The sequence below is a fragment of the Coenobita brevimanus genome, chromosome 65 (genome assembly GCF_032717465.1).
Source record: "Coenobita brevimanus isolate Jiangsu-jjx chromosome 65, ASM3271746v2, whole genome shotgun sequence".
Lineage (NCBI taxonomy): Eukaryota > Metazoa > Arthropoda > Malacostraca > Decapoda > Coenobitidae > Coenobita > Coenobita brevimanus.
The window spans coordinates 42769782-42913960 of record NC_137018.1 but is presented as its reverse complement, the minus strand read 5'-3'; the positions used below and the strand labels follow the sequence as shown (position 1 = coordinate 42913960).

At 42.0% G+C, this 144179-nt stretch overlaps 2 protein-coding genes across 4 annotated transcripts; one reads left to right on the top strand and one right to left on the bottom strand.

The window, feature by feature from the left end:
* The first annotated feature begins 23781 nt into the window (after positions 1 to 23781).
* Positions 23782 to 127650, top strand: lili (LMBR1-like protein lilipod). 3 transcript variants are annotated; one of them, XM_080276562.1, is made up of 13 exons: positions 23782 to 23990; positions 53498 to 53631; positions 77209 to 77348; positions 82347 to 82450; positions 83774 to 83903; positions 88661 to 88735; positions 105587 to 105658; positions 107852 to 108100; positions 109928 to 110115; positions 114360 to 114579; positions 120913 to 121069; positions 122439 to 122547; positions 127547 to 127650. In XM_080276562.1, the coding sequence occupies exons 1-12, from the start codon at positions 23889 to 23891 to the stop codon at positions 122542 to 122544; spliced, it is 1677 nt and encodes a 558-aa protein (XP_080132688.1). In that variant the 5' UTR covers positions 23782 to 23888; the 3' UTR covers positions 122545 to 122547; positions 127547 to 127650. The 3 variants fall into 3 exon arrangements, with proteins under 3 accessions (XP_080132688.1, XP_080132689.1, XP_080132690.1); XM_080276563.1 differs by lacking the exon at positions 127547 to 127650 and adding an exon at positions 123294 to 123392; XM_080276564.1 differs by lacking the exon at positions 88661 to 88735.
* Positions 90862 to 102508, bottom strand: LOC145404865 (uncharacterized). The gene is made up of 6 exons (XM_080276367.1): positions 102498 to 102508; positions 99535 to 100126; positions 97597 to 97810; positions 94536 to 94687; positions 94027 to 94197; positions 90862 to 91077 (listed from the first exon to the last, which is right to left on the bottom strand). The coding sequence occupies exons 1-6, from the start codon at positions 102506 to 102508 to the stop codon at positions 90862 to 90864; spliced, it is 1356 nt and encodes a 451-aa protein (XP_080132493.1).
* Positions 127651 to 144179: the final 16529 nt, after the last annotated feature.

Here is a 144179-nt window from a genome sequence, read left to right as displayed (position 1 = left end):
CATGCAGTTGGTTACTAATATCCTTTATTTGTGCAATATATATATATATATACACAGTATATAGATAGAGAGATAGATATATGATATATATATATATATATATATATATATATATACAGTATATATATGTAATATATATATATATATATATATATGTAATATATATATATATATATATATATATATATATACAGTATATATATGTAATATATATATATATATATATATATATATATATATAGATAGATAGATATATGATATATATATATATATATATATATATATGAGTATATAGATAGATAGATAGATAGATAAACAGATAAATAGATAGATAGATAGATGAAAACAGATTAGAGTAAACCAGAGTAAATGGTAATATGCAAAAGCAATAATTTAGGATGAGGTGCCAGGAAGCCTCCTACACGTACTGGTACGTGGACGAGAATACCACCCTTAGAATGCGAATGTGTGTACCACTGTGTCAAACTACAGTTGTTTACCGCGTCCCCAGAACTGGGCATGGCTGCGGCTGCTGTGGAGGGAAACATAGAAGAGCTGCAGCAGCTACTTTCGCAAGGGGCAGACGTAGATGTTCTTCTTCTCTATGGTACGTCCTTTGCACCACTTAGCTTAATAAACTAAGTAACCACGTAGTCACATCATTATCATGAGAATGATGATGATTATGATAATGATGATCATAATCATTATCAACTGCAGCAACAGCAGTAGCCTGATGTGTTCTTATTTTCATTCCTGAATAAACGAGGGTTATTAATGCAGGACTGTACTGGAGCCCTTGAGGTAGAAATTCTATTTATGCTGAGTTTCAGTCTTCCATCAGACTGCGAAACGCAACTGTCAAATTTACAGTTCGGGTCCCAATTTCTTTTCCGCTGAAGGTATTGGACATTCTTAACTTAACACAGTTCACCTGATGCATTATACTGTCTGTGTGTTGCAGGCAAGACGGCACTAATGTACGCCGCACAGAACGGGCGTGTGGAGGCGGTCAAGTTCCTTCTGGGTCACAAGGCTCTCATCCACCACAAGAGCGTCAGAGGTGCGTACAGAACAACAAGAAAGCTTTCCGTCCTATTGTTAAAACTCAGAGGGCTAAGATGTACCCAAACTCCCAATTTTAATGGTAATTTGTGTGTTACACTTGTGAATATTAGTTGTGGTTAACCCGCGTGCCACGTTTCAGGGTGCACGTGTGTGTGTGTGTGTGTGTGTGTGTGTGTGTGTGTGTGTGTGTGTGTGTGTGTGTGTGTGTGTGTGTGTGTGTGTGTGTGTGAGTGAGTGAGCGTGTGTGTGTGTGTGTGTGATCTGTGCCCAGTGACCTCATTTGCCCTCCTACACAGGCAACACAGCACTGACCCTGGCCGCTGGCAGGGGTCACGTGGAAGTGTGTAGTGTTCTGCTGGACCACGGAGCACTGCCCAACACACAGAACAACCAAGGTGAACCCGTCAGGTGCCTTCAATTTTAGTCATTCCACTTATATTTGGCTTAAAATTGTCGTCTCACTTTGTTCAGAGCAGAGTTGTAACAAAGAGATTAACAGCAGAACACGATACTATGCTCTCTCCATTTTAGCTTGACTTAAAACTGCCCTCCTTATCTCAAGTGTTGAGCTATAGCAAGAGATTAACACTAGAATATGATGCTATGTGACATTCGTATTTGCCCATCCAATTCTCCATATACAGTAGGAAGCTATTTGCCCATTCATTCATTCATTCATTATCATCTTCCTATCTACTTATGTATCAGTCTCTAGATTTGAATATTGATCTGTGTATGCTTGCTTTTTCACATATCTCTGTGTTCGTCTGTTTATCTTTCTGTTTGTATACCTATCTCTCTATCAGTCCCCTTATATATGTCCGCCTGTCTTCCTATGTGCCTCGCAGTCTACCTTTGTGTCCGTCTGTTTATCATTCTATCTGTTTGTATATCTATCTATCAGTGTCCCTATATCTGTCCGCCTGTCTTCCTCTGCGCCTATCAGTCTACCTATCTGTCTATCTACCTATTTTTTTTTTTTTTTACTTTGGGCGTAAACTTAAGAGCCCGTTCCCTTGGGACCAGCAATCCTTCTGCGTGCCATACAGCCCTCACATATCACCATTTTGGTATTAATACCCGCTGTCCACAGTGGAGGAGCTGTTTCATTCAGGACTAGTATATCGATATTAGCGGGGGTGTTTTTATAGCATGTCGACGGGTCCTGTGTAAGACCAGCAAAGTCTGTTTGATTGAATTTCAAATCAAACCGTTCCCTCCCCCAGCCTGCGATCGGCCTCGTGTCATTTCAGGCAACAGACGACCTCTCTCATCACTCGGCCATATCTAGCTATCCATCTGTCTTTTTATCTGTCTACCCATCCCTTTATCATCTACTTGTCTACGTATTTAGTCTGTGTGGTGTGCATATCCCCTCAGGGTCGTCAGCACTATCCCTGGCCGCGAAGAGAGGCCATCCAGACTTGGTTCGCCTTCTCATCTCAAAAGGGGCACAAATAGACCTGCTCACAGACAGCGGTAAGTGTGTGTGTGTGTGTGTGTGTGTGTGTGTGTGTGTGTGTGTGTGTGTGTTTTATATAGGTAGGTGAACTAATGTCTGCTGTTCTCGTGGGCTAAGGTCATGCAGTCGGATGTGGCCTACCAGGGGATGCATTTGAATGGGTGGTTGGGGGTTTATTGCTCATGCAGTGCCAGTCGGGGATGTACGGCTTGTCACAGATGCCTTGAATGTCTGGACTGCCTCACATCTCTACTCTTGTGATGGGACAATAAAGAACTGGATGAGACAGACAGGTAAACTTAGAGCCAGGTAATTAAGAGATACATAGGTAAACATAGACAGGTAATTAATAGACAGGTAAACTCAGAGACAGGCATTTAAGAGATAGATAGGTAAACTTCGGCGGGTCATTATGAGATAGATTGGTAGAGATAAGTGATTAGGTAGCTTGATGGGTGAACACGGTAACTGTTGGTTTGTGGGGAGGGAAATCAGGCAGATGTATACAAAATTATTAAAATATACAGCTACAGGACACTGTGGGTAAGCAGGTAGATGAGTTGGATGGTGATCGGGACTAAATGTGAACTGATACAAAGGACAAGCAGACGAAGGTAAAATGTAAAGTAAGCGATATATTTAGCAGGCAGTTGTAACATGAGGAGATAAGATAAGCAGAGATAAAAGATAATTGATGCATTATGAAAGAGTGGATTAGAAGGAAAGTTGACAGGAAGAAGGGTAAGCGCTTAGCAGGCATAACTGTAGACAAGGAAGTACTATAGGTGGGTTAGATGGTAACGGTGGAGGCGGACGAAAATATTTTTGTTATTAACTCCTGTATGCTAAACATATATTTTAGCCTAATGGCAATATTAACTTCATGCACTGAGTGAAGGAGCTGAAGCTCAATTGAGGGCAAAGAAAACTTGAGAAGTTTAAAGAAAATGCAGTGTGTAAATGGTCATGTCTAACTTAGATAATATCATCATGTCTCCTGAGGACGGTGCATGGAGATCACTTTTCCGAACCATCAGTTGCGGTGTCTCCATTTATATGAGGGTTTGGTAACTTGCTATAAACAAGGGAACTAAGATAACTTCCCTGTTTGGATATTAAGTATATGCAACTTTTGTAACTAAGATGGTTTTGACCGAGTAGATATTATACTTCAAAACTACGTTGAAGAGTATTCTGAAACTTACCACTTCTTATCTAGTAGCTTTAAAGTTTTATAGTAGGAGACTATATTTAAGTAAAATATGTGATTACCTCTTCAGAATTAATTTTCTCACAAAACCTGTTTTTGTAATATACTCTTTACTGAGCGTAAAATCAGCATATACAGTACTTCACCCCGTCATTGTCAGGAGGAATATGCTAACCAGAACTTTGTCGGAATGGCTGCATCCGTACATCTTAAATGGTGATGAGAAAGGCAAGCCCCCGGTTTGTGAAGGACATTTAAGGGATATTCCTTTTTTTTCCCTTTATATATATATATATATATATATATATATATATATATATATATATATATATATATATATATATATATATATATATATATATATATATATATATATATATATATATGATCGTCTGCCTCCCTCACTATGTGCATTCGGCAACAATACAAAGAGGTCATACACTTTGCGAGCGCGTGACGAGCGAGCGAGAGTTTGAACATACGCCTATTATCCTTATTTCATCTTGGTGTAAACTTTTCAACATTTCTGGTGAGGTGGCTGAACAAAAACAACAGAAAAACTGAATTAAAATAATTACATTTTCAAGTTCTCTCTCTTTCACGTTTTCTCTCTGGATGTTCATATAGTGAGGCGCCGTAGCATTTATTACTCGCGCAATGTTCAGTTCTCTGCTCTCGACTTGCCGTGTCAACGATCTGCGTCGGTAAACCCTTGGTTATTGATCGAATGATAAATCTCAGAAATGAGGCAGTTACCCTAGCTGAATTCACCCCCTAAACATAGAAAAAACGTTCATGTAAAATTATGAGCGCAATGCCGGATATTTCATTGTTAGAATTCACGCAAGAAAACATAGTTTTACAACAGGAAATCTTTTTAAATTAAATTTCATAGTGGAGCACGTCAATTGAAGTCCTCGGTACATTCTCTTGGAATGCTGGGATTCCAAGGGGTTTCTTTGGTCTCATGAGTAAATATATAGCTAAAAACAAAACTTATTGAATGTATCTACTACCTGCTGAAAGAATTTCTTCTCTATCTCACACAGAAGAAAAGTTATTAGCCTCTGACAATCATCGCGGTCGGGCCATGTCGTGTCGGGCCCGGCCGGGTCGTGTCGGACTACTCATTTCTCAGCTGAGCGTAGGGTAAAAATCGCTTCGCTACGCTTTCTCGCTTCGCTTGCTGCGCTTGCTCGCTCGTAGCAATCTCGTCACGTGCTGGGAGTCTTTCATCTCCTTCACAATTTGTGTTTTAACCTTGGCGTCCTGCAGTGAGTTAGTAGAGCTGTCCCGACCACGAGAAGGCCGATTTCATCAGTCAGTTGCTTCCCCGTGCAGGTGACACGGCGCTGACGAGGGCGGCATTTAAGGGTCACGTGGAGGTGGTGGAGGTGCTGCTTCAAGCGGGGGCGGACGTCAACCACACCAACCACAGGGGTTCGTTTCACACACACACACACACACACACACACACACTTCATTACATCATGCTGCCTGGCTTGCTCTCTCCAGTGAAATGAGCTGCACACATATTCACTCTTATCTAGGTGATTTCAGAGACTTGCAGTACTGAGTGAACGAATGCGTGACCCATTTCACTGCAAGTATTTTGTTGAGTCCACTTGCTTTTATTTTTTTCATTTTCCTATTTTTAAGGCTTTACCCACATCATTTTTTGTAGGCAATGGAGTTAGGCTTAAGATGATGTTACTGCTGTTTTGATTGTAGATGTTGATGATGATTATGATGGTGATGATGATGATGATGTTGATGCATTTACATTTGTAAATATTTGCCTCTATGAGTTGCTTCCTCCTTATTTAGTGGTATGAGAGCATTTGGAACGAACTTTTGCCCAGTGACAATAGTTTATCTTACGTGAGAAGAGTATAACTGAAAGCAATGACAGAGGAATGGAAGTGAAAAAGAAAGTACTTGAACGGTGCTTTATTATGACCTGAATTTGAAGTAAAATGTCACGTTTCATTTGACCACGTTATGGGCACTCCGTTTCTCAGTGATAGACATGATGTAGGTGACACTGAAAATATTAATGCCAAGAAAGTCATTTGGCCATTTCCTAGGGATTCCGTTTCTCAGTGCAAGGCATGTCACGACATTAATGTCCAAAACGTGGTCCAACGAAATAAGACATTGTAGGTGGGACACGAAACCCCGTAGTACATCTTCCTTAGTGATTACTGTATATTTTACATATTACTCCTTAATATTCAATTAAATCTTGTTTGTATAGTTTTAATATCGACATACTTTGCATTAATAACATACGAAAGATATTGCGAAATCTTCAAAACCATTTAGAATACGACGGTATGTCCGATTCCGACCTATAGTACGGGTGAGGGTGTTAAGTTATACAATTTTTCAGGCATGACGGCGATGTCCCTGGCCAGTGCCCACGGGTACTACAACACCACTCGCCTTCTGCTGGACGCCGGCGCTGACATCTCACACACCAACGACGACGGTCAGACACCATGGGGATTACTTTGCATTGCTCTGTCTTGCGAGGGATTACGTATTTTTCCCTTGACTTACTGAGTCGTAGAAGGAATTACATGCTTTTAGTTTTGTTTACTGTGCCTTGGTATGACTTTTGGGGACATTATAGCACAGAAGCTGACGAAAGGTAACTGAAGGTGAACTGACGTGTTCACTGATTGACGTCAAGGCTGGTGTGCCTTCCAAACCAGTCTAGTACCAGTGGAAGGGTGACTGCCCAAGGGTACAGTGCTCAAACTTACTTCCGATTGATTCTTGGATTTATTTATTTTTCAGAAAGAACTAAAAACACGGGATGATTCCACGCTCTTTTCCTTGTTTGTCCTGTAGAAACGACTATAATCTAAGATAATCAGGGGCGTATCCAGCAAAGTCATTTTTTTTTTTTTTCTGAAACATTCTGAGTCAGTCGCACACTCGTAATACTGGTCAGGGGAGGTGCAGGGAATCCGGGAGCTTCCTCTTGAAAAATGAAGCAAAGTGGTGCATTTTCGTGCTGTTTGGATTGGCAATACCTGAATTTTCGTTATTCGTCGAAAAGCCGATCTAGTAATACACTAAAAATAATAATATTATGAAGGTGGGTTTTCCGTCAGAAATAACGTGTGCGTACACTTTCCGAGTCGCATCGTCCGTTATCGTGATGCGTGTCATTCGTGTCTGAGACAGTGCAAAAAAATTTCAGAAAGTGCTTGGTCTGGGAAGGGGGATCCATGGCATCCATAAACCACCCCCCTTCCTCTTCGGATCCGTCACAGATATGTATCCTCTCGCAACTTTTTCCTTTCGCAACTAAAATTTACTTCTTTTAGGCGGCACACGAGGCGTGGGAACACTTCACTCTACTTCCCTTGTCCTTCCTTACAAAAAAAAAAGATATATACGGGAAGGAATTAATCATAGATCTGCTTATGAATCCGGCCACTCTGGTAGTAATGCCAGCTTTTAGAGGCTAGGGGATGAGGTTGGTGAGTTCGGGGTTATCAGTGTATTATTATTCACATCCTAACTAGAATATTACCTCCAAGAGATGAATACTCTAAAATATGGAAAAGCACATTTTATTGCACCAGAACTTGGCAGCTACTCTCTCCCCACGATTCACTGGTTCGTTATGCACACAGGTCTCGCTTCGCAGTGAATAGATCCTTGGGCACGTCAGTGGATCTTCACGACAATGTTCGTGGCTAGAAGTCATTACTACAGGGTGGTGCAAAAGTAGTTTGACATTCACCATTTATTCCAACACAAAAGACACATTTTTAGTTTCGTAAGTGTTCAAAGTGTCCGCCCTCACCACTGACACATTCATGGAGTTTGTCAGCCACACTTCGACACACAGTAATGCACAGGTCCAAGTTGGTGGGGACATAATAATATCAATATAATAATGTCGACCTACTTTTGCACCACCCTGTATGCAATTCATAAGTCCCCTCAGTGACCTGCAGTATTCTAGTTACACCAGCCATGACCTGGGTTCGTATCTACGAAGCAGCCTGACCAAACCAGGGGATAAATAAGTTTCTGTAACAGTTAACTGTTATCAAATATCTTTTTGTTTTCTGTATTTTTTTTTTTTACTATAAACATTCATTCTAATTTTATTTTGATGTGTTAGTACCATTATGAGTAAAGATTATATATATATATATATATATATATAGATAGATAGATAGATAGATATATATATATATATACTGTATATATATATATATATATATATATATATATATATATATATATATATAGATAGATAGATAGATAGATAGATATGCAGTTTTATCCATAAATTAAGCATAGGAAACTTTATAGATACGGCCCCTGGTAACTTCTCATGTGTGACAGTAGCGTCCCGCCTATGGTGCACAGTAGTTACTGTTCAGTATGGTGGATATTACGGTCCACCTCCGTCCTGGAATAGACGCCACTGAATGACGGGCCAAAAGAGGGAGCCTTCTTTCAGATGCAATGTTATTAGGTCACAGGTACTGTATAAGGCGTCTTGTATTATATATCTACTGAGTTTTTGTTGTTTATTAAGAAGCAAAGGTAAACTGTAGTCTAGGCATCATGAGATTTTCAGGGATGAGACTGTATAGTCTTATACCATTATCTCTTTCCTGTATTCCCTTCGTTATTACACTGGACTGCTTGTTTCTTTTTTTTCTTTTTTTTTATGTTCATTTATAGCTACCTGTTTCGAGCATGAGGGCCGTGTTCGAATCCAACAGCTTTTGATGAAAATGATGTTAAGCACAGATGTCAATTGAATTCATCACGTTCCACTGTAATTTCAACTTTTGCTTCGGTTGAAGAAATTTTCGATTTGTTAATTGCTTTCGGCAATAATCACATGGGCACACCGCGACTCGTGATCAGGGCCCAAGCTCTTAATTCTCGCGTTTTACGTATGACAGCAACGGTACTGTACCTGACATAACTACACAAATTCGGCCACACATAATCTTTCATAAAATCGCTATTTCTGAATCAAATTTAATCATTTAAGTAATATAGCCAGTGTTTTTAAGGATGCCCAATGAAATGAACTTCAGTAAGTTCAGGGCTATGATCATTTTAAGAATAATGTTTGCAGTTTTATATAATTTTGATGATTTTGAAAAAGTTTATTTCACATGGTCGTGTTAATTTTTCATGAGTTCTTCGGAAATGTAAATTCATATCCTTAAGCTCAATATTTTCACCGACTAACGCGATCAGAGGCTGTTCATTTTTACACTTCCACCCATACTGCGGCGTGGGGAGCAAACTTTATCTGTGTGTGCTTTCGCTCGCCAAACACGAAGTTAGAATATACCAAATCCCTCTTCTTGGTGTGATTAGTGAACTTGATTTGTTTCCCCTTTATCCCTCTGCATTCATTAGTAAACCAGCACCGGGCTAATGTATGGCCCGGCCTTCACAACAGGTGAAGGATATCTTGAACGAACGAAGTAAACCAGCTACTGCGGTTCGTATTCTATCGAAGATTCGGGGACTAAAGACAAATTTATTATCAGCAGGCTAATACCTTCATGTAGTTGAGAGGCATATATCTAATTCTCCTTAACCCTACTACTGCGGGTCGTATTCTGTGGAATGACTGGGACTAAGCAACAATTAATTGCCTATTTGAGGATCATCGTGCAGTCAGCAGACAAAAATTTAACTTTTCCTCTTCCTCTTACCCTCTCCTGGTGTAGGTGTCCTTGTAGGCTGTCTATTCAGCAGCGGTGCCGACAACTAAGTTATACAGAGTGTCCAGCGAGGTATGTCAGAACTTCAGGAAGTTATTCTAAGGTTAATTTTGAAGTGAATATGCTACATCAACATGGGTCCAATTCGTAACTGTAACAGAGCTACAGTTACTGTATATTGATGACCCTATAGGTTAATTATGAAAGAGACTGTTTTCTCCCACGAAGTCATCAGTCACTGTAGTTCTGTAACAGATGGAAATTGAGGCTTATGGTGGTTTTGTTCTCTCTCAGACTTAACCTTAGAATAACTTTCTGAAGTTTCTCAAAAATCTCGCGGGACCCCGTAAAATTGATAGTTGCTTGCCTATTTCTCTGGGAAGACTGAAGCATCAGAATTAAATTCATCTTAAAATGGCCTTATTTAGTCGATATGCCATAATTCTAAGGCTTCTCCTGTTTTAGGTCGTACGCCTTTGATGCTGGCTGCAGGCGCTGGTAGTGAGGAGGTGGTGCGGTTGCTGCTCGCCCACTGCCCAGACCTCTCACTCACCGACAACAACAGTGAGTCATCCGCCGAGCAATTCATAACCTTTTTTGGACCTGTGTTAAATGTAAAGTTCCTTTTTTTATCATTCTGTCTTCACTGTACAGCTGTCCTGTACACACCACACCATACCTCTCCACACCAAAATACCCCGGTTTCTCACTGTTATTACAAGCATTAAATCTATATTTTTACTGCCATTGCGTTATCAGTCTGGGCCTTATTACACTGAGGTCAGAGCAAGACACATTCTAATGCAAATTATCCGATCGTGTAGGTCAGGGATAAACTGGAATAAGAACACCCCATTTCATCAGTCCACTTTCTGTGCACTCTGGCTCTCATTGTCAGTCATGATACAAATAAGTGAAAAATATTATGGCCAGTTACGTGATAGTGAAGCCGGATGCTCATACCGTATTTCAGTTTTTACCATCTACACACGTTTGATGGCATTTTCCGTAATAGATGAACTTTACATTATTTATAAGAGTCAGTCCGACGAATGTCCAGTTAAAAGGAGGATGCCAAACCCTTGTCATATGCTTCTTCGTACATCATTCATCCAACCAACTCCATCATCTATCAGTTCTGTAGTCTCATCAGCCTCTGTACCTAACTTTCTCACTTAATCAGACACCTTCACAAGGTGCCATCGATATAACTAGACGGCTTTACTGTTCGGTTAAATAAACGTCGCTCAAATTCTCCATCCCCGAGAACAGTGGAGTGAACTTCAGGAAAAGAGTATAGTCAGCCATTGCTCAACGAGTTCACGTTCAGATTAGCGAGGGATAGCATCATTATCAACAACAGCGAAAAACGACAAACATAACAACAAAAGCAACCACCTCTCTGCTGTACAGTACGTGCTGTCTAACGTGGCGCTAAGGCTAACCACAGTTAATGATTACGAAGGCTCTACAAATGACCGTCTAGAAACTGGAAGTGTTCATACAGCCATTTGTCATGCAGTTTTGTGGTTGACTGTAATTTCTTATCATTAGATAACCTTTTTATTAACCCGTTACTGTCCACGATTTCAACGTTTGGGTTGCTGGAAAGGTGCTGTAGGACTTAGAGCACCGCTTTCCAACTACCAGTATCAAAAATGACCATCGCTGATCTCGGTAATATGACCATGAACAAAAACGGTTCATTTTTAAGGCCGGGACACCCAGTAAAGACCATGGGATCTGTGTGACATAAATCTATGGCATTTTGTGTAACGCAGCTATCGAAGTACCGTAAATAATCCTTTCAGTTTGATAACAGTTTTTCACATTCATTCCTGCCAACACCAAACAATTTCACTCTGCTTACAAAGAACCACTTGGGCTGAAGGGATTTGAACCTATTAAGATAAATAAAACAAGCCTGACGGTAACACAGGTGAAATAGAAATATTGTGATGGTAGTGAAGGGATTAATTGGTGTTATTTTAACCCTTTGATTGCTGTGGGTTCTTTGATGATGAGCAAAATCTTGTGGTGTTCGAGTGAAAATAAAAGAAAAGTAAATCTAAGCCAAATTGTTCATCGAGAGAATTTTTAATATTTCTGCTGCGGTTGGTTCCTTTCAGAGAGAGAGAGAGAGAGAGAGAGAGAGAGAGAGATCCTGACTAGCAGGTATAAAATGAAGTATCGTAGTCAGAGGGTTAATCCGTGCAGTTCCATCTGTAGCTGAATAAAACAGTCCAGAGATAGGAGTAAGAAGAGAATGAAGAGGGCGTCATCGTACTGAACAGGTACACCTCTTCAGTTCCCTTGTCTTGGTACACTGGATGATAATCAACCTTTTCACTATGATGACGTGTATTTAACTATAGACGTGTTATATCCAGACAGTTTTATTCAGCGTCAGAACGAGCTCTTCGTTCAAAGTGCTGAGATGAAGCGTTCATTAACCCATCACCAGTAGGAGTCTCTCTCACACTGAGTAAAATGGTCCGGTAGCGGCAAGAATACTATAATAACGACGCCTTCGGGTTGAATGGGGTAGGGTTGGGGGTGGTGTAATCAAAAGCACTCTGGGTGCAACCGAAGAGTCTCGGGTTCGATTCTCGGGCCGACCACAAGACATTTGACCAGGGTCGCTTTACGGAAGTCTTTCGCTCATCTAGAACTGGAACAGGAGTTTGGGTTTGTGTGGAATTATTTATTGAGTGTTTGCCTCATCAGATAAGCTGGAATCTGTTAACACTTCATTTTCCGGTCTGCAGATCAGACAGCGTACGACCTGGCCGTACAGGTGGAGGAACACGAGTGTGCCAGGATCATAAAGCGTGAGTAGGCTATATACCCTGCCTCACCAACACTTATATTACGAGTCCTGTCTCCAGCTCCTTCCCTTCCCCCCCCATCTCTTTCTGTGTGTGTGTGTGTGTGTGTGTGTGTGTGTGTGTGTGTGTGTGTGTTTGTCTGTGTGTCTGTCTAGGTGTGTGCACGTGTCAGTGGGTTAACGTGACAAGAGTATTATATGTACTGTATTTATAGTATCCCTCTTGACGTGTTAACTGTGTACTGGCGCTGGAAAATTCGCAGAGCTAGTACTGATTGTACAGTACATTAGTTCTGGAAAATTTACAGTGATGGTCTTGCTTCTTTGAAGTGTCGAGTTGCTGTTTTTCGCGTCAGCATTTGGCAACGTACGAATGGGCTACTTTATTACATATCATTAGTTATTAGAGCTTAGGCAGGATGGCCCGTAAATAGCGCTACACTAGAAACTCATGTGGGTTCTGTGTAGCGGGGACGGCTCAGTCGGCTGATGTAGGCGTGGCTGTGGCAGTGGGATTAGGAAATGAAGGAATGATGCAGGGCAGCAACTGATAACGCTGACTGAGCTGTCCCAGCAACGCACAAGAAACTGCTCGGTGGAGAGTAAGTGGAGTGTTACATGTGGACCACCCTGATGCAGACAACCCTTTTAGTGATATCACTAGCCGCTGTTTTATTTCACTGTTATACATTACAGGACTAACAGAATCAGTTCTCCGGCATTTCCAGACTAAACATAGCATTTTTCATCTGAAACAACTCGTTATCAAATGACTAGAAATGTCGAATGCCACGAATGATATGGAGTTGGTACTTTAGCGGAATTAAATGTAAACTCTAACGAGGTATAGTGAGTGTTAAAAAATACAGTATAAATCTTTGAAACTATCGGTGCAATGCTTTCCTGTATTTTTGAGCTATTCCATTGTATCTGATTTGCTCATACTGACTATTGCCCTACTCGTAGATGTGTAGTGTACAGAATATGTGAGGGTGTTACAGGTTGTGGTGGCACGTGGGGGCGCTCACCATCCACTCACTCGATGTAGTGTTGCTCTCGGGTGTCTGCTCTTTCCTCTCCTCCATCCTTCCTTCCATCCATCCTCTTCTGTCTTTCTTTCCTTCATTCTTTACTCGTCCTACTGCCAACGGGTGACTTTTCGCTCGCTCTTCTGTCTTTCTTTCCTTCATTCTTTCTTCTTCATTCTGCATTTGGGTGACTCTACACTGAGTGACAAGCCAAATGGTTTCCTGTACACCAGGAAACCATTTATTACGCTGGGTGGTAACCATATAGCCAAATTCTGGCGCCTGGTGGTTTAGTGGGTAATTACAGCGCTTCAATCGGATTGAACCGTTGAAGGTTTATATCCAAGGGTGGTTGGGGTTTATTGCTTACGTAATGCCACTCAGGGATGAGTGAGGCTGGTCACTCATCTTAAATGTCAGGACCAACCTGCCTAGCCCCGGGCTCCTACTCTCCTCATGGGGCAGCGTAGGATTGGTTGATGATGATGATGATGATGATGATGTTACAGGTTGTCTAAGTGTAGGCTACTCCGTTGGTGGGTGTACACAGCAGATGAGGGCGTTACTGACTGTCTGTGGACATTTTATTATGGTGTGTACAGAACAGATGATGGTGCGGTGCTACAAGGAAGGTGTACCTTACATACCACGGACGGTGCTTGTTCACCGGTGCCTCAACATAACCTGCCACTGCTCCGGCAACTGGACCACCCCGCCTCCGCCACACCACCACACCTGTGACACCACACAACCTCCGCCTGGTAGGTCACTCGGTTTAGAATTCAAAATGCACATTAGATCATCATCACCATCTGTAGTATCATCAACATCATTAAAACGCCATGTGGCGAGGTTCACTAGAAACACAAGATAAGTTTCCAGTCTTTACTAGAGAAGTGGAATATACAGCATTGCATCAGTAACTGTAACAAGGGGTCTTCTCGAGGTGGAGTCTCCAAACCAAGTCTTTCAGACTAATACGCAGTACTTTGTAGAACTGTAATGCATCCTTTCTTTGTTTTGTAACCAGCAGATAACATCGGGTTGCGAGTCGTTGAACATTCGTGTCAGATTCTGGGGTTGGACGTGAACCTGCTCCTTGTTGTCATCACCACCGTCCTCCTACTGTAGCTCCTGCGGCACCGTCCGTACCTTCACTCACGCACAGGGACAGAGAATGGTTTCTTTCTCCATTACACTTCTCTCTCTCTCTTTCTTATCTTCCCACCCTGCCACCGTATTTCTGAAATTCATTTATTTTAACATCTCATGGCGATTGTAAGGTTTAATGACCCTAATAATAAAGGTTAAATGAGTACTTTTCATATATTCCCTGCATGTCGTGCAAAACGACTAAAATGCGTGGGAACCTACTCATTTTAGTTCTGCTACATGTCGTTATCCTATTTTTCATTACCTGTTGCAAGCAGCCTTGTAGCCTGTGGCTGGGACTACCTTTTTCCCCGATTCAGTGTGTACATCACAAGGAAATCAGGGTCGGGTTACAAAATTTGATGACGAGTCAATTTCGGCCCTTATTCCTGAACTCGACTACCTTCGTCATCATGTCTCCTAACCTTTCCTCCCATCCACTGTACAACTTTATGCGGAGCCACTGTGCGAAATCCCTCCACCCTCCCACATAAGGAACATTCTTGACTCTGTCGGTGGAGAAGAGAGAGAAACCTTGTATAGTTGCATTAAACTGAACCGAATATTGGAATCTTCCTAGCGCCAGGTATCAAAGACTATATGGCACTAATTCAGAGCAAAGGTATATGACTAGCAATGGAACAGAATCAGGGAAGATGTAGAAGTGGTTTTGGTGTAGAAGTGATCTTGGCATTGAAATGGTATTGGCGCAGAAGTGGTCTTAGCGTGGTATTGCTATTAGTGTAGAAGTGGTCTTGGTGCTGGATTGGTATTAGCGCAGAAGTGGTCTTGGTGTAGAAGTGGTCTTGGTGTTGGATTGGTATTAACGCAGAAGTGGTCTTGGCGTAGAAGTGGTCTTGGTGTAGAAGTGGTCTTGACATTGAAGTTGTTTCTTGACACTGAAGTGGTCTTGGAGTTAAGTAATTTTGGCGCTGAAGTGACTTGGTGATGAAGTGGCTTGACCATGAAGTGGCTTGGCAATGAAGTTGTTGGCCATGAAGCGGCTTGGCAATGAAGTGACTTGATTGGTTAGCTGGTTGAAAGGCTTGACCAGGAATGGAGGAAGGGTCGACGTCAATGGGAAATTCTTAAATTATTCATGCCTAAAAACCAAATGTCTAACCTAATAGGATTAGAGAGAAAATAAAGGCCGGAAGAAACACGGAAATGTCAAGAAGAGAGATAGGACAGGAGAGAGGAAGGGGAGAGCAAGGAGAGAAAGACTGGAGACAAAAAAGCTCTTTTAAGTCGCCCTTTACGACAAACAAAGATACTGGAGAAGTATTCTTTCCCTTCGGCTCCCCGGGGAGGGGGGGGATTGCATTACGTTAGGTGACGTCTTACTATAATCAGTATTCTTATTCACTTATGCTTTCATTGATCACTTTGATGTCTGAATTGTTCTTGGAACGTGAGGGTCATTGATGAAATAATGTTCTGTTGATAGTACACAACTTTTCCATGCAAATCATGCAGCATAGGAACCGAGATTTTAGTCTGAATCGCAGGTAGATAGTTCTTGCAACTAAATGATTTAAAGGTATTGTTGTTGGTTCACTGAAAGCGGTGATGAGAAATAGGGAGGTGAGTATGGAAGTTAAGAAATCACTGCAAGATAGTATTGTGATCCCTACCCTGACGTATGGAAGCGAGGCATGGACCTTGCTAGAGTGGAGCAAGTCGAGTTACTTGAGAGGAGCATGTGGAGTGACATGGAGGGACAGGTTGACGAATGAAGAAGTGAAGGAACGTTGTGGGGTGGATGTGGATGTGGTTGAGAAAGTTAGGAGAAATACACTGAGGTGGTTGGACTTGTGGAGAGAATGGAGAATGAAAGACTGACTAAGAGAGTGTATGTAGGCGAAGTGGAGGGAGGGAGAGGGAGGAGAAGACCGAGGATGAGGTGGAGGGATGGAGTTGAGAGGTATATGAGGGAGGGGTGAGTAAGATGGGGGGAGGGAAGTCAAATGGTGGGTGACAGAGCAACTTGGAGGCGTTTTGTCTGCGGCCACCCTTGCGGGCTATAGATAGATAGTGTTACACAGACACACGGATCACAGACTTTACGGTTCTGTTTGGTCAGCCTTACCTTAACTACCCTGTTCTCCAGATTCTCCGGCAGTTAAGCCGTACAGGAAAAAGAGAAGCAACCCCTTGCGTGACTCATATGCATAAGGGGAACTTCATAGCAATGGTCGAAAGTCATATAAAACGAAGTTGCATGTCGTAACCTAGTGGTTCAATGATACTCACACCGCATAGAGATGCAGCTGAGGGTTGGCCATGTGCCCGACGGGGCGGCTGTCGTGGCCATCAGACACACGGGCACCCCAAAATATAACCTGAAATATACTGCAAATTTGCTGTACAGTACTTCCATCTCTCTCTCTCTCTCTCTCTCTCTCTCTCAAACTTTCTATTAGTTCTAACCTTCAGTTATACTCCTTCCTTCTCCAAAGGCTCTGTCATTTCACTCCCTCACATTTTCGCTCTTCCTCAAACCCTTTCTCACTTCCCTCCCTCATTTCTACCATCGGCTTTGTTCATCACCAGTTTCTTACTACACCATCTTCCTCCTTGTCATTGAGCTTCATCGCTTCTCTCAGTCTTCCATTTTCGTAAGGTCCTTCGCCAGTTCTCTCACTTTCACTTATATACCTAAAATTTTTCTACTACGTCTTACCCTGCTGCTGCACTCTCCCCTAAGCCCTCCATCAATTCTCTCCCTCACTCCTCCTCTCTCCCTCAAACCCTCTAACACTTTCCTTGAGCATGTAAAACATGGACGTTTATTGATTGATTTACTCATTCAGTATTTATTCATTTACTTATTAAGAACGAACACTTAGAGCACGCAACACCCGCCCCACCAACAGGTCTAGGGACCAAATATTGGACTTACCCTGTGACCTTGACCCTGGACAAATTACTCTTAAAATAGAATTATTCTTGCCTAACCCTTAATCCTGCCACCAATATTTTTTCAGATCATATTGAAATCGTATGAGTTTACTTTGCCTTGTGACCTTGACCTTTGACCTTTCCGTCACCTTGACCTTTGACCTTTCCCTGTCACCTTGACCTTTGACCTTTCCTTGTGACCCTGACCTTTCTCTGACGTCTCAAAATTGAATAACTTTATCCTTGTTTTAATTTGAACCTTTCCACAAAGTTTCATCTGCATTGGACAGAACCTGTTTACGTTCATCTTACCATATTACCTTGACGTTTTACTTATTGTTCTTGAGAGAGAGAGAGAGAGAGAGAGAGAGAGAGAGAGAGAGAGAGAGAGATCAGCCTCTAGGGCGATCTTCAACTCATCTACCAAGTTTGATCGAAATCAGATCAAAGCTGTTTGTAGTAATTATTTTGTTCACAGAGATACACGGGTCGAACTTTGACCTTGACCTGTGACCTTAACCTTCGACTAATTGTTCTTAAAATTGAGTCCCTTCGTTCTTGCCTGACCCTTAACCATCCCACTAAGTTTGGTTTGAATCACATCAGAACTGTTTTAGTTGACCTTGCCTTGTGACCTTGGTATTTGACTTTTCCCTGCGCCCTTGACTTTTGCCAGAGTATTCCCAAAATAAATCCTTTTAGTCTTTCCATATCCCCTTCCAAAAATTTGGTTAAAACCAGATAAAACATAGTAAGGTGGCTGTTATGCTGGATGTTTTAAGGTCAGCTTCCTGTCCTAGAAACACCTGGCGAGTAGTTGCGTCCATTTCTAGACCGGGGCTAGAACACAAACATAAGAGGAAGAGGGCATAAAAACTTCGGGCAACAACCTACACGTGTATTCACCAATTCTAAATTACAGGAATGGCAGACAATATCACAATATTTATGTTACATCAGTCCTTGGACTGCTGATCAGTTTGAGCATATTGCGCAGGATACAAGAGACACAATTGGTATTATTATATCAGGGTGAGTGCATGTGGGGATAGTTCACTGTCTCTAACTCAGTGCCGTATGCTGGGGGGGGTTTAGATCAAGATATTTCCCTGCACACAGTCTCTCGCTTTGGTGGCTCCCGGTTCTGTGGGAGTTCTTTGATTCACTGTTGAACACTCGTTCTAAGAGTCTTACCGAGTGTGAGTGTGGTCACTGGGGAGGGTGAGGGTGGGAGAGCTAAGTTGCACGATAGGTTGGCGCAATCACAACTGGGGGGAAAGAGAGAGATCACAGATGGCTTGTCACTATTGCACTGAATGGGAGTTCTCATGTCTTTCCACTTGGCACTGTACGGCACTATAAGTCACTTATTCACATACACACACCTGAGTCACTTAGTTCTGGGCAAGGGTGACGGTCGTCTTCTTCGGGCTGGGCGTGGTGAGGGGCTCCTTGTGTTGAGGATGGTGGACAGAGGTCTGGCCTACAGGCCAAACAGCCTCTTCAGGTGTTCCTGTATACGCCTGGTGGGAGGGCGACATCGTTTGGGGCAGGAACTGGGGAGGCCTCGTCCCAGGGTGCTGAGGGTGCCATCAGGATCCCGGAGACTGCAATCCCCTTCCTGGTGTCCCACCTCAGGGCAGGGCTGCGGCACTGTCCTGGGGAGGGGTCCGTCAGGGGCAGGTCGTCTTCAGGCACCGGTTGCAGGGAGAATGGCCCTGGGGATAATACAGGGCCTTGCCACCAGTCCACGATTGGGTCATTCTCTGTCTGGGGGTTGCCATGCTCAACTCTGCTACAACTGTAGGGGGAGAGACGTACGTTGTGAAGTCACAGGGGGCGAGGGGCTTTGGTAGCTGCCCTCCCTGTCACGGCAGGAGGCCATTGCCAAGGTCCCTTGGGCAACAGGAGGAGGGTGGCTGGAGGCCATCCCAACCCTGTCAGTGTGGCAGGAGGCCATCACTGGGGCCTGACTTCCTGACAGGACCGAAGATGGGGCACGGCTGGAGGCTGTCACCTGAGTCCTGCATGAAGGGCAATGTGTGGGTGTGGAGCGGCTGGAGGCTGTCTCCTGTCTGCAGGCGTGGCAGGAGGCCGTCGCTGGTGTCATGCCCTCCGTGCCTCCTGCAGGTGGAAAGGGGACATACCCTTCTTCCCCCGTGTGCGGCTGGAGCTCATCACAGGCCCTGCAGGTGGAGTGTGTGGTCCAGGTGGAGCTGCTGGAGGCTGTCTCTAGGGCAGAGCGGCTGGAGGCCATCTCTAAGGGGAAGTGGCTGGAGGCCGTCTCTGGGGGCACTGTATGGAGCATAAGGTTCAGCTCCACCCTGATCCTGATGCAGGCCGGGCTGGTGAGAGGGTAATGTGCCTGGGCTGGGGTGTTTGGGTCGGGCAGGTTCCAGGGAGTAGGGGAGCGTGGCTACTAGGGCCTTGCACCCATATAGCATGGATGTCCTGTTTGCTCCAACTATCCCTCCATTGTCGCCTCCTGGGGGTGTCGTGTTGCTGCTGGATGTTGTCATTTCAGTGGCATTGCACTGTGACCTTCACCTTTGACCTAGTGTTCTCTTGGTCAATATTTACTTACTCCTTGAATGACCCTCAGCAATTCCACCAAGTTTGCGGAACTGTTTTGTTCACACACACACACACACACACACACACACACACACACACACACACACACACCACTCAAAAGATAAATAAAATGCCGGCGGTGATAACACAAGCCACCACCACACCCCAGGAAGAGGACACAGAGGGCTGGACGGTGCGCGGATTGTGCCTGGGCAACAGGGCCATAAGATCAACTGGGCCGTGCACCCCTATTCCCTGGAACTCACCCGCCGCCACCACCTTAGTCAAAGTGCACTACCTTCCGGGCGAGCTGACCACTGACAGGATCAGGGTGGAACTGGCCTAACAGTTCCGAGCATCACCCCAGCTTCGGCCTATAGCCGGGCATCTGAGATGGCCGATAGCCACTCAGTTAATAAAGAGACAGCCAATAGCCACTAACAAAAAGAAAGGGCCACGGCCTATAGCCGGGCACCCGAGACAGCCTATAGCTGCTCACAAAAAGAAAGGGCCACGGCCTGTAGCCGGGCACCAGAGATGGCCTATAGCCGCTCACAAAAAGGTCACAGCCTATAGCAGGACCACTAATTAGGAGATAGCCTATAAACGCTCCACCTAGTGCTGCTCACACCCCCTACAGAAACTAGCGATGGCCTATAGCCACATTGGGGAGAGACAGGTACATCCCCTCTCCTTCTGTAGTTGCCTCAGAGGGCACGCCACTGGTGACGGCCTGTAGCCGTGCCCGTAGGGAGGAGACGGCCTGTAGCTGCTCCTCTCCTGCACGGCGCCCTCCTTGCAGGACCTTGGTGATGATAGCAGCACCGGCAGGCAGGTGAAGGCCTATAGCCACACCTCGCCTGAGTGCCCGTTAGGGAGTCAGGCCCCGGAGATGGCCTGTAGCCACGCCGACAGCAAAGGGACGACCTGTAGCCGCCCTCCATCTGTTGCCCAAGGGAACCTGGTGACGGCCTGTAGCCGCGCCGGGGAGAGTCACCAAAGTCTCTCACCCCCTGTGACTCCACAACGAAATGGTGAGCTGTGCTCAGTCCTGCCCTCCATCAGGAGCACAGGTTACCTGCCTGTCCACCCAGACTGAGGCAACCTCCAGGAGGAAGACCACTGCTCGGAGGATTGGTGAAATGACCCTGTACTGCCCCCGGGGTTGTTCTCCCTCTGTCAGGAGGAGGAGGAAGCCCACCTGACGGACTTTGGCCGTGAGCAACGCTGCAGCCCAGCCCTGATGGCAGCACCCCCAGCAGCAGCCAGTGCCCCTCTGAGGACGTCCCCTGGACCCCCAAGCGGGCCCACTCCCCACCCCGACGAAGGCAACGCCCATCCTCCACCAGGCGTTTGAGCGAGCGCCTCCAACACTGCTTCATTGTTGGTGAGGCAGCGGCGTGGTTAGTGGGGCAACGGGAGGACTCACGCCCGACTCCTGATGGGGGCTGAGTCCCGCCTGTGGCCTCTGTATTCAGTGGCCATGGAATCACTCATAGGGGCGTCCACTCTTGTCCGGGGCTAGGGGCGGTGAAGGGCCCTGCACTGTCAGGGCTGGGGGTTGGAATGCGGCCCTCAGGGCTGGGGTCGAACAGCTCCCTGAAACATGCACTCAGGCGCCTGATGGAGGACGAGGGTCGTTGGCGTCGGGGTGGGGAGAGGCCTCGCCCGGGGGTCCTGGGGTCAGCTGTGGGGGCCCGGTGACTGTGGCCACCTGCCCTCGGGGATGCCATCAGGAGTGAGCTGCAGCATCTGTCGTCATTGGAGTCCGTCAGGTAGGGTCCCTCTGGAGCTGGCTGGGCGGAGTATGTCCCTGGGGATAGCACAGGGCCTCTCCACAGGTCCTTGGGACTGGGACCCTCCTCCTGGAGGATATAACGTCGTGGGGGTGTGGCAGCACCTGACAGACGAGCGGCTGCTGGGCGCCTCCTGCTGTTGGGCCTGGCTATTGACCATGGCCTCTGTGAGGGAGTGGCTACTGGCCATCTCAAGGGCACCTTCAGAGTGGCTACCGGCCTTCTCCTGAAGAAGGGGTGAGTGGCTACTGGCCGTCTCAAGGGCACCTTCGGAGCAGCTACCGGCCATCTCATTACGAAGGTGGGAGCGGCTACTGGCCATCTCCTGAAGGAGGGATGAGCGGCTACTGGCCGTCTCAAGGGCACCTTCGGAGCGGAAACCGGTCATCTCAGTATGAAGGCTGGAGCGGCTACCGGCCGTCTCCTGCGTCTCCTGAAGAAAGGGTGAACGGCTGCAGGCCGTCTCAAGAAGGGTGCGGCTACCAGCCATTGCTGAGGTGCTGCCTGGAGCTAGAGTAATAGCTTCGCCCCAATCCTGTCGAGGGTCAGCTCGCCCGCAGGGTAGCCTCCTTTTCCTCCTATGGCGGCAGCGGGCGAGTTCCGGGTCATAGGGGCGCGCTGCCCGGGCGGACTTGCGTCTCTGTCATCCGGGATCGGGTCGCGCTCTGTCTGCCTCTCCGTAGGCTCCTCCTTGGGGTGTTGTGTTGCCCTCAGTCGCTATTCCCGACATTTTAACAGTGATGACTTTCTAAGATTATTTTTTAAAATCCCAAAGAAGATATGGTTATATATGCTCAAAAATGTTTATTAAGTGCTAAATTATAAGGCCTAAATACCAGAATTAAATACCAAAGTGGGTTAATCATTTAAAGATCTCAATACCAACACATTACACTGTGCTAGACTCAACCATCACAGATGAGCACTGTACTAGCATGATTTTTTTTTTTTTTTTTTTAATGTATTAGGACGTTTGCTTGTTATTTTGAATGTGGCCTAACACCCTGAGTCTTTTGTCATGAGGAAGGCAATAGTCTTTGTTGTCATGTAGCCTGCATACCAAAAAAAAACTAATATTATAATAGACTTGTCTGTACAATATTTTCCCTGGCATTTAAATTTTCCTGGAGAGTCAACGTTGTTTATGCCATTGAGGTTTTGAGACTTATAAATTATGAAAGCTTAGATACTGTGTACAAACACACAGTACGACACATACTAATATTTAAATGGTATACAAAAGACAATGCGATGCTCATTTGTTTTAGTGTTGTGTGCGTCTCACTTTCACAATAAACACTCGAACATTATAGCCAACTGGCAGACAAACCTTTACGATTAGTGTTTTAGGACAGCCCATTTGTCTTGCCATAATATAATGTTGTGCATGCGCTGAGTCCTCTTATATATATACCATAATACTACAAATTTAGACCTGGATAATGTATAAACTTGTACAATAAAACTTGCAAGATCGCCAGATTTCCAAATAATTCTGGTTAGACACCCGTAAAGGGTATTCGAAGATGAATCTTGCTCCTTCCTTGAGTCACGTCAGAATCACACCCGCTCTCCGTCCATATCCGTGGGTCGTTGTGTTGCAGACCTTTGCCACTTCAAGCTTTACAGGTTGTCCATGTCGCATCCATGGTCGCAATGGTCGCAACCTACCCGGCAGTTGCGTTTCCAAACAGTCGAATCTAATAAATAACAGCCGTGCAAAGGAGCTTCAACATATATGACTGTCAGGCTTGGAATATAATTTACACAATATGCAGAACTGAAATATTCTTATAGACAGTAAAAAATTCGGAAGTCAAGTAGGAAATTGTCTGCAAAACGTTGATTAGATGTCTGAGATATTACTGATGGAACTTCAAAAATATTATAACATGAACAAAAGGAAAAATCTAAAAATATAATAAAAAGACTGTGAACTGTTAGTGATTACACTTAATGGTGTGGCTGTAGTGGCTAGCACGTGATCTGGCACCATTGTCAGTCAGATGCACGGAGGGTCAAGATGGAAGGATGTGTGCAGTGTCCTCCTGAAAATGTGTCAGTGAGTAACGCGCGCCCACTTGGCATGGGCGGAAAATGATGTGTGATAGTGACTGTGAGTTTAAGATGGTGTCGACTGCAAGATGGGCCACATAAAGAACATCAGTGAGCTGCTCCCGGACGAACCCATAAAGGACCCGTTCGAGGATGAGATTCACTTCAACAACACAGTTAGGGAATATGTTGTGAGTACCCTTATTTCTTCCATTTTGTATGGATGATTAATTTTTGATGATGCTTTTCACTCAGTCTGCACTTGTGTGCACATATATATATATATATATATATATATATATATATATATATATATATCTCTATCTCTATATATATATATATATATATCTATATCTATCTATCTATATATCTATATATATATATATATATATATATATATATATATATATATCTATTAAAACTTTACCACGTGGGCGCACGTCTCCCAGATATCCTATTCAAATGGGTCTTAAACAGGTTGATTAGGCTTGGTTAAATTAGAAGTTTTGGTCTTGTAAGAGTTGGGGGCTTCCAGCGTTAGGTTTAGTGTCAAGTCTGGGTAGTTAAAGTCATGTGAGGTCTGAGGGGCAAAGCCCTCCAGTTAGGTTAGGTTGCTGTGATTGTCAGTAAACTAGCTGCCACATGCATCCAGGCAGCTTCCTTTTTAAGGGTACCTTAAAGTAGGTAAAGCTTGTTTGTTTTATATATTTTTTGTAGTTTAAAATGAACAAGCAGTTATATGTGTTGCATATTGTGCTAAAATAAATGTGAGAATGTAAGAAGACATGGAATTGCAGCATCTATTTGGTAAAGTTTTATAGTACTTATTTTTTTCTGTATAGAACTTGTTCATAGATTTCAATAGTTTACAAAATAGCATTTAACTGAGGGAGTTCTCAGAGTACAGAACTGTCATGGACTAGCTTAATTCCATCGTATGGTAAATATTGATATTGGTGAAACTGAAAAAGAGCTCTCATGCATAAATTTACTTTTTGTTTTCTTCAGTAAACTATAATTATTAACATACTGTAGTATTATTAAGGAGTTGTGGAAATGCTTAATTTTGTAGATATCAGCTATATGGTATCCCCCAATTTTTACCATAAAACCATGGCAGACAAACATCTATCGTGTCGGACTTTCAGTTTGATGTGACTCTAAAATCAGTCCGTCATTTATAATTCATTCTACTAACTTTACCTAACATGACTAACCCTAACTAACCGTAAAGTCTTGAGGATGCAGAAGTTTTGGGGTTGAATCGACTCATTGCTTGGTAGGACCCCACTGCCAATGTCAACAAACTTTGGTGTCGAAATTCGGTGTCATAAATGAATTATGTAATCTTTCGTAATGTTCACGTTACTTTTGCAGAGTCTGGATGTCGTAAATGAGTTATACATACAGTTATGAAAGGTAATCCATCATAAAAATATTTTCTTCATATATTAATGGGAGCTCACTTCTGCGGAGTCTGGATGTCGTGAATGAATTATATATACAATTACCGGTATGAAAGGTAATCCATCATAAAAATTTTCTTCATTTATTAATGGGAGCTCACCTGCAGTTTACCATTAGTATAGTACCAGTAAAGGTAAAAAAGTAGAATCCAAAATCATGTATACACTCAGCCGCCTGCTATCGTGCCTGAGTGGTTACAGCAAACGCATGTGATAGCTGAATTCATGATAGCTGAACTGAAGAATCAGTGGGAAAATTTCTATATAATTGTTTTTTCAGTTGCCCAGTTCTCTAACTTTTAACCACTTTATGCCTATGATTTCCAGCCAGTCTCTCTGCCAACATGAAATAAAGCATTATTATGTTAATAATAACATTATAATCAATAAATAAACAACATAAAAGGCCATCAAACTTACTTTAATGAGGATTAAGGAAGGCTTGGGTGGTTTGAAGGGTTCTGAGGCTTGGGAGTGGCCTAGTTGCCGCCAGAGCCCTCACAGACTTGACTCTCACTCCTCAAAATATTTTTTCTCCTCTGGTCTAGGTTATCCATGAAAACATCATAGTCAAAGCCCTTGTAGTCTGTTTCTTGGTTGGAAGGGCATGGCTGTGATTTGTGGCCAAACGTGGGCCTCCATGTTGCCCCGTCCCCTGCCATTTCACTGCCCTCCCCCCAGCTTACACCCCCTTCTCTCATATACAGTACTGGTATCGCCCCACTCCATCCCTCTATCGCATCCTCGGCCTCCCCTTCCCTCTCCCCCCCTCACATACACTTTCCTCGTTAGTCTCACGCTCCCCATCCTCTCCACATTTATATTTTACTGGTTGTTAATTTTTGTTCACTGAGCAAACAAAATTACAGCTCAGTCTAATATGGCATGATTTGTGGTAGAATGGGTTGTGTGTTATGATAGAATATTGCTGGTCATTTTGTAAACTATAAATGCTGTTTTTACAAATGCTATACCGGTACCTGTCCAAGTACTACAGTTAGAATTAGGGTGTTTCTTTAGTTTATCACAAAACAGCCCCACAATGTTTTTGGTCATTTCTGTGACTTTCTGCTTCAAAATATGTACAGTATGGTCCAGGTACTGGATATATGTATGTGTGTATATATATATATATATATACAGTATATATATATATATATATATATATATATATATATACACACACACACATATATATATATATATATATATATATATATATAGAAAGCAGTGATAAGAAACAGGGAAGTGAGCATGGAAGTGAAAAAGTTACTACATGACAGTATTGTGATACCAACTCTAACGTACGAAAGTGAAGCTTGGACGTTGTTGGAAGGACACAAGTCAAGAGTGAGAGCCGTGGAAATGAGTTATTTAAGAGGAGCCTGTGGAGTCACATGAAGAGACAGGCTGACGAATGAGGATATAAAGGAGCGTTGTGGTGTTGATGTGGATGTGATAGGAAGCGTTATGAGGAACACACTGAGGTGGTTTGGCCATGTGGAGAGGATGGAGGGTCAAAGACTGACGAAGAGAGTGTATGTGAGTGAGGTGGAGGGGGAAAGAGGGAGGGGGAGGCCGAGGATGAGGTGGAGAGGTATATGAGAGAGGGGGGTGTGAGTTGGGAGCAGGGGAGTGAAATGGCGGGGGACAGGGCGACTTGGAAGCGATTTGTTTGTGGCCACCCCAAACGGGATTGAGGCGTCTGGCAATAGATAGATAGATAGATATATATATACACACACATATATATATATATATATATATATATATATATATATATATATATATGTGTGTGTGTGTGTGTGTGTGTGTGTGTGTGTATATTTATATATATACGGTATATATAACAACCCAAAATTGGTCAAAGATTCAGCAGATATCAACAAATCCGTAGCAATCACTGGTATAGATGAGGAAGAAATAAAAAATAAAATTTCGAGAGACAAAAAGGAGATGCCAGATATAGTGAGCATATTGAAGGAAGTTTCAGAGGAAATCTGTAATAAAGACATAGAGGAACACAAAAGGCAAGGGAAATATGAGAGAAACAAGTCAAGCCCACTGAAAGTAACCTTCCAGTGTGTGAACACTGTGGAGGAAATACTAAAAAATGCAAACAACCTCATGGAAAAAGAGGAATTTAAAAAGGTATGGATAAAAAGATGCCTAACTCAAGAGGAATTGGAAATACTAAAAGAGAAGAGGGAGGAAGCAAAAACAAAGAACGAGGAAAGATCAGAGGAAGAGAAAAGTTTTATACAAAGTAATTTTATTGCAGGTGCGAAAGTGGCACATAACCAACAGGGAATAGAAAGAAGGAAGGTAGTGGACTTAATCTATGGCAAGTACCTGTATGTATATAAGATGATTAAGTTGATGTACTCAAATGTAGATGGAATTGTGTCTGAATTATTAGAGATGAAAGACTATACCAAAGAAAAGGAGCCACATATTATTTACATAACTGAAACAGAATTAACCCCAAAGATATCAAACAATGCCCTAAACTTAGAGGAATACAATACGTAGGGATGAGACAGAAATTTAAGAAAAGGAGGGGGAATGATAATACAGTAAACCTTCGATATAACGAACTAATTGGGGGGAGGGGCGGGTCGCTATATTCAAAAGTTCGCTATATATGATGGGTCGGTATTTCCGAGGGATTACCCAACTCATTTCGCTATATGAGGGGAGTCATTCAGTCCTTCGTGCTCAAACATAACCTAAACTAACTCTGTGAAGTTTTACATGGAGAATTAAATTGTTAATGAAGTCTATCTATCTATTGCCAGATGTCTCAATCCCATTTGGGGTGGCCACAAACAAATCGCCTCCACGTTGTCCTGTCCCCCGCCATTTCACTGCCCTGCTCCCAACTCACACCCCCCTCTCTCATATACCTCTCCACCCCATCCCTCCATCTCATCCTCGGCCTCCCCCTCCCTCTTCCTCCCTCCACCTCGCTCACATACACTCTCTTCGTCAATCTTTCACCCTCCATCCACTCCACATGACCAAACCACCTCAGTGTGTTCCTCATAACACTTCCTATCACATCCACATCCACACCACAACGCTCCTTTATATCCTCATTCGTTAGCCTGTCTCTCCATGTGACTCCACAGGCTCCTCTTAAATAACTCATTTCCACTGCTCTCACTCTTGACTTGTGTCCTTCCAACAACGTCCAAGCTTCACTTCCATACGTTAGAGTTGGTATCACAATACTGTCATGTAGTAACTTTTTTACTTCCATGCTCACTTCCCTGTTTCTTAACACTGCGTTCAAAGAACCAGCAACCTTTCTTCCCTGCTGTACCCCTTCAAGCACTTCACCCTCCAAACCTCCATCTTTACTCATCACACTACCCAAGTACTTAAATGTACTCATATTTTCCAATTCTTCTCCATCCAACCTCGCTGTACATTCACTGACTTCACCTCTCTCAAAGACCACAATCCTTGTCTATCCACCCTGTAATGAAGTTGTACTTGTAATTACAGTACTGTATGAAGTTGTACTGTACATAAAAATGCAATACCTGTAATAAGAATACAGTATAATGTAGTAGTTACAGTACACTTACTGTGCCAGGAAGGGATGTAGTTGAAGTACGCTTACTGTGCCAGGAAGGGATGCTTTTGTCACTGTGGGCTGATTCGTGAACTTCCCCCTCATTTAGCGACCTTTGTTCGCAAAATCCGGAGGAAGTTCGGTCACAATTTGGCCGTTCATTATATTCAAAATTTGCATTACTGGTGTTCTTTATATTGAGGGTTTACCGTATTAACACACAAAAAATTACAAGTCAAAGAAATAGAACTAGATATACCGTACCCTCACTAGTAGAATGATTGCATTAGAGATTAACACATATGAAGGTTGTTGAACGAGGAGTTTGACTGGGACAGGGAAGGTTTGGAGCCAGCAGATCCAGTGTTTGGCCCTATGCCTTCGATTGACGCTGCTACTGTGAGTGAGGCAGTAGGCGGGATGCAGGTGGGGAAGGCAGCAGGTGTGTCTGGGTTCCCTGCTGAAATGTTGTAGGCCTCTGGAGATGTAGGGAGTGTGGTTAGTCTCTGACCTGATAAATATGATTTATATGAGTGTGTTGTCCCAGATGATTGCTGATGAGTGTAATTGTAAATGTGTACAAGGGGAAGAGTGATGCCCTGGAAAGAGGAAATTATAGAGGTATAAAGCTTTTAGATCAGATGATGAAGGTAATGGAGAGAGTTCTAGAAGGTACGATTAGAGAAAGAGTGAATATTCATGAGATGCAGTTTGTGTTTATGCCCTGCAGGGGGACCACTGATACCAAATTCATTGTTTGACAGCTTCAGGAAAAATAAATAGGAAAAAAAAAGAGGAAACTATTTTTTTTTTTTTTTCTGTTGATTTGGAGAAGGCCTTTGACAGAGTCCCAAAGAGGTGGTGAAGTGGACAGTGAGAAAGCTTGGGATGGAGGAGTGGCCGGTTAGGGTGGTTATGGCCACGTATGTGGGTGCTCGCACCCTGGTAAGAGTGAATGGAGATTTGAGTGATGAGATTTCTGTGAATGTTGGTGTTCTTCATGGGTCAGTTTTGAGTCCATTCTTGTTTATCATGGTGCTTGAAGCCTTCTCACGTGACTTCAGCAATGGACTCCCGTGGGAGATGTTGTTTGCTGATGTTGATTGCTGAGAATGAAAGGGAGGCAGAAGAAAGATTTAGGAAGTGGATAAATGGTATGGGGCACAAGGGCGTAAGAGTAAATGCAGATAAAAGGAAAGTGATGATATCTGGGGTTGGTGGCGGTACTGTCAAAGAAGAGGGAGAGTGGCCACGATCAGTTTGCCACAAGGGCATGGGAAGTAATTCCATCTTGTGCAGTGTTTGTAATAAGTTGATGCTTAAGAGATGTAGTGGTATTAGAGGTAGACTGCGAGATAATGCAGATTATATGTGTGCAGTGTGTCAGGGAGTGCAGGTGGAGATTGTCAGGCATGAAAGGATTGAACTTGCTGGTGATTGTGTGGAAGAGTTTTGTTATTTGGGAGACATGTTATGTGCTGGAGGTGAGGCTAGAGCTAGCTTTGTGGCTAGTGTGAAAAGTGGTTGGAAGAAGTTCAGGAAACTGTTGCCTCTTCTGACATTGAGAGGGCTCTCGCTTCGTGCTAAGGGATCTTTGTATGCAGCATGTGTTAGGAGGTCAATACTGTATGGTATTGAGACCTGGGCAGTAAAGGAAGAGGATGTTCACAGACTCAAACATAGAGAAGTGACAATGATTAGGTGGATGAGCAGTGTGTCTCTGCGTGCAAGGCCTGGGGGGGCTGGGTTTACGATGGAAGAGTTGAATGGTATGATGGTGAGTATTGGTGTTGTGATGAGGACAGGTAGATTGAGGTAGTTTAGGCATGTGGAGAGGATAGGGGATGATAATTAGGTGCAGAAAATGAAAAGCATTAATATTGGGGGTAGGTTTGCAAGGGGTAGACCGAAAAAGACGTGGGATGAGGTCATTAAGTTTGACCTCAGGGTTAAAGGACTGAACAGGGAGGCTGCCATAGATCGAGCAGCATGGAGAGCCACCATTAGGTGACCAAGGCCAACGCATGCACGCATGTTGGAGCCTTCAAAAAAGAAATGAAACGAAAGGAAGGTAATTGTGGCAAATTTATACATGCCACCCAAAACAAACACTTGGGAAAGAGGCGAATATGAAGAGCTGGCAGAAAGTACAATTCAGAGTTTAAGAGCATAACTACGTAGAATGGAAGAGAAATCTGAAAGAATCATTAATTGGAGATTTCAGTACAAATATAAATTGGAATACTCTAGATCAGTGGTTCTTAACTTTACTTGAGTCAAGGACCCCTTCGAGAATCTGATGAAAGCTATGAACCCCTTCCCTACACAAATGCACATAAGCACATAAACACAGCATTTTACAGGCAATGAATATACTTTATTTTATTGCAAACTACCTCATGCAGTGTATGATATACACAAAGTATAAAACAGTCTTTACAAAGGATTAAGTTTCTCACTCATTTCATGCAAAAACTAATGGCCACTCGATGAAAAAATGAAATACATCCAACTTGTGCAAATTAAACAAAACAAAAATGTTAATTCTACTCAAAAGTTCATTTTATTGAAAGGGTTGTTGTTGTTTGACTTGAGTAAGAAGATGAAATTGTGGAGTGGTCTTTGACAAGGCAACACAACATGCATGTCATCGTTAACATCCAGCTGATTTCGATTTTTCGTTTTGATAGAAACAAGCTCTGAAAACCCTGACTCACAAAGGTAAGTAGTAGCAAACGGAATCAGAGCACCCATTGCTTGCTTTGCCAGATGAGGGTAGGCTTATGTCAACGAACACCAGAATCCTTCACAACTCTGATTTTTTTTTTTTTTTTTTTGGGGGGGGGGAGCTAATGATGTTAAATGGCATCACGCAGTATCGCTACATTGTTCTCAATTATTCTGACCTTCACAGCACCCCTGAAACCCATCCATGGATCCCTGAGGGGTCCATGGACCTCAGGTTAAGAACCCCTGATCTAGATGTAAGAAGCCATGAAAGCTGCTGTGATCAGAAGCTGCTGGATCTTGTGCAGGAGTATTTCCTAACACAGCATGTAAACGAAAACACCAGAAAAAGAGAACTTGGTGATCCATCAGTACTAGATCTTGTATTTACCAGGCAAGAAAATGATATTGACAGTACAGTATAATGTATCACCCTCCATTTGGCAAAAGTGACCGCGCAGTATTAAATTGCAACTTCAAGATTGCTTATGACATAGTTAACAGTAATGAGTTACAAAACGAGCCAAAACTACTAAAAGGGCAACCACCATGACTTAAAGAAGTACTTCTTAGAAATAGATCAGGAAAAGGAGCTTAGAGGACAAGATTTAAATGTTTTCATTCATTCATTCATTGCCAGACGCCATGTATCCCACACGGGGTGGCCAAGGGCTTAGAGTTAATTGTTTTACAGGGAGGGGCACTAATCCTCCACCAACCCCACTTGACACGTAGAGATGCCAACAACATCTGGGTGTTCCCAGGCGGTCACCCATCCAAGTACTAACCAGACCCAACGTTGTTATATATAGAAAATTCTGTTAATTTCATGAAATCAGAGTCCAAAATTACATCCCTCAGCACAAAGAAAAAGAAATGAAAATAAAGAAATGGTTTAATACAGAATGTAAAAAAGAAAAGAGAGATTTTCTGTTTAAAAGATACAGAAGACACAGTAGTGAGAGGGCATATAACCACTATAAACACACAAGAAACGATGATACAGTAAGACCTCACTATAACGTGCTAATTGGGGCTTAAACCATTCTGAAAAATGCGAAATTCCGATAAAAGCAACATCCGGACTTCCCCCTGCTAATCCAGACTTTTTCTGAAATATCAGACATTAGTATGGATCGCATAAACTGTTTTCAAACAGTTTTGACTACGATTGTGGTACTGTGCTGTGTTATAACTTCACTACATTAATCAAGTGGTATAATATATATAATAATACTGTACTGTACACTGATAAACATGTCATTTTTTTACCTTATTGTGGTGAACATAGCTGAAGTGGTCAGGCAGTCCAGACTGCTTCTGGCTTTATCGGACCTTTTCCGATATATAGGAATTTAGTCCAGTAGCTCCTCAAGTCCGAGAAAAGTGAATTCTGGTCTATTGAAGTCCGTTATATCGAGGTTTTACTGTACAAGGATAATTTGGGAAGCTGGAAGACAGTTTGAGGAAGACACAATAAATGAAAGTAGTGATCAACCTAAGCTGTTTTACAGCTACATCCAAAGCAAAACCAAAGTTGAAAATAAAATACTGTACAGTCCATTACAGATGAGGGGGCTCATCCATACACAAGAGAAAGTCATTTGTGAAGCATTAAATACAAATTTCCAATCGATTCATAGAGAAGAAAATAGTTTTGAGAGAGATGATATGGAACATGCATTCCCACACATATCACCAGATATATAAATACCAGAAAAAGAAGTACAGGAAGAGTTAAGTAAAATGAACAAAGGAAAAGTAAATGGTCCTGACAAAAATTCAGGTTGTGTACTACATGAATGTGCAGAAGAGTTAAGCAGACCATTATATTTAATATTCAAGGAATCCTTAGGGGAAGGAACTCTACCTGATATTTGGAAAAAAGCAAACATTGTTCCCCTATTCAAGAAAGATAATAAGAAAAGTTTGGGTAAACCATTTAGAAGAACACAGTACCTTATGATAACAGAAAGGCAGTTGGGTTTTAGAATGGGAAAATCATGTGTTACTAATCTATTAAGCTACTATGATAGAGTTACAGAAACATTACAGAAAAGAGAAGGATGGGGGGACAGTATCTATGAAGATTTCAAGAAATCATTTGACAGAGTACTGCATTAATGACTTTTATGGAAACTGTACCATCAAGGAGGAATCCAAGGTAACTTGTACTGTTGGATGCAGGAGTTTCTCAGAAAAAGGGAAATGAGAACATTACTAAGGGGAAATTACTCATGGAAGGAAGTGACTAGCGGAGTTCCACAGGGCTCAGTGTTGGCACCAATTATGTTTTTAATATATATGAATGACATAGACAGTAACATTGGGAGTGGAAGCTATCTAATTATGTTCACTGATGATGCAAAAATGCAAAGAAGAATTACTAACAGTTTCTTGCAGAAAGGTACAAGAAGAATTAAATAAACTTCATGAATGGAACAACAAGTGGCAGATGGAATTTAGTGTGGACAAGTGTCATGTAATTAAGTTTGGTTAAAGTGAAAAAGACCAGACTGTAATTGTAAGTTAGGAAGTTCTGCCCTACACATATGAGAGGAAGAGGGACCTAGGTGTGATTATCAATAACAGACTATCTCTGGCTGACCACATCAGTGAGAAGGTACATAACGTGTATACACTGCTTGCTAATATGAGAATAGCATTCACTAAGTGAATATATGCTGAGAAAGATAATAACATCATTCATCAGACCAACCCTGGAGTATGCATCAATAGTCTGGAATCATATAAAAAAAACACATAAGATTGAAATAGTACAAAGGGCAGCTACAAGATGGGTACCAAACTTGAGAGATCTAAGATACGAAGAAAGACTAGAAAAACTGAATACCAACACCACAGGAAAGAAGGAAAACAGGAGACATAATTATGCTTTACAGCCTAAATCCAGATCCTGCCATATTAAAAAGGGGTTCCAAAATCCCTGATCATGCACTTCTCCTCACAACATTCATCCAGCCAGCTTGATCTCCTGTCAGTTCCTTAGCATCACCGACTTCCAAACCTCTTCCCTACACATTCATCCACAATATCTCTCCACCTTCTCCTTGGCCTACCTCGCCTCCTCCCTCCTTCGAATTTGCTCAGATATACCTTTTTCACCACTCTGTTGTTGTCCATTCTCTCCATATGACCATACCATCTCAGTACACTCTTCGATTCTGGTGTCCACCGACTTCCTCACTCCGCATCTCTCACGAAACTCATTATTTCATATCCTGTCCACCTTATGTTCTCCATATACATTCCTCAGCAGTCCCATCTCCACTGCTCTTACTCTTGACTTTTCATTTTCATGCCACACCGTAGTCTCACATCCATATGTTAAAGTTGGCACTAACACTCCTTCATGTAAGCCTTGTGCAGCTGCAACACTCAAGCCTCTGTTTCATATCAAGGCCCTTATTGCACCACGTACTTTTCTTCCTTGTGTCACTCTACTTTCAACTTCGTTTGCATATTTTCGTCTCCATTCTATCAGTGTACCCAGGTATTTGAACTCTCACCAGTTCCAGTCTCTCTCCATTCACTGCTACATCGCACTGGGAGTCACCTTCTCTCTCAATAACCATCACTTTACTCTTTTCTACATTTACTCTCAAGGCATGATGCTTACAGACATTAGCAAAACTCTGCACCAGCCCACCAAGTTCTTGTCCGGTACTTGCAAGCAGTACTGCATCATCAGCATACTACAACTTTGAGATATTTCATCCATCACTATTCATTACCAATGCCATCCCTCTCTCCATTATTCGTGTTTTTACTTCTCTCATCACCCCATCCATATATATATATTGAACAACCATGGGGACATCACACAACCTTGTTGCATGCCCACACCAATCGTGAACCATTCACATAGATGCCAATTAACCCTTACACATGCTTCACTACCATCATAAAAACTCTTTAACGGCACCTAGCAGCTTACCCTCTGCGCCGTACATGCGCAAAACTTTCCACAGTCCTTATCTGTCCACTTTGTCATATACTTTTTCGAGATCCATGAATGCCATTAACACCTTATGGCCCTTCTCTCAAGCCTTCTCTACTGTCTGTCTCACTGCAAATATTTGATCCACACATCCTTTGCCACTCCTAAAGCCACCCTGTTCATCACTCACTAGGACTTGTGATATCTCTCTTACTTTCTCTATAATAATTCCTCCATATACCTTCCCAACCACACTTAATAAACTTATGCCACGATAATTCTTGCACTCACTTCGGTCACCTTTATATTTGTACAGGGGTACAATCACACCATTCTTCCACTCTGCAGGCACAGTTTCACTCATCCATTCCATCTTACATATCTCCAACAAGCACTTCATTCCACTCTTTCCACAACACTTAAGCATCTCTGCATACACCTCATCAACCCCAGCTGCTTTCCTATTTTTCAGCCGCTGTAAGCCAAGAAACCATTTACAACGCTGGGTGGTAACCATATAACCAAACAATACGTGCTCCCTACATGTCAACTAGTGGGTTGGTGGAGGGTTGGTGCCCCTCCCTGTAAAACAACTAACTCAGTGTCAAATGGCCACCCTTTATGGGATTATGGTGTCTGGCAATAGGTAGATAGGTAGGTTCACAGCACTCTTCACCTGTGCGTGTTTCACGTCTCCTGGTACTACATTCCTTCCGTGCACACCCCCAAAACCAACCTTGTTTACAGCCGCTCTGCTGTCTCTATTCTCATTTATCAGGCTTTAAATATATATATATATATATATATATATATATATATATATATATATATATATATATATATATATATATATATACACCGGTATATACATCCATCATCCAATCCTACATTGCCCCATGGGTAGCGTAGGAGCCCGGGGCTAGACATTTAAGATGAGAGTGACCAGCCTCACTCATTCCTGAGTGGCATTACGTGAGCAGTGAACCCCAACCACCCCTTGGATATAAACCTTCATCGGTTCAGTCCGATTGGAGCGCCGTAATTACCCACTAAACCACCAGGTATATATATATATATATATATATATATATATATATATATATATATATATATATATATATATATATATATATATATAACCCACCGTATTACCATTGCAAACTGCTTAGGGAAATGGGTAGGAAGTAAGAATGTAGGTTAGGTGTGCTTTGATGTTTCCCTGTTGACCTCTACCTGTGGGCTGTGGAGCAGTGCAAAGCCACAGGGGATGCTTGCAGTTGCTCAGGGGATGAGGATTGTCACAGTATCTTGCAGTGAGAGATACATACAGTATTGTTTATGAGAAGAAGGGTACTGTATTTGGTTTGTGTACTCAGGGACGTTATATGTATTGGCTATAATAGTACTGTAGAAGATACTGCATGAAACTACTCTGCTTTGATGTCATGTTCCATTTCCAGTGTATGTAAAAACATGCAGGTGAGCATGGCTAGGTATGAAACAAATGGACTTAAGTTTTTAGAGAGATTAAATAATAGACTTTGTACCAGTAGCAAGTATTGCTCCTTCTTAACGATATATGTGTGTGAGGACATTAATACATATGTTGGAGAGAGAGAGAGAGAGAGAGAGAGAGAGAGAGAGAGAGAGAGAGAGAAAATTCTTTTAATTGGGTTGGATTGATTGGATGGTGAAATGGTTAGGTTAAGTGAAGGATATTTTTCAGTTAAATGTGTAATCAAATTCAGCTATAATATTTCTATGCCTGCGACTCACTAGGACTCTCTCTCTCTCTCTCTCTCTCTCTCTCTCTCTCTCTCTCACACACACACACACACACACACACACACACACACACACACACACACACCAGTTTTTAATTGAGTAAACTTCTCGTATAAGGTAACTGCTCACAGTTGAACCGTACGATGAAATTAAAAGTGTTACTCACATTACTGCTTTCCCTGCTGCCAGCACCAGAAAGTTGAAATGCAGACAATAACTCCCATTCAACTCTGGGAGAAAGCCAAGCGAAAAGAAGGAAAACTGCATTCTTTAGAAAAATTCCTGAACTACCGTATAAAACTTTTGAACTGTAAGCCGTATATGTATTTTCCTCTACGATAGCGATCTACTGTATTTGACAGCTATGAAACTTCATCAGACCAACTAAATGAGACCCACTTCATAGTAAGACGGTTATGCATGCGTAGTATCACCGACTGTAAGCAACATAAAAGTAGTCCCGCTGAAACTGAAATTACCTTCAGAATTACAAGTAAATAAACAGTGTTACGATCATCAGCAAAATTGGATGCCGCAATACCATGTGTAACGTATTAATCCGGGCATCCTCCTGAAACCCTCATTGTTTGGAAACCTCATGATAGGACACCAAGACCATTTTAACCACATAAATTCACTCAGGGGCTTCACAAGTATGCCAACGCGAGGAATATGTCATGGAAGCCGTATAAGTGAACATTTGTAGGCCAAGTTTAGAGCAAGGCTTGACCAGAACTCTCCTCACAAGCGCCTTCAGGGAAAAAGAAAAAGAAGAAAACGGGACCGCCCCAACCAGACCCGACGACATTGACACAGATACAGGGAGTCAGGTATGGCATAGTCTTGCAGGGTCGTGGATAGCCCCTGGATGAGACTGGGTTTCCTGTCGATGATTTGATATACACTCAACTCCTCTGGGCCCAGTGTCATCAATATAAGACGGAATTGGGTATTTTCAAAAGTTAATAAAGGAGAGAACCCCCGCTTAGGGGCCTATAAGCTTCGCGACTATGAGCCGATAGGCGTTTTGCAGTACCCTTCCCGCACAATCCCTTACATAGGATTCCTGGGAGCGAATGGATTAAGCAGTGGCAAATCAGTCAGGTTCTTTAACTCATTTGGGCCCAGTTTCATCACAATGGGACAGAGTTGGGTATTTTTAAGTGTTAAAAAGGAGGGAACCTTGGCTTAGGAACCTACGAGCTTCGCGACTAAGCCAATAGGCGGTGGGCAGTACGCTTAGTGCCCTTCCAATGCAGTCTCTCACACAGGAACCCTGGGAACTAATGGATTAAAATAGGTGATGGAGTCACTCTTATCAGTACAATTGTATCCCCACCCTAACGTGCCTATTTATCCACCAACATTTCCCCACCAAGCCTTCCCGTTTTATCCAGTCACATCCATTTCCCAGCCTGCCCTTTAACATCACTACTGCAACCTGTCCTCATTATCTACTGACATCCGTACCGGTACCGTACTTTAAACTACCCATTATTATCATTACTCCAACTTTTTCCTTGTGTCTACGCGCATTTACACTCCAGCTTTCGCCCCTTTCTTAAGCCCCTGTTACGCGATTCAAGGCGCGACCGCGGCGGGACTCAAGGTCGTGTCCTAGTTGGTTGCCACGCCTCCCGACTGGCCCCGAATCTAATCTGCTCATGACTGCCTCACGACTGGTCATGACGTCCTCAAGAACGCGACCAGATCACAAGGCAACCACGGGGCAACGGAGCAACGAGTCTTCAAGTTTGAAATTTTTAATGGATTTTTGTCAGTCATGACCACCCAAGAATGCAACACGACTGCGTGATGCGTTCGGGGAATGCACGACGACCCCTCCCTGAGCCTCCCCCAACCCCCCCGCCGACCACCCCACGATGGCAAGCGCAGGCCTCTCACACTTTATATGCCGCTCGCTTACCAGCACGCAGTTGCCATATGTGACTGGTGTTGCTAGATCACTGACTGTGCCCGGTTTCCCACCAAGACTTTGTTACATTCTTTGCTCGGTCTGGGAACAGTCCTAGCCTAGTCGTCGTGTGGTCTGCTTGCAGTTGTCAGGTGGTCGTAAGCCATGATTCCGAATCGCCGACTGGACTGTCAAAATGCGTTGCATGGTCTGCTTGGGGTCTGGTTGCGGTCTGATCGTGGTCTGATCATGGTCAGCAACTCATTATGCAGTCGTAATGTTTTTTTTGTCGGCGACTGCACGCTGACATGCAGCGAACGCATCATGACACATCCAATTGAGTTAAGTCTGCTTCAGGACTGACTACGACACTCCTGACTATGATGCAACTGTGACCCGACTTTTGGCAAGTCGGGAGGCGGCTATGATATTTTAATGCGCGCGTTAAAAATTCGTGAGGCTTGAGGAGTCATCCTAGCGGCTCACGACCGCCCTCCAGAGTCCGGGCTTTGTCGGAGAATCAAGGGACGACCGATGACAAAAGCCGTTACGACCTTGAGTTGCGGCGCGGTCGGGCTTTGAGTCGCGTATGTGTGGCAGGGGCTTTACTCGTAGTCTCTACCCACCGACCCATAAACATACCTTAAGTTACCAGTCAATGTCTCCACCTCAACCTTGATTTCTACTAACCAGACTGAACCAGAAGCTACCAACCAAGAGCATCATAACCACAGCCTACCCAGAATTCGTTCACAACCATTATCTTCACCTGAACCTGTCCACGCCATCAGCATCCACACAGCAGCCTGTCCATTTACATACATGAAGCCAACCCCATGATTGTTATTCCCACTAACCTACCCATCTACATACTTTATATCCTCATACCAACTCCACTGACTGATATGCCAGCATTATAACTTCCACAATCCAGTGTTAAGTTTCCTCTGAAGCACCATCACACTCGTGTCCAGGGTGCGGATGCTCAAAACTTTAGTCCCGGTCGTTGCTCGCCAGCGCGGGACTAAGTCATCACCTGTGTTCACAATGGCTGCAGTCTGCGATGTTCAAAACATTATGGGCGCCATGTTGTGACGTCAGCGGGACTATCTCTGGTCGGAACTCCATCAAAATTTACGACTGGTACCAAGCAGTCCTAAAGCCCATTCAGCATGGTCGTAAGGAAGCTTTGAGCCTCTCATCAGCGTTATCTACCCCTCAAAACATTAGTTAAGGTGTTTGTAATACATATAAGCATAAAGCGGTATTTTATTATGGCAAGGATCCCAGGGAACTCTCTCATGCATGATTTGTGCTTGGTTATCGAGTTTTAAGTGACTTGCTATTGAGGCCTCTTATGAATTGTAGATGTGCAGCATAATTTTATCTCATGAGACTGTGAAAGCCTCCCTATGATGCCACATACTTGCTATAAAATGTAGGCTACTCATATATTTTCATTAGGTATGACATGTGAACTGCTTTTCTTCCACAAACCCTCGTTCTAAGTTAGATGTGGGCAGATTTGGTATTTTTTCCGGTATATTACAGTTTAGGACTACTGAAATTCACATTTTAACCCCCATTCTCTGGAGTATGCATATTGAATTCCAGAGGTGTCCTAAACTGTTAATTTATCTTTTTTTTTTTTCCTTTAGGGACTTTCATTAGCTCACAATTTTATTATGACCAGTATGTGCTGTGAAGTGACAGGGTCTGTAGGTAAGGATAGGGTAAATGTTTACAAGTGCACCTGCCTCATGGTAATGAATTTGATATAGCTCAATAAGTACATCTTGATGTCTGCGTCAAATCATTCTAAATCATCCATGGCAAAATAATAGTCTCTGAGATATTAACGAAAACCCACCACCACGTTGCACTTTGCTTAAAACCTAACCTAACCCACCCTAGTCTAATCAGAAGCCTAACCTAACATTACTTAACTGGACCCCACTGACCTAAAAACAACTTATCACCGTAATCATGAGGCCTTGGCTTGACAACCTCCAAGCAGGTTTGGGGTTTAGGTTAAGTTAGTTAATTTAGGTAGATTAGGTTAGATTGGATGGGCCTAATAGTTATTAACAAATATAAAATCTGTCAAAGATTATAAGTTAGAAAAGATAAACATTGCAAAACAGGTCTTAAGGAAAAAATTTCCAGTTTATTGACTAAACTGAATGCTTGAATTTACGTCCGAAACATCACGCTGAATTTGACTGACAACATTGACAGCATCAGTAACATACTGCCAAGCTACTGCCTTCATCCTGACTCCTGTTGAGGCAGTCAAATGAAAATTTTCCCAATATAAAGTCTTGCTTCTCTGCAACACTCGTTGCCATAGCCAGCAGTTCTGCAGCAGTAAAGTTTGGGCGCCGAGGTCTCTTAGCTTTAGGTTCACCTTCCATTATGAAGTAGGTTAGTATAAGCAGACAGACATGCGTGTGGCGAGTATCTGTGGCGGTGATATTTGTTGTTACCAGCATGCACGAGTTGTCTGTTTAGAAACAACCTCCTTGATTCTCATTGGGTGCCTTTTTTGTTACACTGATTCTCATTGGTTGCTATCAGATCAGCTGCCGAACTGCCTGCCCTCTGCCGCTTGATGGGACTAACACTTATACCCGCCCTACTACTGACCGCTTCTCGTTTGAACATTGGTGGAGGTGGTCAGTCATAAGGCGGGAATAACTTAAGACGGGACTAGAGGAGCGACCACCGACGGCGGGACTGAGATATGACCAGTTTTGAGCATCCGGCCCCAGTATCGTAAATGCTGTCGTAATCATCACGACCGATGGAGCATTATTTTAGCTTGTAACTGGTTGTTGAAAGTAGTCCCGTTCAGTGGGTACCCTTACCACTAGGTCAAACATTCTCGTTCCTTATACTACTGTAGTTAGTCACTTAACTGTTTTATCTCCAGTCAGTGACAGATGTGGAATTTGTACGGGAATTTTAAGTTCTGGTTCCCATTAGTAGGGTAGTAGATTTGGAAGTGAATAAGCTTTTGTAAACTGAGCAACCGTTGAATGTATGAAAGGTGTACCTACAGGTACCAACTACAGTGTACCATGTACAGTAATTAGGGTGGAAAAGACGTTTGTGTATAAGGTAATAACTGTTTCAAAGTGTGGTAGGTAAAATTTTGTGTATGTTACACTCTGTATTGCTGGTATGTTTAGCACGTATCTGTGTTTTAACTGAAACCGAATACTTCAACGTACTGGATTAGCCTAGTTCTGGATATGTGCTGGCTATAAGCATCAAAGATTTGCCTTCACTATTTGGCTGTTTTAAGCTGCAGAAAATAGTTTGTCGGTAGTAAGAATAAGATGTGTATTTACATTAAGTATATTACAGAAAGTGGGTTATTTTCCTCGTATGGATTTTTATAATCTTGTGAATACAGTATGTGCTTGAAAGTGCGTCAGTTCGGCGACCAGGTGGATTAGAGTGGTATGCGTGTAGTAGGATGTAGGTCATCTGAACAGCATATGTTTACTAAACCAGCTCTGATCTCCGCAGTCAAGGCCGACACTGAACGAAGAATGGCAACTCAGTACAAGGTCATACGCCTCGCATCACTGACGACTGAAGTCCGATGACGTAATTTTGAATTTTAGTCGATGCCTCCAGACGATTTTATATTAGTTTGGAAGTAGCTCTCGCACTTGAAGGTATTAATAAAGGCTGTAGTTAACTTCAGCTCGAAAATCTTACTCAGCAGTTCTCCCACCCAAAAAATATCACCGAGCAAACACGGATGCACTCGTCCTGTACACACACACACACACACACACACACACACACATTTTCATTGGTGAAGGCGCATCTGTAGTATTGACCGAATCTTGGCTGATTTATTTCTCCAGCTGGTTGTCAAGGTCGCCTCTGCTTCCTCTGTGGTTGGCTAGGTGTTCATTCTGAAAGAGAGAAGGGGGGGTTGTGTTTGCATATTCATTGGCGATCGCCCCTCACAGGATGCGACGTTAGCTAATTAATAATTACGTAGGGAGATATTTGTTGGTACGCTTTACTTTTTTGTCAGTCATATTTTCTCATTTATTATCTGTTATGTATGTCTTATGCTGCAAGGGTAGGGGTCTGCCACTTTTTTATATATCTAGCTAAATTTCTGGTTGTTGAATATCTCCAGCTGATCATTGCTTGACTGCAGCACTTTTTAGGCGATGTAAGCAGGCGGTGCATTGCACACTATTGTGTAATTCGGTCAGAAATCTACGAAAAGTGACCGTTGAACACAGAGTATGAACATTTTCGGATACTTCATAAAAAACAAGCTGAAAATCTTTGCTGAATTGCCCACCACACCGTTTTCAACATAATGACCGCGGACGCATTTAAAGCCAATAAAGATAATACCGGTAATTTTGGAATTTATCGGCCAGTCCGAAATGTGGACACACACTTTTCCGATTCTATAGTAGTCTTCCTTTTTTTGATGTGCATCCATCTGCTTAGCTTGTCCTTGGTGTCTGGCTCACCCATAATGCACTTGATTTTAATAGGCTTGCCCGCCCCACATCACTCATTTAAACAGCATTTAATGGGCAGCTTTTAGGCTCCCAACTGCATGCGGTTGGAAGAAGAAGTTTTGCGGATTCTTTTGCCAGCTTTTACGGCGTTCTTTGCGCTTCTGTAATATTTTTGAATTCATTGCCTGAGGTCCTTTCATGTATTTTTCTCGACTAGTTCGTGTCATTCACCTTACATTCGCATCACGAGTCTCTCTCTCTCTTTTTTTTTCTTTCACCCTTGGCATTCCTCCTGTTTGCTTATTTTCTTCTACTCTTTCCTTCCCCCTTCGTTGTATTGCTTTCCTTTCTTCGCTGATCTACATTATACGAGTATCCTTTTCTTAATGCTCTCCCCTTCGTCTTATCGTCCCTCATTATTTCCTTCGTCTTCTTCCTTATCCCTTATGTTATACCTCCTTCTCCTTTCCCTTTACCGAATTCCGACTGTTCCTCCTTTTCCTCATCCTCCCTTCCCTCTCCATCTTCGTCTTAACAGACTTAACCTCGTCTTCCTGTTTAGCCTGTCTTGCTGGTGGTGGTTGATGGTGGTAGTTCTGGTGGAATGTGACGGTGTTTTAGTGGTATTAAATGTACGAGAGTATGGTAGCCATTTTGTTATTTTGTGGTTTTTAATTTTTCGATGGTATCAGTATTTCTGATGCTGTTGTGGTAGTGGTGTGCTTTTAGTCATATTACATTTTATTGGATTAAGGGAGTTTTATTTTTCTTTGCTGGTATTTTTGTCAGTGGTAGTTTGATGAGTTTGGTACGGTAAACGATCGTGGTTGCTAATCTTTGTGGTTTCAGTGGTTGGAGCTGTAGTTGGTGGTGATTTATGGCTATTAGCCAAAGGTAGCTTTTATTATTATTATTATTATTAGTGGTGGTAGTAGTAGTAGTAGTAGTTGTAGTAGCAGTAGTAGTAATACGGTAGTATTATGACAGAATGAGAAGGTATGTAATGGATGCAAGAGCACACACAGGTTGGGGGAGTGGACTTTCTGACCACTTATAAATTGGTGGTGGTCAAGTCAAAGTTTATGTGCAATGGAGGAATAGTAGGAGGGAAGGACAGAAGGAAGTAGTCCATACAAAGAGAGTAGAAAGGTTGCAAGAGGACGAAAAAAAAAAAAAAAAAACATGAGAGATGTTGAGGAGCGATTGGGTAAATATCACTTTGAGCAGATGGGGGAGGTGGAAGGTGTGTGCAAGATATTCACCGAAGAAATCTGTGCAGCGTGTGAGATGGTGTGCTGAGTGAAGAGAAGACGAAGGAGGGTGCAAGGAACAGCATGGTGGAATGAAGAGGTGAGGCAAGCAGTGGCGCAAAAGACGAAAGCATATAGTGGGTAGATAGGAAGCAGAGGCATGAAGTTGAGAGACGGACGAAAGAGTTTAGAGAGGAAGAGGGTGGTGAAAAGATAAGCAAGAGAGAGTAAGAGGAGAGTGAATGAGGAATTTAGAAGGACTTTGAGTGTAAAGCGGAGGGAATGTAAGGAGGTAAAGAGAGTTAGACAGGGTGATAGAGAACTTAGTACGGGAGTGAAAGGTAAAAATGGTAGACTGATAGTGGAGAAGGGAAAAAAAGTGAGCAGATGGAGAGAACACTCTTAAGGAACTGTTAAACATAGAGAATGAAAGTAATGCGAGTATAAGTGACTGGGGAATGGCTGGAGAGGACACTAAGAACTGTTAAACATAGAGAATGATAGTAATGCGAGTATAAGTGGCTGGGGAATGGCTGGGAGAAGGAGGGTGGTGAGACGAGAGAAAGAGATCTGTAGGATGGAAGTAGTGGAAGCAATGAAGAAAGTCAAAATGGGGAAAACCCCAGGAATTGATGGAGTGTAAGGTGAAATGCTGAAGCATGGGGGAGAGATATTAGTAGAATGGATATGGAAGGTGTACAGATTGGCCTGGGAGGAAGTAGATTCCCGGAGGATTGTAAGTCAGGTATAATTATTCCCCTGCACAAGGGAAAAAGGGAAAAAGAAGTGTGTGGCAGTCATAGGGGCATTTGTCTACTTAGCGTAATAGACTAAGTATATGGTAGGATACTTATTGACAGAGTTAGGGAAGTAACAGAGGAATTAGTTGGAGAAGAACAGGGAGGTTTTGGGAAGGAAAGAGGTTGTGTAAATCGGATATTCGTCCTTAGGTCTTTAATGGAAGAGTTTCTAGAGAAGGGAAAGAAGTTGTATGCGGACTTCTTGGATATGGAGAAAGTACGTGACGGAATGGATAGACAAGGAATGTGGAAAATATTATTAATATATGGAGTAGATCGGAAGGTTTTGAATGCCGTGAAGAGTATGTATGAGGGTGCTAAGGCTGCAGTGCGTGTGGATAGTGAATTTTTGTCTGAATGTTGGACTGAAACAGGGATGTGTCATGTCTCCAAGGTTGTCAAATCTGTATATGGGTGGGGTTATAAAAGAGATACAAGGTAGGGCAGTGGATGTTGAAGCGGCTGGAAGCTTCCTGAAGGGGAACTGCATGGTTTGGAGAATGAATTTGGGAGAGTGTGTAGGAAACGGAATCTATAGGTGAATGTAGGGTATGGTCTTCAAGAGAAATGAAGTCACTGACTGTACAGTGAGGTTGGAAGTCGCTGAATGTATAGTGAGGTTGGATGATGAAATGCAAAATGTGTGTGCATTTAAGTACTTGGGTAGTGTGATGCAATAAAGTACTTGGGTAGTGTGATGAGTAAGGATGGAAGTTTAGAGGATGAAGTACTTGAAAAGGTGCAACAAGGAAGAAAGGTGGCTGGTTCTTTGAAAGCAGTGATAAGAAATGGGGAAGTGAGCATGGAAGTAAAAAAGTCGCAGCATGATAGCATTGTGGTACCAACTATAACGTACAGTATGGAAGTGAAGCTTGGACCTTGTTGGAAGGACACACAAGTAAAGAGTGAGAGCAGTGGAAATGAGTTGAGAGGTGCATTTGAAGGTTTATGGAAAGAGACTGACAAAAGGAAGTGAAGGAGCGTTGTGGTGTGGATGTGGATGTGATAGAAAGTGTTAGGAGAAATACATTGGGGTGGTTTGGCCATGTGGAGAGGATGGAGAGCGAGAGACTAACGAGGAGTGTATATGGGTGAAGTGGAGGGAGGGGGAGGCCGAGGGCGAGATGGAGTGGAGAGGTATATGGGAGGGAGGTGTGAGCTGGGAGGAGGGCAATGAAATGGCGGGTAACAGGGAGTCATAGAGGCGATTTGTTTGTGGCCATCCCTCACGGGGTTAAGGCGTTTGGCAATAGATACATAGATAGATTATTTTTAATACGATGATGATGATAATGATGATGGTTGTGGTATAGTGTGATCACCATGTTAGAATGTTTTGTGATGATGGTGTTGGGTTGATGGACAAACGGTGTTAATAGTGTGGTGGAGGTGATGGTGGCTGTGCGTGCGAGACAGTTAAAGAAGAGGGGAGGGGTTGTGATGGGTGCTGGTTAAAATAATGGGGTAAGTGGGGACAAAGAGGAGGCAGATGTGGAGAGGTAGTTAGGGTCATTGAGAGATGTGGGAGAAGAAGAAAAAAAAAACTGGGAGGAGGAAGGGAATGATAACATCATGAATGAATAAGAATTGAGTTAATTGCGTAGAGGACGAAGAATGAGAGAAGCGAGAGTAAAAAGAAACGGAGATAAATGTATAAGGAGAAGCAGCAAAGACTGAAGTAGAGAGAGAGAGAGAGAGAGAGAGAGAGAGAGAGAGAGAGAGAGACCGGAGGTAAGTATTAGGAAATAGGGAGAAAAGGAAATGTCGGTATAAAAGAGTGGATGGTATTCATGAAGGGGAGAAGAATGATTAAAAAATAATTGAGGAAAATTTCAGTAGAATGGGAGGAAAGGATAGAAACACGGATGGAGAGGAAACAGAAATGTGTGTGGAGAGGGAGGATAGAAGGGCAGTAAATTGACAGACTCGAAATTAAGTGTGGGTAGAAAAGGATAAAATATTAATGTAGAATTGTAAGTATGGAGAAAGACGAAAGAACAGTGAATAAACAGAATCACAGGAAAATCTTGGAAGAAAAGGAGGAAGAAGTAGTGGCTTTAAAAAATAAAATTGCGTAACAATGTGTGTAGTGCACGGCGAGGCGAGAAATTGTAGGTTGAGAGAGAGTAAAAAAAAAGAAGGAAGTGTAGGTAGAGAGATTGAATACTGAGGTGTGGGAGGGAGGGAAGAGTGAGGCAGGTGGTGGCTGGGTGGTGGTGGTAGAGACAGCGTCGGGTTGGCACCAGGGCGGCGGCGCCTCAGCTCTCCCCCCGTCCCCTTCCCGTCCCACTCCCCCATTTCCCAGGCTCCCAAGCTCCCCTTCCTTCTCATAACAAGGGAGTGGCGGCAGCGTGAGAAGGAACAGTCAGGGGAAAGACCGTGCGATACGTATTCCAGCCACACGCAATTACAATTGTTTAACCACAGGAAGGCAGCTGAGGGTAAATTGGGTGTGAAGTGGATATTTACCCTTCCCCACTGTTTTGTCTGTTTATTCAGTGTATCTAAGTAGCCAGTGTATCAGAGTAGCAACAGAGGACTTATAAGGATCACAGGCTCTGCTGTGTGATAGTTGGTGGCGTAATTAATTTTTTTTTTCTTATTACTTAGGAATCTGGAACTGTCAGACACTGATATATATAACAGTATACAAAAGAAGCCCAACAAGACTCTCTCTCTCTCTCTCTGCGTGTGTGTGTGTGTGTGTGTGTGTGTGTGTGTGTGTGTGTGTGTGTGTGTGTGTGTGTGTGTGTGAGCTGGACACCTGTTAATTATAGCACATGCAGATGTGTGCAAGATTATTCGCTCTCCCCAACCTATGCACTTTCACTACTGGTTTAGCTTATCTGAACTTATGCCGTTTACTGCCGTTACTTGTTAATAGACTGTACTTACCTGGGAGGCCACTTGTGGAGGAGTTACATCTACTGCTTTAACGCTTTTACAGTGATTAAGTTTTCATATGCAAGTACCGTACTGTAGGCTCTTTATTTTTTATATGCAAGTACTGTTTTAGCTTTCATATGCAAGTACTATATTTAGTTTGGGGCCGTAAAATAAAATTCTCTCTCTCTCTCTCTCTCTCTCTCTGTACTGGTGTGTGTGTGTATCTATCTATCTATCCATCTATCTATCTATCTATCTATCTATATATATATATATATATTAGTGTGTGTGTGTGTGTGTGTAGGCTATATAACATACTGTACATCCCGTATATGTATACTGTATATATATATAATATAAAAAAAATAATAATTTGGTTTTACGCCAAGTATCCCCGAAGGGCTAAGGCGTTGCCCCTGGGTAGAGGACTTTTGGACTGGAGCATGTAGCATTTTATGACCGGGTGCCCTTCCTGATGTCTACCATTGACCCTTGGGTGGATTCGATCCTCCAACCCTTCGGTCAAAGTGGAGCGCTCTAACCCACTGAGCCACGGCTGCTATATATATATATATATATATATATATATATATATATATATATGTGTGTGTGTGTGTGTGTGTGTGTGTGTAAATATATAACCTGTTTTCTCGGTATTTTTCCCTTCCCTTTTTTCCCCTTTCTCATCTTTTCCTCATACCCTTTTCCTCCCCCACTCATCCTTCGCCATGTCAGTGACCCTTATTGTTTTCCACGTATCGTTTTCTTTTTATCTTCTGTATTCCAGTAACCCTCTTTTCGTCTTTCCAACACTTTCCTCTACAACCCCTCTTTCTTCCCTCCTCTCCTTCTCTTCCATTGCATTGCATTGCATCCCATTCTATCCCTTTTCCCTACCCAGTGATTAGTATTCATTTTTCCTCATTTTAATGGGGTAGGCGTTTCACTCATCCACCTCTTTCTGTGTTTCCCATCTTTGCCTCCCCTTCCCCACTTTCCTCCCTCCCCTCATCTGTCCTCCTCTTCGTCATTCAAGGTCTCTGATGGTTTGTATCATTTTCCCCATCATCGTCTTCTGCCCTTCTTATCTTTCCCCTCCCTTCGCCCCTCCCTCTCCTTCCTGTCTCCTGCCCCCCCCCCATTCCGTCATGTCTCCCCTCCCCCTTTCCTTCTTGTCATCCCCTCCCCTTTCCTTCCTATCATCTCCCTCTCTTCCCCTCTCCCTCTTCATCACGTCAAGGTCCCTCTGTCGATCGCCGTCCGACAGAAGTGTGTGTGTGTGTGTGTGTGTGTGTGTGTGTGTGTGTGTGTGTGTGTGTGTGTGTGTGTGTGTGTGTGTGATGTAGCTACGCGATTTGCGAAGCTAAATCTGTTGCTGTGTTTTCTTTCCTTCTCCCATTCCCCGTTTCAACAGCAGCATCTTTCAGCATCCCTCGTGGCCTCAGTAATAAAGCTGTTTTCTTAATTATAGTTATGCAGTATTCATGTCACCACCAGATTACTCCAAGTTTGTGATGAGAGTGTAACTGTTCTGAGGCCTCCTCTTAAAACATGATATAAAGGTGTTGTATTAGGACCGTCGTCGCCACGGCTTAGATGGTGCTTTTCTTCCACCTCTTCCACATACTAGTTTGTTTCTGCATACAGCACGTTGAATTTTTCTTGGCGCTGATATTTATGGAAACACTTGATATTGACTAGCTAGGTGATTCGTGATGCATATTAAGTGCCAAACGTTAATTCCCATAACCTGGCCGAGATTTTCGGCCTTCTGCAGCCTATGTCCTGTAATTCAGTGGCGGAATACAATAATGCTACAACACTGCATCCTTTTCGTAGTACACCTCAGCTTGATTACCACCGTTTGCTGATAGCAATCGCATTTTATAGCAGTTCAGCATTCAAAATGAAGAGAATGCAATTTTAGACTTAGTTAAATTGAACAGAGTATTAAGTATTTTAGGCTTAGTTAAATTGAACAGAGTATTAGGTAATATGCAAGGTATTTCACTACGGAAGAGATGGTTGAAAGTCTCCTAACCCCACGAGAATATGGCTTTTGAGATTTCATATCGCCATTTCCTTCGCGATGTAGTCTGCCCTTTACGCCTTCGAGTCCTCTCCTGCTTTACTGAGGCAGCCTAGGTCGATATTAAAAGGGTATTAATAGCGTAGGCTACAGGAAAATGTTAAGGTGTAATAGACATAATAATTTGCCGAGGAAGAGGTGCTAGAGAGCCTCCTGTGTCACCCAGAATAACCACGGGCTTCAGTGTCAGCAGGGTATAAGCTCCTTTGAGGGTTGTGCTTGTTTTAGTTAAGCCGGTTTTGTCCCTGTTATTGCTGGCACAGTTGTTCTAAAAGTGCGATGCGTGTTTGGCATTCATATTTGAACCTCTTGGCGGTTAGGATGTCCCTGCTGAACCTCCTCTCTCTATTTTTATTCTTACATCACTTTCACCGCTATACGCCTGTCTTGCGTTGAGTGATATCGTCTGGTGGTTGCAAGATAAGAAACCAATAACACGTCACTGGACTTAAGGGGATAAGTATGCATATATCCACAGAAAGGTTTAATCAGGATATTGTTAATCCATTGGCAGCTAGGAATTTTTATCAGCCGAAGGAAATCGTCAGTTCGGATTAAAAAAAAATCAATGAAAGTTCGATGTAGTTTAAAATTTGAGACTTTAGCTGGAAGTTCGAAAGGTTATTTTTGGACGAGAACTCCAAAAAAATATTTTTAGATGAAAGTTCGAACGACTTCTTTTATATGAAAGTCCCAGCTTTGTATGAAAGTCCGGATTGGGAGACTGCTTTTAGAAGATAGTTCGGAAGACTATTATGAGATGAAAGTTTAAGACTATTTTTATATGAAGTTCAAAAGACTGGCTTTAGATAAAAGTACAAAAACATATTTAAGTGATAGTTTGAATAGACTATTTTGAGATCAAAGGTCGAAGTACTGTGAAAAGGTAGACGGTCATAAGCTTATACCCTGAGTAATATCTTCAGTCTTTTAAAGAATCTCTGCATGTTCTTTTTTTTTTTTTCTATACGAGTACGTTTTGATGCATGTGCGTAAAAAACAGGGGATTGAAAGGTCATTGTAAGTAAAACCATGGCTCAAAGGTCAAGGCTGGTGTTAATGGTAGGGACAGAATTACACCTCTGCAACTGGGACAGCCCAAATAATTTGAACAGTCTTCATCATCGTCATTATCTTTCCCACCTAAAGACGAGGAGAGGTAGGTTCCAGAAATACGGAAAGAGAAAATCTGAAGGTGGGATAAGAATCAACAGCATGCCCAGTGAAATGAGCCACACCATAATCTGCATGTCATTCAAGCCCACCGGATTCATAGCTGCATCCCACAGACCGAAAAATATCTGCGCTTTATATATATATATATATATATATATATATATATAATGTACAGTACCGGTATGTATATATAAAGATCGAGTGATGCCTAAGCTCAGCAGAGGTTACGGAACGTCAGTCTGCTTTTTTTTTTTTTTTTTTTTTTTTTCCCCCCCGACTCACCAATGAGTTTGAAAAAACGAGGTGAGTAATGTCAAACCATGGAAATAATTATGTCAGCACTAATATTAGCCTTGTGTCAGCATCATTATCACCAGCATTTATCGCTCCTGACGACTGGTGCCTCTGACATGCGCTGCCAGGTGGTGGACGACAAAAGAGGCTGTTAACCACCTCAGCCCGAATACGTCTTTTATATATTGTTCCAGGTGATTATACGCAGCTTTAGTGAGATTTTTGAAACTGTGGGTTAGATAATTAAGCCTTTGGTAATACGTTGAGTACAAATGGGTTTTCTAACACTGAATTAACCCTTACTCCTTGGTGATGTGTTATTTATTTGTTTTTGTTGCATCCAGACAATTTTATTCAGCTTTAAAGGACCTATTGCAGCGAAAGGGTAAGTGAAAACCATAACTTCCCTTCCGCCATTTTGACACGTCCTTCCAACGCTGAATAAAATTGTCTTGAGGTAGCAAGAGTAGGTCGAAAAATATCATCGAAATGAAGTATTTAAATCGTCTTGTGATACGACAGTAGGAATTAAAAGTCGTGGCGTTCAGTAGCACAGTATATGTAAGTTCGATGATGATTTTTATTTCCAGCATATTTGAGAGCGATGAGTAAGCTGTTCCGTGCACGAGTAGTGACTAATTGTGACTGCATCAGGCAAAGCAAGTGTTCACACATGTTGCCAGTGTGATGTAGTGCAGCCTTACATGTTCACTTCCTCATCATCACAACAACGCTGGCATTTTATTCCAGCTAGCCTTAAATTATTTTGTTCAGCTAACAGTGAGTAAGATCCTGAGCATGTTGATACTGGTACTATTAACCTTCTCGTGATCTGGACAACTCCAAAGTTTTATTCCAGCCACTGCCAGATGATTTTATTTACAGTAACCTAGGAATGTTAAATCTGTAACCATTAACTCTCTCATTGACGGGACAACTCGAGTAGCCTGTTGTATTACAGCTAACTCTGCACTTTTTTTTTTTTTTTTTATAGTTTATTCCCCAGAGTGAGTTATGGGAGTCTGGGAACGTTGATATTGTTAGTTACCCCTCGCATGGTCGGTACAACTAGTATTTTTCTCTAGCTGATACCAGTGTTTGTGTGTGTGTGTGTGTGTGTGTGTGTGTGTGTGTGTGTGTGTGTAATAAAGTGGGTTTATATCTGTAGTGTTTAATTCCAGGCAAGTCATACGATTGTATTCAGCTGCGAGTCATTATGAAAGGGCGATATTGTAAGTAACTGTTGTGTTTGTGTTGTTTGTAGGTGTTCCTGGTGGTGCTGCTCCTGCTGTCCGTGGCGTCACACGTGGTGGTGCTGCGGTACCGGCGGAGGGAGGCCCAGCACCTGCCCCCGCCGCGGCATGCTGATGACGACGAGGCTGCTGTAGACCGCATAGCGTGAGTACATCTAACCACGCCCCTTCAGTACATTCACTCATTCATTTATGCATAGAGGAAGAGTTGGGGAAGGGGTTCTACTCGTAAACCAAGGATAGGGCTTGTATGACTTGTATTGGCTTGACGGTGTTTATTACAGTGTTCAAGGACAGAGGCTTGGGCTGCTAAGATGTCGGTAGTAGTTGGAGAGGTTTTATTAACAGTGTTCAAGGACACACAGGTTGGGGCCACAAGGGTTGTATGGGCTAGAAAGGTTTTATGACGATGTTCAGGAACGCGAAGGATAGGGCTACCGTACTAGGATGTATGATGTTAGGAAGTTGATGGAGTTTATTACATTAAAGAAACGGAGGATAGGCCTACTGGGGTGCTGGTATGAACACAGTTAGAATTAGGGATGGGTAAGGAAAAAAGAAAAGTTTAGTGATGACAAAAACTGAAGGAGATCATGACCGTGATATGTCAGTAGGATTTGTGACAAGGTTAATATATTTGTACTGACGGGTATTAAGTATAAATAGGAATGTATTAAGGCGATAAACTGTTAGTGATGATGGATATTAAAATGTACCAGTAAGTTGGAATGTGTAAGACGGGCAAAGCTGTAGATAATGATGAAAATTATAATATAATTAGGAATGTGTGAGACGGGTTAAAATATAGATAATGAGGGATGGTATAATGCTAGGAGGGAGGTTAAAAGGTAATAAAATGCAAGTGTCTGGGTGTTATTTATAGGATTGGTAAAAGTGGTATAACGTAGCAAATTTTGGATGGTTTAAAATTGCTTAGATGCAGACCAATACATATGGCAGCAGAGGCTCTGGATGCAGGTCAGTGGGGATGCGCTTTCATGTTACCCCGTTGAAGAGGTGAACAGCAACATATATATATATATATATATATATATATATATATATATATATATATATATATATATATATATATATATATAGATAGATAGATAGATAGATAGATAATGTATTATAGGAGTTAAGTTGGAAGTACACAGTATTGGTTGGAAATCATTGGGTGTCTGCATCATAATCTGTGAATCGTGTATTCTTAGTTTCGGCGTCATGAGTGAGGAGAGTTCTACATTTTACACCCTCGCGTCGGAGCATCTTTTACATTTTATTCTTACTGTTTTCAAACGATTTATTCAGCTTAGGAGAGGCATTGAACAGAAGGGGTTATATTAGGCTTTCATTAACCATTAACCCCTTCAGTATATTAAATTTATCCTAAATTGAGCCGAATCGTCAGGAGATGGCAAGAATAAAACACGAAAGACGTCATGGCACTGGAGGAATTAAAAGAGTTTTCTGGGGTGAAGAGAACCGAACTAGCCTGAAAGGAAGTTGGACTACGCACAGCTCTGGTATATATAACTTTGGGATGTAAGTTTATGTTAGGTGGTGGTGTATAAATAATCTCTTGGCCATGAACATGTGTGGGTGATGAGTTTGACGTCCTTAGTCTGCATGGCTTAGAAAGCTTCGTAGCGCCTCTTTCTTAGCCGTTAGTTTTGCATACTACACTTTAGTATTCACTTGTATCTTGTTTTTATCGTTTTAATATTGACAGTTTGTATCAGTAATATAGGATTATAGGAAGTATATTGAGGTATAGTGAGCAGAATAAATCGGTAAAGAAAAGGGGGTGCGAATCTCCAAAGCCACTAAAAATACGACCTTTAGTGTGCTCAGATGTAGTTGGGTGTTTGGCTCGGTTCCACCAGGGAACATGGAGACAAAGTGTGGTTAACTTCTTCGTAACACAGCTTGTTTTCATTTGTTCGTGTTACCTTCACACGAATTGTTTAGCTAAGGTGTGATATCTCTTAGTGAAGAAGTTTATAAATAAATTCCATTTTGCTCTAGACGATCTTACTTATCTTACGATGAAGGTTATATCAGACGCCTCCAGTTGGTAAAGGTAAAAACGTCAAAATATATCAGGGAAAATTACTCAGACTGAAGAGGTTAACCTTCTTTGTACCTTATTCTTGATGTCTGTTGCCAAACTATTTTATTCGGTTTAGGTAAGACCCTAACGACAGGTTTAAAGACCGTAATGGTGTGCATGTTGTCCATTATGGGTGTTAATGTGCGTGGTGATTAACGTGTATGGGAGAGAGGAATGACTGTATAGCGTGTGTATAGACAATGAGTGTGTGAGGGGGTACCAGCGGGATCTGGAAGGAACATGAGGAATTTCCAGGTAGAGTGTGGCTGGTTTCATGTACGCAGTATGGCCGTGGATGTAAGGTTAATTGGGGCGGATGGGAAAATAATCGCAGTTCCTTATCGACTTTGGTTCAACTGGTAGCTTATATAAAGGAGAAATGCCAGTAATAATGGTATGGAGTTGGTTCTACCAACAGCTTGTAAAGTAGAAACGGTATGGGATAGTGGCATTGAGTTAATTTGTTTGAAAGTCAAACTAATTATGTGGACAGACTGAGGGGTCAGTATTGATCTGAAAGTACTTTTTGGCGTTACAAATGAAAAGTACCGGTACGATGTATGCAGGCTGAAATAGATCTTCAGCCACCATACAGTTACAACGAAGGTGCATATTAGAACAAACTCATTCACAGTGCGTGTTTTATGAATTACGGAGGAACCATGACTGGTGGATTTCGAGATTGTTTAGTCGGGTCCAGTCAGCAGTCTTGCATGAATAAATTGTATCGTTAAGTGCTTCGTATGCTAAGTTTTGTGAAGCGGAAGAAGGATCGTACAGCAGTCTTGTTAGTTAATTCACCAGCCATCACAGGTAATAAAAATTTGCCTGAGATTCACTTTTGTAGGCCTGTGTTATCAGCGTTATTGAATATTGATTTGCATTCATGTTCAACGGAGAAGGGGAGGCCTGACCACTCTGCCAAGACCTTCAGCTTCGCCCTCTCCGTCGTGGATGACTACTGATGACGTCATAGTGTTAGTACACAAAGAGGCGAAGTGGCATTTAGAAACAGTACACGTGTTGGCAAGGGAGAGTACCACGCCCTTGCCAGCGGCTTAGTTCCTCCTCTTCCCACCCCCATCTTCCACGTCTTCACCGCCGCCAGCCTGTGTTTACATTGAGTCAGCTGATCGCATGGTTCGCGCTCGGTCACCACCTGTTGTGCAAGATTTAGCCGCGCTTTATTCCACGGTTTATCTCTGCTTGTGTGTGTGTGTGTGTGTGTGTGTGTGTGTGTGTGTGTGTGTGTGAGAGAGAGAGAGAGAGAATGTCAGAAATTATGAAGGAATACTTATTAGGTTTAGCAGTTTATGTATTCAGGTTTTACTTGGGAGGTTCAGTTTTTCTTTTTAAAGTAAAAAAAAAATAATGTATGGCATATAACCTCCCCTGCCTGACTTAACTAAAGCACTTTCCTCGAAATCAGATCAGGTATTAATATTTTGTAAACATACATACATGCATAATTAATTGCATACCTCAAAATCGACTCAGTCTCAGTAGCAACACCCTTGTCGTTAAAATCATGTCGTCATAATTAAATGAATAATGGACCCGGTGATCATATCGGTCAAAGGTTTGGCTGATGTGAGGTTGAGGTAACAGGCGAACAGTGCCACTCGAACCCTTATGGACTAGTGTTAGTGTCACCCATCCTGTCGAACATCCTGTGTGTATACCTCGCTGCCACGTATCCTGTCACGCCTTACTTTTAGTACTAGGGGGCGGATGATTCATGGTGTCGTCGTCTACAGTTTGTCAATAATTTTTCTTCGCCCAATCAGTTTCACTCATACAACGTTCTTTGCCATCTCTGTCTTAACTTGTCTGCACGATAGTTTATTATTATTATTATTATTATTATTGTTGTTGTTGTTGTTGCTATTTTATTCTTCTTATTTCTACTGTTATTATTATTGCTACTTCCAGACAGTATTACACGGCATATGGGAGATATGTTATAGGGCGAGTTAGTTATAGCCATCATTAATCCTTTCACCACAAGAGAACTCCATTGAGCCAAAGAAAAAAACAGGTATGATACATATAAAGGTGCTGCCGTACTAAAAGGCTTATTATCCTTCGTGTCATCAGTACACCTTCATGTTTCCACAGCTTCAACGTTTTTTCCACCACCAGTTTATTATCGTTCCACCTGCCTTATTTACTCAACATTCATAGTATAATCTATCCTTCATTTACCGCCTGGACTTGGTGACCTCTTCACCCCTAGCCCATCCATTCTCTTCCTTCCCCTCCCCCCTCTTCCCGTCTTTATATATGTATAGATAGATAGATACCGGTAGAAAGATAAACACACACACACACACACACACACACACACACACACACACACACACACACACACACACACACACACACACACACACACACACACACACACACACACACACACACACACACACACACACACACACACACACACACACACACACACACACACACACACACACACACACGCGCGCGCGCTGGTGGGCGTCTATATCAGTCCATAGTTGTTTTTAAGTAGCTGCATCACTTCTGAAATGTGTTATTTAGACATCATTAATACGTAATTATGCATCAGGTGTTAGGATGGCTACCTGCCCTTGGGGATGTACTTAGCTTTTGCCAGTTGTGGTGCTGAGTGGAAAGCTGATAATTACAGTGCATTAGAGAAATGTAATCGACTTCCAAGCTAGAGTAATGAAAAATAATTGTGAAGCTCTAACATATCTCAAATAAAATGCTTGTGAACATTGGGAATAGGAAAGTACTGGTATGGAAGTGGGTGAAATATAACTGATGTACAGGTATTGATAAAAAAACGAAGTATCGGAATTAATTGCTGTATATTGAGATGAAAACTAAAATTGTAATACTGAATAGTAATGGTACAGGGCCAGTTGAATGTAGCTGAGCAGATGTAGGGGAAAAAACGAGGAGGAAGAACCCTACCACATACCAAGGGAGATAAGAGGTCAGGAACCGGGCTTTCTGCTTAGCTTAGCCCATAAAGAAAGGCAGTAAAGCTGTGGCCAGTTTGAGTCAGCGGTGCTTTCGTCAGCAGGCCCGTGGAGGCGGAGAGGAGAGAGAAAGGAAAGTGGAAGGAAGGGAAGAAATGGGGTGGAGAGGATGGAAGAAAGGATGTGGCGATGAGAGAAACAAGTATAGGGGAAAGAAAGGAAAAGCAGAGGGGGAGAGAGAGAGAGAGAGAGAGAGAGAGAGAGCGAGAGAGAGAGTTAAAAGGCTGAATGAAACTGGGGTTAGAGAGTGTAAGTGGGAGAGGTAGGGGAGAGGACATAGGATATACGTGACAGTGAAGGAGGATGAGGGAAGGGAGAGAGGTATGATTCGGGAACCAGAACTAAAAGGAGAGGCGAAAAGGTGAATGGAAGAATGGAGAAGAGGAGGTAGGGAGGCAAGGAAAAGAATACGTGATTGATGAAAGAGGACATACAAAAAGTACAAGAAAGGGAGGAATTGATGGCCACTTATAAATATTATGTTTACTTCATTTTTTTTTTTTTTTTTTTTTTTGAGCTGTATGAAACTGAGACCTAGTACAGAGTTGGGATTTGAAATGGAGAAGGATGAATAATGCAAATAAAACTAGGAAGAATGGTGGGGAGACAGCAATAAAAGAGGTTAATAAGAATTTAAAAGGAATTTAGAGGAGGGAAAGAATAGAAGAATGTTACAATAAACGGAGAGTGAAGTGTGTGGGAATAGAAAATGGAGAGAGAGAGAGAGAGGGGGGGGGAGGGAGGGAGGGAGATGTTTAGAAGGAAGGGGAGAACATAGGAGTAGAAACAGGTTGGAAACGGGGAGAGAGAGGAGAGGAAGGGAAGGGGATTACAGCTAAGAAGGAAGGGTAGGCAGAGGGGCAGATAGAGTAGGTTAATCCCATCACTGCGTTGTTCTCTTTTAAGTACTTTATTTGTATCATGTTAGGTCTAAACAATTTATTCAGCTTACAAGGAAGCCTTTGGTACTGAAGGGAGTTCGAGAAAATAAATTAAACCCAACACAACTTAACCCTTCAGTTACCAGCGGTTTCACTTCATCCGAACTCAGTTTGAGGGTTATGGAGATAGCGAGAATAATGTATAAAAAAAAAAAAAAAAAAAAGGAAGTTTTCGTAGTGGAGGGGTTAACTGGCTACGATCTGTCTCATTCTGGCTGCCTCCTGACGGTTCTATTAACGCACAGAAGAACCTGTATTATTGACGGGATTAAAAATAGTTTCCATTAACCCATTTACTCCTTGGACGATTTTTTTTTTAATTGCTACCGCCAGATGATTTTATTTAGCTCAGCAGTTCGCAGTGAAGGGATTAAGAAGTAATACGTGGATATAGGAGAGAGAGAGAGAGAGAGAGAGAGAGAGAGAGAGAGAGAGAGTAAAGGGACAAGGGGAAAACAGAGTATGTGAGGGTATATGGATGATCGAATCACGGTAGTTACTAAAATGATGTAGAGAAAAAGTGGGGAGAGAAGAGTAATAATTTAAGGTTGAGAATATTAAAGGAGTAAAGATGACCTAAGCGTAAAGTGGTGATGGAAGCAAGTAGAAAATAATAATGGAAGGATAAGGGGTGGTAGGGTGAATAGAGGATAGGTCATAGTAAAGGAAGGGATTGAAATATGAAAGGGTGATGGGTGGGCAGTATTTAGGGTAGAAAATACATAGAGAGAGAGAGAGAGAGAGAGAGAGAAACTATGAATGAAGAAGAGGAAGGGGTAGAAGTTAGTTTTCAAGTAGCTTTTCAAAGATGGAAAAGTAGGGAAGTTATACAAGGATGAAGAAATGGAGGGAGTGTCTTAGTGATGAAAGAGATAACCGATGTGAAAGGCATGAAGAAATGTGAAATTAACAGGGTGTAACACAAAGAGAGGAGAGGGAGGGAGAGGAGGAGGGCGGGTGTGAAGGGTCGAGGGGTACATTCAGGCCTTGGGGGACGATAGGCGGGGCCGTATTCATAATAGATCTTAACCAGTTCGTAAGGTAAACAGGTCTTCATGGCAATTATTGTCAGGAATAGTTTATTTTTTTCTTTTTCGATCGTATTTCCACTTCATCGTTCGCTAAAGTTTGGCAGTGCAGTGTTTAGCAGCTGTACGAATGAAGATATAAGTATGAACGTGCAGTCTTATACACAGACAAAGAAAGTTTATGAATACGACGTGTGATTTCATGCTCGGAGGAAGCTATATCCTGAGGTCGACTGCCCTAATTGCTGCTGGTTTTGTGGAGTTGATGCTCACACGGTAACCCTTGTCCGGATCATTCAATTAACCAAACCTACACCATTCCACCGATAACTACCACTGTCATCCGTTCCCTCGCATGTGCCTTCTGTTTCCCTTACCCTTGTTTTAACACCTCACGAATATACCCTTACGTTGGAGGAGGAGGAAAGGAAGGGAAGCGTGGGGAAAGGGAGTGGGGTGGAATGTTGATAGCTATGAAAAGGTAAGAGCGGGACAGTAAAGGTGAACAAAAAGACTGGAAGGAAGATACAAGTGTCAAAGGAAGGGTAAGAAAGATGATACGATAACGAGGGTGAGGAATGGAAGAGGAAAACAAACACTGGACGATAAAAGATAGAAGGATTTGGCACAGAAGAAGGAGGAATACAGAAATATATGACGGAAGGAAATGAGAGGGAAACTAATGAAGCTGGAAAAAAAAAAAATGAGAAGGATGAGGGAAAGGAACAACAACCAGGAAGATGCGGCAGTGAGAGAGGGAAGGGAAATAGAAATAGAGAAGGTATATAGAAGAGAGATTGAGGAGGCGGCGGAGGGTGAGAGAAGGAAAGAGAAGACAAGATGTGACTTTAGGAAGAAAACGATGGAGGGAGAGAGAGAGAGAGAGAGAGAGAGAGAGAGAGAGAGAGAGAGAGAGATTGAAGAAATGTCTGAAGAGGAGGAGGAGGAGGAGGAGGAGGACGAGGGAAGGAGAGAGAAGACAGGATATTATGACTGCGAATAGGGAAGGGGAGGAAAACGATGGAGGATGGACGGGGGGAGGAACTGGAGGAAAGATGAAGACGTGGCTGCTAAGGAAAGGAACACAGAATGAGCTATAGTCTGACAGATCGAAACGTAGGGTTTTGGTGGAGTCACCCCCTCCCTGCACTGTTGCCACGTTTCCGAGCTGACCTCTCCATCAGCGATGACCTTGACACTGTTTCCCTCTTGTGATCTCCGTTTTTCTAATACCCCCTATACCCCTGCCACCAACACCCCCTATACCCCTACCCCCAACAACACCCCCATCAACAACACCCGCTATACCTCCACCACCAACACCTCCTATAAATATAGACCCCCACCATCAACACCTGTATAATAATTAGCCGTTGATAATTGCTATACTTTTATTGAGAGCATACATTCTACCCTATTGCTCAAACTCCCTAATCTTACAATCCCATCTGTCTTAATCCTTCCCACTGCCTTCGTTCCTAAATCCCTTAATTGATCTATTTTTAACCTAAGTGTCCCCACACCTTTTTAAACCATTTACCTCTCTGTCACTATTCTCCACCATATGTATCAACTTGTATTATATTGTGTATAGAACTTTCATACTGTATGCTGTACTACTGTATAATGTATAAGAATACCCACTGTTTAGTGGAAATAAAGTTTTATTATTATTATTATTATTATTATTATTTCTCTCTCTCTCTCTCTCTCTCTCTCTCTCTCTCTCTCTCGCTAGATTTTGTTATGTGTCATCCATGGTTTTTTACTTCCATTTTTATGTATGGATTATAATTTTGACTTTATTTCCGCACCACCCTTGAGGTAAAAGTCACGGCGCGTTTTTTTTATAGAGGTTTCCCCAATAGGCCTAAATCCTGTAGGGGGTTGGTGACCTCCCACAGCGTACACACAAACACGTGTCGCGTGAGTGCTGCCACCCCAGAGCTGTTTGATATATTTATTTTAATTATGAAAGGATCGCCTCTTCCCACTTTTATCCCTTCAAATTTTCTTGCAATTATACTTGCTAAATTAATTAGCAATGTTAGAAGTGTTGGGGAAGTAAATAATAATTAGAATATTTTTAGAGCAACACTGCCAAATTTTTATGCCACGTTTCTCTATTATCGTATAATATAGTATGCAGAATAGTTTTATTCTTCCTTGATACATGTCAGCACTTTCATTACAGTTATATTAGTATGAGTTATGTTTATGTATCATTCCTACTACACAAACCACAGGCGTTATACATCGTAGGGTTAGGAAACATGGCAATAGTGTAGGGAGGGGGTGACTCCACCCAAACCCTATGTTACGAGGAGGAACACTATAGTAAGCAGAGAGCGCATACCTCCGCCACTGCCGTTGCCATTAAAAAGGATCTAGATCGGGATCTTTGGATATGGGATCTGGATCCGGATTCGCCCGAAATTGAATCATTTCTTCCTTGGTCCATGGTCCACCTTTACACAAAATTTCTTTGAAATTCATTTAGAACTTTGTGAGATATCGTGTGGGATACTCCGGATCCGGATCCGCCCCAAAATTCAATTTTTTTTTTCCTTGGCCCATGGCCCACCCTATCACAAAATTTAATCAAAATCCGTTCATATATATATATATTTTTTTATAATAATCCCGGATCCGGATCCTTGGATATAGGACCCGGATCCGACTCAAAATCTAATAAATTCTTCCTTGGCCCATGGCGCACCTTTCCACAAAATTCCATTGAAATTCATTGAGAACTTTTGGAGATATTGTGCGGGATACTCCGGATCTGGATCGAATCCGGCCCAAAATTTAGTAATTTATTTCTTGGTGCCTGCCCCACACTACCACAACATTTCTTCAAAATTCGTTCATAAGTTTTTGAGTATTCCTGCCAACAAACAGACGGACAGACAAACCATCGCGGGGTAAAACATAACCTCCTTCGGAGGTAAATATGCAAGTTAGAGGAGGGTGGGGAAGGGAAGACTTCCAAGACAGGAAGCTGTCACGAAGAGGGAGTTGGAGGAAAGCAAAGATTGAAGGATGCAAGAAAGAAGGAAAGAAATCAAGTAAGGGCGTAAAACAAAGGAGAAAGTGGGGCGAGAGAATATTGAATATTTGTTGTTTATCTCAGCCTGGCGCGGTGATTCTGGGCTAGCATGACTGGTCCAAAACAGTTGTCGTCAAGGGTAGATTAATGAACAAACTGTTTGATCCCAGGGAGAAAGTATTACACTATCTATCTATCTATCTATATACCTAGGCTGCTTCCCCCAAGGAAAGGGAGGTAGCCGAGACAGGACGACTCACTCTCCATTTACTCATCCATTCAAACACACCGGTGGAAAAAAAATGGCAGAATGGGACAGATGAAAGAATTAGATTGGCGTGGTGATGGTGGCTGCGGTGGTGGTTAGGGAAAATTAAGGCTGGTGAAGATGATGATGATCAAGGAGCAGAAGTGAAGGATGGAGAGAGCCTGAGGTAGAAAGGTAAAAAAAGAGGTGTAATGACAAGTGAGTCGCATGAGGTAGAGTGCGCATGGTATGAGAGAATAGAAAACGAATGCAGAATGAAGGGAATATGAAAACAGAGGTACCCTAGGTAGAAGAAATGTGGCTGAGATGAGGTGGGAGGGTTTTAAATCTGAGATGCTTGGCAGAATGAGGTGAGGTAAGGATGGTCGAGGTGTAAGATAAAATCGGTAGATGAATACAGTGAATGGGAGATCATGAGAATAGAGGTGTGCGAGGTAGAAGAGAGATGGTTGAGGTAAAGAGAAGGGAAGTTACAGCTGACGAGACTATATTAGGTGATGGAGATGTAAGATGGATGCGATCGATGATTTATTGTGGGAGATGGAAGGTTGAAGTGTGCGAGGTGCGATAGGTGACGAGTTCCACACGTTTTAAAGCTGATGAGGTCGAGAAATGACGTGAGGGAGATGGTGAGAATGTTGACTGGGATGAAAGGTATCGGGGTGCAGGGTGGCGAAAAGACTGAGGAAGTGTGGCATGAACTGATATGAGAGGAGGGAGACTTTGTTATGACAGGGAATCGATATGTAAGTTGAAGAGTGTTAGTGTGCTGAAGGTAATGAGGTGAAGCATGTTATTATTTATGAGAGAGAGAGAGAGAGAGAGAGAGAGAGAGAGAGAGAGAGAGAGAGAGAAGCCACAAATATACTCATAGCACGCAGAGCTTACAGTACCTGCCAGGTGATCTGGTCTTAGTCTGAACTCCATTTACTTAAGAACAGGATAAATGAAAGAGAGAGAGAGAGAGAGAGAATGAATGAATGAATGAAAGAATGAATTCCAACCTGTCTTGCAGCCCAAGGAGGCTATCCTGCCTTAAGACTAATGAAAAAGAGCCTTGTTTTTTAGATACAAAAGTTTTATAAGAGAAGAACCCTATAGGAGAGAGAGAGAGAGAGAGAGAGAGAGAGAGAGAGAGAGAGAGAGAGAATGAAAGAATGAATTCCAACCTGTCATGCAGCCCAAGGAGGCTATCCTGCCTTGAGACTAATGAAAAAGACCCTTGTTTTTTAGATACAAAAGTTTTATAAGAGAATAACCCTGTAGGAGAGAGAGAGAGAGAGAGAGAGAGAGAGAGAGAGAGAGCTCAGTGACCCCGCGCGCCCGCTGCTCTCTTTTCTCTCTCTCCCTCTTGAGCTGTCTGGAATGTTTACATGTGACGTCACGCAGTCAGTTGGTTTGGGCTGGCGAGGGGACAGAGCTCTTATCATATACTGTACATGTATATGGGCCCTGATCATATGGAGGAGCCTTCTCATGAGTAGCGCCGCGTAGTTTGTGCCCACCGTCAGGGGCCCAGGGAGGCGCTGATGATGTTTATGCATCACGCCTGACGCCCGCGCTTTTTGAAATCAGCCGATGAATTCGGAATATATAGTGCCATAGTCCACTGCACTGGTAAAACATAGTGCCATGGCCCGCTGCGCAGCTTATGGAAACAGCGAAACAGAGACAGCAAACTAAGCTAAGCTAAGCTAGGACGGCAAGCAAGCTAAGAACGTCTGCCTCCATGGTGAAGGCAACGAGTGCGGTGTTTTAATATGGCGGCCAAAGTCACACTCACTGCGACGATAGTCACTCCATTATTATAGAGTTCAGTGGCAGGGGGGTACTGCGTCTTGCCCATGTTAATTTCAACGGTGTAACATTTTTATATTCTGTACTGGCTCGTTGTGTATCATGTATATTGTAGCCATGTATTTGTTCATGAACCTTGTGTGACTTTTATGTGGAGTGAACTTTAGTATTTTTCCGTGGAATCTTTATCTATTTTTTAAAGCCATTTATTTTTGTAGAGTAAAAGGGTCATGGGGTACGATGGTTGTCTTATAGATGTCGTTTTATTCGATTAGGAACACACAGGAAATCATCATGAGTAGCGAGCAGAAAGTATCGCTAATCAGCGGAATGTATGTACTGTGTAGGTACTAGTCATCCGCTTGAGTAGTTGATTGCATTTAATGGAAGAAGAATAGTCATGGCTGAGTAAATATCCAGAAAATCAACATATTTAAAACACGTTACATTGCTACTGGACGGGGTGAATTCGGTTAAGAGACAGATGAAGTGATTTAGGAAAACTACCGTACGTAGCTGATGGCCAGATACTTAGAACAGAAGCATAGGTATAAAACAGTACATTGCTACGCAAGGTTTAGATTAATACTGTAGTATTATTGACTGAGAAAAATAATAGTACGTAAATACTTAGATAATGACCTAACGTGAGTAAAAACAGACATCGCAACTCAGCAAGATTTATATACGAGAATCTTGCAGTAGGCGGATTGGGTGCTGAAAACGTGCTGGGGTTAGAGTGATGGATATGGTAGAGTACGTTGTGCGGTGAGGCAAAGGTTGGAGCCCACGCCACACCCACCCAGGTAAGCAGACATCAACATAGACGTTCCGTAAAGGGTGAAGGCTGCCCTAAGGTTAAGGCACATATTCGTGTTGACTTAGCAGGCTTCGCAGCGCATTTTTCTTACCCGTTTGTTCGTTTATATCTTTCAGAACATTACTTTTTCCATATTTTACCACCTATATCGATATATAAGAGACAACGTGTAACAAAGTAACGAGTGTAATATGCAGAATAAACAGTTAATGAAGGATTACTATCATAAGAAGTTCCCTAAGCCAGTGAGAATACGACTCTAAGGCCAAACGCCTTCACCATCTACGCTGCCTCCCGCTTCATACCCCGTACCCTTCATCCTTCCCACTCCCAGCAGAATTTGTTATTTACTTATCTATTTATTTGTCATTTGTTTATTTAGTTTTATTTGTCTGTTTGCAAGTTTTTCTTTTCTGATATGAAAACTCGTACCTATGGTCTTCCAGTATGCAATTGCAGTAGCTAGCTAGACGTCGAGTGTGGTGTTTGCAGAGCAAATTTACTTTTGTTTTATCGGGCTTACTTTTGGAAACGCATAGTGGTTACAAGGCACAAGGCGAAGCAGTGGTCACAAGACACAAGGCGAAGTGACTCACATGTTTGAAACTCCCAGAGATGAAAAAAGGCGTATAGAGACAGTAAGAATGGAAGTGTTTAATATTCTGGACATTAACATAACCTCGGGCCCCTACCCCAAGATTGTATAAAACTGGAATTCCTAAACAGCTCATCATCAGCGACTTATTTCTGCACCTCACATATTTATAGTATTTTGTGTTACTATAGTATTTTATGTTACTGGTGCAGTCTATGCCGATATATATAAAAACAAGTATATAATAGCTAACAAGTTGTAGCCAAATAAGACACGCAACGAAGTCTGCCATGCCAATGAGACTACGTTGCTGGTGCCATGTATTGTTACCTGTACCGCTTATGCTGTGTGCCTTGCGTTGTAAGGCAGGGTGGCATGTGTGTTGTGTCTGGCTCCGTTTGTGTGTGTGTGTGTGTGTGTGTGTGTGTGTGTTTCAGGAATGTTGATGTAGGTCTTCGTCAACCTTTGTCTCCATTCTTTTCCAGCTGCATGAATTTACTTCATTTTTTCTCTTTCTTGTTTTCTGTGTATGTTTGTGTGTGTGTGTGTTATTCACAGGTTCGGTCAGGATCACTTGATGGTCATGATCGTCAGCTTTTACCCTCCCGGAAGGGAGCTGAGAGCTCATATAGTCCGATCTAAGGGCAAGGCTGTGTCCTTCACACGAGCACACACCCGTCCCCTTGCTCGAGGGGGACAGTAACCGCCCACATCGTCAGTGAAACATTTCGCAACCTGAGCGAGGCGCGAACTCCCGTCTACCAGATGGCAATTGAGAACGTTACCACTGAGCCAGCGAGCGGTGTGTGTGTGTGTGTGTGTGTGTGTTCGTTTTTAATCCTTTCGCTGGGAGGGCTTTCCTTCAGTTAACCACTGATAAGTTTACTACCGGTACCTGCAACCTAAGGGTGTCTTTAGATCCGGGAGCATCGCCTCGAAGTCTGTGCTCAAGCTGGGGGTAAAAATCATTAGGAAGCGGGAAGAATTAAATTAAAAAGAGTACCGAGGCCTGAAAAGTACCTGGCGCTTGAGAGGCTTGGTCTTCCTTGCATCAGATACCATTTTATTACGGTAACTTTCCTCTTTCCATTTTCCTCTGATTTCGTTCGTTTCCTCTTTATATTTCTCTTAACCGTTTCTTCCGTCCTTCCACTATTACACACACACACACACACACACACACACACACACACACACACACACACACACACACACACACACACACACACACACACACACACACACACACACACACACACACACACACACACACACACACACACACACACACACACACACACACACACACACACACACACACACACACACACACACACACACACACACACACACACACACACACACACACACACACACACACACACACACACACACACACACACACACACACACACACACACACACACACACACACACACACACACACACACACACACACACACACACACACACACACACACACACACACACACACACACACACACACACACACACACACACACACACACACACACACACACACACACACACACACACACACACACACACACACACACACACACACACACACACACACACACACACACACACACACACACACACACACACACACACACACACACACACACACACACACACACACACACACACACACACATCGTACCATTACCCTGTACGCTTTTCCAATTCCCGTTGCCTTTCTTCAACATTATCTCTCTTAAATTATCCATGGACTGCTGAAGTGTCTCCCTCAGGTCGATAAAAACCATTTTGCTTTAGCCAGTTTGCGTTGCATGTGTGTTACGAGAAGTCAGAGGGTTAAACCTGAACCCTTTGTGCTCTACATTCTTCATGCCACAGTGTTCCTATTGTTCTCATCCCTGCTTTACACGATTCTCACTTTTCACCAGTATATTAACTTCGTTTTCATGCTGGAAGTGTGGAGTTTAGTATATGCTTCGTGAGTCATTTAAATAGTAAAGTAATAACGAGAAATATATTTAAGAATCAAATCTTGAAAACGATGGGTGGGTAGGGAGAGTGTGTGAGATGATATTGGCAGTCCTTTGATATCTGGTTCAGTCAGTGCAGTTATACTGATATTAGACCAGTTGACGTCATGTGCATGTAGGTCGTGTCTCACCCACCCGTCCAAGGTCTCTGGTTTGACTGCCTCCTGTTACTCTGCATGTGTTGAATTAAAATGTATGCCAGTTTGCAAAGTGTGATACTGAACTTGAGCAACTTTCGAACTGCTGGATAATATATGTTTCACTGAAACAATAAACTAGTTCACGTAGAATGATTTATTGTTACGCTGCCTCTCTTTCTGGCGGCGAGAAAGGCAGACCCTGACCGAGAGAGAAAGGAATTGATTAATGAGCGAGTCCCACATCCCCCAGTTAGATGGCAGATGTAGCGCACAGTAGCAAGAAGCTCAGGTTACCAGTAAGAACCGTAGCCTCTTCTCGTTAGCACAGAATATTTCGTAGCACTTCTCCCATAGCTATTAATTCTGCATATTGCACTTTAACATTACCTAGTGTATCACCTATATCTCATTACCGCAGTTTCCACTAATAACATACAGTACTAGGTAAAAGGCAAAATTTGATCACCATGTAAGAGGTGTTTGCGAAGTGACGGATCAACGAGAATAGGGCGTAGCAACAACAGGGTCAAAGTAGGTACTTTATTTTGTAGGTGGGCGTGTAGTTTCCCTGGATGTTGTGATCCTCGGTGGATGTTGTGATCCTCGGTGGAGGATCGGGTGTTGGCGTCACTCTAGGGGTCCGAGTTGCAAAGACTCTTATCTGTCCACCACAAGTAGCCACGTCAGTTAACCATTATCACTGGTCGTTTTGTTCTTTCGTATTTAGTCACTGGAATTCTCACTAATTTGATTGTAAAGTGTTGTTACTGTGTGAGTGAAGATAAAGACATACAAGCAGTCTTATGCACAACTTAAGCCTAGGAAAGTTAACAATCACGGCTTCAGATCCTCGCCAGGGATTCTCAAACACTTGCCATAAATGTCCTTTTATAACTGATTTGTTATCTTGTTCTTCCTGCGAAAACTTGATCTTGAATGAGAGAATAAAAGGACTGTTGCTATGGTTAGCATTTTGTGAAAGGGACAAGGAAATTGGGCGTTGAAGATTTTCGTGGCTCTTGTTCTCCCTGCAAAAACAAATCTTCGTTAGGACAGGGATTTGTCTCAATTTTGTTACAGTTCATTCACCTTAACTTGGCCAAGATTCTCGTCCTTTTGCAGCTTATTTCCTGCTGCACATTGTCAGAGGAACACAGTGCTACGGCTATATATCCTTTCCTTAGCTCTTTTTCGTGACTATGGTAACATAGTGTAGAGTTGCTTTGTGGTTAGAACTCAGCATTCAAGATGGAGAAATGGTAGTTTTTATGCCAGGTTAAAGTGAAAAGAGTGTAGTAAATAATGGGTCATATTTTGTGGGTGAGGAGCTCAGTGGTTGTCAGGGTGGTGGAACTGTCGGCATGTTCCCCAGGCAGTACCTCCACACACCACTTACCTCTACTCCCACCATTACCTCCACTACTACTACTTCCCCTCCCCCCCCTCCCTTCTTTCCCCTGCGCATCTTTTCATTACGTCCTTTTCACTCTCCCCATCGCCCTCCCTTTCTCTCCCTTCCCTATCCTCTTTATGACCCTCACCTCTCTCTTTATCCTCCTGCCCCCGCCCCTCCTTTTCCTCACATCGCTTTACCTCTCTGTCCTCTCTGTTAACCCCATCCCTCTTGATCCCTTTCATCACCTTCCCTCCCTGCCCTCATCATCGCCTCCTTCCCTCTCTGTCGTCATCAAAACATCCCTTCCTCCCTCCCTGCCCTCATCATCACTTCCTTCTTTTCCTATCCTCATCATAACATCCTTCCATCCATGTCCTCATCATCACCTTCCTTCTCAGTCCTCTTCATCATTTTCCATCCTCTTCATTACCCCCTTCCCCCCCCCCCACCTTCTTCATTATACCCTTTCCTCTCATCCGTCACGGTTATCCTCCTCCGCCTCAGGTTTAAATACCCGATCTTTTTTATTGGATGCGTCTTCCTGTTCTGAACCTCACCCTTTTATTATCCCCACCCACCTCCCCACCCCATCCTTCTTCTTGCCATCCCCCTTCCCTTCCTCCATTCCTCTGCCCCTCCCTCCCTCCCAACTTGTATCATTTTCCTCAGCAGTTACAACACTCAGGTTGGCTTAGGAAACTTCGTAGCATCTATTTCTTAGTGATTTAATATGAATAGCACCTCATACTGTTCTTTTGTATTTTATTTCTTTCCCCTTTGTTATCAGCATTGTGTTCGTCAGTACTATACAGTAGGATGATAGGGTTTAATGTGCAAAATAAGTAAAATAAATCGCTGAGATAAAGCGGTTAAAATAGATACGGTATTATAAGCCATTGGGAATTTGGCCCTGGGTCCCCTTAATCATAGTTGCTTTTCGTTTCTCCTTTTTTGTTCTTTTTTTTTTTTCTTTTACGCATCCCCTCTTCCCACCCACTTTTCTCTCTCCTCGTTTCCATAGTTTTCCCTTTCTTCCTTTTGTAGTTTTACCTCTTACCTCCATCGTCACGCCTCGATGTACTTCATTCTTTCATTCACCACAGGTATTCGCATCTCGTCCCTTTCAATATCCCTTTTCGATCATCACCATCCGCCTACTTCTTCCTGCCATCCTTACACGTCTAAAACCACCCCAGTACCCTTCCCTTTTCAGCACACAAGCAATTCCTCCCCACTCTCTCATACCTTTGAAACCACCCCTGTTCCCCCCTCCACATACATACATAATTTCTCCTTCCCTCCCGCCCTTCCTCCCTACTCCAGTCGCCCCACCCCCCTCTCCCTACCCTTCTTGCCTCCCTCTAGCCTGTCGTCCCCGTTCCTGACAACTTCCTGGTGGCGGCTTTGATTGTTGACTGTTTCCCTTGTGGCTCTTTGTTTCCACGGTGCTGCTCTTCTCGCCTCACCCACCTCCGTTTCTCTCTCTCTCTCTCTCTCTCTCTCTCTCTCTCTCTCTCTCTCATACCACGCATAATTTTTTCCTCATAGCTAATATTTCCTTACCTTTTAATCAGCTTTGCTTTTATGTACTGTATACTCCCTTATCTTATCGTGCGTTCTTTACCAGTATTTTTCAGTCATTCCCTTTGCCTTGCCTTCTCTATCTTCACCTTGTTGTCACCCTCCATCCCATCCCCCCATCCCCTCTTGGTTGCTCACAGCCCCACCGCACTTTGCTTTCATCCTCCTCCTCCTCTCTCTCTCTCTCTCTCTCTCTCTCTCTCTCTCTCTCTCTCTCTCTCTCTTCCACATTGTCCTTCTCTTCTTTTCATTCTTCCATATCTCTCTACTCGTCTCCCTTCTCCCCCAGCTTGTTCTCACCCTCTCATACACCCATCCTCTCCTCCGCAAACATAACAGCCGCTGTTTGTTCCTCATACCCTCCTCCCCTTAGCTCCCATGCACCTTGCCACCACCGCCCGAACCTCTTAAATGGTGTGTTGCTAATCTCTCCTCTCGCTTCCCACTCCCCTCTCTTCATTCCCTTTCCTCCTCCTGCACCCCTCCTCCTCAGACCAAATCACTCCCGGGTTTTCGCCTTACACTCCTTCTCCCACTCCCATACACCTTACCACAGCCGCCTGAACCTCGTCAGTGGTGTGTTGCTAATCTATCCACTCCCTTCCGTCTCCTCTTGCCCCCTCTCTTCTCCCCACTTTCCTCCTCCTAACCCATTATTACTGCTGGGTGTTCATCTTCCACTGCCATGCACCTTGCCGCCCCCGCCTGACCCGCGTAAGTGGTGTTTTGATAATCTCTCCACTCCCTGCCCCCTTTACCCACTTTCCGTATCCGACACAACTCGTCGTCTCATTCACACGCACACACACACACGAATGCTCTTTCCCTCTTCATTCTTAATCATTTTTACTGTCTGTTTATGTTTTTACAGAGAGAGAGAGAGAGAGAGAGAGAGCACTCACCCTCCCAGCTACTAAACCTCACTATTCACTCCGCCCTCATATACGAAAAAGGAGAATCAAAATATGTATGCCCTTTGTTTTACAACCTATAATATTCCCCACCAAGCCATGGACCCGCCCCGTGATGGATGGTGGGCGGGGAATAGGGTTTAGTCTAGTGGTGGAGAATGATGGTGATGGACTAGAGATAGGTGGTGATGGAGAGTGGTGGTGGTGAAGATTGATCGTAGTAGGGTGGTGGTGGAGAGGTTTGTGTTAATATTGATTGTGGTAGTGGTCGTGATATTAGAGTTTATGGTGATCGTGATGGTGGAGACTCGTGATGATTGTAGGGAATGATTGCAGCGGTGATGGTTGTGGTCGTGTTTGAGTTTTTGTGACGGTGGTAGTGGTGGTGGTGGTGGTGGTGGTGGTGATAATGGTTATGATGAAGATGATGCAGTTAGTAGCAATTGTGTTATTAGTTATGTTGGTTGTGTGGTGGTGGAGATTGATGGTGTAACGATTGTGCTGTTGAGCGATGGTTTGGCTTTGGTTGTCGATGGTGGTTGTGGAAGTTGACGGTATGCATTAGTGATAATGATCAAAGATGAGGTTGTGTCATATAAAATTATTTATAGGTTATGGTGGCAGCAGGAGTTGCGCAACGTCAGTGGAATGAACGGACACAAGTGGTGTCTGTTGTAAAGATAATGGTAGTGTTGTTTTTGTTGTTTTGTTCATGGTAAGGGTGATATGTTTAGGAAGTGGATAATTTAGGCCTGTGTGTGGTACGAGTAACGTAATGTACATTGTTGGTGATGTGAAGAAAAAGTACAAAAGGTAATGTTGGTGTAAATACAAACGATGATGATTGCTTTGGTGTTTGATGGGTCATGACAAGATCATGTTAATAATAAGGGTAGTTATAACAGTTTTTGTGATTAAAAAAAAGCACTGCCGATAGAGAAGGTTAGTGACTAGGTTGAATTGTGATGTTGATGTTAACGATAGCGATGTTGACACACTAAAGAAGGAAAATGTGGGAGCAGTAGTATGGTTGTGGTAATGACTGAATATATAGTAGGATGAAGGTAATGTTAAAAATAACGGTTTCTGAGAAATTGAGAGAGTAGCTATGGAGTTGAGAAGCTATGTATATACTGTTGTAGTACTGGTGTGTTGTAAATGTGTATTATAAAAAGTAATAGTTTTTGGATTGTTGAACTATAATATGGTGATGGTACTAATAAAAGCTGCAACAGTGACTGCGGAGTGATCAAGTAGGTTGGAGGTAGGCTAAACTTTAAAATATGATTGAAATGTCAAGGACAAGGTTGGAGGTGGTGGAAGTAGTGTGGCAGTGGTGTTAGCGATACAGGGTATAGCTTTGGATAGGGCTTAGGGGCAGTGGAGTGAATTGGTGGTACTGGTGGGGTAGGGTATGGGTGTGGGTGGTTTTAGTTGTAGGGGCTGGATTGTGACCTTAGGGCATCAGTTAACACTGCTTGTCTATGTTTTTAGCAGTATCCGGGGAACGTGTGTGTGTGTGTGTGCGTGTGTGTGTGGGGGGGGGGTGTTGATAGTTGTCTCATTATGTGCTGTTTACGCAGGCTGTACGGTAAAATGTTTTAAGAGAAATGAAGAGTGAAATAAGCAGGTGTGTGACAGCAACGAAGTGGGAGTGCCATATGAGAGGGAAGGAGGGATAAGGAGTAGGGAGAGGAGGAGGAGGAAGAGAGACGACGAGAGATGTAAGGGGAGGGTGGAGCGGGAGGACGGGTGAGTGGTTGGGGGAAAGGTGGATGAGATCTTTTGTCCTTGAGAGTGGGCTGGGAATGCTAGACTGGGAGAGGAGTTGAGGAGGGTGAGGAAGAGGAGAGTGAAAACAAAATTTAAAGTAAATATAATTAAACTAGAGGTAAGAAATATAAAACTAATTGAAAATGCTAAATTATCGAACTGTATGCGAGAGTGGAAGTTGCTGTTGACTCTGAACTGTGAGTAGCGTATCTGGTATCGTGCCAGTTGTAAACAGACATGACTGGGTTCTTAACGTCTGTTTATGTTTATTAATTCTCATACTCCTTGTCACACTGTCTGCATATACCTTCTTGTGAATGAGCTGTTTTGGCCGTGTTGAAGTGGAGTAGCGATAGGGGAAGGAAGTGGAGGAAGGCGTGAGGTAGAGGGAGAAGTTTTGTGGAGTAGAGGAGTAGAGGGGTGGGTTAAGCTTAGAGTAGAGGGAGGAATTGAGAGTGAGGTTAGGTGGAGTATTTCAAGGAACTGAGAGTGAGGTTAGGTGGAGTGGAGATGGAGGACAAGTTTAGGGGGAGTAGAGGGAGGGACTGAGAGTGTACGTAGGTGGAATAGTGGAAGGGGTGGATGGTGAGATTATTAATTTGTAGTCGAGAGAGAAGTAAATTATGAGGTTAGGTATTTAATTTGAAGGGGTAGAGGGTGAGGATATGTGGAGTAGAAGGAGAGTGAAGGATGAAGTTTGGTGATGTATTTGAAAGGGTGGAGGGTGAGGATATGTGAAGTAGAGGGAGAGAGTAAAGGGTGAGGTTAGGTGAAGTATTTGAAAAGATGGAAGAGGAGGAGGAGGAGGATATGTGGAGTCAAGGGAGAGAGTGAAGGGTGAGGTTAAGTGAGGTATTTGAAAAGTTGGAGGGTGAGGATATGTGTATTAGAGAGGAGAGGGTGATGGGATTATGTGTAGTTGAGAGGAGAGGATGGTAAGATTATGTGGAGTAGAGGTTGAGGTTAAGAGGAAGGATTGAGGATGTGGTCAGGTGGAGTAGAGGGAAGGGTGAATGGTGAAGGTACATGGAGTAGTGTGAGGGGTAGAAGATGAGTTTAGGTGGAATATTTGAAGGAGTGGAGGGTGAAGTTATGTGATATAGGAGTGGTGGAGGGTGGAGTTTTGTGGGGTAATGGGAAAGGTGAAGTTTGAGGTTAGTCTGTGTGGAGTAGAGGAAGAGGTAGAGAGTGAGGTAAGGCTGTGTGGAGTAGAGGAAGAGTCACTGAGGTTATGTGAAATTAAGGGAGGCATGGAGGGTGAGATTATGTGGAGTAGCAAGAGGGAGGGTGTGGTTATGTGGAGTAGAGGAGGTTTGGAGGGTAGGGTATGTGAATGTGGGTGGGATGATGTGTGAATGTGGGCAATTGTAAGGTGGGAAATAGAGGAGGGGTTGGTGAAGTGTGGAATAGAAGAGGGGGAGGTCAGTGAGATGTGGAATAGAGAGAGATCAGTAAAGTTATGCGAGTTATGTGGAGTAAAGGGTCACTGGGGTTACGTAGAGTAGGTGGGGGAGTCAGTGAGGTGTGGAGTAGGTGGGGGGAAGTCAGTGAGGTGTGGAGTAGGTGGGGGGGAGGTCAGTGAGGTGAGCAGGGGAGGGGATGAGGTTAATTATGAGGGGATGAGGAAGGTGTGGAGGGTTGGTGAGCACAGAGGAGCATATGAATATTGGTAAAAAAGATAGTATTATGCAAAGACTTATTAAGGACAGGGAGGAGGAAGCTAGGGAGATGAATCCTAGGCACATGGTTTCTATGATCCCTGTGGAGTTGCAGTAGGTCTTTGTTGTTTATGTTTTTGCACTCTTTTGTCATATTTTTAAATAATGACAAGTATCGTATTGTCAGCATGGAAATTAGCAAAAATGATTCTGAGTACTTTAATGTAGAGAACATTATTATTGATGTTATGTGAGAGATAATGAAATGTACTGTAGAGTTTTACTAAATTAGTTTTATATTTTGGTAAACTTTCACTCCTGTGATTTGTTGAAGGTTTTGTGGTTTGTAACATAATTGTGAACCTAATCACTGATTATTGTGTACACCTCACACAGGCCATGGAGCCTAAAATGCACATGTGGGAGTTTATGATTTATGGGGAAAATTTAAATATGTACTATAAGCAGGCTCATAAGATATTCCCCTTTGGCCTATTTCAGCCCCTCACTCACATTGCATTATACAGTACAGTATTGTACTGGATCCTGCTGGTTTTGACCTGGGAAATTATTGCTTCTTTTATCTTCAGATTGTGGCTGTGCACATTCAGCCTGTCTGTGTCCCTGGGTGCGGTGCTGCTGCTGCCAGTCAGTATTCTCAGCAATGAAGTCCTTACGCTGTACCGAGACTCATTCTATGTCCAGTGGCTTAATCTCTCGCTCATCCAGGGTGGGTACCATTCTTAACTAGAAAGCACTTAGAGAGCGCATACCTTCGCCAGTACCATTGCCATTAAAAAGATATGGATCCAGATCCGTGGATATAGGATCCAGATCCGGATCCATCCCGAACTTAAATCAGTTCTTTTTTGGTCCATGGTCCACCTTTCTGCAAAATTTCATTCAGATTCATTGTGAACTTTAGGAGATATTTTGTGGGATACTCTGGATCCAGATCTGGATCTGCCCTCAAACTTAATCATTTCTTCCACAGCCCATGGCTCACCCTTCCACAGAAATTCATCAAAATCTGTTTATAACTTTTTCAGTAATCCTGGATCTGGATCTGTGGGTATAGGATCCAGATCCACCCCTAAATTTAATTATATACTGTAATTCTTGGTCCATGGCCCACATTTCCACAAAATTGCATTTAAATTCATTGAGAACTTTTGGAGATATTGTATGAAACACTCCAGATCCAGATCCGAATTTGCTCCAAAATTTTATCATTTCTCCCTTGGCCCATGATCCACCCTTCCACAGAATTTCATTAAAATATGCTCATAACTTTTTGAGTAATCACAAATCAGGATCCATGGATTTAGGATCCTGATCCACCCCCAAATTTAATAAATTCTTTCTTGGTCCATGGTCCACCTTTCCACAAAATTTCATTGAAATTCATTTCAGAACTTTTGGAGATATTGTGCAGGATACTCCGGATCTAGATCTGCCCCAAAATTTCAGTTCTTTCTTGGCCCGTGGCCCACTCTTCCACAAAATTTCATCAAAATCTGTTCATAGCTTTTTCCGTACTCCTGCTAACAGACAGACAGACAAACATACAAACAAACAAGCAAACCAACGCCTGCAAAAAATAACCACCTTGGCGGAGGTAACCAGGGTTTGAAATTAAGAAAATTAATTGAGTAATCCACCGGACTACCAGCTTCAGAAAATAAGTACTCAGCTGGAATTTCAGGCTGTCTTGATATATTCATACAGTATTTCATAAGTTTTTAATGGATCTGAAAATTCCAACCAGAGTACAAATTAATATATCTATCCATCCATCATCCAATCCTGTGGTGTCCCAAGTGGAGCATAGGAGCCTGGGGCTAGGCAAGTTGATCGTGACATTTAAGATGAAAGTGACCAGCCTCGCTCATCCCTGAGTGGCATTACATGAACAATAAACCCCAGCCACCCCTTTGATATAAACCTACACAGGCTTAGTTCGATTGGAGCGCCTTAATCACCCACTAAACCACCAGGCACCATAATTTGGTTATATTGTTACCACCCAGCATAGTAAATGGTTTCCTGGTGTATAGGAAACTGTTTGGCTCATTACACAAAAAACTTTTTTTTTTTTTCAAATTTAAAGAATGACTGACATAACCAGGTGTAACTGTGACTAAAAATGGAAACTATACAATGATTTTGTGGTTAGATCTTGTATTGTTTTGGTAGTGCATCAGACTAGCAGTATGCAGTTTCATAGTCTGTCATCATTTCTGGTAGTACCAAATGAAGTTTACCACCAATTTCAGACACAGTCCTTAACCACTTTGCTATGGGCATTGATATTGATTGAGAAAGCATGACTAAAAGCTGTGTGATAAATCCCAGAAAAATTCTATGGTACATACATACAAACTGTTTGAACTGGAGAGGCTTGATACAGCCATAGCAAACCTCTACAGTAGATATGAGAGACCATTCCTGTCTTGAACAAAATCATCCAGTGGGGGGAATATGCTAGCCAGATTATAGGGGTTAATAATGATTTGGGAACATGAAATTGCAATGTAATCTTAGCAGCACAGTGCGGCATACAAAACTTTGGGATGGTATGACTGAGTGCTTTCAGTCACTTTATGGCCATTGTTCATGATGTTTTTTTTATAACAATACAGCAGACCCTCATTTTACAGTGAATTAGTATGAGATTAATAACTCTTCATGACGGCAAAAAACTTGGGACCCTTTTTTGATGTGTGCTCACATTTTCATTTTTATAATCATTAGGATCCCAAATGAAGCCTCTGGTCATATGCAATTGCTGTTTTTACCTACATGATCACCAGCACGCAAGCTTATAGTCATTTCTTTGTTCCAAGATGCCCTTTGAATTCAAACCATTGTCAGTTGTGTTAGTGCCAATGATGGAGCAGTAGTGTGGTGAATTAGGGTCTTCCCCAAAGTTGAGCGTAATTAGGTCTTGCTGTATTGATATCACTGTAGTTGGCTTTAAATTACACAGTTGATAAATAAAGATGTATTCAATATTTCATATATTACAAAGCACAGACGAAAAGCCAACACATGATGGTATTCTGCACATTGGGTGGAGTAGCAGCGGTGTCCATTCAGGAGCCAAACCTCTGTGCACCTTGGGTGGAGCAGCTGTAATGTCCATTCAGGAGTCAAACCTCCTCACATTTCCCTGCACTTCAGAATAAAGAAGGATCCTGGTCCAACTTTAATTAGGCATTGTCTACCACAAGGGAGTGTCAGTTCCCAACACAGTGTACTGTACAGTACTTTGAGGATGGCTTCACAGCAGCAGTTGCTTACCTGCGGTCGACAGATTGCTTGGTCAGACAGACTAGAAACAAGCAATAACAACACCTTGTAATCTGGAGTATTTATTTTTCCATGGCCTTCCAACTTTTATCTATTCCTTATCATTGGGGCGCCCACCATTCAGTCACTCGATGTAGTGCTGCTCTCGGGTGCCTGCCCATTTGTCTCTTCCTTCCTTCTTTCCATCCATCCTCTTTTGTCTTTCTTTCCTTCATTCATTCCTCTTCCTTCTGTCTATGTGTGACTCTACACTGAGTGACAAGCCAATGGTTTCCTGTACACCAGGAAACCATTTATTACGCTAGGTGGTAATCATATTACCAAATTACTCATATGGCGCCTGGTGGTTTAGTGGGCAATTAAAGAGCTTCAGTTAGATTGAGCCGGTGCAGGTTTATATCCAAGGGATGGTTGGGGTTTATTGCTCATGTGGTACCACTCAGGGTTGGGTGAGGCTGGTCACTCGAATCTTAAATGTCAAGACCAACTTGCCTAGCCCGGGGCTGCTACGCTCCTCATGGGGCAACACTAGATTAGATGATGATGATGACTTATCATACAGTACGTCAGCATGTAAGTTACTCAAAAATCCTGATGCACTAATTTGTCTGTCAAAGTTGGCAAAGTATCAGATATTGATGTTCTGAGCCTTGACATTGTAATTTTGTAAGCTGAATTTTTTAAACATAGCTTAATAGTTGTGTGTGTTTCATCTTGGCATCAGGCTGATGTAATTTATGTACATTAGATTTTTGCATTGTTGGTACCGGTAAACTGATACTAAATATCATTACAATGGGGCCTCGCATCTGGCATTTTTTTATCTGGTGGTTTCGCATCTGGCAACAGGTTAGAAACTTTCTAAAGTCCTGCATCTGGCAAGGTAGTCTCGCATCTGGCTGGCGCCTGCGAGGTGAAATTCTGTGCGCATCCAGCTGGGCTCTTGGCGGTCATCTTGTGATGACGCCATGGTGTGCACCGCCACCGCACGGACCACAGCTACCACCTTGCCTGACTAGTTTCTTTGCCCATATCTCGTGTTTGGTGGTGTTCAGATCTTGTTACAATAGTCCAATGGTGACCGTGGGAGAGACTGGAGGTGCATCTAGCGGTGGCGGGCATCCTAAAAAGCCTGATGGATCGAAAGTGAAGAGAGATAATAGAAAGAGACAGAAACTGAAGAAGAATAGTTTGCAAGACAAGCAAAAATTGATAGACTTAATTGAGAAAGGGTACAAAGCATGTGACATTGTTAAAAAGCTTAATTTACCAGAATCCACAGTGTGAAACATTAGAAAAAATAAAAGATCAAAGCAGTAAAACACTCCTGAACTTAATTTTGATGAGTTTTTATTTCCTTTACCTATTTATATTGATGTTTAGTGTAGTTAGGATTTACTTCTTTGGGATAAAAGTACTGTATAAAAATATGTGAAATAGGGTAACTTACGTGTGGCAAAAGACTCCTGTTAATTTTTCCCCATTTAAGGTTTGCCCCAGATCTGGCGGTTTCACATCTGGCATGTTTTTTTTTGGATGACCGCATTCACCAGATGTGAGGCCCCACTGTATTTCTATGAAAGTATAAAAACCTCGTTCCCACCAGAAAAAGATATAAAAAGCCAAGTGAAATATATGACTCAGACATGAGATGAAGTAGGGATAAAGTAGACATTTTCTTGATACCACATGAGAATGAGCAAAATAAAAGATTTAGGTATGTGACCTTGTTGGAGAGACCTTGCCAATCTACACACAGACTTATGTCTGACCTTGAACTTTGCCACTGTTTCTGGTGTTGATGCTGCTTGTGGGGGAGGCGGTGGTTCAACCGGTAGAGAGGTGGCCTGCAGTCCTATTGGACCCAGGTTCAAATCCCTGCTGGGACAGGGAACAGTTTAAGGATTTGAATTTCATGAAATCAGACTTTACTGATCTACCAGAAGACCTGCCGACATGTCGTAAAAATATCCCCTCTAATACCAATACACCAGTCCTGTATGAGACAGCCCTAGCATGTATTCAATATGGACGGTGGGTGTTAGCACCAAAGTGGTGACATGTAGGGAGGTGTATGGTTTGTAGGAGGACTACTGGGCCTTGAGAGCAGGCTGTGAAGCCTATGCCCAGAGTCGGACACATAGAAAAAAATATATATATATACTATTAAGTCTTGGTAAACATCTGGTAGTCGGACTTATATAATCTCATCCGTTGTGAAAGGTCATGAGTGATTGGATGAGCCTATAGTTGTGTGTGCTGTGAGTGAATTGTATGCATTATACAGAGATTTTTTATAAATTATGTTAGTATTTGTTGTTAATGCAGTATTTATAAGCTGTTGTTTTATTTATCTCTGTTATTATTTTATTAGGAGCCCGTGCATACTGTTCTGACATATTACTTCCTACCGCAGGACTGTGGAATATCATCTTCCTGTTCTCCAACTTGTCGCTGTTTGTGGGATTACCATTTGCATACCTCTTCACAGAATCTGAGGGATTTCCTGGTTCCCGGAAGGTAAGCAGTCACTAGTGCAGATAACTAAGAAATCAAGTACTATGTGGTACTGTCAGTTTTATGTGATTTTGTGTTCTGTGTATACGAGTAGAAGAGTTGGTAATATTAAACCATGGTAACACATGGTTTACTATACTAATTACCTGAAGGTTTATTGTGCCCCCCCTAACATCTCTGAATTCTACTAAAAGGCCCTCCTTAAGCTTGGATTACACCCTCTGCAGACTTGGTAAGTGATTTTTTTCTGGTTAGTTAGGAGGTCTCACACTTTCCATAAAATGGAATTTCAGTGAAGTTGGAATGGTCTCAGCCCCTATTATTCTGACTTAAAGAGGTTTTACTGTACTCATTTTCACTACCTGATTTATATCCATTCTCTCTACAGTAGGGCCCCGCAACTAACGTTTTTTTTACTAGCAATTTCAAATCTAGCAATAAGATAGAAATTGTCTTCAGATTCATAACCAGCGACAAAAACCCCGAAACTAGTGACTCTGTGGCAATCTTCATCTTGCGAGTAAGCCGCAAGGCACATTTCGATCTGTTTTTCTAACGAGTGAGTCTCGTCTAGCGAGTGAGATGCACCTAGCGAGTGTGTCATATGGTGTATTTCAATTCACTGTTGTCCTGCCCATCGCTATGCTAGTGCGACCTTGCCCTTTTTTTATACCTGGCTACTCCCATTGTTCACTGTTTTTGCTAGCCTCTTGGCTTCTGTGGCTATGAAGGGTTTGAAAGTGATGATGAGATACTACAGGAGATACAGAGAAAGGCTGGTGCTCGAGAGGGTGACGATGATGGAGAGGAGGGTGGCGATGGTGGAGAGGAGGGTGGCGATGGTGGTGGTGGCGCTTACTCCCAGTGTCCCAACTTTTTCAATAAAATGCATTTTGAGCATTTTAATGGCGACTTTTTGTTGCTTTGTCCTATTGCTTATAATAATTATGTAAAAATGTGACTATTTAGTGGATAAAAGTAGACAAAATGGAAGAATAGTCAAACTTTGTAAATGTTCCAGTCTGTTTTTATTTTTTTTTATATAAAGTTTGCCTCCAAACTAGCGGTTTTGCGACTAGCCAGGTTTCATCAGTCTCTTAAGATTGCTGGTTGCGAGGCCCCACTGTGAATGGCCATATTATCTAGTCTTACTCTCTTATTCCAGCCAGTAAGAGACCTTCTTACTCCACATCTCATATAAATCTCTGTATGTCTACTTGTGCTCACTTTATGCAGCCCACAGATATTCCTTAACAGTCCCATATCCAATGCTCCTACTCTTGACGGTTAATGAGCTACACCTAACTAAAGCACATGTGTTCCTAGGGCTTGCGTGCCAGGATTGTGGAGACAGTGGTAGTGCTGACTTTGCTTGTGGTCCTGGTGCTGGGGGTTGCAATTATCCTCTCCTTCCTCCTTGGTTACTACCAGCAAGAGAACCTCTCACAAATGATTGGTAAGTACAGCGCAGCTCAGTATCATATCTGCCATTTCATCTAGCTTCTCGATCTCTAGTTGTTCCCGTTTTATTTGACCACCTTGTTTTCCTCATTATTGTTGTCTCATTCATCAGACCAGCTGAAGAAATGGTTACATGTCAGCTTTTGTCTATAGCCACAGTCATTCCTCTTCTCTCTCCTTCCATCCCTCCTCCCTTTTATTTTTTCCATGCCCATTCAGAGTCAGACTGTCTATCCCACCTTCCTGATCATCAGATTTTTCCTGATTTTTCATTAGCTGCTCTTTGTTAAAATGACTTTTCTCCCTCTTTGTTTGGTTTTTCCCTTCTGTATCTTATTTAATAAGTGTGTAAAGTATGGTGTATTTAAATTTATTTTATGTTTTGTTTAAACATTTATTGTATTAAATTTGGTGCTCACTTTGTAACTAACAATTACTGTAGTTGTCTGGTGGTCTAGTGGGTTAAGATATTCCATTTCATTGTATCCCATAATAGTTCACATCTAAGGAGAGGTTGGAGCCTTTTCCTTATTTAAATTGTTGTATAGTAGTAAGTGAGTAGTCATTCTCATCAGAGATGTGATGAGTGAATACAGTATAGAGCTGGGATCTGGTATCGAAGGTCTGATTAAAGAGCCTGGTGTAGTTCCAGATTTATAGCTCATTTAGGCTACTTCTGGTAGAAGTAGTTTTTTGTATAGGAGAGAGCATGGTGGACAAGATGATGATGGATGTGGTGAGTTTATGAGAAGGTGAGATATGGAAGTTGATGAGGCAAGGAAATTTACTGGAGGTTGATTCAGGTGAATTAAGTACCATTTGTACCTCTGTTGGAAGGATGCAGATCAGGAGTGAGAGGAATCGAAATGAATTATGTGAGATGAGTATGTGTAGTTACATGGAGAGAGAGACAGATAAATGAAGATGTGAAGGAGTATTGTGATGGTGATGTGGACATGCTGGAATGCATTAGGAGTAGTACCTTGAGTTGGTTTTGCCGTATGGAAAAAATGGAGAATGATAAATTGACCAGAAAATGGTCTGCTGTTGATAGTTCTTCAGTCATGCCTTCCTATTTCCTTGCTTTCTGGACCCTGCTTCACCCATCCTTAGGTGGGAAATAGGTCAGGATGATGATGATGACGATGATGATGACAGTGATGATCATCATCATTTGATACTTTTTCCAGCATTTGCATATGCAAGATTGAATTATGTAAATACTGTAAATGATTTAGTAATGTCATTCCTTTAGATAATTGTGCTGTCAGTATAGTATTTAGTTTTGCTGTGTCATAATTTTACTTATTTCGGTTATTTTTATGGGTTTATATTCTAGTGGGTTTTGTAAAGGTTTCATCATCAGGTGTTCAGAAAAACCCTGAAACCTCTCCAGACGAATACTTGTTACCCTTATATGTTAGCATGGTGCATCTTGTTATAAAATTAAGGAATATCCCACACATAGATAGGAACTGATATGGTAATGATCCATTTCATTGTTGCTGTTTTATTTGTCTCAGCCTGATGAAGATCCTCAATCTTCTTGACAGAGACTCAGCTGCCTGAGGCAACTGACAGCAAACCCTTTTCTATTTCCTTCTACTTTCTCTATACTCATTTCAAAGCCAAAGTCGGCTGTTGTTTATATGTATGCAACAACCTGTCTTGCTCTCATGTTCCTGAACTTGATTCTTCTAAATTCTCTACACTCTGGCTTTGGCTATCCTGTCATTCTCTGACTAAATATATCTGCATTGTTTACTTATCTCATAATTCTACTGACTATCAAAAATTCTTCAATCATCTTACTTCAATGATGGAACACATTCTCTCCATTTCTCCTTTCTCTGAAGTCTCCATTCTAGGAGATTTCAGTGTTCACCACCACCTTTGGCTCTCCTCTCCTTTCTCTGATCCACCTGGTGAACAAGCCTACATCTTTTCTATCCTTTATGACCTAGAGCAGCTTGTACAGCACCCTACCCGTACCCCTTACGGCCTTGGAGAGAGCTCCAACATACTTTACCTCTTCCTTACAACTAATCCTTTTGCTTACGCTGTTAATTTTTCCTCTTTGTTGGGCTCCTCCGATCACAACCTTATTTCCTTAACCTGTCTTATCGCTCTGGTACGGCTTGTGGATCCTCCAAAGAGATGTCGTCTGTGGCACTTTGGAGCTGCGGATTGATTTTGGCTCTCTTTTGTAATGTTTTTGTTTTTTCTTGGAGGGAACAATTTGTGGGCTCTGGCCTTTGGTTCCTTCTTTCTTGCATTAAAAAAAAAAAAATCCATTGAATTGTGATTGATGATTGTATGTCATATTGCAGTGGTTCCTAGCCTTTTTTTTTTCCTGTTCACAGCCTTTTCAGAGCACCAGACAGTTCTTGCACCCCTACCCTAGGTTCATGAAACAACAAGAGTATTCTCACAGGTATCCAATAACAGATCCATCATGGTTTTTCATATTTATAATTTCACATAATTGAGAACTAAATGATTTCTTACAAATAATAATTCATTATTATTCATTGCATAGTGCGTTTTGAGTTAGTATGCTTTCTGTGCAAAAGAAACCAGTTCAACAAAGGTAAGTGGTTGTGAATGGCACTAACACTGTGAAAGTCTTCCTTGCCTGTACAGGATATGTTTCCAGCTGAGAATCTAAGTTCTCTAAATGGCCCTCGGTAAGCCCCATGTGGCTTGCATGGTTGGTTCTCAAATGAATGAGACCATATGTAGTGCCAGTCATCATCAGTATCTTCCAAATTTATTTGGAAAGGGTGCCTGATCCAGTTATCACAGGCTTGCAGCTGTCCACACAAAAAGTAGCCACTGAATGAAGTTTGCAGCATCTGCAGGTGCTCATCAGTATTTGAAACATTGTCAGACTGTAAAGATGCATCTTCCATGACTTTTCCTTCAAGGGATGGAAAGTTTACTAGATTTCCCTTCCTTACACATCTACTCCATTAAGCAAGTTTTCCATTGAATGCAGCTAGCTTTTCACTTGCAGTTGCAATAGAGAGTCTCCTTCCCTGCAGAGAGTGACTAAGCCCATTGAGTGCTGTTATTAAATTAGTTGCTGTTGTTAAATCAGTCAAATATGCAAGCATTTGAACAGACTCAGGGGTATCAAAATATTCAGCTAAGTATCATCCCTGTCCGTGGAGAGACTGCTAATTTTCATCAAGTGGTTCAAACACAAGATTGCACACGACCATGTGACAGCCGCCACACTTCTGTGTGGTATAGAAGCACAGTGTGTTCACGACCAGTTTCCTTACAGAACAACAGAAACTCGATGGATCAGAGAATGTCCATGAATTATGTTCACAGCTTTCACATAAACATCTAAAATCTTCTTCAGATTTGAAGGCAATGATATTCTTGTAAGTCTGTGCCAGCGAAGAAAACACCAGGTGAGCTTCATATTAGGAATTTCTTTTGTCATTAATGCAGCAAACCCCCAACATTTGCCCAGCATGGCTGGTGCCCTGTCAGTACGTATCAAACCAGTCATGTTGAGATGCAGTTGGTGTTTTGTGAAGAACACTTGTATCATATGTGCAGTTGTCTTCAGTGATTGACAGAGAGCGAGTTTTCTTCCACGTCTTTGTCCATTATGTAGAGGACCACTACCAGTAGCTGACAACAGTTTGACGCATCTGTTGATTCACCCGTCAAAGCTCAGTGAACATATCCAGAACATACATAGTGGCAGGGCCCTGGGGAACGACTTCACATTATAGGTCAAATGAGTCATGTTTGACATTGTCAGCACATTGCTGACAAGGATTTTCACCAACAGAGAAGCCTTTGCTATACACACTATACACACCTTTAGAAATTAAAATTATACACGGTAAACTCTTAATTATTCGGCGTAGTTCAGCCAAGCCCTATGCCAGTTAAAGCAGAACGCTGGATGTTGCATAGTACCCCCCATCGGCTCTGTATTTGGTGATGAACTGGGTATTGTGGTACTGTCCGTCTTGAACCTCTATCCTAAAAACTTTCCCATGAGTAAAAGGTGAAAATTAAGCATAAATTACAATAAAATAATGATACTGTACAGTAATACAGCACCTGTTGGCTACTGTTTATGAGCAGGTTGATACACCTCAACACCAAATATTGCATCAAACCGCTGGTTAGGTCCCGTTTTGTTGCTGATTATTGCATAATTTTGCTTAATATTGCTTTAATAGAGCCGAGCCATCAACGCCGAATGTTGTGTTGGGCCAGATATTGCGACGGCAGATAATTGAGAGTTTACTGTAATACTGTAGTATGTATGTAGTCCATTAAATCAGCATATATTAAAACTAGCTCAGATCATAAAATACAGTTTTATTCTTTAATCCTGAACGATGAATCACGCACGAGGATAGCATCCTCGCACCCCCAGTTAAGAACTCCCGTCGTATTGGAAGGTTGATGTTGCTAACAACCAAGGAGACTCATTCTGTTTCATAACTAATGCTCATTAAGTTTGTGCAGATACAACTTAGCATTCAAGCGATGGGGGTGTCCCAGTTCCAGCAGGTGAAAGCTTATGTACTATAGTTTCCATTTTGTATGTGTTTTTTTTTTATTTTTTAACTCCTGTACTTCAGTTTCACTTACGTCACCTGAACTTCCAGGAGGAAGGATTTTTTTTATTACATGAAATAAGCTTTCTTCTTATTTTGGTTAATTTGATTACGGTGACCATGACCGATGGTGGCTAACCCAGAGGTGGTGTTGTAGGTATGGTGGTGAGGACGGTGACCAGCTGGCCGAGATTGTTGGCAGTACCCTTCCTTCTTCTCAGAGTTAACCTAGGTTGGACTTGTTACTCTGTGTGCCCAGTAGGGGTTGTACCTCACCTCGCACTTTAGGATGTGTTTGTGTGTAACTGATTTCATTGAGGATATTTTTGAATTGCTGTGCTTTTGATAAAATGTACAGTGTTTCTGCTTAGAAATATTGTGACATTTATTTTTGTGGTATTCCAGTGTTCTCACCATAACCTGGACAGTCTGGTGTGGCATTCCAGTGTTCTCACCATAACCTGGGCACTCTGATTTTTACCTCAGAACCTGCCCAAGCTCTGTGATCCCCCAGCCTCTGTTTGAGTGGAGAGTTTATTAGTTTACTTTTTCCATTCCTTTAGTTGAAACTTTATGGATCTTTGCATGAATTTTTTCTACCCATATAGGTATGACCATCATGCAGTCAGTGATTAATTGCTTACTTCATATTAGAATAGCACACATTAGAGTTAGGTTGCTGACCTTTGACCCGTCTAAACCAAAAACAACCTGGAAATAAAGGTTTTTATGTTTACCTATGTGGCCTGGAAAAATCTTGTATAGGTTGGAAATATATTGTGGAAACTAAGGTTGTTAGAAATAATCTATCTATATATCTATTGCCAGATGCCTTATTCCTGTGAGGGGTGGCCACAAACAAATCGCCTCCCTGTCATCTGGTCCCCTGCCATTTCACTTGGCTGCTCCTAGCTCATATCCCTCTCTCTCATATACCTCTCCACTCCATCCTTCCATCTCATCCTTGGCCTTCCCCTCCCTCTCCCCCCCTCACCTCACTCACAGGCACTGTCTTCATTAGTCTCTCACTCTCCATCCTCTCCACATTACCAAACCACCCCAGCATATTTCTCCTAAAGTTATCTCTCACATCCACATCCACACCACAACACTCTACTTCCTCATTTGTCAGTCTGTCTCTCCATGTAACTCCACATGCTTCTCTTAAATAACTCATTTCCACTGCTGTCACTGTTGACTTCTGTCCTGCCATCAAGGTCCAAGCATCGTTTCCATTTGTTGGTATCACAGTACTGTACTGTCATGCAGTGACTTTTTTTTTTTTTACTCCCATACTTCCCTGTTTCTTATCACTGCTTTTAGAGAACCAGCAACCTGTCTTCCTTGTTGTACACTTTTGTACACTTCATCCTCGAAACTTCCATCCTTACTCATCACACTACCCAAGTACTTAAATACACTCATTTTTTCCATTTCCTTGTCATCCAGCCTCACTGTACAACCATAATTTAACCCTTCCCTACATTCACCTTTAGATTCTGTTTTCTACACACTTCCAAACTCATTCACCAAGCCTTGCAGTTCCCTTTCATCTTCACATAACAGTACTGTACAGGGAGTTTCCAAATGCTGCCCTCACTCATTAGGGATGTTCCAACATCCACTGCCCTACCTTGCTCTCTTTTATAACTCAGCCAATATACAGATTGAACAACCATGGAGACATGCGACATCCCTGTTTCAATCCAACATCCAGATAGAAAAATTCACTCAATTCACTATCCACATGCACTGCAGCCTTAGCCCCCTCATACATACTTTTCACAAGAAATAATAATAATAATAATAATAGTAACAACTACATTTATTAGAAATAACAATTCATGCATACATATACATCATCTAATCCTGTGTTGCCCTATGAGGAGCGTAGAAGCCCGGGGCTAGGCAAGTTGGTCCTGACATTTAGGATGAGAGTGACCAGCCTCGCTCATCCTTGAATGGCATTACATGATCAATAAACCCCAACCACCCCTTGGATATAAACTGATGCAGGCTCAGTCTGGTTGGAGTGCCTTAATTGCCCACTGAACCACCAGGCGCCATAGTTTGGTCATATGGTTACCACCCAGCGTGGTAAATGGTTTTCTAGTGAAGAAATAATAATAGTAATACTGTAATAATAACAATGAATAGTGTGAATGGTGTAATAAGCTTAACAGATGAGTACAGTATTACAACAACTAATATTAGTAACTGAAATAAAGTACCATGTATGTTCCCTTGTAACAAGTTCAGTCTTGTATAATGTCTTTTTTGCATGGTAATTTTTAGGATGTCTCTCTTCCTTGCACAGTCCCATCCTGTTGTTTATAAACTTACAGCTCGAAATCCATATTAACAGTAAGTCCAGTCTCTGTGTTCCTTGGGCCGACACTGGATAGGGCAGGGGCGTTTAACTTTATCTTCCTGATATCCCCGCCTGTATGAGCGCATGCCCACGAAGGTATTGTTGTGGCGGCAGGAGGGGAATGGGTAGGTGTTGGGGAATCGGTTACACCAATAGGAATCATGTGTTATGTGATTCTTGCGCACCACAGGCCACAGAAGTTGCTGCAATAAGTAAACGGGGCATATTTTAGTAATGAATGCAGTTGTGCAGTGGAGAGAGAGAGAGGATAAGTTGACCATGATTGGATAGCAAAGTATGATACTGTACTGTATTAGACTAAAGGCATAGCACAAGTACAGTAGGCTTAGCCATGACATCTATCTATCTATCTATTGCCAGACGCCATAATCCCATAAGGGGTGTCCGTTTGTCTTTGAGTTAGTTGTTTTACGGGGAAGGGCACTAACTCTGCCAACCCACTTGCTGACACATAGGAACACATATGAGTTGGTTATATGGTTACCACCCAGCAATGTAAATAATTTCCTGGAATACAGGAAACCATTAGGCTTGTCACTCAATGTAAAGCCACCTGAAATGGAAAGAGGAGTAATGAAATGTGACAGAAGTGATGGGAGAAATAGGAAGAGAAGAGGGCAGACACAGAAAAAGTGATAATGGTGAAGGCTGAAGTAAGCAGCACATCAAGTGAGTGGATGATGGTGAGAAATAGGAAGAGTGGGGACAGACAGAAAAAGTGATAAAAGTGAAGGAAGAAGGAGTCAGCACTGCATCAAGTGAGTGGATGATGGTCGCCACCACCTACCACAGTTCACCCATAATGTTGATTACCTATAACACTGTAGGCCGTTTGTCAGTTTCAAAGCATTATCACATCATGGATATATACACCACAATGGGGAATGCAAGCCCCCAAATGCAGAAGTATTGCATATCCAGCCACTCTGTGGATATCCCACAACTCAGGACACTTGAGTGCTCAGAGGAGATGGTGTGGGATGATGGTTTGGGGTGATGATGTAGGGTGCAGGTGTGGGTGATAGTGTGATCTAGGTGTTGTGGGGTGTTGGTCAAGTGATGGTATGGGTGATAATGCAGGGTGATATGAGTGAGAGTCTGGAGTATTGATGTGGTCTGGGGTATGATATGGGGTAAAGATGTGGATGATGATGATGTCTATGATATGGAGTGGGACAGTGGCCCGGGTAATGGTGTGATCTAGGCGATTTTTTTGTCTGGATTGTGGCGTGGTCTGCCTCCGCACTTCATGTTAGTTACAGTACAGTGTATTTTAATTGTCTGTTATGGTTAAGACCAGTTTGAGGTGGTTAAGGCAGGCTTGGGGGGTCATCAGGGTTGTGTCTAAGGAGGGTGTTGCCCATAAATGGTTTTCTGTAGATGCTGAACAGCATCTCCCATAGCACAGATTTTCATAACTCTCTTCCTGTTGTCAGCCAACTAGCTGGGTTATAGCCAAGCCTGATGTACATGTACTGTGCGGAGGTGAATTGGAGAGGAGGAGTAAAGTGTTTGAAAAGGAAGATTTGGCTGTACCAAACAGAGTACAGTGAAGTTTTTTGTGAGGTTTCTACTGTTTGGTTTGCGGATGAAGGGTTGAGTAAAATTTACTTTATTTCCCACTGTATAATGCACACCAGAGTACTGTATAATGGTCCTCCATGATTTGGCAAGGGATATTTAGGGGAAAAAATTTGCTCAATTTAATTTACAAGTTACTCATATTCATTGTCCACCAATAAATGAGGGAAATAATTTTGCAGGAAAACCATTTATTTAAAGTGAAAATACATGAATATACAAATCTCTTACTGCTGCCTTGCATTCACTGGTAGGCGATCAGCTGAGTTTTGTGTACAATCTGCCGATGTAGTTGGCAGGGTGCAGTCATTCAGTGCTCCATGTGTGTGCGTATCTAACCCACAGAATGCTTAGTTTACTGTTTATTTATGATGTATTCAGGATAATGCACACTCATCTAAGTCTCCATTATTGAAACTAATTCCATCCATCCATCCATCATCCAATCTTACATTGCCCCATGAGGAGCGTAGAAACCCCGGGGCTAGGCAGTTGGTCCTGACATTTAAGATGAGAGTGACCAGCCTCACTCATCCCTGAGTGGCATTACATGAGCAATAAACCCCAATCACCCCATTGATATAAACCTTCACCGGTTCAATCCGACTGGAGCACAATAATTACCCACTAAACCACCAGTCGCCAAAATTTGGTTATATGGTTACCACCCAGCATAGTAAATGGTTTCCTGGTGTACAGGAAACCATTTGGCTTGTCACTCAGTGTAGAGTTACCCACAGGCAGAAGGGAGAGGTTGAAAATAATTAATAATTATTAAGGCCATTGACTGATTTGCATCTGACTCTTGGTGACCTTGGTACTAGTCACCTGAATCCGTAGGCCTACCCATGACCTTCATAGTACAATGCACAGGATGATTTTTGAAGCAAAATTTTTCTGGGAAAGGTCACATTATATGGTGGGAACTAAGGAATGTTTTATCAGAAAGTTGCAGTTTTTGGATGAATATAATTGAAATTGGTGGGATTTAAGAATTGAGTTAAAGAGACACCTGTGATTGCATACAGTTTCAAAGATAAGAATTATGTAGTATAGTAAATTTTCAGATACAGTAAAACTTCGATATAACAGACTTCAGTAGACTGGAATTCGCTTTTATTGGACTCGAGGAGCTACCAGACTAAATTCCTATGTGTTGGAAAAAGTCCGGTAAAGCCAGAAGCAGTCCTGACTGCCTGATCACTTCACGTATGTTCACCACAATAAGGTAAATAAAGACATGTTTATTAGTGTACAGTACAGTATTATTATATATATTATACCATTTGATTAATGTAGTGAAGTTATAACACAGTACAGTACTGCAATGGTAGTCAAAACAGTTTAAAAACCATTCATGCTATCCAGACTAATGTCTGATATATCAGAAAAAGTCCAGGTTAGCAGAGGGAGTCTGGATGTCGCTTTTATCGGAATTTCTTATTTTTTGGAATGGCTTGGGCCCCAATTAGTCCATTATAGTGAGGTTTTATTGTATATTCAAGTTATAGAATCCAACATATTGAGGCATTAACAGTAAAAGTACATACAGCAATATTGATCTGGTCACGTGAGAGTGGTGATGTTGCTCTTGGAGACCATCGTAGCACCTGATCCCTGAGACGTGGCATGGCCTCCAAGTACCACCACCCACACCCTCCCCACAACCCGGCCATAATCACCTCATCATGGAATGGGTTGTCGCGCATCATGTGAAAGCACTGTAGTGAATGCAAGTGAAGGTTTCAGTATTTTGTTTCAAGATGGTCAGTAGGTTTTCTTGCTCCTCTTTCTGGAACCTGCCCACATCTGATTTGGTATTGTTTTGTAAGGCTTTGTATATCATTGCATGTCATCCTTTCACTTGATGATGGCTTTTCATGTCACACTATCTCTGGAAACAACTCCGTGGAGTTCCTTAACCCTGAGGTCATTTTGAAGGACATCATATTAGTAGGATTAGGATGATGAAATGTTTAGTTATCATATAGTATGTAATTCAGCACAGTATCTTTCATGACTCAAAGATGTTACTCATGTGACTGTTCTTTATGCTAACCTTGCCTGACTGTAGCCACTCTTCAACAGCATCACATTCTCTTTGGAGAATGGGGGAATCAGCATCACGTATCATATATCTTCTCACCAGGCTGTCCCCCATTACTCCTAGCCTCCAGACTGTCCCCAGACTCCAACGTATATCACCTAGACCTTTGAAGGGAAAAACAAAGGAGATTTTTTGGGTTGGGAAAGGAGTATACTTCCAGTGGTGGAAAAATAGGAGTTTTCCAGTTGATTTTCTACTTCCCAAGTATCCAGCTTCATAAAAAAATTGCTTTAGTAATCCAGTTTTATCATCATTTTGCTGACCTTTTTTGCCAGGTGGAATGGACCACACACTCACACTTACATTGTTAAGGAATCCTGTTTCCACTGCATATGCCTAAATGCATATAAAAAGATATATCCATTTATAGTTTCATCATCATCATCATCATCATCATCATCTAATCCTATGTTGCCACATTAGGAGCCTGGGGCTAGGCAAGTTGGTCCTGACATTTAAGATGAGAGTGACCTGCTGTACTCATCCCTGAGTGGCATGACGTGAGCGGTAAACCTCAACCATCCTTTGGATATAAACCTGCACCAGCTCAGTCCAATTGGAGTGCCTTCAGTAAAAATAAAAGTGGTTTCAGCATTAACCCAAACTTTTTTTTTTTTAATGCAAGAAAGAAGGAACCAAAGGCCAGGAGCCCACAAGATTGTTCCCTCCAAGAAAAAGCAAAAACAAGGTAACAGAGAGCCAGTTTCAAGATCTGTTCATTTCAAGATGCCTGGGCACACAGTGTTTGAAAGACTGGAGATCATAGGCAGTAGGAAATACAGACAGAAGGACACAGTTCCAGAGTTAACCTGTTGTAGACATGAAGGACTGGGAGTAACAGTTAACTCTTGCATTAGAGAGGTGGACAGAAAAGGGATGAGAGTTTCTTGCTAGACGGGTGCTACCTGTCATAGAGGTGGAGGGATGCAAGCAGACAGTTCAGAGGAGCAGGGACCATTGAAGTAACAATAGAAAAGGGATAAAGATGCAATGGTTAACTCTTGCATTAGAGAGTTGGACTGAAAAGGGATGAGAGTTTGTTGCTAGGTGGGTGCTACATGCCTGTCATAGTGGTGGAGGGATGCATGCAGACAATTCAGAGGAGCAGTGACCATTGAAGTAACAATAGAAAAGGGATAAAGATACAACAGTGCACGAAGAGGCAGGTTGAAGGGAACCAGTAAGAGGAGGAGAGTTAATGAGACGAAAAGACTTTGACTCCACCTTGTTGAGAAGAGCTGTAGGTGGGGAGCCTCCCAACACATGAAAGTTGTACTCTACACGGGCAATAAAACCCGTGTATAAAGTCGACAACTGTGCAGGGGTAAAAAAGGCATGGTGTTGGCTCAGTACACTTAATCTCTTGGAAGCAGATTTTATAAGAGAGGGAATATGATCTTTCCAAGATAAATTGGGAGAGAATGAAACCCCAAGTACGTTTCAAGATGATGCAGGATTGAGTTGGATGCTGTTAAAAATTAGAGGATACTCCTGTGGAAGATTTTGCCAGCTTGAAAGAAGTAAGAACTGAGTTTTGATGAGTTAAAAACAACAAAATTACTATTACCCAAGTCAGAGATATGAGCCAAGTCAGACATTAGATGTGCTGTAGTCTCATCTCGTGTTTGTTGAAGTAACTACTGAGATGGGTGCTGCAGGAAGCAAATGGAAAGGTGAAGGGTGGAGTCATCTGCGTATGAGTAGAATGGCTGGAGATATGTCTCTAGTATTTATCATGAATACAGAAATGTGTCATTTGATAGGAGCATGTGGAGTTATGTGGAGAAACAGACTGACAAATGAAGATATGAAGGAGCATTGTGGTGTGGATGTGGATGTGATAGAAAGCATTAGGAGAAATACATAGAGGTGGTTAGGCCTTGTGAAGAGGATGGAGAGTGAGAACCTAATTAGGAGAGTGTATGTGAGTGAGGTAGAAAGGGGGAGAGGGAGGGGGAGACCGAGAATGAGATGGAGAGATTGAGTAGATAGGTATATGAAAAGGAGTTGTAAGTGGGTGGGAGGGCATCGAAATGACAGGGGACAGGATGACATGGAGGCGATTTGTTTGTGGCCACCCTTATGGGATTAGGGCATCTGGCTTTAGTTAGATAGATAGAATACAGAATATAATAAATTCCCTTTGAAAAAAAGTTGATTTCCTAGGTTTGGTTTTCCATGCAAGTAGTGAACATTGTAACTGCGTCTCCAACCATCTGACTTTGAGACTTTAGTGAGTACTCGGTTTTAGAAGTGTCTGAGGATACCAGAGAAAAACTACCACATAGATATTCCCAGCATCCTTAAAAGGTGATAAAGATGGACAGGAGCATTTGACATGTGGATTTGATTTCCTAAGTTAAACCTTGTGATGGCCAGTGAGGGATATAGTGGTCTGACAGTGATAAACTAGGACCTGACTGTATGTATAAGGTTGTTTGTCATTAATCCTTTCTGAGCTGATTCTTTGTAAGGTAAATTATCTCCCTTGAGTTATTGTTCCATAACCAGTGTAAACTGTACGTTATTTGAGGCATGAAGAATGGCCTGTGCAGGCCTGCATTGTACCTCACATGAGGTTTGCTGCATGGCAAGGGTTAAAAGCATAATGGGTATGGCAACGAATGTTACTACCAATTAACATACTGCACAGTACATCACCCTCTTGCGAGAGGAGCACGCAAGTCCCAGTATCAGTTGTCCGTGGTCTCACATTGCTTCACCCAGGATGTGCACTGATTTTTATTATTTATTTTAAGCTTCTGTACTGTACAGTATTTTATAAGCATAAAAACGTGGGTACACTTCCCTCAGCCCTGAGTGTGCACAATTCCTGCATAATGAAAGGATGTAGATGGAACATGGACCATCTTCTGCTCTAGTTAAGGGACTGTGCAGTAGATCATTCTACCTTACAGTATGTAACTGGGAACTAGGGTCAGTGTTGTGGTGATGCTTCCCATGAATATCCAGATAAAGTAAATGTATATTGAATCACTCATACAGTAGTTACCTCCAGGAAGATTATCAACTGAGCAGAAATCAAGTTGAGGGTATGTGCATGCGAGGTGACATAGCCAGGCTTTGTGATGTGCACGGTTGAGATCGAGGTCATGGTAGATGCGGACAAACCAGTCTGGGTAGCTGTTTTGGAGAGTCTGTGCCAGTTTGGCCATACCTTTGAAGTAGTCACTAGGGAAAACTCCAAATAAACTGTAGCTCAGTACCTGTGGAGAACCAGAATAAGATGGGGCTTCTGTTAGTGTAATTATGGCTATTGTCTTATTTTTTTTTTACCCAGGAGACTAACCTTTTTTTTTTTTACAGTAACTTAGGTGGTGGGGGTTGTTAATGAATTAAAATTGAAACACACACACACACACACACACACACACACACACACACACACACACACACACACACACACACACACACACGAGTCGTTATATATATGTCATTTTGTTTCATTTAGTGGTAGGTGGGGGCACTCACCACCCACTCACTTGATGTAGTGCTGCTCTTGGGTGACTGCCCTTTCATCACTTCTGTCCTTCTTTCCTTCCTTCCTCGTCTGTCTTTCTTTCCTTCATTCTTTCCTCTTCCTTCTGTTTATGGGTGACTACACTGAATGACAAGCCATTTGGTTTCTTGCACACCAGGAAACCGTTTACCACACTGGGAGGTAACCATATAACCAGATTGTGGCTCCTAGTGGTTTAATGGGTAATGAAAGTGCTCTAGTTGGATTGAGCCAATGCAGGTAGGGGTGGTTGGGGTTTGTTGGTCTCATCTTAAATGTCAGTACCAACTTGCCTAGCCCTGGGCTCCTACGCTTCTCATGGGCAGCACTGGATTAGATGATGAATGAATGAATAAAGGCTCCAACATGCATGCGATTGTATTTGGTCGCCTAGTGGCAGCTTTCCGTTCCGTGCGATCTCTGGCAGCCTCCCTGTTCAGTCCCTTATCCCTGAGGTCACACTGTGACCCCGTCCTAGGCCTTTTTCCGTCTGTGTCTCGCAACCCCATCCCCAGTGTTAACACCTCTCACTTTCTACACTCAGTTGTCATCCTCCATCCTCTCCACATGCTCAAACCATCTGAATTTACCTCTCCTCATCACAACACAAGTACACTCCAGTCCCATTCTTCCTTCCAGCTGGTCAATGTATACAGGTACTTTATATATGTGGGGGGGGGGGGCCTGCTGGGCCATCCTGTGCAGCGAGCCGATGTTCCCTTGTGGCTGTATTAGTTTGTAATGTATTTACCATGCACACCACTTAAAAGTGATCTGTAGTTGGGTGGTACAGTCAACAGCAGGAAAAATTATACACCTTTAGTTCATATTTGAGAGATTTTCCCTTTATTTACATCATTAAAACATTTGTCGTGAATATGTTACACTTTTTTATATTTACTGTGTATTCTTCTTGTGGCCGACGGTACATGTTGTAAAGCCTGTAGCGTGCATGCCGTTTGGAATGAGTAGGTGATTGGTTGTGTGATAGTAACACGTATGCCATGTGCTGGTGCAAGAGTGACCTAAATGAAATACATGATGGAGATGATTTATTCCCATGGAGTGAAGCAGAGAATTTCAGTGATTGAATAAAATGTGCAGTATACAGATTTTTGGCGGTTTCACTAGGTACTATGCCTTTCTTTTACCGTGCCTTCCTTTGTTTATCTGGATCCTGACCATACAATTTATTAGTAGAAAGTAAAAGGTAGGATGATGAACAGTATGTCAGTTAAAGAATAGCATTCAATTCAGTGTCAGATCTGGATTTGTAATATGGAAAACTGACTTTCATGGAGGGTAGAACAGTATCATCACCTTGGACAAGTCACAAAGAAGTTAAGTATGTGTGCTAAACTTGTGCGGAGTTGGGTATCACCATACATGCTGTATTGTTTGTCTTGGTACAAGTTGCAATAGAATACTCACTGACTGGTTACCTCCTCGGAGAGTAGCCCAGGTGCTGCATGTTGACTCGCCCAGGGTTGTGTTGATATAGGCCAGAACCTGCTGCTGTGTTAGGTTCCCCCTTGGGCATTCTGGCAGCCTTGATTCAATAGTCCTCTCACACTTACATGGGAACAGTTTCACCTTAATATTACAGAGTTGCAGTTTTGATTTTGATGCAGAGGTTTTTGGTGTCCTGTAATTTCTTGAGGAAGACGCATTACTTAGTGTTCTTTGAATCTTATGACCTTTAGCATTGATTGTAGATTTGATATCATGTTCTCTTGGTTTACCATTTTGTTGCTGTATCTTATTGCTTGAATTATGTGAAGCTTCTTGATCATTCAGTGAATTTTCAAAAATCTCTTTTCCTCTCATCAGTAAGACCTTCAGATTGGTCAGCAATACATCTGTGAGTGAATCTGTACCATCATCTTTTGTCAGCTGTATATTGTATTTTGTTTTCTCGATGATCTGAGTTCTGTTGCTTTTTCCATTAGATGTAAATTCAAGGTTTAGGTTTAATTGATCACCTCCTCTTTCTGTTACATTTGGTATTTTATCTTTGCTGAGACTGTCAGGTAAATTGTTAACACATTCATTAAATTTTGTAGATGAGCTATATTTCTCGTGTAACAATGATGGTAAAATTGGAATTGACTTAGGGATGTTTGAAGTACTTGCATAAGGAATGGTGGCATTTGTTGTTTTGATGGAGGTGATGTTGGTTCCATAATTATAGAGAGTGAGGAGTGTCACTATTGTAGTCATAAAAAATATCACCCTCGCTGAAGCCGTTTTGATAAGCCTGCCTCTCATCTGCAATGAAACCAGCTGTTTAGAAGTGTATCCGTAGGCTTTGGAGAATATGGTGTATATGACGAACTTCCAAGTATGTTCTGAGCTTGACCGACAAGGAAAACACCTAGACAAATGTTTCCCCAGACTATAACACACAACTATCAATATACGAATTCTAGTCTCTTTCAGTTTAAATGTGAACAAATGAGTATTAGACCCTTATTGTTCTGAGGGAAAATAGTATATCCAGAGTTAAAACGGATAACATATGGTGTTAACATATATATGCGAGCGAGATTCGTGATTTTTTTTTTATTTTTTTTTATTTCCTACGAATGAAGAAGTGACGGAACGTTGTGGGGTGGATGTGGATGTGGTTGAGAAGATTAGGAGAAATACACTGAGGGGGTTTGGACATGTGAAGAAAATGGAGAATGAAAGACTGACTAAGAGGGTGTATGTAGGTGAGGTGGAGGGAGGGAGAGGGAGGGGTAGACCGAGGATGAGGTGGAGGGATGGAGTAGAGAGGTATATGAGGGAGGGGGGGATGAGTTTGGGGGAGGGTAGTCAAATGGTGGGTGACAGAGTGACTTGGAGGCATTTTGTGTGCGGCCACTCTTTGCGGGATTAGGGCGTCGGGCTATAGATAGATAGATAGACTTTTCATTTTTTATATTCTCATCCTATACCCAAGAGTTAAAGCACAAAACGTTAAGTTACTATATTACAATACAGTACTTCAAATCTTGGGTGGGATGTTCGAAAGCTCGTAACGGCAGCTAAGATCATCGTAGAGGGTACATAATCATAGCGCGCTCATTCGTAAACCGCTAAGGTGTATGTATATATAAACAAACGTTACGTTCCTCCATCCGCCAAATTTGCTCGTAGCGCTACGATTTCTGACAAGCACTCGAGCTGATCGTAGGGTCGCAGTGGATGTTTCTTTAATAAACAAACCGTATCAAGTGATGCTGAGTTTGTTTGTTTACCCTTTTCTGTGAACGAAGATGGAGTCACAAGTGGTATTACAGGTAGAACTGGCAGAACGAAGAGCGATGAGATGTGAGAGGAACTACAGAGACAGGATGGAGCCACCTGCTTACAGTGATATTTGTTGAGATATTATAGGTTTCCCAGACAAGAACTCCTTCATTGGTGTGCAAGAGTTGAACCACTAGTTGGATCGGCGACAAGATCCCGTACTGTGCCATGTCATTTGCAGGTGTTAATGACATTCAGATTTTATGCAAGTGGTTCATTTCAGAATGTGTTTCAGATTTTATGCAAGTGGCTCATTTCAGAGTGTTTCAGACTGTGAAAGAAATTAAAATTGGGAATATACCGGTATATATATATATATATATATATATATATATATATATATATATATATATTAAGAATGACGAAAGTCTGCTCGTTTGTTAGCCCGACAATGCACTTACTGGTGGTGGTAGTAGTAGTGGTGGTAGCAGTAGTAGTAGTAGGCATGAGTATGCATATCATGGCTTTATATGATTAAATTAAGAAAAGGAAAACGTACACAACCAACCTTTAGCCTGATAACATTATAGTGTAGAATCGCTTATTCTGTGGTGTACAGTAGACGCGATCACTGATGGCTCATACTTTACCGGTGTGTGTGTGCGCTCGTTTCCAAGGTAGTCGCAATATTAAATGTTTGTGAATTGTATGTGTAATACGTATGTGCGTTTTAATTACATGTATCTCTGCCTGTATTGTATTTGAAGCTACCACCAGGGTTGGGTTGTAGAAACCTTTTTCGGAAATTTACAAATATATATTTGTGAAACGTTGACAGACGGATGTTCAGTGTAATATATATTTTGTTTTCATTAAATATAAAAAATAATTACACAAATTTCATGCACGGTAGAGAGCACTGTACATGGAAGTAGCACAATAATGTACGTGAAATTATATTAATCGCTGACAGCAGGGATGGGGGCTATGCTTCGTGAATAAGGAAGTGTGTGGTAGTGACTTTGATATTGTCAGAGTTGTGTAGAATAGTGAGTGTCAGATCAAACTGAAACGATAAAAGCAGAACTGGCGATCGAATGTGAAGGTGAAACTGGCGAGTTTTGTGGTGCGCCTGGTGTGCGCGAGGGATTCACACTAACGCCTCGGCCATGCGTGCGGTTACTGGACGGGGTGGGAGGGAGTTGAGGGGGATTAAATGGGAAAGCGATTGAGCTGGTATTTAGAGCACAAGTCTTCTTTTAATTCTGTGTGCTTTGAGTAAATGTGACCAAACTTAAACAGTAAATAGGTGCATGTGTAGTATTAAAACGAATATTCTCCGTATTTCCGATTCCTTTGTGAAGGGTGACTTGCACAGTGGTCTGACCCGCTTCCCCCAATCTTCACCGTTACGCCTCTTCTCACTCTAACCGTCTTCGCTTTAGCTCATCTTCACTTGTCGTTTGCTTCCATTATAACCTCCCATTTACTAAGATTTCTCTCTTGCTGTCGTATTTCTTGACGTCACCCTTTTCGTTAGGCTGTCACCCTGTCGTCCTTTTAGGATGACTTTCCTCGCTTCGGTAATTCCAAAAGTTTAGTCAGCGGGTAGCCTGTTACGGATACTTATTCTTATTTTGCAAAATAATGTCTGAAAATCCATTTGCTCATTGACAGTACTTTTTAGAGTAGGGTACGTAATTTTTTATGCCTGCTACTGAAGCTGCGGTAGCGTACATACCGGTATTCATCAGAGCAGAAAGCAGGTAACCAGCATGTGAGGTAGATCTGTAGGAGAAGCACGGTAACGAAGTGGGAGCGAGAGGGAACTACTCAATTAACTCCTTAAATCAACTGATGGGCGTCGTATTGTATTCTTGGTATATGAAGGCGATTTTATTCTGCTTAGGAGGCTTTATGAATTGTGAGGAGAGATAAACTCTTCGTTAGCCCTTTCATTGCAGGAAATATCCAGTGGACAGATTAAAATTGTATGGTAGTAGCAAGAATAAAAATGAAAAAGGCATGCCCAGGCAAAAGAAGTCAAGACGGAACAATAGGCTGTGATACTGGCACTAATGGATACTGGGCGCAAATGCTCCTTAAAACACAAGTTATGCACTTGTCCAAGTGGCGGTATGTGGCTGTGTGCATGAGTAAGCACTGTTGATACTCTGAATAATAATGATTTATGAAATATTGACTGTGGCAACTGAGCACCACCGGGACAAAGTGACACCCCCAACCAGGAGGTGACCACGGAGGGGATCCGAAGGCGCGTGCGAGGTCAAGGCAATATAGACGTATGTCCCCAACTACCTTGCGCCCCTATTCCCCAGAACAGACCCAGCAGGAGTTCCACAGTCTGCGTGCATTACCCTCCGACTGGACTAACCCTCGACAGGTTTGGGGTGGGGCTGAAAAGACAGTCCTGAGCAACATCCCTGTGACAGCCTCTAGCCGCACAAACAAGGAGACGGCCTCTAGCCACTCCAAAATAGTGACGGCCTCAAGCAGCACACCAAAACTTGACAGCCTCCAGCCACACGACTATAGAGACATCCTTCAGCCGCTCAGGTGCTGCTTGACCCCCCTCTCTCCTGCAGAAACCAGTGACGGCTTCCAGCTGCGTCTGGGGAGAGTTAGATATGCCCCCTCTCCTTCTGCAGATGCCTGTGGGAGTACGACACAGGTGATGGCCTTCAGCCGCACCAGCAGGCAGGTGACAGCCTCCGCCCACACCTCGACTGCACATCACTCCCCCTACAGTACACAGGTGACAGCCTCCAGCCGCACCCATGGTCAGGTGACGCCCTCCTCCCGCACTTCACCCATGGTCCTGCTCGGATATCGGGCCTTGGTGATGGCCTCCAGCCTCACCAACAGGGAAGGGACGGCCTCTAGCTGCCCTGCCCCATTGCCTACGGGACCTCGGCGACAGCCTCCAGCCGCGCTGGAGAAAGGCATCACCACCAAAGCCTGTCATCCCCTGTGACTTCCCCAGTGAAGGATGACCTTCGCTCGGCTCGTCCCTCCAGTAACTGAGTGGGACGTTTCTCCGCCCCTCTCCACTGAGGCAGCCCCCAGGAGAAACCTCCCTGCCTGGAGGAAGTGTGGTGAGGTCCTGTGCTGTCCCTGGAAATGTGTGCCATCCAGCTGGCACCTGTGGGAGACGACCGCCTGACAGACTCCTGCCGGAGGCGACGCTGTAGTCCGACCCTGACGGCGGCCCGAAGGAAGGGAGACTGCAGATGCTGGACTCCCCGAGGCGCCCCTACAACCCTGGGGTGCGCCCTCTCCAGCCGCGGGTGATGGCGACCTTCTCCCCAGGGTAGGTGCAGACAAGTGCACCTGCTCGCGCTGTTTGGTCCGAGCCCCAAGGACCAGATCACCCCGCCAGGCCCCACGAGTAGAGGGCCTCGTGCCATGCCTGACCACAGCTCCCAGCAGATTACGTCACCTTTGAGGGTCATCCCATGGCCCTTGAGAGAAAGGACACCAAACTGGATCCCTCCAACACATGGCTGACACCTGGAGATCACCCGGCCCCTGGAGCCTAGCCGAAGTCCCCCGGCCTGCCCAGTGTAATAGTGACTGCCCATACCTATAGTGACTGTACTGCTCGGAATACATATATGTACAGTGCCAAACTAGTGCCTTAGTGACCATGTAGTATGCCTATGTGTCTGTGTGTGTATACTGTGTTGCAGTAGTGCTTTTACCACTGTGTGATATATGGTGAAACACTTATACTCAGATTGATGTAAGAGCCCAAGTAACAAACTGTGTGAGAACTAATACCCTTCATTGTGCAGTGTCCATCCAGCATCCTTCTGACTGGCTAGTATCCTGCATAATACCCACCAGCCAGTCGGGACCCTCTAGTTTATCCAGCACAGTTGATAGTAAATTGTGTGTCGTGTACAAGTCCCATGCATATTGTACGAAGGTTGTACTTTAGATAATATACATGTAAGGTTGTTACCCAGAGTTTTTATGTCCTGCTCTTCTAATTGTGTGTTCTAGCTCTGGTCTCAAAAGAGGACCCCGGCTCTATCGCTGGTGAGGGCCGAACAAATTGTACTACCATGTTGAAATGATAGGCAAATTATTTGTATTTTCCTACAGTTTATAAAGTTGATCAAACAGTATCGTTACATTACAGTGTTTGGTGTATTAGAATAATTATTGGTAAATGTATTTGATAGTAATGTTTTGCTAGGAGTAACATTTTTTTCTTCATTTTCAGATGTGTGGGGGAGCTTTTATCTTCCGTTCCTGTATTCTCTGATCTCATGTCTGGGTGTGCTCATGTTATTATGTAAGTAAACTTTTGTATGTATACTTCATTCACTTAAGCCAGTCATGAGGAGCCCAGACACAGTCTAAAGTTTGCTGCTGATTGGCTGATACAATACTAGGCGTGGCAGTGGACAATGAGGTGTTCTTGATCAGTGACTATGGTGTTCTCTGGTGCTTCACACAGTTGATTCGGAATGTACATCGTTTGTTTTTTATTACACCCTAATGTTGTATACATTGAATTGTACCAACGATAGACACTGCCATACAAAGCATGAGAAGCGCCATGAACAATGAATATGGAGTGGTAATGACCTCTGTCCATTAGTCGGTACTACTGGTGCGGTGAGTGTTCGACCCATGGTTCATAGTCACACTGACGGCTCTCCCACCACTACCCCACGAACACTACCACCCCACTTTTACCTTGTTGGGTTGGCCAGTCATGGGCACCCATTTGTTCATTCCAAATGACTGAGTTAGGTGAATACCTAGTAGTACTTAGCATCACAGAATCACTTGACCTCCATCTATGATCACACACACACAACACACACACACACACACACACACACACACACACACACACACACACACACACACACACACACACACACACACAGTACACCTTCAAGTTACTCAAGACATACCCAGACACCCCCCCACTTACCCAAACTCAACCCCATGTATCCAGAAATATCCACACTTACCCAGAACCAGACACACCTCCACTAAACCTCATACCCACACTTACCCAGACACACCCACACTTAACCAAACATATGTCACTTACCCATATATACCATACTTAACCAGACATACCCACACTTACCCAGGCATACCCACACTTACCCAGACATACCACACTTGCCTAGACATACCCACACTTGCCCAGACATACCCGCACTTGCCCAGACATACCCACACTTACCCTGACATACCCACACTTACCCTGACATACCCACACTTACCCAGACATATACCACACTTGCCCAGACATACCCACACATACCCACACTTAACCAGACATACCCATACATACCCACACTTACCCTGACATTCCCTCCCACACTTACCCTGACATTCCCACACTTACCCAGGCATACCCACATTTAACCCAGGTTCAAACTGTATAGTAATCCAGGTTCAAACCCCTGTGTGTGTGTTTGTGTGTGTGTTTGTGTGTGTATATGCATGTGTGTGTGTGTGGTTAGGAGAGAGAGAGAGAGAGAGAGAGAGAGAGCAATATGGTGGTGTTCTTTGTACTTATGAAGTGTTGGTAGGCCTTTTGGAATAATACTGAAGACTTTCATTTTCATTTTTGAAGGCTCCAACATGCTTGCATGTGTCGGCCTTGGTCACGTAATCGTGGCTGACCATGCTGCTCGATCTCTGGCAGCTTCCCTATTTAGTCCCTTAACCCTGAGGTCACACTCAGTGACTTCTTCCCAGGTCTTTTTCATTCTACCTCTCACTACCCTGCCCCCAATATTAACACTTCTCACTTTCTGTACCTAATTATCATCCCCCATCCTCTCTACATGCCCAAACCATCTCAGTCTACCTCTCCTCATCACAACACCAGTACATTCCAGTCCCATCCTACCTCTCAACCCTTCCATGATAAACCTAGCACCCCCCCAGGCCTTGCACTAAGAGGTGCACTGGACATCCACCAAATCATTACCATTTCTGTACTTTATTATTATGAAATCATGAAACAGTTCCCTGCTGCAGCCAGGATGTAAATACTTGTCCTAAGCATATTACTATATAGTGTACTGTCTACTTATCTACCACCGCCACCTCCCTCACCCGTGCAACCAACACATGGCTGTATATAGGTCGTTTATGCATCCTCCTTGCACTGATAAATCCACATCATCATAGTTTAATTTATTAGGTGTATACCTAATATGTGATGAATTGTGGTACAGTGTTATTGATTTCAACCTTTTGACAGTGATTCATATAATTATAGTGTATATACTGTAGTACAAGAATGTATTGTTGCATTGATTGATGTTTTAGTTTAATACTTAATTAACAGGCATATCATTTGGGTGAATTGCCATCAAATATTGTGTTGTCTTATGAGTTTTTTGTGCTTTTTACATCTGATTATAAGCAATACGTTTTTGCAAAGAAGCCTTCATACAGTACAGCACAACCATTGCCCTTGACTCGTAGTAATGTTTCCATGTTATGGCAGTGTGCACTCCTGTTGGCCTGGCACACCTGTTCACTGCAATGGGTCGACTAATGGTGAAACCTGGCTTTCTGCGCGACCTGGCTGAAGAACATCAGGCAGCTGTACTGCGAGAGGATGCCTTGGCTCGAACTCTGGCCCGGCCTCATGCACCTCATGCCCGGCCCATCACTCGCTCTCTTGCAGCCACACCATCAGAGGAAGAACTGCTCTCTCAGTACCATGATGCCAAACACAGGAGGATGAAGCTTGGTTAGTACTGTTTAGTGTGAGACTGTAAGTCAGTTGTCATCATCATCATCATCATCATCATCATCATCATCAGTCATCATCATCATCATTATCATCATCATCATCATCATCAGTCATCATCATCATCATAATCATCAGTCATCATATCATCATCATCATCATCATCATCAATCATCATCATCATCATCATCATCAGTCGTCATCATCATCATCATTCATCATCATCATCATCATTCATCATCATCATCAGTCATCATCATCATCAATAATCATCATCAATCAACATCATGATCATCATCATCAATCATCATCATCAATCATCATCATCATCATCATCGTCGTCGTCGTTGTCATCGTCTTCATCAATCATCCATCATCATCATCATCATCATCATCATCATCATCATCATCATCCAGACCTCCTTTCCCACCGTAGGGCAGGGTGAGGAGCAGTAACGTCCAGACAGCCAAAGTTTGCCCAATCCAATGGGCCACGCTTCCATTCACTCATCACTCAAGCCCTTGGAATCATGGCTCTATCTGATACGCCAAAAACATTCGCCACATTCTGTCACATAAACGTATCTGATAGAGCCAATTTGGACGTCATCACATTAAAAAAGGGTGCCAAATCCCTGATCATGCACTTCTGCTCACAACATTCATCCAGCCAGCTCGATCTCTTGTCAGGTCCCTAGCCTCACTGACTTCCTTACATCTCTTCCTCACACAGTCATCCACCATATCCTTCCACCTTTTCCTTGGCCTAACTCTCCTCTTCTGTCCTTGAGGTTCTCTCAGATATACCTTTTTCACCACTCTTTTGTTATCCATTCTCTCCACTTGACCATAGCATCTCAGTACACTTTCTTCGATTCTGGTGTCTGCAGACTTCCTCGCACCACATCTTTCATGAATCACATTATTTCGTATCTTATCCACTCTCTGCACTCCACATATGTTCCTTAGCAGTCCCAGCTCCACCGCTCTCACTCTTGACTTTTCATTTTCATGCCACATCATACTCTCACATCCATATGTTAAAGTTGGCACTAACACTCCTTCATGTAAGCCTCGTGCAGCTGCAGCACTCAAGCCTCTGTTTCTTATCAAGGTCTCCATAGCACCAGCTACCTTCCTTCCTTGTGTCACTCTACTTTCCACTTCTTTTGCACATTCCTCTCTTCCATCACTGTACCTAGGTATTTGAACTATCTCACCATTTTCAGTCTCTCTCCATTCACTGTAACATCACACTGGGAGTCACAGTTAGGTACATGCCATTCTTGTAACAAGGAAGTACAGCACCAGCACACCATGTGTTATGATCTTAGTCCAGTACTGTACTCACATCAGTCAAGCAGTACAGCATTCCAGACAGTACAGTACCATGTATCCTCTTAGTACTCTTTCATGACAGGGGATGGCTTTGACAGATTTGTGCAGAACAAAACCTACCAGTAAATTTGTAATACCAGCAGAAGTATGCTGTGCATGCTCTTAGTACAGTATCTTTAGTTTCATTCTCTGGATCTTTTTGTCACTTTATCACGGACAGATTTAAAGTGTAGGAGTATTCCATTGTTTCTAAGAAGAAAGTTGCTGTTGCTCATCTGCTTTGGTGAGGATTTTCATCATTTTGCAGCACATTTCCTATAGCTCAGTGGCAGGAAGACAGTACTTGGGCTCTGTATCTATTCCATAACACTTTGTGACTAACATCATATTCTAGTATTAGTTTCTTGTTAAAGCCCAGCATTCAAGATGGTGAGATGGCAGTCAGGTTTAAGTGGACAGTACAACACCAGCATAATCTTCCCCCAACAGAGAAGCGCCGGAGAGCAGGTATATTCCAGCGTACATTGGCATACCCTTTGGCGTTACTTTTGCTACTGGCACTAACGGGGACAGCAGTGGTGATTGTAGGCCTCAACACACTGCAGCTGCTGGTCGGCATCAAAGCTCTTCCTCTTGCCTCAGCCCCAGCTATACTTGGGGAGGCACAGCAGGGCAAGGTAAGGCTAGGATGTGGAGTAACTGAAGATCTACCCTTTTCATAATCTGGATTGCTATAATACTTTATTCCAACAAATGCTGTATAATTGTATTCAGCAGAGAGTGAGTCATAGGAGCCTGAGTATTAGTTCAGGATAGATTTTGGGATGACTTAATACATGTAGTAAGTGGTATGGGGGATGTTGAGATTGTAGTTTTAGGGGGGGGGATTTAAATGGTCACGTAGGTGAGGCAGCTCAAGGATATGAAGGATTACTTGGGGGATGTGCATATGGTACAAGAAATGAGGAAGGGGAAAGGATACTTGAGTTTTTGGGGGGAATGAACATGATTGTGTGCAACACACAGTTTAGGAAGAGAGAGTAGGATGATTATATACGAGTCTGGGGGAAATAGCAGTCAGATTATCTTCTGGTCAGGAGGGTTAATAGGAGGTTAGTGAGGGATGTTATAGTTATATGAAACAAGGAGTGTGTGATGAAAAGGAGGACCTATGCACCTGGGAGGAAAATATGGAAGTTGAAAAACCAAGCAGTAAGGGATGCCTTGTATAGCAAAATGAGGAGAGTTGTGGCTGAACAATGAGACATGGATGGAAGTGTTAACAAACAGTACAGAGCCCTCAAGACCAACCTCTTGAGAGTTACTGATTCAGTATGTGGATGGACAAAAGGCCCACCAAGACATAAAATGACTTGGTGGTGGGATGAGGATGTAGAAGCTGCAGTTCAGGAGAAAAGAAGGCTTTTCCGGGAATGGAAGAAGGGTGGTGACAAAGAGGAATACTTGGCTGCCAAGCATAGGGCTGGAAAAAGAGGTTTACAGGGCAAAGCCTGAGTCACAGAGTTGTACTTGATAACCTAAATCATGTGGAAGGGAAGAATGTGATATTCAAGGTGGCAAATCAGATGAAGAGGGAGAATAAGGATATCATAGGTTAGCAGTGTGTGAAGAATGACGAAGGAAGGGTTGTGGTGAACATTGGGGATATTAAAGACACATGGAGAGAGCATTACAGCCAGTTGTTGAATGAGGAGTTTGACTGCGACAGGGAAGGTTTGGAGCCAGCAGATCCAGTGTTTGGCCCTTGACCTTTGATTAATGCTGCTTCTGTGAGCAGGGCAATAGGCAGGATGCAGGTGGGGAAGGCAATAGGTGTGTGGGTTGACTGCTGAAATGTTGAAAGTCTGAGGAGGTATAGGAGTGATGTTAGTCACTGACCAAATAAATGCAATCATATATGAATGTGTTGTCCCAGATGATTGGCTGAAGATTGTAATTGTAAATGTGTACAAGGGGAAGGGTGATGCCCTGGTAAGAGGAAATTATATAGGCATGAAGCATTTAGACCAGATAATGAAGGTAATGGAAGAATTGTACAAGGTATGATCAGAGAAAGAGTGAATATTGATGTGATGCAGTTTGGGGTTTTTCCAGGCAAAGGGACCACTGATGCCATGTTCATTGTTTGACAGCTTCAGGAAAAAAAAATATAAGAAAGAAGAAGAAACTGTACTTTGTTTTTGTTGATTTGGAGAAGGCCTTTGACATAGTCCCTAGCGAGGTGGTGAGGTGGGCAATGAGAAAGCTTGGGATCGAAGAGCGGCTGGTTAGGGTCGTTACGGCAATGTATGTGGGTGCTCGCACACAGGTAAGGGTGAATGGAGATTTGAGTGATGAGTTTTCCATGAATGTTGGTTTGCATCAGGGGTCAGTCTTGAGCCCCATGTTGTTTATCATGGTATTTGGAGTCCCTCTCATGTGACTTCAGAAATGGACTTCTGTGGGAGATGTTGTATGCTGATGATTTGGTGTTGGTTCCAGAGAATGAAAAGGAGACGGAGGAAAGATTTAGGAAGTGGAGAGATGGTATGGGGCACAAGGGCTTAAATGCAAAAGCAGATAAAACAAAAGTCATGGTATCTAGTGCTGGGGGTGGTACTGTCAAAGAAGAGGGAGAGTGGCCGTGTGAGATTTGTCAAAAGGGCGTGGAGAATAATTCCATCCCGTGCAGTGTTTGTGATAAATGAGTGCATAAGAGATATAGTGGTATTAGAGGTAGACTCTGAGATAATGCTGATTTCATGTGTGCGAATGCTCGAGATTGCCAGGCGTGAAAGGATTGAACTTGTTGGTGAGTCTCTTGAGTGTGTGGAAAGGTTTTGTTATTTGGGAGACATGTTATGTGCTGGAGGTGGAGCAGGAGCTAGCTCTATGGCTAGAGTGAGGAGTGGTTGGAAGAAGTTTATGGAGCTGCTGGCTCTCCTGACATTAGGAGGGCAGTCCCTCCATGCTATTTATGTGGCATGTGTTAGGAGTATCATGCTGTATGGTAATGAGACCTGGCCAGTAAAGGAAGAGGATATTCGCAGGCTCAAACATACAGAAATGGTAATGATTAGGTGGATGTGCAGTGCGTCCTTGAGTGCAAGGCCTGGAGGGGCTAGGTTTATGATGGAAGAGTTGAGAGGCATTATGGAACTAGAGTGTATAGGTGTTGTGATGAGGAGAGGTAGGTTGAGATGGTTTGGGCATGTGGAGATGATGGGAGATGGTAACTGGGTGCAGAAAGTGAGAAATGTTAATTTTGGGGATAGGGTAGTGAGAGGGGGACCGAAAAAGACCGGGAGGAGGTCATTGAGTGTTACCTTAGGGTTAAGGGAGTAAATGGGGAAGCTGCCAGAGATTGAGCAGCATGGAGAGCCGCCATTAGGTGACCAAAGTCAGTGCACGCAAGCATGTTGGAGCCTTCAAAAACAAAAACGATCTCTTAATTGAGCTGGTTGAGACTACTCTAGTACTGTATTCTTTTCTAGGTAACACCAGATGATTTTATTCTGTTGCGAGTGAGTATAGGAATCTGAATGTTAATGCTCTTCGTGTGATGTAACGAAATGTGTTCGAAGCTGAAATAGATCATGAGTAAATAACTTGAGAGTGCATGGATCTGAAAGCAAAAGCATAATAATAGTGTGATGGATTCGTCTATTAGACCTTGAGTGGTGAGGTGAGTTTGAGGCTGATATGATAGAGGTGCTTTACTAGCCCAGTGTTATGACTTGTAATTATTAATTTTCAGGAGGTGGGGGGGGGAGATGCAGGATGTGGTCTAAAGTATTGTATAAGTGTAAATATAGATGAGATGTCTTATCTGTTTGTCCATTGCCAGATTCTTTAATCTCATAAAGGGTGACCACAAACAAATCACCTCCATGTCGCTCTGTCCCCTGCCATTTCACTGCCCTCCCCCCAACTCCACTCATCCTTCCAACTCATCATCAGCCTCCCCCTCTCTCTCTGCCCCTCCACCTCACTCACATATGCTTTTCTCATAAGTCTCTCATTCTCCATCCTCTCCACATGCCCAAACCACCTCAATATACGAGTATTTCTCCCAACTGTTATTTTGTGATATTTTGGTAATTTGGTAGTAATAGACATAACAGAAGCTGAAATAGAGACAAAAAGCGAAGGGAATATGATATTTACTATAAAACCTATGAAACAGAGCATACTTTTATGAATTTATTTGCTGTTTTTTTCCATATCCCAGTTTTAATGACTGTGTTTGACCTAAGAGATAGTAGTGGATATTCCAAAAGAGTAGGGGAAGTACTCCGAGATGCAACAGACATTTTGAAAGAATGAAGAGATTGACTAGAAGAGCTTATGTGAGCAAGGTGGAAGGGGAGAAGGGGATGGGGAGATTGAGGATGGAGAGATGAGTCAGAGAGATATATAAACAGGGGTGGTGTGATTTAGAGGGAGGGCCCTCTGACGGTGGAGGACCGGGTGACAGTGAGGCAGTTTGTTTGTGACCAACCCTTTTGGGATTAAGGCATATCTGGGTAAAGTTGGAGAGGTCAATAGCTTTAGAGAACCATTTGTGAGGGAAAAGAATAGTACCAATCTATCATCTGTTTGTTGTTAAAGATGACTGAAAGGGGCAGGAATAAGGACCTGGAACCACCCTCTTATACCCCATATTTTTTCACTCTGTTTGTATTGGCATATAAAATTTGCAACTTTACCGCCCAGCATTTGAGTGTCAGACAGCATTGTCATCCCTGTGCCACAGGAAGGAGAGGATGTGTCTGAGGTTTGCTCATGCCTTAGATTTACCATATGTTCTCAGATATATCAGAGAATCTTGCTTTGGATCTCCCTACCTGCTTTGATCATGGGAAAATGGGTTTGGAGGATGGTGGTATTTTAATCTTTCTCTTTCTCTTTCTTCCTGCAGCGTATGGTCCTGTTATCAGTGCTGGGACCAGTAGGAGCGGCACTAGAGGTGGTGCTGATCCTGTACCTGATTGCTGCATCGCTGCTGGGGTGCTACTCCCTCCCTTTGGTGGCTCGCATCCGCCCCCGCCCACGTGACACACCCATGGTCCACGTCATTGCTAACTGTGTTGTCGTCCTCATCATGTCGTCTGCCTTGCCACTCCTTGCGCGCACACTTGGTGAGTTAATCTTTGTTTGTTACCTCTTTCTTGTAGTTTGTCAGTTATACCGATTTTGTTTTAATGTAACTGAAGGAAAGAGCTTAATTATTGGTTATTTTAGATGTAGAATTTATATTTATTGTTGAAAATGCATGGTGGCTTGTCTGTTATACTGGTGGATGGTTTGTTTTAATGTAACTGAAGGACAGAGCTTCAATATTGACTATTTTAGATGTAGATTTTATACCCATTGTTGAGAATGTATAGCTTGAGTCAGTACTTTAATGAAACCGTTCTCTTTGATTGAGAGTGATATATTCTGTACCTGAAATGCAATACTTTTTAAATCGTTTATTGATTGCTTAAATACAGGCACTGTATCTGTGTTGTCAAAATGCATTTTGTGTAAGACCATTATACAGTATACCCACGATATACCAAACCCTCTTTTAAGGAATTTCGGTTTTAATGACCACCTTGAGCTGACAGAACATTATGCCCGTTTAACGAATTTCGTTTGGTAAAAGAATGGACGCGCATGAAACACCAACTAGCGTGTCATCCCAACACACACACACACACACACACACACACAGAGTAGGCGTCAGAGAGTAAACATGTCGTATCACCTCGCTCTAAGTTGAACACTCATATACAACTGGCTATACCTAAATAGTATCTTTGTATGAGTCAAGCTCTGTACAGGGTTTACCTAAATGGTATTTAAAATATTAGAGCAAGGTTAAGCAAAGTGTTGCCCAAATAACAGAACATAACTGGTTAGTGCAGGAATGTGTTGATCAAGTCACAGGACTCACAGCTGTTTCGACTACCATACGGCACCACGTGCAAGTTAAGATGCACAAATTGTAAGTAAAAACATTTTCTGTTCTTATTATTAACATAAAAAGGACCACCATATGAAGTGAAGTGAATATGGAAGGAGCTGGGAAGAGAGAAAGGGGTAGAAAACAGGATGATTTCTACCAGGAACTAGTTGAAATGGAAACATTCAACAAATTAGTAGAAAGGGTGAACAGATTGGAAAGGGCATTTTAAAGTGAAATAGATGGCATTAAGAAACAGCTACTTATGCAGAAGGAAGAAAATGGAAAATTAATAAAGGAATTAAACAGGAAAGAGACAACAACAGATGAGGTGACGGTTGGGTAGGTTCACTTAAAAGGAAGATGACTGAAATGGCAAGTACGGTTTTTAACCATGAGACTATTATGGAGGAATTCAAAAATGATACAGAGATTGCTAAGGGCAAGCAAGTAGTCTGATAGACCAAAATAAATGATACTGAAGAGAAGCTAACCCAGGTGAATGATGTGATGCAAAGTTATAAATAGATGATGTGGAAACTACATATGCAGAAATGGTGAAAGTTAAGAAAGACTTAGAAACATGAGTCAAAGAAAAAAGCATTAGAAAAGAAGTGAAGAAAATAATGCAAAATAACCCCAAATTGGTCAAAGATTCTGCAAATATCAATAAATCTATAGTAATCACCGGCATAGAGGAGGAAGAAATAAAAAACAAAATTTCAAGAGAAAAAGGAGATGGCAAATATAATGAGCATATTGAAGGAAGTATCAGAGGAAATCAGTGACAAAGACATCAAGGAACACAAAAGGCTAGGGAGATATGAGAGAAATAAGACAAGGCCCCTAAAAGTAACCTTCCAGAGTGTGAACACAGTGGAGGCAATACTAAAAACAGCAAATAAACTCATGGAAAACGAGGAATTTAAAAAGTATGGATTAAATTATGCCTAACTCAGGAGGAATTGGGAATATTAAAAGAGAAGAGGGAGGAAGCAAAAACAAAGAACGAGGAAAGATCAGGGGAAGAAAAGAGTAAAATTTTTTACAAAGTAATTGGATTGCAGGTATGAAATTGGTGCATAACCAACAGGGAATAAAAAGAAGGAAGGTAATAGAAGTAAGCTATGGCAAGTATGTAAACAAGGTGATTAAGTTTATGTACTCAAATGTAGATGGAATGGTATCTAAATTATTGCAGATGGAAGACTATACCAAAGAAAAGGAACCACATATTATTTGAGTAAATGAAACTAAGTTAACCCCAGAGATGTCAAATGATACCATAAACATAGAGGAATACAGTATATAGAGAGGAGACAGAGATTTAAGAAAAGGAGGAGGAATTATAATCCTAACAAAGAAAAATCTACAAGTCAAAGGAATAGAACTAGATATACCTTCACAAGTAGAACTGATTGCAGTAGAGATTAACAGATGTGAAGAGAAAGTAATTGTGGCAAATCAATACATTCCACCCAAAACAAACACTTGGGAAAGAGGCAGATATGAAGACATGACAGAGAGTACAATTCAGAGTTCAAGAGCATTACTATATAGAATGGAAAAGGAATCTAAAAGAATTATATTAACTAGAGATCTCAATACAAATATAAATTAGAATACTTTAGATGTAAGAAGTCATGAAAACGTTTGGGATCAAAAGCTCCTGATCTTGTGCAGGAGTTTTTCGTAACACAGCATGTAAAAGAAAACGCAAGAAAAGGAGGACTTTTTGATGCATCAGTACTAGATCTTATATTTACTGGGCAGGAATATGATATTGACACTATAATGTATCACCGTCCATTCGGCAAAAGCTACCATGCAGTATAATTTTGCAACTTACTGATTGCATATGACATAGTTACCAGTAATGAGAGATACAAAGAGTCTGATCAACAAAAAGGGCAACTGCCATGACTTTAAGAAGTACATCTTAGAAGTAGATTGGGAAAAGGAACTAAGAGGACAAGATTTAAATGTTATATATAGAAAATTTGTAATTTTTGTTATTGGAGTCTAAAATTACATCCCTCAGCACAATGAAACAGAAATGAAAATAAAGAAATGGTTTAATACAGAATGTAAGAAATCAAAAGAAAAAAAAGATTGGCTGTGGAATAGATACAGAAGACAATAGTGAGAGCGCATATAACAACTACTCGTATAAACAGACAAGAAATGATTATACAAAAATAAGGAGGGAAGCTCAAAGACAGTTTGAGGAAGACATTATAAATAAAAGTAGTGATCAACCTAAGCTTTTTTACACCTACATCCGAAGCAAACCCAAAGTTAAAGATAAAATGCTGTCCATTACGGACAAGGGGGTCATCTATACACAAGAGAAAGATATTCGTGAAGCACTAAATAATAATTTCCAGTAAGTTTTTACAAAAGAAAATAATTTTGAGAGAGATGATATGGAACATGCATACCTACACAGACTACCAAATACAAATATTGAAAAAAGAAGTACAGGAAGAGTTAAGTCAATTAGACAAAGGAAAAGCATATTTTCCTGGTGAAATTTCAGGTTGGATGCTACATGAATGTGCAGAAGAGTTAAGAATATTCAAGGAATCCTTAGGTCAAGGTAAACTGCCTGATATTTGGAAGAAAGCAAACATTGTTCCCTTATTCAAGAAAGGGAGTAGACAGAATTCACTGAGCTACCAACCGGTATCATTGACCAGTGTTGTAAGATATGGTACTAGAGAAGCTGATAAGAAAAGTTTGGGTAAACCACCAAGAAAAACACAGTATAATAACAAAAAGGCTGTTCAGTTTTAGAAAGGGAAAATCATGTGTTACTGATTATTTTTTCGGGAGGGGGGAGCACTCACCATCCACTCACTAGATGTAATGCTGCTCTCGGATGACTGCCCTTTCATCTCTTTCTTCCTTCTTTCCTTCCTTCCTTCCTCTTACGTCCTTCTTTCCTTCTTTCTTTCCCCTTCCTTCTGTCTGTGGGTGACTCTACACTGAATGACAAGCCAAGTGGGTTCTTGTACACCAGGAAATCATATACTATGCTGGGTGGTAACCATATAACCAAATTATGATGCCTGGTGGTTTAGTGGGTAACTAAGATGCTCCAGTTGGATTGAGCCTGAGTAGGTTTATATCCAAGGGGTGGTTGGGGTTTATTGCTCATGTAATGCCACTCAGGGATGAATGAGGCTGGTCACTGTCATCTTAAATGTCAGGATCAACTTGCCTAGCCCTGGGCTCCTACGTTCCTCATGGGGGAATACAGGATTGGATGATGGATGGATGGATACAAATCTATTAAGCTACTATGATAGAGTTACAGAAACATTACAGAAAAGAGAAGGATAGATGGACAGTATCTCTTCAGATTTCAAGAAAGCATTTGATAGAGTACCACACCAAAGACTTTTATGGAAACTGTACCATCAAGAAGGTAACCAAGGCCCATTTGATGCTGGATTTTCTCAGAAAAAGGGAAGAGAGAACAGTACTAAGGGGAAATTACTCATCAGGGAGGGGAGTTATTAGCGGAGTTCTGCAGGGCTCAGTGCTGGCACCAATTATTTTTCTATCATATACAAGTGCTCGTGGCCCCTTCGGGCCATCTTGCACTTGCTCCTGCGGAGGGCTCTCGTGCCTCATGCTTGCTTTCTCGTGTTTTGTATTTGTTTCCTCGTGCTTCTTACTCGTTTCCTCACGCTTTGTGTGCGCATTGCGATCATTTCGGGTAATCCGAGTCATGTTTATGTGCTGTTCTAGTGCAACGTTGTCACTATCAGCCATCAAGGCGACATTGAAGGGCCTATGATGCTCTGTTCATGTGCTGTTCAAGTCTAACGTTGTCACTTGGATTTTTTCCAGCTAACCAATTGATCATGTTATTTGCAGCTTTGGGAATGGAACTCAAGTTGTCCGCTCACAAGTCCGAGATATTAGCCACTCGGCCACGGCAACCGACCGGGCACTGGGAGCGACGTTTTTTTATTAAAATTTGATCGCTCATGAAATATAGTAAAAGTTTTTCAGTCGTGATTGGACCAAATTTTTTCACACCAGTGAATTTTTTGCAATTTTTGTGCCAATTTTGGTGTGATTTCATTGTGTAGTTTCGGCTGCCCAAAATACACACATGCACAGACACACGGCTATTGCTATAGTATATTAGATAAATAACATAGACAGTAACATTGGAAATGGAGCTGTCTAAATATGTTTGCTGATGATGCAAAAATACAAAGGAAAACTGCCAACAGATTCTTCCAGAGAGCTACAAGAAGAATTAAGTAAACTTCATGAATACGGTAGTAAATGGCAAATGGAATTTATTGTGGACAAATGTCATGTAATTAAGTTTGGTAAAAGTGAAAAAAGGCCAGATTGGGATTATAAGTTAGGAAGTTCAACACTACACATATGAGAAACGGAGGACCTAGGAGTGATTATCAATAACAGACTATCTCCGGCTGACCACACTAGTGAGAAGGTACGTAACATGCATACACTGCTTGCTAATATGAGAATAGCATTCACATATATAAATGAAGACATGCAGAGAAAGATAATAATGTCACTCATCAGACGAACCCTGGTATGTGCATCAGTAGTTTAGAATCCTCATCTCAGAATAAGCTTGGGTACCAAGCTTAAGGGACCTAAGCTATGAAGAAAGACTAGAAAAAATTGAATCTACCAACACAACAGGGGAGAAGGAAAAAAGGAGACATGACTATGCTTTATAAATGCATCTCAGTGAAAGAGAAAATAGACATAAATGAATACATAACCTATGGGGAAGCATCAGCAAGAGGATACAACAAAAAACTACATAAAAAGAGAGGCGTTAAAGACGTAAGGAAATTCAGTTTCCCAAATAGGGCAATTGATTAGTGGAATGCACTACTGAATGAAGTGGTATGTGCCAAAAGTATTCATAAATTTAAGGATATGTGTGATAGAAATGGTTTAATACATGGGGCAGTAAGAGCTGACTCATTATTGTAAAGATACAATTAGGTAAGAACACACACACATAATCCTCCACATCCTGCAGAGTGCTGCATCAGTGTCTGGGTGAACAGCATCATAAGAGGAGCCATGAATAGAGTGTTTATTGAGAAAAAGAGCCATTCAGACCTAGTTGTATGTTATTGTGTATGATTGTACAGTCGAACAGCGCTCTGTATTTAATGATCTTTGTTCGGTAAAGCCATGACATCAGGGAGGTTAATGAACAGCATGGTGTTTGGCTTTAACAAACTTTCAGCTTTAACGACAAGGGTCTGTACCAATTAGTTCATTATATCAAGGGTGTACTGTACTGTACGAAGCAAATGACCGCAAAATAGTAATGATCTTTGTTGGGAAGTTACTGAACAGCATGGTGTTTGGCTTTAATGAACTTTCAGCTTTTAATGTCAAGGGTCTGGTACTCATTAGTTCATTATATTGAGGGTATACTGTACTGCGTGCAGTAAATGATCATAAAATATTATTGGCTGTACATAAAAAATTTAATCTCCCCATGCAGGTATCACCAATTTTGATTTGCTGGGAGACTTTGGTAAGATCAGCTGGCTAGGCAATTTCTGGATTGTGCTGGGCTACAATATTCTTTTTGCTACTGCTGCTGCATGGTGCCTCGTCAAGAAGTTCACTGCTACCATCAGACATGAAATATATATGAGGTTAGTGATTTGGATATTTAAAAATAAATCTTCGCTTATACTACCATTCTCAGAGAATTAGCAACCAAAGTTAGTAAAAGTTAGACTGTACCATTTTAGTGTTGAGGGAAAATAGTTTCCTTTAACAGAAAGCATATTTTCATGTACTTTTTTTTTTAATCGTATGGTAAATTGTACAATGATTTGCCTGTTTTCATAACATAAGGTGAGGATATATTGTAATCAGAAATGCAAGATGCATTCAGCTGTCATTTTACTGTAGCTATGGACCTTCAGCATCGTAAGCTGTAGATGGGTGTGATTTTTTTCATCCAAGTGAAATTGTATTTAGTGGTTGCTAAAATAAATTATCTAAATATTGCCCTGTCAGACAGTGAATTAAAGGAATACGGTGGGGTCGCCCAGTATGTGGGATCTCAATATGCGAAACACCTAGTATGCGAACTCAATCTTAAAAAAAATAAATAAATAAAAAATAAAAAATAAAGCATGTGAAATGTGATTCTAAAATGTGAATTGTCATCTGAAAGCAAAGAGAAAACGGTGTACCTGTTCAAAATGATAGTATCCGAAGCTAACACCTGATGCCTGATCGGTTTCCTGCCCTTTCCATCCCTCACAGCGTCTCTCGAGACTCTCAGTCTGTGTCTGCCTGCGCTGCGCATCCATATTATGGTGTTTTTAACATCATACAAGACCCACTCTTGCACACCTGTTACATCATGGCCCCACTGCTTCATTCCAAAAATAAGAGGATCACTTTGGAACTGAAAATGAAGATTATAGAGCTGAATAAGCAAGGTAAAAGGAACTCAGACATTGGACGTGAACTTAATATACGAATCAGCAGTGAGGAACATTCTCTTGAACGTGGAGCAGATTTTACAAACTGTCAAGGCTTATGGAAGCCAGCAAGTGGACGGGTGCAGTAAGGTTGTTAATCCTGCAATTATGGAAATGGAGTGCTACCTAGCACACTACGATCACAGTTCTGTTAGTTTTCATTGAGCAAAAGTCTTTCGTAAAATGATAGTCAATAATGGGGAAGTACTGTAAATGGCAAAGATGGAGTGAAGTGTCAACCATATACGTTTATTTCCACTGATTCAGTGGTTTCTAATACCATATGCAAAATATCCAGTATGCAGCGCATTTTGCCAACAATATTCTTGCATACTGGGAGACCCCACTGTATTATTTCACCTGATAACAAAGAAATATAAATTAACGGAGCTCTACATTGTATCACTACTACTAATGTATATATATACTATATAATATATGTATATATATATATATATATATATATATATGTATATATATATATATATATATATATATATATATATATATATATTTTTTTCTGTAGATTTAAGCTCCTGGCAATGACCTTGGTGAAACGTGACACCTTCAAGCTTCCAGCACAGGTCATGAGTGGCACAATGATGAACCCTGGCAATATAAAGGAGGAATAGCAGGTAAGCAAACAGGAAGAGTTCAAGAAAGTAAAAAAGTACAGTACTGTACTGTATAACTGTATTATTCTTTTGGCTGCATATTTTAAAGCATGACAAAGGACATATCCTTGGAAGATGCTGAATAGTTTGTGTGTGTGTGTGTTTGTCCATTTGTCTGCATTTTGATGTTTGATGGGTTTAGTCACTCCAGCCAGATGTGATCCACAAGGGTTCCAGGGATGGTTGGAGGTTGAGGCCTCAAATAATGGTGCTTGGAATCAAATGACAGGTAATTCTTTCCTTAAATACCTAGACAGAGTAGCCTAGCCCTGGGCTCCTACATTTGTGATTTCACAAACAGTATTGGATTGGCTGATGGATGGATGGGGAGCAAGGATGTCAAGCTGTAGTGATCAACTGCTATCTTGCTAAGAAAAAAAAAAAAAAAGGGAGAAAAGAAGCAGGTTAAGGGAAAACAGCCTTTAGATGTTTCTGCTTTAGAAATACCCAGCTTATGGGCTCCCAGGAGGTAGCACAGCATCAGAGGTGGTGGTGATAGTAGTGATGTAGTACCAACTGTTGTGGATTATAGATGATTAATATTGAATATTTATGAAATGGATTTTATGTTAATTATAGTTCATGATGACCTAATGCATGCTGAGAGTAAATACTTAATTTGCTGTTCAGTGGAGTACTGTTATGCACAGTTAATTCATTCTGCCAAACATCAATGCTGATGGAATCCATGTTATTTTGTCCATTAGGAACCTGCAGCGTGTCCTGGTCCCAGTAATTCTCACCACAAAAACTCCTTGCCATGCAAGAATTCCCTTACAGTTAATGCAGAAAACTTTTGACACTTTTTGGTGGTGAGATAAGGGTGTAGAAGCTGCAGTTAAAGAGAAAAGGCTTCTCCAGGAGTGGAGAAAGGGTGGTAGCAGAGAGGAATACTTGGCTGCAAAGCATAGGGTTAGAAGAGAGGTTTATAGGACAAATCTGAATCTGGGAGACTTTTCCTTGATAACCTAAATAGTGGGAAAGGAAGAATATGATATTTAAGGTCAAATCAAATGAAGAGGGAGAACAGGGATATCATAGGTGAGCAATGTGTGAAAAATGATGAAGGAAAGGTAGTGGTGAGCAGTGGGGATATTAAAGATGCCTGGAGAGAGCACTACAGCTGGTTGTTGAAGGAGGATTTTGACTGGGACAGGGAAGGTTTGGAGCCAACAGACAGATCCAGTGTCTGGCCCTTGGCATCTGATTGACACTGCTACTGTGAGCAGGGCAATAGACAGGATGCAGGTAGGGGAGGCAGCAGGTGTGTCTGGGTTGACAGCAGAAATGTTGAAAGCCTCAGGGGATATAGGAGTGGGGTTGGTCACTGATCCAATGTCTGGCCCGTGGCCTTTGATTGACACTGCTACTGTGAGCAGGGCAATAGGCAGGATGCATGTGAGGGAGGCAGCAGGTGTGTCTGGGTTGACTGCAGATGTGTTCAGAGCTTCAGGAGATATAGGAGTGAGGCTCACTGATTTGATAAATACGAATACATGAGGTGCTCCGAGCCAGAGGGGCGACCGTACAGTTTGCATATTTGCTTTGACAACTAATTATCAAACTGTAATATACTTTAAACATGTCAAGTTTACCACCATTTTAATCGTCTTGGCTAGCACTTTCAAGCTAAACAATAAAATGTTGTATAATTAACCATGTCGAGTTTAACAACTACAGTAATTACCGAAAATAAGCAAAGTGGACGGTCACCCCTCTGGCTCAGAGCACCTCATATATGAGTGTGTCGTCCCAGATGATTGGCTGAAGAGTATAATTGTAAATGTTTACAAGGGGAAGAGTGTTGCCCTGGAAAAACAAAATTATAGAGGCATGAAGCTTTTGGACCAGATAATGAAGGTATTTGAGAGAGTTCTTGAAGATATGATTAGAGAAAGAGTGAGATATTGATGAGATGCTGTTTGGGTTTTTTCCAGGCAAAGGGACCACTGATGCCATATTCATTGTTTGACAGGTTCAGGAAAAATATATAGGAAAGAAGAGGGAACTGTACTTTTTTATTGTTGATTTGGGGAAAGCCTTTGACAGAGTCCCTAGAGAGGTGATGAAGTTGGCAATGAGAAAGCTTGGGATCGAATAGTGGCCGGTTAGGGTGGTTATGCTCATGTATGTGGGTGCTTGCTCCCAGGTAAGAGTGAATGGAGATTTGAGTGAGGAGTTTTCTGTGAATGTTGGTTTGCATCAGGGGACAGTCTTGAACCCCTTGTTGTTTCTTATGGTACTTGAAGCCCTGTCACGTGGCTTCAGAAATTGACTCTTGTGGGAGATGTTTTATGCTGATGATTTGGTGTTGGTTCCAGAGAATGAAAGGGAGGCAGAGGATAGATTTAGGAAATGGAGAGGTGATATGGGGCACAAGGGCTTAAGAGTAAATGCAGATAAAACAAAAGTGATGGTATCTAGGGCTGGGGGCGGTACTGTCAAAGAAGAGGGGGAGTGGCCATGTGCGATTTACCACAAGGGCGTGGAAAGTGATTCCATCTTGTGCAGTATTTGTGATAAGTGGGTGCATAAAAGATGTAGTGGTAGTAGAGGTAGACTGCAAGATAACATAGATTTCACATATGCGGTGTGTCGGGGAGAGCATATGGGGATTACCAGGCATGAAAGGATTGAACTTGCTGGTGAACCTCCTGATTGTGTGGAAGAGTTTTGTTATTTCAGAGACATGTTTTGTGCTGGAGGTGGGGCTGGAGCTAGCTTTGTGGCTAGAGTGAGGAGTGGTTGGAAGAAGTTCAGGGAGCTGTTGCCTCTCCTGACATTAAGAGGGCTCTCCCTCCATGCTAAGGGATCTTTGTGTGTGAGATTTGTTAGGAGTGTAATGTTGTATGGTAGTGAGACCTGGGCAGTAAAGGAGGAGGATATTCATAGGCTGAAACATACAAAAATGGCAGTGATTAATGCGTCCGTGAGTGTGAAGCCTGGGAGGGCTAGGTTTATGATGGAAGAGTTGAGAGGTAGAATGGGACTGGAGTGTATTGACGTTGTGACGAGGAGAGGTAGATTGAGTTGGTTTGGGCACTTGGAGAGGATGGGGGATGATAATTGGGTGCAGAAAGTCAAAAGTGTTAATGTTGGGGGTAGGATAGCAAGGGTTAGACCGAAAAAGACCTGGGACGAGGTCATTAAGTGCGACCTCAGGGATAAGGAACTAAATACGGAAGCTGCTAGAGATCAAGTACCATGGAGAGCTGCCATCAGGTGACCAAGGCCGACGCATGCAGGCATGTTGGAGCCTTCAAAAATGAAACAAAACGATGTCCAACACATGCAGCTTTGCACAAATCATTTAAATTGTCTGATTATGCCTATGTGGCATGGGCCATTCAGAGTTAAATGTTGAGCAGCAAGTCCTTATTTTAGGAAAATGTGTCTCACATGACTGAATTATGAGAGTTAGCCCAAGGTCATGGTGATTTAGGCTGCTTGATCATTTCATCTGTGTACTTCGGGATGTAAATATCACTGTGGTGGTGATGATAAACACCTTGTTGATAGTCATATAAACATTGACCTCATAACTCAAAAGCACCAATCTCCACTTAAAAAAGTCCCAGTCAGCATATTTTCTACAAAGTTCAGGCTTCTTCCCTCCCTGCTTTGCTGTGAGGAATGTTTTATTCCCTACGCCAAAGCTCCTATACCTGGGATAATCATGGATAGATTGTTGATCATATTTCAAAGATAGATTACCTGGTAAATGCATTTTTTTTCTCATTAATTTGCCTGACAGTAAGAGAAGGGTCATCTTTAACTGCCTTCTGATGATTGTTGAGATTCGTCAGGGCAATAATTTATGTATGCCAGGTGGGGGAAGTGGAGCTTTGAACTTGCATTCACCTTAGTCCTTGATTTTCTTAAAGGTAGAGATTTCAGATTTTCACACCCATTTGGGCTGCTTCATTTCTTAATACAGTAATCCCTCAATTATCTGACAATAGAGCCAAAGACATAACCAGAAATGGGCATTGTCTGGATGCGGAGCAGTATCCCCTACTGTACCCATACCCAACCTATACCCAACATACTACCTATATCCGACCTATATGTACAGTACTCCTCCTAATTTTGTTAGTGTTCTGCAGTAATTTGGCTGTTTTTAGACATCAAAACACAGTGCAATATGCAGTATAATCTTAAACTAAGAAAACAATGCATTAAAAAAAATATATATGTGCAGTACCCCTCTTAAACTTGGCAGTGTTCTGCGGTCTTTTGGCTGTTTTTAGGCATCAAAACACACATTGCAAAATGCAGTATAATCCTAAACACAAAAGAAAACAATGCATAAACAACAACAACAACAAAAATGCTACCAATATGCACAACCCTACCAATATGTACAGTACCCCTCCTATTTTTGGCAACATCCTGCATTTTTTCGGCTGTTTTTACACATCAAAACACACATTGGAATGTGCAATATAATCCTAAATACAAAGAAAACAACACATAAACAACAAACAAACAAACAAAACTACCAATATGCACAGTGCCTCTCCTAATTTTGGTAGTATTCTGCGGTCTTCTGGCTGTTTTTTTTATATCAAAACACACATTGCAGTACAGTATGCAATATAATCCTAAACACTAAGAACACTGCATAAACAACAACAACAAAAAACCCTACCTATATGCACAGTACCCCTCCTAATTTTGGCAGTGTTCTGTGTTTTTTTGGCTGTTTTTAGATGTCAGAACACACATTTCATAATGTAATATAATCCTAAACACTAAGAAAACACTTGTGTATAGCCCCGGGCTCCTACGCTCACGTGGAGGCGATTTGTTTGTGGCCACCCCTTACAGGATTGAGGCATCTGGCAGTAGATAGGTAGGTAATCTAATGCAGATAATGAAAAGATAAATGTAAGGTTTTGTGTTGGAGCCGAAAATTTCAGAAAAAATTATTGTATATGTTTTTTTTGTACTTTTCCAGGAAGGGTTCTTGTTAGAGGTAACAGATTATGGATGCAAGTATCACCACAGCGAGACTTTGTTGTAACAGACCTGTTTATAATAAATTTTGAAAATAATGGTCCCCTTGACCTTACCAGTAAATTTTGTTGTATACAGAACCAAGGTCTGGTATGAGGAGCACATCCACTGACTTGCTGGACATACTGTATTTGTTAATTACCAAACCAGGCGTGGTATTTCTTTCATTATCTGTTGAAATGTGGGCTATCTCTAGTTTTGTATTGCATATTCATCTACTGTGTACCATTGAACACAGACTAACCCCATACTATATTGATGTATTGATGTTTTACAACATTTCCTACTTGGGTACGTACTTGACTATTTTTCATTTATATACCAACATCTAGGCCCAGTAAAATGCATCCCTATTGGACGTGTTATATAGTGGGCTGTCAGATATATTGTCCACGTTTTCCCCCAGTTCTTCCATTATAATGAGGCTACACTGTGTTCTGTTATTTTTCGTGATATGAACTTCAGCATTTGAATGAAAGCAACTACACCATGCTTTTACTTCTTTATTTTCCAGATCCCTACCTTGCAGCTGTACAGGGTTGACTAATCCCCCTGTAACTATTGAAGAACTGAGGTTAATATACTATGAGTTATGAGTATGAGACAGTCCAAGCTGTAAGTAGAGGACTACTACCTTTGTAGTGCTGTAGGGAGTGAAATTGCAAACCATTGAATTCAGAGGTGTATGGGTGGTAATAACTCTTGCCAGCTTCTTCCCATCCACAGTTTTATCTTATGCTCCTGGTTCTTGGAACAGTTTTGCTGGGAAATGGGGTTTGCAATTTATGACAGTACATTTTATGAACTCTTGAATATTAATGGCAGTGAGGATAGCATCTGGCCACTTGCAGAGTGGTTGAATGGACATGGGGGGGGGGGATCATTCCAGTTCAAGTTTGTATCATTGGCTGTGCCGAGTTTTGATACATTTTCTTAGTATTACAGGTGGTATTTAATTAAGCAGTTTGTTGATTTTCTCATAAGGTGGTCCATAAAGAAGTGAGATGTGTCATTTATATACTAGATGATGATTTTTTAATTTATTTCTTAGTGAGATGCAGCAGATGTTTAAGCATGCTTTTAGTATCCCATGTATAAGCTGTGGTGTCAGTACCTCAGTTTGGGTGCTGAATTAATCATCTCTACTGGAGCTATTCATGGTTTTTTGTCTTATATCATCTTTCATCATAGTTTCATTTCATAGTAAAGCATTTCTACATATGTTTCCATTTTCTTATTAAATCATTACTCAGTGCATAATTCACAGTTCCACCTGGTACACAATATCTCACTACCTCAGAGTAGCATAGTCTGTTCTGGATACAACTACAGCTAAAGACGGTGAGTGTTTATTATAGGCTAGCTATATATTTTCAGCACTAGTTACCAGTTCATGCCTTACTCTAGCTGTTTTTTACAGGGTTATTCAAGTAGCCTGGACAATACAGTATACATCATTTTTTGTAACCTGATTTAGTTATATCCTGGACAGTCGTCAGCTCAGTACAGAGACAATAAAATTATAAAGTGAGAATCGTGTGCTCGGTACAGAAATGTTCAGGGACCCATAAGCCCTTGACTGCTCATTGTCTCTTCTTAACCTTTTTTTTTTTAATGGTTCTTGAATGTTGTTATCTGTTGCAACCAAAGACTTGTAAGGAAAATGGAAATAATATAGTTCACTGATTTATAGTAATTTACTCTTATTTCATTTGCTCAAATGTTTTAAGTAAGTGCTTCTTAGTTTAGCAAGTTTAATAAGCAGCCAGTGCTTGGGGTAGTCTTGTTAATGTCTTTTGTCATACCTGTCACCACTGTCTGTAATGTCAGGTTAGTATGTAAGCTGGTCATATCTGAATTGTACCTAACCTTTAGTTCCAGGAATTTATCATAAGCCTAAGCTCTTCCCTTTGATTTTGTATTTTCATTAAGGCAGTACAGACTCAGTATAACTTGACAGATTTGACTACAGCGTATCATGTGTGTTGTGAGTGTCTTTCTGTGTAGCATTTTAAAACTTTAGTAAGCAACTTTATTAAGGAAAGTTGCAACACAAAGCAAAGCATCTCTTTCACACACTGTGCTTGGGAAGTATTTTAAAGTGGTGTGTATAACTGCATTACTGTATTCAGATTTCATATCATTTAGAAAAAACTATTGTTGACATCCACAGACATCAAAAGGTAAGCATTTATGATAGGAAAGAGCAACAGACAAAAGTATTGTCGTCATTGCAGTGTGCTGTTTAAGATCATTGTTGCTTAGAAACCAGCAGAGAGTTACTATTACAGTAGTGAATCACACTTAACTATTAAATATGAAATGGTTAGCAGCAGTGTAAGATAGAAAATACATTATCATCATTATTATCCTGTTCCCTATTCTCCCTCCCCCCCCTTTTTTAACCTACAGGTGGGATGAGGTAAGGTACAGGAAAAAGAAAGATTATAGTGGGATTGGGAGAGCTGATCAGCAGCATGCTTGGTGAAATGAACCACACATGCATTCATTCACCATTGAAGGCCCTAGAATCTTGGCTCCACCCAGTAGTTGGAGAAAGTACAGTATTCAGAAAAAAGTACTGTATACAGTAGATAGCAGATGTTGGTATGTATATTGAGAGCAAGGATCAGACCTAACAAATTAGCAATGTGAAGTGTATGTACAGTATTTTGTGTATATATATATATACATATATATATATATATATATATATATATATATACATATATATATATATATATATAAAATATAGATAGATAGATAATGCACACACACACAACACACATTTCATGACAACTTTCTGTGCTTTACCATCTGTGCCTCATTCAAGAACCTGTAGTGTACTTCACTGGCCACAGTGGTTGGACATTACTGCATTGCCAAGCTTGTAATTACATTGTACTGCTGGTGAAACTGTTGTAATGTGGAAGTTGAGACTACAGTATACCTGTTACAGATTGCTACTGAAAATGTAATGCTAGATGGTTGAGTTTTGTTGACAGTTGTACCTTACAAGGTACAGTACTGTATAAAGTTTATCATTAACCCAAACACCATGTTGAGAATGAGAACTATGCTTTTTGGGCTGTACAGTTACCATTCAAATTATCTTTTATTGTTTATATTGTTATATTGGTTTTGAAACATTCTACTTAAATGCTGACTGGCTGAGGCATCTGTAAACCATGATCATTTGCTAGAGGCATTTAGTTGGAATAACTTAAAATTTGTTACAGACGTCACTAGTACGGAGGGCTGAAGTCACAGTAATGACTGGGTTTGTGTAGTGGATATAGATCAGCCATTGCAACCATTACCCTCCTTTTTTTATGCTGTGTTTAGCCTAGTTCCCTTACATTTCATGGAATGCTCAGCTTTGTTTTGTGCCTAAGTAAGAAAGATAACTGTTTGTGTTGTGAAAAAGATGATGCTGTAATTTAGAGGTGAATTTGATCAAGTTTTTGTTGTAGCAGTCTTCATTGTCATTTACAGATTAGACTAAGCTGAACTTAAAATTAATCATAACAAATGTGCAGTAATGCATATAGTATTCATAGCATCAGTACAATGGAAAGTATAAGTAACTGTGATGAGTATGAAAGAATGTTAAATGTCATAGTTTGTAGTAGACACTACTTTTACATAATGTAACTTGAGTATTGTCAAGTAATGTGTCGGTAAAAAATAAGTGATTGTTCTTGATCTTGTATTTTTGTCATGTGATGTCAGTGTATGCATGTCTTGTCTGTTTATATAAAGTATGATACTACTGTACCCCATCATTAACATAGCTTTTCCCTGCCATTTGGTGTGTAGTTCAGTAGTATTTTACTTGATAATTTTTTAAATGTACAGTGAACTCTCACTTATCCGGCGCATTTCAGCCAACCTCCATGCCAGTTATTGCAGAACACCGGATATTGCATGATAACCCCCCCCCCCCATCGGCTCAACATTCAGCGTCAAGCCAAATAATGTGTTACCATCTGTCTCAGTTCTCTATCGTAAAAACATTCCTTTGAGTAAAAGATGAAAATTAAACATAAAGTACAATACAGTATTGATACAGTGCAGTAATACAGCATATAGTGTACTATGTACTCACCTAGTGTTGGCATCATTGGAGGGTAGAGTTGTATGTAATGCAGTACAGTACAGTGCACTTAATCCTGTATGGTCCAGTGGTAGTAATTATGTGTACTGTACATGTACTGTAATTTCAGAATCACAACAGAGCACTAGGACACAAAGCACTGAGAGGCCACAAGCTTTGCAACAACAACGAGCAAGGCATGGGAGGCCTCAGAGTAAGTCACAGCACTAGGGATTTGTCACCCTGTGGTCACAAGAGCCGAACGCATAGATACATCTTCACTGTACAAGATCCACAGGAGAGAATGAGAGAGCGACGGTAGGCTCAGTGTGCCGGGTGGACCACTTCCACAGTGCATTCTAATTGGCTGACATTTTGTGAGCATTTTGATTGACCTGCTCATTGTGGGGTTTTCTTGGGTGCCAGTTGGCTCCCATGTCTGAGCTGGATGATATGCCTCGCCACCGGATATTGCATATGACTGCTGGTTGCTTCCCATTTCGGTTCCAGATATTGCCAAATTCCACTGAATATTGCTTTAACAGAGCTGAGCAAAAAGCACCGGATATTGCGTTGAGCCACTTATTGCGACGATGGATAATTGAGAGTTTACAGCATCTGTCCCAGTCTTAGGTCCGCATGTCAGTTATTGCATGATATTACATATTGTACAGAACAGTATTCCCTTATTTTTCGCAGGGGCTAAGTTATCAAGAATACCGCAAATGGCTAAAACCATGAATGCTTTTCACGAATTAGGAATACAGCATACCCCTTATGGGTTATGGTTTTCATTCACTTTGTAGAGATAAGCATATGGAAGCCAGCATTCATCATTGTATTTACATAAAATATAAATTAACAGCATAAGACTTCAAAAGATAAGGCAAGTACAGTGTAAAGTAGCTTTGAATTTATGTTAGTACACAAAATGAAGATAAAACATATATACTGTACAGTAAGAGCATGGTACAGTAGTACTAGAGTACATACAGTAATGTTAACTTGTGGTTCAGTAGGCCCTTTATGTATCAAAATAGAAACATAGGGATACCATCCAGATGGTAATTATACATTTCTTTATATTTAAGTACAAAAAAAATATGGAGAGACAGCAGCTTAAAAATAATGAACATGGAATATCACTTAAAATGCTTAATGTAAACAAGCAGTAATACAAAAAAGTAGTAACATGACAAAGTAGACAGAGAAGGACTATGGAAGGTTTTGTGCATGTACAGTGTAGATGGTAAGCTGCTGTAGTTGCAGTGCACGACTCTGAGGTTGTCATTATCATACCCTGGCAACCTACTGTTCAAAAGTGCGTCCAGTTTTGTATTATATTATACATCAATCAGATTATTATGCACGAATATATTATACATGAACATATTATACACGAATCACTTGCATGTCATGTTATACACGAAATGGGACGCAGTCTTGAATGGTATGTTGCCAGGGTACGATACTGACAACGTCAGAGTCGTGTACCATGACTAATAGGTGCCCGTCAAGAGTTTTTATGATGGTAGTGAAACATGTGTAAGGATAAATGGACATCACAATCAATGTGGTCGTGCTACAAGGTTGTGTGATGTCCCAATGGTTGTTCAATATTTATATAGACAGAATGATGAGAAAAGTAAAAACACAAATAATGGAGAGAGGGATGGCATTGGTAATGAAAGGTGATGGATGGAATATTTCAAATTTGTTGTATGCTGATGATGTAGTACTACTTGCAAATACTGGACAAGAACTTGGTAGACTAGTGCAGAGTTTTGCTGATGTCTGTGATCATCATGCCTTGAGAGTAAATGCAGAAAAGAATAAAGGGATGGTTATTGAGAGAGAAGGTGACTACCAGTGTGATGTTACAGTGAATGGAGTGAGACTGGAATTGGTGAGAGGGTTCAAATACCTAGGTACAGTGATGGAAAAGAGAGAAAAATGTGCAAATAAGTGGAAAGTTGAGTGATACAAGGAAGGAGAGTTGCTGGTGCTATGAAGGCCTTAATAAGAAACAGAGGCTTGAGTGTTGCAGCTGCACGAGGCTTACATGAAGAAGTGTTAGTGCCAGCTTTAACATATGGATGTGAGACTATGGTTTGACATGAAAATGAAAAGTCGAGAGTGAGAGCAGTGGAGATGGGACTGCTGAGGAATGTATGTAGAGTACTTAGAGTGGACAGCATACGAAATAATGTGATTCATGAAAGATGTGGTGAGAGGAAATCTGTGGACACCAGGATCGAAGAGAGTGTACAGAGATGGTGTGGTCATGTAGAGAGAATGGATAACAATAGAGGTGAAAAAGGTATATCTGAGTGAATTTCAAAGAGGGAGGAGATGAGGTAGGCCAAGGAGAAGGTGGAAAGAAATGGTGGATGGCTGTGTGAGGAAGAGAGGTTTGGAAGTCGGTGAGGCTAGGGAACTGACAAGAGATCGAGCTGGCTGGATGAATGTTGTGAGCCGAAGTGCAAGATCAGGGATTGGGACCCCTTTCTAATGTGGCAGCGTCTGGATTGATTCTGTTGGATAAGTTTATGTGAAGCTACAGAAAATGATGAATGTTTTTGGTGTATCGGATAGAGCCAGGATTCTGGGGCTTGAATGGTGGGTGGGTGGGTGGAGGCGTGGCCAATTGGATTGGGCAGGCTTGGGCTGTCTGGACATTGCTACACCTCACCCTGCCATAGGGTGGGAAGAGGGGTCCGGATGATGATGATGATGATGATTAAGTGTACAGTACAGTCAAACCTTAATGATTGCAGTTTATTGGTCCATCAAACTACCACAAGGATAAAACCCCACAAGAATTAATAAAACATGAATGAAAATAAGTGTAATTGGTTTGGGGCCCAGAAATTTAAACTCACCTTTTTGCCTTACACTCGAATAATATCCCCTAAAAGGACTTGAGGGACATGATCAGCAATGTTGACACCAATTTTGGTGCTCTTGGTTGTGAACCAGACAACCCATCTCACTCAAATTTCTTACAAATAATTTTGTGAGCCAGCATTCTCATTAATGTACAGTATTTTGTGTGTAAATACGAAAGCTCACAGGCAGCCATTCCTAACCATCAGTTCCAGTTCTTGTGAATATGACACTTCTCATAACATTTCTGTTTCTTTTAATTAAGTGTACCTTAAATTATTATATTACCATTTAGTTTATTCTGAATAAAAAACAATTTTCATCACTAGTTCCTATTGAGGCACTTTATAAGTGACTGTGGAGTGCATAAAGTGTTATTATGTTTCATGGTTGTTTACATGTGGAAGCCAATTGCTGCAAGGCGTGCAGTTACTCTATTAACTAATGTGTAGCTGTCCCAAGTTCACACAGCAGTTCAACCAGACGGGTGACAGCACTTATGCGACGTCATTGACTGTCCTCTCCAGCCAATCGCTCCACTCATTAATACACAGTCTCCTTTAATGTTTTTACTTTTTCTGTCCCACATCTACATATTCATTTCTTTGTATTTTGTGGAGAAATCCAATGCTTCTTTGATACATCTTTTATTCATTCTTTAATCTAACTTAGTTACCTAACTGATACTACCAGTAGTAGTTCTTACAGAGAATTTTTGTTTATTGTTGAAAGTGTTGTAAGCTTGTTCCCTCCTGATAGTGTTAACCCATAGACATACCAATGACGACCTGGGTCGTCATGCGTTTGTCAACCTCTGACGTCAGTATGATGACTTTGGCCATCATCTGATGTAATCTCTAAAGAAATATTTAGGGAGTCGTCATTTTTGTTGGATGACAGGCAAAAGCAGGTGGAGCTAAACCTGCCACAGCTGGTGCGTGCATGCTCACGTGTTCTGCTCAGCTCAGTGTGGTGTGAGGTTCCTTAGAGGTAGGATGTACACCTCTTGACCTCTCACCGAACACTTGCTCCTTTTTCTCGTGTATATGTTACAGACAGAATGTGAAATCAGTCATTTTGTGAAATGCCTAGTCAGTTCGTGAAATCAGTCTGAGGATGAACTTAGGTTAGGCTGATTTAGGCTGAGGTTAGGTTAGGCTAGGGGTAATGTAGGTTAAGTTTAGGTTAGATGAGGCTAGGTTTGGTTAGGTTAGATTAGGTTAACTTAGATGAATGTAAGTTAAGCATTCATCTAAATTAACCTAACCTAATTAAACCCATCATAACTTAATCTAACCTAACCTAAACTTAACCTAGATTATCCCAGCCTGACCTAACTGCAGCCTAAATTAACCTAACCTAAATTAAACCCATCCCAATTTAGACTCATTTTACGAATTAACTAGGCAATTCACGAATTGACTGACTTCACAGTCTGCCTGTAACATATATATGCGGCGTAATTGTTTAAGAAAATACAACAAATAATGCATTATTGGAAAGGAAATTTATTCTGCTACATATTGAAGCAAAAAATATTATTACTTCTTGAATAGTTTCTTTTTTAAAGGACTGTGTAAAACTTTAGCAAATCAGCTAACTTTACTCACTTTTTTGCATTTTATTTTGTAAAACATTGTCTTTTTGGACAATTTATGACAGAGCAAAACTCTTCATCTTCAAAGTGAGACCAAAGTGGCCTTTCTACGATGAATAGTAACTTTCCTACGAGCATTAGAAGTAAAATGTCTCTACGGGACTGTTCTGAAAGCTCTCGAGCAAGAGTTACACGCACTGCCAGAATTTATGCTCCTCTCTTTACAGGATAGGGTTAAGTGTGGAGCACAAGTTGGTTTGAAGTGTATTGTGGCAGGTGGGGTGTTAAGGTGTGTTGTAGGAATGGGGCAGTGTGGTATAGAATATGAGTTGGGGTGATGTGGTGTGGAGTAGGAGATGGAGTGATGGTATGGGGGGGGTAATGTAGTTTGGTGTAGGGATGGGGTGATGTACTTTGGTGTGGTACAGGTGATGTGTAGTGTGATGTGGTGCAGTTGATGTGTAGTATGGTGCTGAAAGTGGGATGAAGTTATGTGGTGTAGGGGTAGACTGGTGTGGCGTGCTAGTGGGGTGGTATGTGCGGTGTGATGTTGGAGGTGGGGTGTGGTGGTGTGATGTGAGGGTAGGATAATGTGGTGTGCATTCCACTACATCACCCATCACACCACACCATCCCCCACTACACCACAGTACACCACTCCCACACCTTACCCCACCTCCTACACAACACCACACCACTCCACCAGCACATGACAACACACTACCCCACCTAAATTCCACATAACATACAGTACTACCCCAACACCAGAACACTCCACTCCACCTCCCACGTCATCACACTAAACCGCACCACACTATACCATCCCACCCGCACACCCACATATATCACATCACACGTGCACACAACACCACATCACACCCGCACACTACACCACATCACACCCGCACACTACACCACATCACACCACACCACACCACACCACATCACACCACACCACACCATCCTCCTTCCTACACTAAACCACCTGTCTTTCCACAGGGGGAAACAACCCTACCATACACATCCCCCAACAATTATGAATATAAATAAGGAAACTAAGTTAGATTAAAGGATGAATATCAAAGAAACATTGAATTTCCCGGGGAAATACAAAGAAAATAATAAATTCTGTATGCACATGTGGGACAGAAAATGCAAAAACATTGGAGGAAATTATGTGAGTGGAGTGAGCAGCTGGGAAGGACAGTCTGTTTAAGTCAATGTGCACAGTGAGCAGACTGGGCTCATTTTGGTGACCTTGAGCTACCCAGTGACATACCGCACTGACCACCCCCATCATCGCATGTACAGTATTTTCACCCACCCATCTGGTCAGAATGGTGTATTGATAGTGATTTTTGGGGGGATCTAAAGGACTTTTTTAGTATGCTCAAAGCAAAATCAATAAAACACTTTAGTTGTTTTTTGTGGTGTTAAATACACCGATAAATGTTGTTTACAGTTGTCGGTCCCATCCTCCCGCAAGTATTTCTGTAGCATTTCTGTGGCTCCCATTTATTTTCCTTAGTTTTTCTTGTAGCTTAACTGCAGTCAGTGCAGTTTTACCCACAGTACTGAAGGTAACTGGTAGTGTATTTTTCCAATCATACCATAGAAAAAGAAAAAAGTGCAGTAATGAAACCAGTGATCAAAGATGCTTGACTGCAAAGTAATGTAAACAGCTAGTCTGGTCACATAATTGCACTATAGTACAGTAGTGGCCTTTAGTACAGTAATCCATTGTTCCATACCCATTTGCATCTCATTTGGGGGGGGGGGGATCTTATTGCCTGTAGTTCCTGTGCAAAATAAAACAGGGGCTGAGTAGGGAGACTGCCTGAGATTAAGCAGTATGGAGCATTGCCACCATTGGGTGACCAAGGCCAATGAACGCAAGCATGTTGGAACCATTATAAACAGTATGAAACAGACTGTGTATATATATATATATATGGTGTGGTAAACTGTATTGGTCTTTGAGATTAAAGATACTCTTGCTAGAAACTTCGAGATCCTGAAATGAGGGAAATTGGGAGTGTTCCTCACATGTAGCAAGTTGTGTAATGGGACACGCTAAACCCGAGCAGTCTGGAGGTAAACAAAGCTTTAAAAAATAAGATGGTCAGTGAATTAACACAATGAAAAGTGAAAGTATTGATGCCTGTCCAATAAATTTTACTATTTCTTAGACTGATAATGTGATGACTATATGAATGATGCATTTTGATGAAGATGTGATGATATGATTATGAGATGATAGTGTGATGATATGAAATGACGGGCTGGGTTGAGCACTCACAGTAGGGATACGTGTGATAATAAGTTGATTTTGGGCCCTGGGGGGAACGCAGCATGTGCATGAGTCACCTGGCGGCTAGCAGAGAAAGTTTGTGATGCAAGATTTGACATTTGAGCAGCCATGGGGAGGACCCCCCCCCCCCCACGTGCAGAAAAAGTGAGTAATCAAATCTGAACAAAAATCCCACAAAAAATAAGGGATTACTGTATTACCAAGTGTCTCCCAGAATGCATGTAGTAGTGGCACAGCACAGTTCATATATACATAGTAAGGCATTGAACTTTACAAAACTTAAAATTCAGTCTCTCTCTCTCTCTCTCAAGCCATGCAGTTTATGTCAGTGTTGGTTTCCAATTTCCAACTGATGAGAGTGCCAGGGTGATACAATTTTTCATATGAGCAGCTATTTCTTTAAGGTGTGTCAAGAGTGTTCTGTTGATTTTTGCAGTTGCAAACATTTTGATATTGTTTGCAGTGTTAAGTGTTAGGAACTGTTTTGCTCCTGTATTTTCAGTCCAGTTGTGATAGAGTGTAATGGGACCATACATTATAATGTGTAACACCTTGGTCCAGATATTTCCCTTTTTCTTGGTCTGAATTGCTTCACTATGTTGACATATTAGTTTTGTTTCTTCCTGCTTCCTCCAGATTATTTTATTTAACCTCAATACCAAAAAGGTTAAGTGAAGGCTATATCTGACCCCTCTAGTGCAAAAATGTCCCATAAGCCATTGTTTTAGTCCCAGGAACTGGTGAAATTTGAACCCAGTAAAAAGAAAAATTAAGCTACCCTTCTGCAGTTCACCATCTTCCATTCTGGGGCTAGGGATGTAGTTGAAAGACATTTGTATAACTAGGCAGTTGAGCTGTCCAATTATCTTGATGCCACCACATGAAGGCATCCCTCTCCTGCAGCCATTAAATAGTCTAAAGTCCCGTCCAGACGATCGAGCAATGCCCGCGGGCACAAGCGAGCAGTTTGCCTGTTGACGGGCTCACCGCTTGTGCCCGCGGGCAAATGCGTAAATTGCCCGTGGCAATTTCCACATTTGCCCGCGAGCACAAGCGGTGAGCCCGTCAACAGGCAAACTGCTCGCTTGTGCCCGCGGGCATTGCTCGATCGTCTGGACGGGCCTTAAGAATAGTAAAGAATCAAATACCATATACATCAGATTGAAGAGGTTAAGTACAGTTTTTATTCACAGTACTTAAATTCAATAATATAATACCTGTTTATTTACTTGTATGCAAAATAGCCTACCAGAATATAATGGCTGGAAGTGCAAGTTGGAATACTGGAATGACTGAGCTACTTCCAAAATTTTGGAGGATGCCTCTGTGCATTTCTTCAAAATTGATTTATGCCTGCTCTTTTTATATTATTTTGTCTCAGGTGTGCTTTTCTAGGTATAATTGTATGTACAGTCTTCAGTACTTTAATTTAATTCTGGGTGTGAATGACAGTTACAAGTCACCATTAGTGACCTCTGTCCAGTGTCAACAGATTGTGCCAGTTGCTTAGTCTTTCTTGAAGATGTACAGTTTACTATGAAGTTACCCTTTAAAATGTTTTATTTCTTGAGTGTACTTCTTCCCTTTCTCTCTATATAAAGTATAGTGGTTAGATGATGTACCAGTAAAGAGGGAAAGACACTGGTGCACTTAAATGAAAATAAAGGTCTTGGCAAATGGCAGTCATATTAGGTGCCTATATATCTTACTCTCCCTAGCATTACCCCATTCCATATATACCCACATGCATATTGTGTGGCTGTGGAAAAAATAAACTAAGACAGCAATCCTCATGGTAAGGTGGAGCACTGTGATGCAGGAATGGAGAGGGTTAGATTAAACATGACACTTCAGTAACATTTAACTAAGGCTAGTTGTAAGTTCCTTTAGATATGTGAAGACTTTTTTGTAAAGGAGTAATAAAAATTGTGTATTTTATTATCTTCATGTTACTGGTAGTAGGATACAGTACCCCTGTAATTACTGACCTCTTGTACATAAGTTAAAGTACTTGTAAAGCCAAATAATAAAAAGATAAGTGAACTTGTTTCTGATGATGATAAGCTCCAAATTTTGTTTAAATACCCAGTCATCAGGCAATTTTTATTTGTCACAAGGTGGGGGCGCTCACCATTCACTCATTCGATATAGTGCTGCTTTGGGTCTCTGCCCTTTCCTGTCTTCATTCCTTCCTCTTATGTCTTTCTTTCCTTCATTCCTTCCTCGTCCTTCTGCCTACGGGTGACTTTGCATTCCCTCTTCTGTCTTTCTTTCCTTCATTTTTTCCCCTTCCTTCTGCCTGTGGGCGACTCTACACCGAGTGACAAGCCAAATGGTTTCCTGTCTTTACTATGCTGGGTGGTAACCATATAACCAAATTATGGCACCTGGTGGTTTAGTGTGTAATGAAGGCACTCCAACTGGATTGAGCCTGTGCTGATTTATATCCAAGGGGTGGTTGGGATTTACTGCTCATGTAATGCCACTCAGGGATGAGTAAGGCTGGTCACTTTCATCTTAAATGTCAGGACCAACTTGCCTAGCCCTGGGCTCCTGCGCTCCTAATGGGGTGGCACAAGACTGGATGATGGATGGATGAAATACTTTTTATAGGAACAAAGCATACAAAAGTGTAAAAGTTCATTTCTCCATTGCAGTTAATATCCATAACTGTATTAATCTCTGTCTCTCCCAGCTGATGAAGTGACATGATGATTATACATAATTTTTCACTTCCTACTTCCTTATTTTGAAATACTCTAGGGGAAAATACACCAATCCAGTGTCGGTGTTACAGAGGCATTAAGAAATGGTGATGTGAGGAATCATTTCAGACTTGGAAAACTGAGGAGAGGGTCCATTACTTCTTTTCTCCAGTTAAAATGCCCCACAAGACACGACAATTTCCCTCCAAAGTTTCCATGTGTCGCCCACTCACAGAGCAAGTGCTTGAGTTAGTACTTATCGAAGTGACTCCACTTGTGTGTGACCACTCATTCACCAATCTTGTTCATGGCTGCCTGTAGTAGCTATGAATGTTTACTGCTGTCTGTTCTTTTTGTGTACTCTGTCCAGTACCCAGTTCTGTCAAGCTTTCCAGGTTTTTGTGTCAGGAGTCTTTTATGCCGGTCTGGCTCTTGTTTTGTGTTCAGTTGGTTAATTTTGGGATAATTTAAGAAGCCTAGCTGACCTTGAGTAAATATTCAGTGTGCCCCTTATTTATTTCCCCCCCCCCCTACATTTGGTATTGCAACTGGGGAAACTGGTAAATGAGCCTTAAAAGTAGCAATAAGAATTTAAAAGAATTTTCTTCTCATCCTTTTGTTTGTTCAGTCTTGGAATGGAATAGAATAATTCTCCACTCCCCCTCCCAACTCTGGGCATGGGCTTCACAGCTCATTACTATGGCCCAGCAGTCCTCTTATGTCCATACACCTCCACGTCACCACTTCGGCTCTAACGCCCGCCGTCCTTATTGAATACAGTCAAACCCCAATATGCAATACCCCGATAAGTGATACCCCAGCTTAACCCGTTAACTGCGCATGGTGGTTTTTTGGAGGTGTCCGTGGTGCGCAGACATAGGGGTCAAAATGAAATTTTTCAAAGGCCAAATTTTGTCTTAGGAATTGAGAGAACACATGCCAAAGTATATAGTAACGAAATATTAGCTCAATATTTTCCTTGGTAAAGCCATGGATGAACATCGAAGTGTCTGATTCCCTATTGGAATGTATGGTTTTCGTTTTCTTTTTTGGTTTTGGTTTCGGTTTTGAAGGCTCAAACATGCTTGCATGGGTCGGCCTTGGTCACCATGGCACTATATTCGAAATTCACCTGCGCAGCCAGGGCTGTATTGAGCAGTCGCACTCGGAACAGCCCAGGCTGTATAGAGCAGTTAACAAGTTAATGATGGGGGCAGAAATACCTCTGTAACCCACTTAATGATGGTTGAGCCCTGGATTTACGATGTCCTGTGGTGTATCGTCCAGGTGTGATGGGCCAAAAATGTGAATCACGCACTTTTCCACGGCCAACTGAGTCCGCCTGCCCGTCACGATGCACAGAAACACTCGCGCAGCCCCACACCCATCGCCCACTCAATGCGCACCCATATTCTTCTTGCATTGCCTATCACTGAGTGAAGATCTCTCTTACACTCGCCTGCCCCGCATCGTGTTGCATCACCAATATTACCCAAGCTGCTATCTTAGTGCATCGTAACTGTGTCCCAGTATTGCCGTGAGCAGAGCAGTGATTCTAACTGTATGTGGAGTGTGATTTTGTGATAATTTTGGCGTAATTAAGCATGATCATGTCTGGTACAGGCGCTGCATGTGGCAGGGCTAGTGGTGGTAGTGGGTAGGTCATTTGGGTGGGTTTAGGACTTGGATGGGGGAGAATCCCAAGGCTCAAAAACACATCCTATACTTTACATGTTAAATCAACCCCGATATGTAATACCCCGCCCAGCGATGGGGGTTTTCTACACCTATCCTAGTGTGGCCACAAACACTAGTCACGATGGCAAGACCAGTAGCCATTCATGAATGTAAGTGGTGCATGCATGATCACACACACATGAGTGGCTCAGTCAAAAGCCAGCTCTGCTAGCAGATGAGACACTTTGGAGGAAAGTCATACTGCCTTGTGAGGCATTATAACTGGAACCAAGATGCAATATCCTTCCTTCCCAGTTCTCTGATATACTGTAATTCCTCCCATCATCATTTCAAACTGTACAGGCAACCAAAAATGTATTGGCCATCTTACCACACCTATCATTCTCAAATATGGACGAAGCATTGTGGTATATGGGACAGTCTGTGATATGCGCAAACATTGTCTATGGTAATTATAAGAATGTTAAATTGCATAAAACATCAAATACTAGATGCTATTTTTTTTGAGGCATCAGGTTCGTTAAGATTCATATGTGTCTGGAGAACTCACTCATTTTCACATCCACTGAACCCAAGGTGTCCAATACTTTCTTGGATGACTGTACCTGTATGATGTCCAAAATGGCTAAGGGCCTTTTTCTTGGGAATGCCTCTACAATCACACACTATGAGTGAAAAATGGATTCTGGGCCTTGCAAAAACTTATCTGTACAAAGTACTTCTCTTGATATTCAATCCTTATAGTAAAAAAAAATTATAAAAATAAAAATATTACCAAAGAGGAATTCATACTACTTAAAACTATTACCTGTGCACAGAATTTCATTTAGATGCCATAATTAATTAGCTGCTATACGTCATTGCACTGCTGTTTATAATGTAAGCTTTTAACCATGTAATATCTGCAGATGAACGTTCTTACCAGGTGATCAACATCTACAGAAAGAAATATTCACCTACAGTATCATCCCAAAGATTCACATGCTGCAACATGCATATCACTTGCAGAACTTTACAATGGCAACAAGGCATATGATAAGATATAGTTAGCTGTGACACAGGCTCAACATTTCACTGGACAATACTGTACTATTATTTTTTTTATTATTAATATTATTTTTTTCAATAAGAAAGCAAACATACATAAACTGACAGTATTTAGCTCATCTTTAAAAGGTTAATATTCTGTGATAATTGTGTTACAAGAAGAAATGACAGCACCTGTACTACCCCAATCTCAAACCTAGCAAGTCCAAACAATATTACTGAATTGTTAGCCAA

Bases quoted from the DNA above. Each gene is read 5' to 3' on its own strand.
- LOC145404865 (XM_080276367.1), bottom strand. The intron at 94,198-94,535 runs GTTAGCATAAAG...CATTCACTACAG, and splicing joins AGTGGCTACAGTCAGGCAAG to TGCTTTCACATGATGCGCGA. The intron at 91,078-94,026 runs GTATGTACTTTT...TACTTATTGCAG, and splicing joins GTGACCAGATCAATATTGCT to CAACTTCTGTGGCCTGTGGT.
- lili (XM_080276562.1), top strand. From the start codon at position 23,889: ATGGGCCACATAAAGAACATCAGTGAGCTGCTCCCGGACGAACCCATA. The intron at 77,349-82,346 runs GTGGGTACCATT...TTCCTACCGCAG, and splicing joins TAATCTCTCGCTCATCCAGG to GACTGTGGAATATCATCTTC. The intron at 114,580-120,912 runs GTGAGTTAATCT...CTCCCCATGCAG, and splicing joins ACTCCTTGCGCGCACACTTG to GTATCACCAATTTTGATTTG.